Source organism: Oryx dammah, unplaced genomic scaffold (genome assembly GCF_014754425.2).
Source record: "Oryx dammah isolate SB20612 unplaced genomic scaffold, SCBI_Odam_1.1 HiC_scaffold_13, whole genome shotgun sequence".
Taxonomy (NCBI): domain Eukaryota; kingdom Metazoa; phylum Chordata; class Mammalia; order Artiodactyla; family Bovidae; genus Oryx; species Oryx dammah.
The window spans coordinates 61,792,461-61,905,041 of record NW_024070197.1 but is presented as its reverse complement, the minus strand read 5'-3'; the positions used below and the strand labels follow the sequence as shown (position 1 = coordinate 61,905,041).

Below are 112,581 nucleotides of genomic sequence, written 5' to 3'. Positions count from 1 at the left end.
ACGTTTCATTATAAGTACTGTATATATCATTATTTATAAAAACGATACATTCAATTGTATCTTTGAACAGAAACAGGTAAAACAAGGTTATGTACTCATTAGTTGACCAAAACCTATAGATTCTCAGAAACATACAGGAACTCAACCCTGTATTTTTGTCATCTGTGTCTGTATGGTGATCTTACAGACATAATTACAAGGATAAGCTGTATTCTAGAAATCAAACATCATCCACACCATTTCCTTCTAGCTAATACATATAGAAGTACTACCATATGTAATGCTTCTCATTCTCTCAGATTAAAAATTTTGTAGACTGCAACTCTGGGAGGCAGTAATCCTATTCTGTGGGGACCTTTTCACATTAATGGCATCCTTTTAAGCATAAAAATTTTTAATTTTTATGAAGTCCTGTCTACCTGGTTTCTAATGTCCCTCGTGCTTTGGGGGTTGTATCTAATGTACCTTTGTCTAACCCAAGATCACAAAACTTACTCCTGTATTCTTCTAAGAGATTTATTGCTTTAGTTCTTAAAGTCTATGACTCATTTCAATAAATCTTTCTTATGTGAGAATAGAAAAATAGATGTACAATTAAAACCCAATATTTGAGAGTTGACCATTCTGTCTCATATTCCTTGGACAGCATAGTTAAACCCAGTGATGACAAACTGGGATGTAGCCTTTTGCCCCATCCCTGGGATCTGAGTCTGGGGAAAAGGCTACCCCAGAGTTCTTCAGTCTCTCTCCTCCATCACCCTGCTTCTCCCTCTCCTCTTCACAGCTTACCAGCACCCCATACATTTGTTCAGATTCTGACCACTTTAAGGGTAACCAGGGAGCTATTTTCTATCGTGTTACATTGTTTAGTAAGGAGGTCTAAAATTGGTTAGCAGGCCAAATCCAGCTTAAAGACATATACTTTTGGACTTGAAAAGCATTTTCCATGAATTAAAATAGGTCACCAGCTTTTTATTATGATTTTGAAGAAATAAACATTTGGTCGAGATGACCAAAATTTCTCATATACTCAGTCTTCATCCAGTTTCTGGCTCGTTATCTTCCAAAACCCTGGAATTTCTGAAATAGAGTGATCAAGGTGTTTTGTGTTATATGAAGGTAACTTTTAGAAGCAGCAAAGGATAGGTGCTGGTTGCCAGGAGAGCCAACCTTGTGATTACAAGATTGAACTTTCAGTTCCCAAGCCCCCTACAGCCCTCCTCTGCCCCACTTCTGGGGAGGTACAGTGTTGTTGCAAGCTGAATTCCTCCCCAGTAGCCAATGATTCAATGAATCATGTATATGTAACGATGTCTCCATAGAACCCAAAGGTCAGGGATGAGAGATTCCCAGTTGGTGACCATGTGAAAATTCAGGGAGAACTGTGCTTGTGGAGAGGTCATGGAAGCTCCACACTCCTTCCCCATGCATAGCCCTATGCATCTCTTCCATCTGGATGTTCCCTGAGTTATATCCTTATGACAAACCAGTGATCTAGTAAGTAAAATGCCGGAGTTCTATGAGTCAGTCTAACAAATTAATAGAACCCAACTTATAGTCAATCAGTCAGAAGCACAGGTAACAACTGGGACTTGGAACTGTATTCTGGAATGTGGGTTGGTCTGGTAGGACTAAGTACTTAACAGGTAGAATCTGGTGCTCTGGGTAGAGTCAGAATTGAGTTCAATTGCTGGGCACCGTGCTGTTGTCCAAGAATCGCTTGTTGGTATGGGGAACACTCAATATACCAGCACTTAACAACTGAGAGACTGCACATAATCTAGATTTCCAACTTCCTTTGAAAGAGTAGAGAATCTGCCAAGACTGGGCACATAATCCCACCAAGCAGAAATAGGCTGAAACTGAGGAATCCCTTTAAAGAAAGGTCTCCAGTTGGCCACAATAAAATCCCAATCCCCAAGTTTCCTGGTTAATTATTACTGTGTTGTCTTGGCAGTAATTTATGGAATCCTTCCTGCTCTCATGCCCTAAAGTTTCTTCCCACTGTCCAATCTTGGGTTATCACATTTTGGAAACAGAAAAGATTCTCCTCTTGGGATACATCAGATATTGGAGGCTTCTAGGCACCCCACTCCAGGACTCTTGCCTGGAAAATCCCATGGATGGAGGAGCCTGGAAGGCTGCAATCCATGGGGTCGCTGTCGGGCTGAGTGACTTCACTTTCACACATTGGAGAAGGAAATGGCAACCCACTCCAGCGTTCTTGCCTGGAGAATCCCAGGGATGGGGGAGCCTGGTGGGCTGCCGTCTATGGGGTCGCACAGAGTCGGACACAACTGAAGCGACTTAGCAGCAGCAGCAGCAGCAGCAGCAGCTGAGCTCTGCATCACTCTGGGGTCCTAGAAACATTCTGTATCTTGATCAAACACTTTGTATAGTGTATGGGGCTTCCCTGGTGGCTCAGAGGTTAAAGCGTCTGCCTGCAATGTGGGAAACCTGGGTTCCATCCCTGGGTCAGGAAGATCCCCTGGAGAAGGAAATGGAAAACCACTCCAGTACTCTTGCCTGGAGAATCCCATGGATGGAGGAGCCTGGTAGAGAAACATTCTGTATCTTGATCTAACTGCTACCACTTTGTATAGTGTATAAATACATACAAATCCATCAAGACACACATTCAAGATTTGTGTACTATAGTGTATATTATACCTAAACTAAAACAAAGTATTAGAGAATGGATGGGTAGTTTCCTGCCAGACACTGAATATCTGTCTGCAATGACTGGAATTATAGCAGTTGTGTTTAACTGTGACAATGGGGTAAACTAACCAAACCAGACAACCTAATTTGCTAAAAAATGGCAGAGGAGAAAATGATTTATGTCACAGGAAACCATGAAGCTTCATGTGGACTCAGTGTTGAAATGATACATTTATTTCACAAACTTTTATCAGCTTTCAGCAATCCCAGTGTATAATCATACAAAAGCTTCTGGATGCTAACATACAGCCTACAAAGCAGAGTTAAATCACATCTTTGGACAAGAATTTTACCATAAACTAGTTAAGTAGAACATAAAGGAAATACAGTTAAAGATATATGTTGAATTGTTGTTCGATTGTTAAGTCATGTCAGACTCTGTGACCCCATGGACTGCAGCTCCCGAGGCTCCTTTGTGCTCCATTATGTCCCGGAGTTTGGTCAAATTCGTGTTCATTGAGTCGGTAATAGTATCAAACCATCTCGTCTTCTGCTGACCTCTTCTGCCTTCAATCTTTCCCAGTGTGAGTATTTTTCAATGAGTCAGCACTCTGCATCAGGTGGCCAAACTATTGGAGCTTAAGCAACAGTCCTACCATTGAATATTCAGAGTTGATTTCCTTTAGGACTAACTCTTTTGTTCTCACTACAGTCCAAGGGTCTCTCAAGAGTTTTCACTAAGTTTAAAAAAAAAAAACACAAAAACTCAAGTTCTTCTATTAGTTAAAAAAAAGTCCAGTTACTTTTTTGTGATCCTTTGTACTTTTCTTCTGTGACTACCCCTGGAAAATTGGTTCTCCTGGCTATTTTCAATCAGAAGCCAGAGTGCATATTGCTTTAAATCAAACAGCACTGTACATGAACTCATGGGCAGGTAGCCTTACACTCACAATGAAAACGCCCCTTTAAAAATGTCAGATTTAATTGCCAAAATTATTTTCAAAACAGCTAACAATAACAATTTTGTTTTGTTAACAGATAACAAAACAGAAAAAGATAACAAAAACAGGTTAACAACTGTATTTTATACAAACCAGATTAGGTGGTTAAGGACAAGGTCAGATACTTAATTGTTGCAGTCCTTTTTCTTTTCAAGGTCACGTTTTTCAGGCCTTTAAATGAAAAAGAAAGTTAGGGATTAAAAGAAAAATCAAAAGAGCTAAAACTGGGATTTAAAAAGCTCTGATATTTAATTCTCTCTAAGGATATAAATTCTCTTAAAGGAAAATGTAAAGGGCACATTGGAAGGCATATCTGAAAATTAAATTTTCAAGAGCCTCAGTGGCCAATGGAGTCTCTAGCAAAAAGTGGGGTAGAGGGAGGAATAAGATATTTGGATATTTATTCCCCTGGCTTCTCCCTGGATGGTCCATCATTCAAGTGAGGTTCAACTCCTAACACGAGGCCCTATCACCACTGCCATAGACTGCTCCCTGCTGTGGCCCCTCAGGTCTAGGGGTGGTGATGGAGCCTCATTACTACTAGCTAGGGATACCACACTCTCCCTAGCCCTGTGATTTTTCATTACGTTGTGAGTTATTAAACTCTGCTCAAGATAGCGTAATACGAAGATGCCATCTGTTTCCTGCTCGGTTTCTCTAAAACATAGCAGATTTCTTATTTTTGAAAGGCTATTAGCTCTAAGAAACAAAAGCATTAATATAGAATACAGTGAGACTATTTTCATGAGTGACTTAAACAAGGTGAACTTGCCAGGCTGTCACTTGTTCCTCTGCTTATCTTCAGAACTGTGGTAATAGTATTTTCTGGAACATGCTGTCTCCAAGTAGAATGTCTAAGCATCAACAGGGATTATTTTAAAAGCACTCAAGGAAGCTAGAAGTAAAAATTATGCCAACTGAAACTATCTGTGCTAGAAACCTAAGGCAGAAGAATCTCTGCCTTTCAGTCTAATACTTTATCCAGAAAGTAACTTTCATAGTAACACATACAATAAAGCCAATAGACACTGTTTAGTAATACCAGAAACAAGCCTTGGAAACCACAATTAAGCACAAAGAATGCTAATGCTGTATATGTAGGCTAAAGCAGTATTTCTAAAATATAGGTTGTAACAGATTTTGCAATCAATTCAATGGGTCATAACATTTTTTCAAATGACACATACTAAATAATTACACAGTAATGGACACAGAGTTCATCATACAAACCTACGAGTACACGAAGTACTAATAACACATACTCTTATTGTGAGTGGCGATCAATAAAGTTTGAAAGCCACTGGTCTGAAGAGAATCCTTTTCAAACAATATAATGATTAGAAGGATAAAGGCATGTTATTTCAGCCAACAGTGTCTTCAGTCCTCAGAAAACATACAGCTTATGTTGTTCCCCTGTACAAGCACATTAATAGTTGGAATAGGGAATGCCTTGGCAGCCCCATGGTTAGAACATGTTTCATTCTATTTCATTTATCTTAAATGATGACTGCAAATGACAGCTTACAAAGTACTGGCCTAGGGCATTAACAGTCAGTATGGAGGACTCTGCTCCTCTGCTTCCTCGGTGTTTACCTCACTTCCACTGTGGTGGCAAGCACTCAAATCCTATTCCTTCTTAGGCTCCTGTGTAACTGTTGCATGACTTCCACCACCTGGTGCTCCAGCGGTTAAAACTCAGGGCTCCCAATGCAGATCCCTGGTCGGGGAACTAGATCCTATGTGTCACAACTAAGACTCAGCACAGGGAAATAAATAAATGTTTAAAAAAAAAAAAGTATGGAGCAGATGTGAACACAGCCCTTCCTCATGTCCCTGCACTCACTGCCAGGACACCCTGAGGAGAGCGTCACTGAAACACCTCCAGCCCACGGCCTGAGTGTCATGGGAGCAGCCGAGCGAGCGTGGCAGGAGCTGGAGGATCACACCGCCCCAACCTCCTCACCCCTGCCGAGTCCCCCGACAGGACAGAGTAGCAGCCACCACCAGCAGCGGGCTGGAAAGCACACCCCGCCCTGGCTACCTTCCCTCACCCTTTCACCTCCCTGCTCAGGCTTCCAGAAATCACCTCTCAAACTAACAACCTGCACTCAAACCTCCGTCTCAGGGTCTGCGTTTGGATCAAAGCATACCAGTGTACACAGTGTTGTTTGGAACCGGAACTGCAATGAAGAGGAAGGTCTGTCTATAAAAACTGATAAACTGACAGGAAAGCCAATGATTTTTTTTTTTTTTAATGTAAAAAACTCAAAACAAAACTATACTGTTCTGGGGGCTGGGGGAGAGGATGAGGCAACAAACTAACTGAAGGGTCAGAGAAGCTGTTCTAGGTGACTTGCTTTACCTCCAACACAAGAGAGCTCTACCCAGAAGTCAGAGGGTGATAAGGGCTGTGATAGGTGCCGTCTATGTCCACTTCTCTGGAGGCTAGTGCCCTGAGACTCCCCATACTTAACTGTTTGCTTTACTTCTTAGATACAGGTTACGAAGGAAAACAATGTTTACTGCCTGCGAAGAAAAAATTCTACTATTCAGCTCAAAATAACTCATATATGACAGAACATATGAAGGAGAAAAACTAATCTGTTCTTGACACTGCGTTAATTATTTGGAAGTTACCGTTAACCTTTTTCTGTTCTAATAAAATACTCAGGGGTCAAAGAAAGTACTCAACCCAAATCTTTATTACAGATTATGATAAATTACTAATGTTTTCATTTAAAAATACATTTTAAACACAAAGTCTACTACACGTTGAGCTCTGCAGCCAACACTGTGAATCAGGACTTTTATCAGAATCAAACAAGAAACCTATGGCTAACTGTTCTCTGCATCCTCCATTCTGACAAGTATTTCAGCAAAGACAGACAGCAGGAGAATTCCTTCTCTCAGGAAAGGAGTCACGAGAGCTACAGGTTAACGATGTCCTTGTACTGAAAACAACTTCTCCAACGTGGCAGGCACACCTGGACCTGAGCCTAGACTACTCACCCTGACCCAGCAGGAAGCGATGGCACCGCTGAAGGGACATCAGCTTGAGGTTTCTCTTTCTCATCTTGCTTGACCACAGATTTCGCTTCTTGAGATGTTTCACCCACTTCCTTAGTCACGCTGCACAAAGGAAGGAGACACCAAGTTTACAAGAGGTATAAAAAGAAATAAAATCTTTAAAAAGGGCCCAAATAACAAGGATAAACACCGGGCTTTCTGGAAATTCTGACTGCTGAATCTAAAGTTTACTGTAACACTTCTAGACAAATTCCCCTTAATAATTGAACAAACAAAACAACAGCAGACGGAAGTCTGACATCTTTATAAAATCCCCTCGTGTCTGTCACATGACAGTCACCACTGAGTCACAGCCCACGTGTCACTGATGTGAGGACTGAAGGGCTCTCCCACTGCACCTCACGTGCAATTAGTGCTCACGCTTAAGTCCAAGTGGGAACAGGGAGTAATTGGGAGAAACACACTGGCATTATTTCAAGGAGAAAAGCAACAGTATAAACAATTGGGAATACTCTAAAGGCTCCTGTTCTATATCTAAAAAAAAACCCAATGATGAAACAAAATTCCTTAAAATTGGCCACACAGGTAGTGATTTAGAAGTTGAAGAAAGTTACACAATTTAGAATCTCGTCCAATTTCAAAGAGGAAAGAAAGGTTCTCAACAAAACTGACTCCTAAAACATCAATTAAAGATATGAATGGTGCCAGAAATTTCAGATAAAGAAGGGAAATGCCTTATGTGTGGGTTTCCCAAGTCAATAAAAACATCTGAGAATTCCGTTTAAATGCCAATCTGTGTGTCGGACGATCCAAGATGGTGATCATTGTGTTATCCTGAGTGATCAAAAAGGTCATTCAGAATTATGAGACAATCCTACAAATTCCAGATTTCCAAAGAATAAAAGTTCTCATCTTTTCTCTTCTTCCCTCCAGGCATCTGTAGATAAGAACCAAATTTTCTTGCTAAGAACTCTCTAACTCCTGCACTCAGTACTCTATGTCACACACACAAGTGGCACAAAATAAGTAGTTCAAGTCTTACACTAAGAATCCTCACTGGCAGGGACTTCCCTGGTGGTAGAGTAGATGGGAACACACCTATCAATGTAGGGAACATGAGCTGGAGCCCCGATTCAGGAAGACACCATGTACCCTAACTGTTGAGCCCCAGAGCCACAGCTGCTGAAGCCCACCCGCCTAGAGCCTGTGCTCCCCAACAAGAGAAGTGTCAGTCCCTCCCAAGAGAAGCCGCCGCAGTGAGGGACTCAGCACCCCAATTACAGTCTAGCTGAAGTCCTCAACTAGAGAAAGAAGCAATAAAGACCCTGCACGCCGAAAAATAAATAATAAGTTGGAAAAAACCCACGAATTTTCACTGGGAAAGACTGCTTTAATTTTGAAGGATGACTTCAAGCAGTGAAACAATGTGCTACTCCTATACTCAAGTTCTTCTGATGGCTCAGTGTTACTGGCAGCATTAAGTACAAACTCGGAAGAGTCTTCTCTAATTTATATGTATCAAAAGAACTTAAGTTGGAAAACTTTACTGGAAAAGATTGAGTAAAAAAAGGTTTAATGAAAATAAAAGATTAAATTCATTGGAACACTGAGAACAATTCCAGTTCTGACATTTTTTTGTCTCATTTCTCTTAAACATTGCCAACAACAGCTTAAAAAGTACTGTTCTAGATTATTAATAAGGTCAGTCTGGAGAACTCTGCTCCCGTTACTCTGCTCCTCTCACAGCCGCCTTCCTCAATGTTTACCCCATTTCCACTGTGGTAGCAAGCACTCAAGTCTTGTTCCTTCGTAGATTCCTGGGTTACTACTACATGACTTCCACCACGTAGCTGCTCCGGTGGGAGACAAACGTTTGGATGAAGAAGCAGATAAAGAGTACGGAGCAGATGTGAACACAGCCCTTCCTCATGTCCCTGCACTCACTGCCAGGACACCCCGAGGAGAGCGTCACTGAAACACCTCCGGCCTGTGGCCTGAGTGCCATGGGAGCAGCCGAGTGAGCGTGGCAGGAGCTGGAGGATCACACTGCCCCAACCTCCTCACCCCTGCAAAGCCCCTCAACAGACAGAATAGCAGCCACCAGAAGCAGCGGCTGGAAAACACACCCTGCCCTGGCTACCTTCCGTCACCGTTTCACCTCCCGGATCAGGTTCCCAGGAATCACTTCTCACATGAATGACCTGCACTCAAACCTCTTTCTCAGGGTTTCCATTTGGTACAGTGAGCAGCAGTGTACAGTGTTGCCTGGAGTCAGGGGTGCAAAGATAAGGAGGGCCTGTGCTGAACAAACTCAAAACCTGACAGGAAAAGCGATTTATCTTTTTAATGTAAAAACACAAAACTTCATTGCTTCGGGATGAAAGGGTGAAGCAACAAACCGGCTAAAGGATCAGTGAAGCCCTACAGGTGACTCGTTCCACCCCAACCACCACAAAGAGAGAGAGCTCTGCTCAGGGGTCAGAGGTGATCAGTGCAGTGATGGGAGTGGTCCATGTTCACCGCTCTCCAGGAGAGACCCCTGACTCCTCCTACTTAACTGTCGGCTTTACTTCTTACATGTAGGTTAAGAAGAAAGTTAAGTTTCCCTTCCTCCAAAGAAAGAATTCTCATGTACTATGGAAAATATGAAGGGAGAAAAACTATTAAGTTCTTGACTGTGTGTTAATAAAATTATTTCTAAGTCTGTTTTGACCTTTTTCTGTTCCGATGAGATCCTTACAGGTGGAAGCAGATACTAAGACCAAATCTTTATTATAATTATGATGAACTGCTGACATTTTCATTCAAAACTTACTTTTTAAGTGTGAAGTCTTCTGTACATTCAGCTCTGTGTCAACACTGTGAACCAGGAATTTTCTCAGAATCAAACAAGAAACCTATGGTTAATTTAATTCTGCACCCTCCCTAATTGGCAAGTATTTCAAGAAAGGCAGAACAGCAACAGAATTCCTTCTCTCAGGAAAGGAGTCTCCTGGAGAAGGAAATAGCAACCCACTCCAGTATTTTTCCCTGGAAACTCCATGGACAGAGGAGCCTAGCAGGCTACAATCCATGAGGTCACAAAGAGTTGGAAACAACTTAGCAACTGAACATGTCTTTCCAGTGCATTGTTTTCCCTTTGGGAAATGATCTGGTGTTTTCACATTGGTTTCATGTCCTATGTACTTAGTGTTAAGCTGCTCGGGTGTGTCCAACTCTTTGCGATTTCATGGTCTATTCGTGGAATTCTCCAGGCAAGAATACTGGACTGGGTGGCCATCCCTTCTCCAGGCATCTTCTCAAACCCAGGGATCGAATTTGGGTCTCCAGCATTGCAGGCAGATTCTTTACAGTCTGAGCCACCAAGCAACTCACTCACCTCTATGCACTTAATAATAACACAAATCTAACCACTTCCTTCATTATATAAATCTCTTTAAAAGCTTCATGTACTTTGGTGTTTTGTTAAGAGTGTCTTCTTGCAGACTCCTGGACTCTCCTCTAACAATGTGGGTTCGGTGTTCTCTTGGCCTAGGTCTCTGCTGCTGTCACCCTCAGGATGCCTTCAGGACTCCTGTCCCCTGTTGCATCTTCTGATTCCTAGACCTCATGTATATATTTGTTTCAAAAAAGCATTTTTTTTTAAAGAGGACATTCTCCAGTATTTTTCCAATAAAAAAGTTTGGGAGATGAAAAACAAGAAAAAGAGTACTAACAGGTATAGGTAAAGGGCGTCACTGTACTCAAGACATCTTCTCCAACATCTCAGGTATGCCTGGGCCTGAGACTAGACTACTCACCCTGACCCACCAGGAACTGAGGACACAGTTGAAGGGACGTTAGCCTCAGGTTTTTCTTTCTCATTCTGCTTTAAGACGGATTTTGCTTCTTCATTTGTGGCATCCTCTTCATTAGTCACTCTGCACCAAGGAAGGAGATACCAAGTTTACAAGAGAATAAAAAGAAACAAAGTCTAAGAAAAGGGCATAAGTAACAAGAAAAAAACCACTGGGATTTCTGTAAATTCTAGCTGCTAAAACTTCATGACTAAAGTTCACTCAAACAGTTCTAGAGAATAGTCCTTCTCTCTGCAAAGATCAAAGACAATGAATAACAATGAAGACCCAGGGCAACCAAAAATAAAATGAAATATCTTCACTGGCTACCACTGCTTTAACCTCAAAGGATGACTTCAAACAAAGAAACAAAAGAAACATTGTTACTCCCCTACCTAAGTTCTTGTGATGGATCAGTATTACTCAGAGCGTAAAATACAAACTGCTGAATCTCACATTCAAGACCACCCAAAATCTGGTTCTACTCTCTATCAGGCTTAATTTCTGTGCCCCTCTGTTCTCTTAATCTCATGAATCTGTCACCTCCACTGTATAATCACAAGGTATTTGATTTAGGTCATACCTGAATGGCCGAGTCGTTTTTGGTATTATCTTCAACTTAAGCCTGAACTTTGCAATAAGGAGCTTATGATCTGAGCCACAGTCAGCCCCAGGTCTTGTTTTTGCTGACTGTACAGAGCTTCTCCATCTTTGGCGACAAATAATATAATCAATCTGATCTCGGTATCGACCATCTGGTGATGTCCATGTGTAGAGACGTCTACTAGGTTGTTGGAAAAGGGTGTTTGTTATGACCAGCCTGTTGTGGTGACAAAACTCTATTAGCCTTCGCCCTGCTTCATTTTGCATTCCAAGGCCAAACCGGCCTGTTATTCCAGGTATCTCTTGACTTCCCACTTTTGCATTCCAATCCCCTATGATGAAAAGGACATCTATTTTTGGTGTTATTTCCAGAAGGTGTTGTAGGTCTTCATAGAACCGGTAAACTTCACCTTCTTCAGCATAAGGAGTTGGGGCATAGACTTGGATTACTGTGAGGTTGAATGGTTTGCCTTGGAAACGAACTGAAATCATCCTGTCGTTTTTCAGATTGCACCCAATTATTGCATTTCGGACTCTTTTGTTGACTATAAGGGCGACTCCATTTCTTCTAAGGGATTGTTGCCCACAGTAATAGATATAATGGTCATCTGAATTCAATTCGCCCATTCCTGTCCATTTTAGTTCACTGATTCCTAAGATGTCGATGTTTATTCTTTCCATCTCCTGCTTCACCACATCCAATTTACCTGGATTCATAGATCTAACATTCCAGGTTCCTATGCAGTATTCTTCTTTACAGCAGCGGAGTTTACTTTCGTCACCAGACACATCGACAGCTGGCTGTCCTTTCCACTTTGGCCCAGCCGCTTCATTCTTACTGGAGGTGTTAGTATCGGCCCTCCGCTCTTCGCCAGTAGCATGTTGAACACCTTCGGACCTGCGGGGCTCATCTTCCGATGTCCTGCCAGACAGCCTTCCCTGTTGTGTAAGAAACCTGCATGTGGGTCAAGAAATAGTTAGAATTGGATGGACACAACAGATGGGTTCAAATTTGGGAAAGGAGTTGTTGTTTAGGCCCTAACTAGTGTCCAACTCTTATAATCCCATTAAGCTGGCAGGAACTTCATCTGTTCTCGTTTAGCTCCACCTTACAGATCTATTATCATATTATAATTTTAAATAAATGAGCAGGAGGAAACTCTAGGTATGTGCCTCTCATCCACAACAACCAAGAGTATTAAGCTTTTACTGTTTTTCTAAACTAGTGAAAAAAAAAAAAAACCTATGAATCAACAGAAAAAAATAACATTAAGATGAGAAAATAGTGTAAGAATCAAACTTTTCTCCTAGTACTTTTATTTGTGACCTGACTTCAAAGGTTTTATTGGGGCTTATACTTCAAAGTTAAAGGAAGTTATAAAGGGAGAAATAGCTAAAGTCACCATGCACGGCAAAAATTAAGTCGCCAAGTATTTAATGCTTAACTCTTACATTTTCTTGTTTCCATTCAGTCAACCATCTCATACTACCCCCAAACTACTAGAAAAGACCATTCTCATGTACCCTGACACAGGAGCCACTGTTTTCCTTGGGGCTTCCAAGGTGGAATTGGCCCTGCCAACGCGGGAAACCTAAGTGACTCGGGCTCGATCCCTGCGTCAGGAAGATCCCTGGGGGAGGACATGGCAGCCCACTCCAGTATTCTTGCCTGGAGAATCCCATGGACAGTGGAGCCTGGCGGGCTACAGTCCATAGGGTTGCAAAGACTGAAGTACTATTTTCCTTGAGTTCAAGTGTTAAGTCTTTCAAAACATTAAGAGAGGTTGGAATGAGAACAGATATCTAACACCATTGGGAAAGATGTTTCTTTTTAGGTGGTCCAGGGTTAAGAATCCTCCGTGCAATGCAGGGGACAGCAGTTTGAACCCTGGTCTAGGAAGATACCACATGCTGCAGAGCAACTAAGCCCGTGCACCACAACTACTAAGACTGCGCTCTATAGCCAGAGCTCTGCCTCAGAGAAGCCACCACAGAAAGAAGGCCGCACACCACACCAGAGAGGAGCCCCTGCCCACCCCAACCAGACAAAGCCCGAGGGCAGCAAGGAAGACCAGGGCAGCCAACAAATACAGCAATTAGCAGTAAACAAGAGATATAGTAAAAGAGAGATGTGCTGTTTTAAAGAACTAGTTTTGAAGCTTGTGACTGTCACGTTACCTGACTTCTTCACCAGCAAGAGGTGACTTGGTGAGTTTAACTTCTTCTGCTTCTTTAGGTTTCTCTAGCTCTTCTGCTTTGACCACATGACTTGCACTTGTCTCTTCAGTCTCCTCTCCTGTCTATGAAAAAGGAAAATATAGTAAGTTTCATATTTGGATGAAAACTGGAAGACCCATCCGAATATATTGTTTCCAGCTAGTCTTAACATGTATTTCCATCTTTAAGTACTCACTGAAAACTGATTTTCTCTCACAGAGAATGCTTTGCTTCTCACTTAGTAGAGTTACTATTAAAAGGCAGCTACCTTGATTTTTGCTGAAGCCTCACACCTTAGTTTGTAAATTGAGAAAATCTACCTAGGGAACTTCTGGCATTTATGAGGAAACATTCATCCTATTCACCTATAAACTTACTTTGCTTTGTGTAGTCGGAGGCAGTTCTGAGTTTGGTTCTACGTCACTGACGGAGCTGGCCAGCACTGCATCCTCCTTTTCCCCAGCACCCTCTGACTCAGCGCCTTTTTCCTGCTCTGCAGCTGCATCTTCCTTCTCAGTAATATTTCCTCCAGATTCCCTGCTGGCATCCTCCTCCTCCTCTTGGTCTAGTGAGAGGCGACCTTGTTTTCTCTTCCTAATCACCAACAGTCACAAAGAAGAAGAGAAGACAAACAGGCAAAATAATTTGTTATCCCTTCCTGAATTCCAAACATAATGTTGCAAACCTAAGGAAACTCTTAAATTGGGGACTAGTGATTAACATGCATGATACAGTGAGTGGGAGAGATAAGCCGTGATTTTGTGGAAGGAATAAAAAGAACTGGATTCCTACTGTAAGGATTTTCCTAAAACACTTGGAATCAAATATACTTTCTAAGTTAGGATCAGCTATTTTTACCAAGAAAACACCCAAAATCACCTTACAAAATCAACTGGTTCAAAAACAGAGCTCTAAGAACAAACAAATGTCAGCTATTTGTGACTTTTTAAAAGTCATTTCATTTGAAGGACAGAGATTGAAGAGAACCTTAGATTTACACACACTGCTTTTGCCTAGAGTTCTGAGGGGGTGAGGTACAGGGAAGACTTGTATCTTCTGTCTGAAGATAGGAAAGATGGAATACTGAAAAACTCAAGGACAAAAGCACTGGGCTCAAGACTTAAAAGAGTAAATGCTTAAGACTATTCTGGCTACAAGGGAATCATGTAATATTCAAAATATTTTTTTACAATCTACTTTTTGTTTCAATGCTCAGGAAGACAGAAATATCAGTTAGAGAATAAAAGACAGATCTGATTTACAAATGTACATGTGTACAAAGACACACACAAGCGGTGCAGCCAAATAAAAAGATTTTTAATTGAAAATTCATTTTAAGTCAGGTGCACTTATTAACTACACATCGAGTTTTTAAAAAATTAAAGCTCAATAATTTTTAAAGCTTTCCAGAGAATAAGAATGTAATTCAAAAACACCACAAAATGTTCCCCTCAATGAGAAAAAGGTTAGAAACACTGGCAGCAAGAAATATATCATCAGATCAACCCCATCAATCTCAATGGTTGTAACAACAGCCCATGACTTCAGGGCCTTGAGGGCAGCATCACCTGGCCAGAACGCTCTCAGCCTTTCTTTTTGTCCCTTTGGTTTTCTGTGTCTCTTCTTCGCCATCCACTTCATCTTCCTTCCCTAATTCATTTATATCATCTTCATGACACTCTCCACCTGAAATCACGTAACAGGGTGGTCAGACAGACAGGAATAAAGGATTTTTACATTGAGATGACTCATTTTCATTAAGAAAAAAAAAGTCTAGTACTTTCCCTTGTTCTTCACCAGACTAAAATATCATTTTCTGAGGGCTGTCCTCGTTTCTGAAGACTAGGCTACATTCCCCGAGTCTAGGCCTCCAAGACAGTCCATATTTTTCTCCTGAACTCACTCCATTTATACTTAATGTCTGCAATTCCTGCTGTGCTCCACACACTATGAAGAAACCGCTGCACAAGTCTTTAGCAGTATATGCTGACTGAATAAATAGAAATTCCAAATCTACTACTGTACTTGTCAAAAAGAAACTGATGTTTCCACCTGATCTTGGACATCTTTCACACTAACCAAAAGATACCTTGTCTTATCAATAAAAGAGGTTTAGAAAAAGGCTTAAAGACTTCAAGTTAGACATAACAGAAAGAAACACATCAATTTCCCATCTTCAGACACTGACATTCAGGGTCCCGAACAAAAGTATTGTTTAGATGCCCAATCTGACCACATTCTGTGGGTAACAACCAACAGATCCTGGTACACACACAGATTCTACCAAACCACCAGATTTTGTTATTACTTCACTTAAGCTTTTACAGAAAGTATAATATACCCCAAAGCACACAATATAACGTAGAGATCAACGAAATTATACAAAGTGAACGTACTTGTATAACTAGATCCAGCTGAAGAAACAACATGACTAGCACTGCAGAAGCCACCTGGGCCCTGCTGCGATCACTAGGCACCACCCACATCCCACAAGGAACCACAGTCTGAAGTCAAACATCAAGGAGGAGTTTCATCTGTTTTTGAGCCTTAAGCAAAAAGCCTACAATATGTACTCTTGCCTCCAGCTTCCTCCACTCAATATTCTAAGTCATACTTCCTTACATGGAGCTGTAGCTTATTCACTGTCATCCCTAAATATTATTTCATTGTATGACTATACCACAATTATCCATTCCCAAGTTACGGACATTTGGTTTGAGACCATTACAAAGAGTGGTATTTTGAATATTTCTCCAGATCCATTTACTTTTTAAATGTTTAACTCACGATGAACTAGGACCACCAAACACTCGAGGAAAGCCTCTAATATCAAAGGCAAGACTGAAAACAAACAGAAAGGAAATCAGAGGAAACAAAATAAGGGGGGAAAAAAACACCCTATATAATTAATCTCCTCAGAGGCATCCACAAAAAAAAGGATGACTAAAAAAAATTAATTAGAAAAAAACTATCAGAAAACTAACTACCAACATGACAGCAGTTTAGGGGAAAAAAAAACAAAAACAAAACAATGATGATGAGAATGAGCCAGCCATAGGAAAATCTGTGAAATGAGCATTTGAGGTCAACAGAATAGTCAATACATGGGTTCTAAAACTAAATCAAAGTTGGTATCCTAGACAGCAAATGGACATGAGTTTGAGTAAACTCCGGGAGTTGGTGATGGACAGGGAGTCCATGGGGTCACAAAGAGTCAGACATAACTGAACTGAACTGAATATAAATAGAGTATAAAAAGGCAAAACTACAAGCAAAAACAGAAAACTAAGGAAAATCACTATCGGTAAGGGTCAACAGAACACAGGAGAACACAGTGGGATAGGCAGGGACAGAAGCAAGAGTTCTCTGTGTTTATCTCTCTGCAGAATTCAGAAAATCCCTTAAATTAAGCAAAGTTTAAATAAACAAACATAATCATCAAAATTATAACACAACACACTAAGAAAGGGCATTGGAGACTAACGTCTCCACAGACTTTACAGTATTTTGACTGCATACCCTTAGCAAAATGCATTCTAGAGACCAAAAAATGTTCTATTCCTATTAGTAATATCAGTGTTGGTATTTTGAAAGTATTTCTTTTATATTACAGGTAAAAGCAAGGAAGTTGTTCCGCTAATCATATTAGGAATATAGACCTTCAGCATATGAGAAATGACACACAATTATAAAACTACCTTAATGAAATTGAGTGAAAACAAATGTTAAAACTGAATTTAAAATTTAGAACTCTTTTTAAGGTAAGTATTTTCTAGCTCGGTTTACTGAAACAGAATAGAAGCAATATCACTCTAGTTGTTCAGTCACCAAGTCCTGTCCAATGCTTTGTGACACCATGGACTGCAGCACAGCACGCCTCCCTGTCTTTCACCATCTCTCGAGTTTACCCAAGTTCATATCCATTGAATTGATGTCATCCAACCATCTCACCCTGTCGCCCTCCTCTCCTGCCTCAATCTTCTCAGCATCAGGGTCTTTTCCAATGAGTCAGCTGATCGCACCAGGTGGCCAAAGTATTGGGGGTTCAGCTTCAGCATCAGTACTTTCAATGAGTATTCAGGATTGACTGGTTTGATCTCCTTGCAGTCCAAGGGACTCAAGAGAGTCTTCACCAGCACCACAGTTCAAAAGCACAAATTTTTTAGTGCTCAGCCTTATTTTCCAACTCTCACAGAATTGAAACATTTATCTTTTTTCCCTCTACCTGGCTAATCCTACCAGTACCACATGCTTGTCTCAAAGATTAATCCATACATAAGCATGCATGGTCAGTACAATCAAACTGCAAAGAGCTCACTGAATCAGTTATGGCTTCTTTGGTCACTTGATTATTCTAACTGGATTACAAGTAGTTACACTAATCATTGTTTAAATTTGTTCTTTGTTTTCAAATTGTGCTTTGTGTCCCCAGCTGCACTGTCATTGTCAATGTTAATAGCTGCATTACTTATATCCTATCTAATTAATAAGAATGCTGTCTCCTGTAATAACCAATGTGTAATCAGGCCTCAAAAAAAACTTCTATGGCTAAACATTTTGAGAAAATAACATTTATAAACATAAAATGATTATAATAGCATAATTCTAGGTATGATAAGGAGCAACAAGGGAAAATGTCTCCTGGATTATAGTCAAGACAGAATCCAGAGAAATTTTAATTATTCATGGAGCCTGGTCCAAAACTTAACACCTGGAGGGGCACATCAAGAATTTTTGTCTAAACTGGGATGAGCCTCCCAGTGTTGTGGGACAAAAGCTGTTCATGGACAATCTCCCAAATATTGGTCAAATTCCTGATCAAGAGGGGAAGACTTGAGAAATGAAATCAGCAATTGCAGCCCTTCAATGTGAGTAAATGAGCCCCGAGGAAGAGGAATACCTAAAACCTAGCTCGCATCAGACTGCAAAGACTCCTTTTGGTGAACCCTGAGGAAACTGGGAATACAGGATTACAGGCTCCCAGAGAGGTGATGGACCTACCAAAGAAATAATTTTAATGAGCCCTGACTCTTGCATCTCCCCATACATAGGGAAGTGCTGAGTTTCTTAAATTGAGATGCTGTCTCTTGGATCTGAAGTTCAATATCTCTAAGTCAACAAGTGTAAAGTAGACACTTTCCAAAGAGGAACAAAAAGAAGATAAATCTCAACATTCAGAACACTGGCACCAAAGGTGGACACTCCAGCAAGATCCACTGACAAACAGAACACATGCTCTCTTTCCAAGAGTCTGTGGAATGGACTTTGACAGTGGGAACTGTTGCAGAGAAGCCAATTCTAATTCCTTAATCTTGGAAACTGTTTCTTTGACTCCCTGTTCGTTGTTTTTGTTATTACAATCATATACTAACAGCCTACCTCAGAGGACCCTAGAGTTGGACTGACTGAGCGAGGAACACTTTCACAGGACCCTGCCTGCCCCTCTGCCTGACTATAAAACTAAAAAGCTTTTGTTCCGCCCATAGAGATAATCTGACCCCACTCACCTGTGAATAGCTTAAAAAGAAGAGATGAATACACCCCTTCCAAAGGCTGGCCCCTCCCAGAAATGTTTTTCAGGACTGAACACCCTTTTTACTTTACTTCCTGCCTCTCCCTATTCTGTCCTTTGGCTTTAGTTCCTCATTGCTTCTGTCCGTCTCCCTCTCTCTCCGATTTTATAAAACAACCTGGCATCCAGACCCCAACAAATTAAGTTACTATGACAAGAATGCTAACTTTTAAAGTTGTACTCCTTGCCTCAACACCTCATCTCTTGGATTCATTGGCCTGTCCTTTGACAAGCAGAGCGAGCGTGTACTCAGTATCAGATTCTTTACCACTGTACCACCTGGAAAATCTTCTGGAATTTAAGTCCATCCCAGCTACTATTTAGGTGAGTAACTTTAGGTGCCTCAGTTTCTTCATCTGCAAAATGGAGAGCATAAAAACATGGACCTGGTAATGTTATGTGATTGAGCTAGTAATGAAGTAGCAATGGAAAGTCCTTAAAACACACAAAAGGCATCTACGAAAAACCTGCAGCAAACATACAACGAACGGTAAAACACTCATGTTTTCTCCTTAAAATTGGGAACAAGGCAAGATGTGAATGCTCGCCACTCCAATGCAACACACACTGGAACTGTACCCAGTGAAATGAGGCTACCAAAAGAAAGAAAAAGTATGTCTACTGCAAAAGAAGAGATAAAATGGTTTCTATACACTCAGAGTATGATCTATCTTCTGGGGTAGGGAAGGGTAAAGGTGGTCTTGGAACTGTTAATTTTAGTGGTAGTTACATAAATCTAATAAGCATTTCTCAAAAACTCACAGAACACTGTAAGAGTAAATTTTACTGTACAAAAGTTAAAAGTACAACTATTTAGAGCATCATCATTATTATTATTTGACATTTATGAAGTGGATTTATTGAGAGAGATACACATTCCATAGACAGAATGCCAAGCATCTCCAAAGGAGAAAGGGGCCCCAGGTAATGGGGCCATCTTGGAAAGCAAGAGCGGTCATGGGAGAAATCCCCAGGGTACGGGCCATCTCAGAAGGCAAGAGCTGAAAGCATTATTAATATCTATAGGGCATTAAGACATTGCACTCATGAAACAAGAATATGATGTTATATAGAAGTTTTCAAACAAAAAAAGTTCTCAAAATTAAAAATATCCAAGGGCTACATCTTGATGCCCAACCCTGGTTATGAGGACAACAAGAAAACAGAGCACATGCTTCCCAGTGGCTTCTGGAAGTTTCTGGTCTACAACATCAAACAGCTTGAAGGGTTGCTGACATGTGACCAATCGTACTGTGCTGTGACTGCTCCCAACACCTCCTCTAAGAACCTCAAAGTAACTGTGGAAAAAGCAGCCCACCTAGCCATCTAAGTCACCAACTCCAATGCCAGGCTGCACAGAGACGATATTTACGGATAGCTTATGGAAGGAGGAAAAAAACTCAACAGAAAAGCAGAATGTTAAAATACTGAAATATTCTCATAAAGCCAAAAAAAAAAAAAAAAAAGAAAATTAAAAGTTAGAAAAGAGGATGAAAATAGAAAAAACAAAGTACCAGTCCATAAGGTAACATAAGAGTCAATATATAAATAATGATGATTACTGAAAAAAATGAAGACAACTGTCCCTCCCCAAATTTAAAAAGTTACAGAAGGATGGATATCACTGCAAAATATCAGAAACAAAGACACGATTCTATCTATCACCTTCCAGAAACAAACATTTTATATAAGTGAGTAAAAACTGTCAACAAGAGACTTTTTAAAATAAAAACACTGGAAACTTAGAAAATAATTGGACAAAAACCTTCAAAATTCACATTAAAAAATTATTATAGAACACAAAATTCCATACCAAACTACTAATCATGCCTGAGGTCACCTGGTTATTTTTAGTGATGGTCTCCAAAAAAAAAAAAGATTCCATCATGCAATTTTGTTGAAAAAGTTATTTGATGATTTATCCTCATTTTGGTGGAACATGCCAAGAAAGAAGACATCATGGGACCCAAAAAACAGGGAATCCAAGAGAAAAGGAAGATAAATGGAACATCCAGAGAGGTGGTCATGATGATGGATCTTAGGTTTAAAAATGATTAAAAAAAAAAAAAAAAAAAAAGCCAAATTGGAGCAGGTCAGAAACAAAGAGGGACTTCAAAATAAAGGATGATTAATAAATCTAAATATGTTGAGACGTAACAAAAACAATTTTGAAAGTTCAGAATCGAATCAGTAGTAAGTATATAGATGACTAAGCAACAACAAAATGAAAATTATTCACTATAGAGAAAACTAGTGGAGCAAAAACCAGTAACACCGCGGAATGTTTACAAAGTCATTACAAAAAAAAAAAAAAAGGAAATACTTAAATACTAATAGTCTAACCCAAACTGAGATAGGAACATTGGCAGGCTGGGGAGGTGGGAAGGGTCTGAAGGTGAAAAAGTGTGTGTTGGCAGAGAGGAGAAAGACTGAAGGAGACGTTAAAAGAAGACCTAACATGAATAGGTTAAGTCACCAGTCGACGGAAACACCAAATTTTACAAGAAGAAAACAGTTCCTTCTAGGGTGGACTGACAGGGATGAGAAGTGATGGAAATGGTTCAGTTTCAAAATAAGCCTTTCAGAAATATCTATTTTTAAGCAGGCTCATGGTAACTTCGATTAAAATGAAAATTAGTTTTTAAATGATCACAATGGACGATATGGAAAGACCAATGTTGGTGCAGTGAATCTTAGTGATTATGGGCTCCCCCCGACGCTCAGTGGGTAAAGAATCCGCCTGCGACGTGGGAGAACACTGAAGACTCCGTTGGATCCCTGGGTCAAGAAGATCCCTTGGAGGATATAATGGCAACCCACCACCCTATTTCTACCTGGGAAATTCTACGGACAGAGGAGCCTAGGGAGCCACAAATAATGGGGTCCCATTGAGTCGGACCCACTTAGCGATTAAGCACGCACATAAACAAATGATAATGGTAGCTCAGTAAGAGCGAGACTGGTTGAGGGAGTGATCAGAAATGAATCTTATTTGTAGACTCCAACAGAATTTAATGACTGGTTGGAGCAAAAGTGAGAATAAGAACAACTGCCAAGGGTTTTTTGTTTTGTTTTTATCCTGAGCAATTGGGCGGGCAGATACATCTAATGAAACGGAGAGCCTGGGGAAAGTGCAGGATGGCGAAGGGGTAGGAATAGGTGACATTTTGGCCCGATTCTGTTTTAGAAGCATATACAAAAACAAAACAAAAAGGTCCGAAAGGAGAACCATGAGTATAGAGGTTGCAAAGAAGTAAAGGACATCACTATGTGGACTTTTTAACCAGATCCCTTTTGAGGACAAAGTGAAGACATATATCTGGGACGTGATGCTAGCTAGCAATTCCTTGGGGACGGAAGGTCTGGGGATAAGACTGCCTTTCAGAAGAGTTCAGGGTCGCTAAGGGTACGCAATGCCAGACCGCCGTCGTAGGGTTCTCACGCTCCGAATGGGGAGACGGCCGAAGCCAGGCCCCGAGAAGCAGCTGCGCGAAACGTCGCTGAGCACACAAGCCGAGCCCAGGGGACCGCGCTGGGCGGGCAGGCGGAAGAGGACGCCGAGCCGCTCGAGAACACGCCCGCCGGGCCAACGCACAATCGGCAAAGCGTGCCTCAAGCGAGGCGCTGGGCGGGGCAAGCCGCCGTTCGCCTCAGGTAGAGTCGCTCACCCAACGGAACGCAGTCCTCGTCCTTCGAAGTGGAAATGTCTTTGGAGTCGAATTCCTCCATGTCGCTGTCGCACGAAGCCCACAGGAACGCAGCAGGGACGTCCAACAGCAAAGATCCAGGAAGGACCGTAGACTTGCAGCGTGGTCGATGGCGCCTGACTCCGCAACTCCCCCCCAGCCCCGCAGCGTGTGCGCAGGCGCAGAGCGTACCACGTGATCGAATGGCAATACTTCCGGGCCAAAGGCTCCGGCTTGACCCTGCTGGGGCGGTTGGAAGAACGCGGGCTCCGGCCTGAAGCGGTGCATGCTGGAACTTGTAGTGCTCAGAGCTCAGCTGTTTTGATCTGTGTATGCTTAAGACTTGTTTTGCCCATGAGAATACAGATTACCTTCGCTATTCACAGGTTGGTATTTTTAATTTGGCTTGTTATAATTTATTGTAACCCCTCCAAATCAGTATTCCCTGTGATTTTTTTGGGTTATTCGCGGACATGCGCAGAGTGAAAATTTTAACCAGAGGTGGGTTGTACCGAAGATGGATCCCACAATCCGCTGTCTTGCTTCAGCTCTTCTAGTGTAAATAAATATCTTCACAGCCTCTTCAGTACTGCGTTTTTTTTCATTTTTATGCTTTCTGTCGGTGATTTCGCTGTTCAGAATGACCGCCGAGCTTATTCTGAAACAGCAGGATGAGCACAGCCCTTAGCAGGCAGCAGTTGCTGTGCCTCCTTACCGGCACCTTGTTAGAGGCAACAGGGCTTGGTCGGCCATTGTCAGTACCCCAGTGGGCGCCAACCACAAATGACCAACTGTCAAATCAGGGATCTTTGGTTGTCCTGCCCTTCTATTGGTCAGCGCTTCAAGTTGGCCTCGCCGACAAGTAACTGTCAATGAGCGACCATTAGGAAAGCGTTTCAGCCAAGCGTCAGTGGTGTGGTCATCAGGTGGAGAGTGAGCGTAAGTGGCGGGTTCAGGCCTTCACCTGGCGGCTCTCCAGCTCCCCCCGGCTTGGCCCAAAGGGTGAGCTGGAGGGCCCAGGGAACAGCCTAAAGTGTCTAAAGTGCTCCAAAGCCCTCACTAAGGCCCTGTCTTGGCGCAGCCCTTGTGGCAGCGTGAACCTCTTCCCCCATCCCTTTCTTTGCGACCTAATAGCAGTGGCTGTCTGCCTGGGCCGCAGTCTGAGAGACCTGGTCTCCCCATCTGGATGGCCTAGAGAGACCTGAGGGCCAACTGGGCTGAGCACATGACTCCCCAGGGATGACCAGCTGGGCAGAATGTGGGAACCTGGCCCTGGAGGCGATGCCTACTCAGACCTGCCTCCTCCTAGCCAGGACTGGGAACTAGCAGGGTGAAAGCTGCGCCTTGGGACCTTACCCTTTCTTGTCAAGGCAGAGAATAAATATTCGCTTGGTAGTGATTTATAGGGACATCCTCACCTGACCATGACCTGGCTTAAGACAAAGGATCTGACTCTAAGAAGTTTGCAACAACTAACCTACCCCTCCCTCACCTCGTTTTTAAAGGATCTTACTGACAGCTTTCCATAACTTTGGGGTTCTTAGGACATGAGCCACCCATTTCCTTGAATGAACCTGTACAAAACCTCTGTTCCAAGCTCTAAGCTCTAATGTTTCAGTGTCGCAAGGCCTCCCTGCATCTGGCACATGGAATTGCAATTTGGTAACAGTGCGGTGGTGCTGGCTTAATGTTCCTAAGCACAAGAAAGCTGTGGTGTGCTTTATGAAGAAAAATGTGTGTTAGATAAGCTTTGTTCAGGTATGAATTGTAGTGCTGTTGGCCTTGAGTTCAATGTTAATGAATAAAAAATTTGGTACATCAAGAAAATGGAAAGAGAAATTTGCCAATCCAGACATGAAGCTGCTCTGCAAAGTGCTAAAGTGACATCCAGAGTGTGCCAGGAAGATATGGAAAAGCGGCTGTTTGTGGATTCATAAGATGACAACTGGTTAGAAAAGGTGCGGTGGAAAGCGTTGTTGTGAGGCTGAAAGCAAAAGAAATTTACCGTCATGTTACCCAAGGTCAGAAAAATGTGAAGCCCTCCTCTGCTAGCGCTTTGCACATTTCAAAAGGTGACAAGATATGAAGTGTTAAGCTTGCAAGTGAGGCAAGTTCTACAGATCAAGAGGCTGCAGAAGAATTTAAATAATACTTGCTAAGTGATATACAGGAAAAGGGTATGTGGAAGAGCAGGTTTTTAGTGCTGTTGAAACTGGCTTACTTTACAAGGACATTTGCAAAAAGAACTTACATAAGGCAAATGGCCTCCAAAGCCCCTGGCTTTTAATCATTCCAGAATTATGCAACCCTACTTTTTGTGCACCAATGCCAAGAGTGACTTTTTTTCTTTTTATTTTTTAAATTATGAAAGTATGATAACACTTGGAAAATACAGAACAAACTTACATATATTTCCACTATTAATATATATTACAATTGTTTTTAAGTAGATGAATTAAGAATTTAGTTGGAACTTCATTATCAAACTCAAAAATTAATAGAAAGTATAGGAAAGACAAGGATATAGTAAACGTGAAAAGCACTATGAACCTATTCAACATAATTAAGATTTATACAATTTTCACACAACATTAGGATACAAATTCAAGTTCCCATATACTATAAACTAAGAAACACTGGAACATATCCAAGGACATAAAACAAGGTGCAAAAATTTAATGGTCCAAAGGTACTGAAATCATACACAGTCTATTCTCTTATCATTGTGGAACTGTGTTAGAAATCAATATCAAAAGGTATTTAAAACTAACGCACATATTTTCAACTGCAATGTGGTATTTTTCAAGAGACTTCTTTAACTTAGCCATTGAAAGCTTCGACAGAAGACTGAAAAAACACAGAGGGTGATTTCAGGGAAGCATTTAAATGAGAAATTAATAGCAAAATTGGAAATTAGTATCAAAGATGCTTTATCCCATGCATTTCAAAATTAATGTCCACTTTTAAATGATGGATGTATCTAAGATGCCATACAAGGAAAATTAGAAAATATTGATCATAGAATAAAAATGAATTAAAAAAAAAAAAAGAAGAGAATTTACCAGAATTTGTTCCCTGCAGCTGAAGCTGCTCAATGCAATTAAATACACTGTGGAGTCTTGAATATGGTATGAAAAAAAACAATGGACAGTAACATAAAATTTTGTGAAATTTGAAAACATGTACAAAATATGGTAGCATGTTAATTTCCTGTTTTTTTTAAAAAAAAAAAAACCACATACAATTTCTTATAAGTTTCAAGCCTCAATTTCTTTTTAAATCACCAAGATAAGAAACTTTCTAGACTGTCAGCAGTAATACTGGATGCCAAAATACATAGAACTATATCAAAGTTTTGACTGAATGTAAATTAGAAATCTAGCATTCTATTCGTACTAAGACAAACAAGTGGAATCAAAATGTGATAAACTTTTAGCTATGTAAAAAGTCTTATGTTTTCTAAAATATGTTATACATACTATTTATGTATATCAAAGCTTTTATACTATGCTTCATGAACTTTGAGAGAGAACAGCAACAAAAGAGATGGAGAAATTGGGAACCATAAACAAAATGAAAAGGGAGCACAGAATATGAAATAGAAAATGTGAAATAAGCTAGATAGAAGTAAAACATCATATATAGTCCAGTTGTTTTTAAACATGTCTGCTCATTAGAAACACATCTGAAGATTTGGAGACAAAAAGCAATGCCTGGGCATTTCTATTTTTCAAAAAACTGCAAGATAATTCTGGATTTTAAAAAGTGATTTCACGTTTTTCTGTTAAATGGTAGTTTCAGTGATAAAGAATTCTATTTTCTGTTGACCAATCACAATACAATGGTATGAAGCAAATTAGTTACATAATCACAATAGTCAAAGTTGTTTTTCAGTTTTCAAAATAGCCATACAAAAAAGAAAGGATACTTAGAATTGCAAGCCATAATGGAAACGATTAACCTAACAATATAAAATTATTACATATAATTTGGGGGTTTTAGTAGTGATGTGTTAAGTGGAGGTTCACATGCACGTTTTCATCCAACCATCCAGTCTCTATTTTTTGGTTAGTGTATTTAACCTATTTACATTTAAGATAACTACAATTTATATTTAAGGTTATGTAATCAAATCCGGGTCGCTTTCAAAGTCAGATTCCCTGGGGATAGCCAGTCCTTGGCCTGATCCCCATTCTGGGAAGCCTGCCGTGGGACTCAGAACCTTTACAATAGTGGGAGAACATCTTTGGTATTACCATTCTCCAGTATCTGGGTCACTCAGCTGGCGGGTGTGAAATCTGATTTTATCATGATTGTGTAACCCCCTACCATCTTGTTGCGGCTTCTTTGGACATGGAGTACAAGGGCAACTTCAAGTGCAAACCCCTACTGGTGTACAGAGCTTTACAAGCACTTAACTTTAACCGGAAAAGTGTGAACCAACTGCAGTCCATTGGAGGTGGAAGAAAAAAGGTTGGATGACAGCTGATTGATTCCACAGCTGTTTCAAACCAGAAGTTGAATAGTAACTCTAGGGCAACTTTGGCTTCAAGATTTTGTTAAATTTTGGATAATGCCCTAGTCCACTGCTATGAAGACCTAAAAAATGCACACCCCTATGTAGAAGTTCTTTTCACACTCCCAAATACTAAGTCTCTCACGGAGCCCCTGGATCAGGGCATATATGTCTTCAAGGCACAGTATACAAGGGAGCTTTGTAACAAGGCTTTCGAAGCTCTCAAAGCCAACAAGGAAACTACCGTGATGGACGAATTAATGGAAGTCAGTCACTATACCCAATGTGATTGTGTTGGCACAGCCTGGGACACCAAGCATAAGCCTGTAACTGTTGGAAAAATGTTTGGCCAGGCTGTGTGGAAAATTTACAAGGCTTTGAAGATGCTGCAGAAAGAATGAACAGTGTAAAAAACATGATGGATGCTGCACGGCAAATAAGTGAAGGCTTTGGTGACATGAAGGAAACTGGAGGAAATTTTGGCAGAGAAAGCAATAGACAGTGATTATAGTCAGCCGAAGAGTCCCGGAATTGTCCCTCTTATAGCAGCCAAAGTAACAGAATGGAACTCTGCCTTGAAACAAATTTTCAGTGACATGGAAGGGTGTAACCCTATCCTTGATCCTCAAATTTAAACCATTAACTGCCGGTGTGTTTGCCCCTTATGATGAGATGCTTAAAAGACGTGAGGCAAAAAGCCAAGCAGACAGACTGGCCCAGTTTCTGGAGCTAATTTAGGAGGGGAAAGTGGCAACTACATCAAGTCAGAGCCAAAGCTCTGAGGTTGCACAGATGTCAGCCTGTCAACCTCTTCCTCATCTGTAGAATGAGCTCCACCTACCTCTGCAGCATGCCAGGCTTCCCTGTCCTTCACTATCTCTTGGAGCTTGCTCAGACTTGCATTCACTATCAGTGATGCCATCTAACTATGTCGTTCTGTCACCCCCTTCTCCTCTTGCTCTTAGCCTTTGCCCTGCTTCATTTTGTACACCAAGGCCAAACTTGCCTATGTACTCCAGGTTCCTTCAACTTCCTACTTTTGCACTCCAATCCCCTATGATGAAAAGGACTTTTTGGTATTAGTTTTAGGTCTTGTAGGTCTTCATACAGTCGTTCAGCTTCTTCGGCATTAGTGGTTGCGGCGTAGACTTGGATTACTGTGAAGCTGACTGGTTTGCCTTGGAAATAAACTGAGATCATTCTGTTGTTTTTGAGATTTCACCCAAGTACTGCGTTTCCGACTCTTGTTGACTATGAGGGCTACTCCATTTCCTCTAAGGGATATTTGTCCATAGTAAACATAATGGTCATCTGAATTCTCCCATTCCTGTCCATTTTTGTTCACTAATTCCTAAAACTGTCGATCTTTAACCTTGCCATCTCCTGCTTGACCATGTCCAATTTACCTTGATTCAAGGATCTAACATTCAAGGTATATATACAATGTTGTTCTTTATAGCATCACTTTACTTTTACCACCAGACACATCCACAACTGAGTGACATTTCCGCTTTCGCCCATACTCTTCTTTCTGGAGCTATTTCTCCACTCAACAAGTGGTGAGAACCAAACCTCTGAGGTTGAACTTGATATATGTCAACCTGCCACTCTCCCTCATCTGCAGAATGAGTTCTACCAACCTCTCCCTTGGTTTTGGTGGGGTAAGCCAAGGTCGAGAGGTTTGACCGCACTGTGCACTGATCAGTACGCAGCCTGCAGCTCCGTCAACAGGAAAATGTTAGGTAATGCTTTATAAAGTGTTAAATGCTCGATCTTTCCTTTCCCAAGACTTTATCTGCATCACTATACAGACTATGTCTCTATATGAATACTATATGTTTACTGTGAGTACTTTTATGAGTAATGTATGTTTGTAGTTTGTGTGTGTAAAACTGAAGGAAAGACAAAGTAGTACAATCTCAGTGTTGTACATAACATTGCTGTCATTCAAACAACTGTTTCATTATACACATAGCATGAGGCTTCCGAGATGGCGCTAGTACCTGCCAATGCAGGAGACGCAAGAAACATGGGTTTGATCCCTGGGTCAGGAAGATCCTCATGGAGGAGGAAATGGTAACCCACTCCAGTATTCTTGCCTGGGAAATCCCATGGGCAGAAGACGCTGGCAGGTTACAGCCTACGGGGTCACAAAGAGTCGGACACAAATGAATCGACTTAGAACGCATGCATATACTGCATATCATTACTTGCTACAAAGATTAAATACAGCATGTTTCAACACAAACACACATAAAACAAGATTAGGTACTGATCAGTTGACAAATATAGTACGTCCGGAGTCCCACAGGTACCCCACCCTGTATTTCCACTAATTGAGTATGTGTGGTGACCTTATAGACAGGAACTGTTTACTGCTGTTGCTACTGTTGTTTGTGGTGGGGGAAATACTCAATATATAAGCATTTAAAAGTTGAGTGTTTTCCAGTAATCTAGATTCCCAACTTACTTTTAGAAACCAGAGAATCCGCCAATACAGGGCACATAATCCCACAAAGCAGAAATAGGCTGAAATTGAGGAATCCCTTTAGACAAATGTCTCCAGTTGGGAAAAATACAAATCCCAAATCCCTATAAGTTTCCTGGTTTGCTATTACCCTGTTGTCTTGGCAATAATTTATAGAGTCCTTCCTACCAACTCAACATCTTTACCATCTCATCCACCATACTCTCTGTGCCCTGTCCAATGTTTAGTCATCACCTTTTTAGAAATGAAAAGATCCTCTTGGGAAACATGATATTGAGGCTTCTAGCTGAACTCTGCATCCTACTAGGGTGCTAGAGACATTCTGTATCTTGATCAAAGGGCTACCACTTCGCATGAGTAAAATTTCATCATTTAAGATTTGTGCACTTTACAGTATATCTAAAACAAGAAAAAAAAAAAAAAAAAGAGAGAGAGAACTGAAAGGGCAGTATCCTGCCAGACACTGTCTATCACATTGCCTGGAACTTAAGCTGTTTCCTTGTAACTGTGGGATAAGCAACCAAATTGGACCATTCAAGTTGCTGAAAGTGGCAGAGCAGAAAGAGATTTCTGGTGTCACAGAAACTGAGCCAACCTTGGTGCCTCCTCGTGTGGATCTACTACTGAAACGGTACCTTTTTTCCCCACAAACTGTTACCAGTTTTCTGCTATCCCAGAGTGAAATACAAAAGCTTTTGATGTTTGTAGTCCGGAAAGCTGAATTGATAAGATGCAAGAAGCAAGCAGTGTTTAATCAGATCTTTGGAAGAGAATGTTACTATAAACTAGTAAGCTGAACCTAAAGGAAATACAAAAACACATTTTACAACTCTTTGCGACCCCACGGACTGAAGCACACCAGGCTCCTCTGTCCTCCACTATATTTCCTGATGTTTGCTCAAAGTCATGTGTATTGAGTTGATGATGCTATCTAACTATCTCATCCTCTGCTGCCACATTCTTCTATTGCCTTCAATTCTTCCCAGTATCTCAGTCTTTTCCAATGAGTCATCTTTTCAAATCACAAGGCCAAAGTATTGGAGCTTCACTTCAGCAACAGTCCTTGCAATGAATATTCAGCTGATTTCCTTTTGGATCAACTGGTTTGATCTCCTTGCGCTCCAAGCACTCTCAAGAGTCTCCTCTAAGTTATAAAAAAAATAAAATAAAAAGCTTAAAAAGTTAGAAAACCATATTACAAATATTAAATTCACTGGCCACTGAAAAAGAAAAAAACAGTTCTACTTCACAGAATTGAAAGTAATTCTTTATTGATAAACATTTATACCAGAATTAGAAACGTCAGTAGAAAAATAAAATTGAAATAATTTCCCACGGTACAAACATTTTACGTTTTGACTATATCATTTAGTGAAATAAACTAACTGAAAAGTTAAGTGACAACCAGCCAAACAGACTACAGAAAAGAGAAACGCAGGTACACAGAACCTTCTGCATGTGGACAGCTAATGGCACCAGGACTTCACATCCCGGGAAATGGTCTCCTAGGAAAGGCTGGGTATGCACTGCAGTTGTAATAAGAACTTCATTCAAACCAGAGGAGCTTTTGGAATCAAAAGAAACATACAATTTAAAAACTTAGGAAACATAAAGGCTTAAAGATAACTATTTACATGAAACTTTTCTCCCTACTTTATTTCCTAAGTAATGTTTTCCTGTTAAAAAACATTAATAATAGCATAATTAGACATTTTATCTGGGAAGATTCATCACTCATTTGTATATGGATGAAGTTAACATGAAACACATTTACCCTAAAACTTCCATCTTAATCCAGAAATCAGCTTTTTAATGGTTAGGGTTGCTTCCTTCCAAGTCATAAAAAAAGGAAAAGTGGACATACAGCTGGGGAGAGGTGGTTGCATATCCTTCTAGAATAAAATCAGTAGTTGGCAAAACTCCCAGAAGCTATACGTGAAAAAATATTCAAAATAAATGCCAGTATTTTTTTGATCTGAGCAACCACCCCCACATGGCTACTCCGGGCTCAGCAATAAAGGAATTCACCTGTTATGCAAGAGAGTTGGTATCGATTCTAATTAACTGGAAGATTCGCTGGAGGAGGAAATGGCAACTCACTCCAGTACTGTTGCCTGGAAAATCACATGGACATAAGAGTCCATAGGGCCCCAAAGAGCCAGACACAACTGAGCATGCATACAAAGAAGCAGCCTCAAGTAACTGTTTATTGGGGATCAGAAATCAAAATAAACCCTAAGAGGAAACAAACATTTCTTATCATTCAAATGATGGATCAAACATTCAATACTCTCATGATCCATTTTATATTTGAAGTTTTTGAAAACAGAAGATAATCAAACAAGAAACAGATTAAAAAAAAAAAAAAGACAACTTTCCAAATGCACTACTTGTAGTATCCTGGCTTTAAAGGAAAAATACACATCTAAGTCATGGATCAGTATGTTCAAAATTCGTACATAGGGGTAGTGGTCCACTAAGTCAAGTTCATTTTCTGACAATGAATCAAAAAATAAATAAATTTTAGGGGAGAATACTAAGAGACATCTTTCAACAGCGATGACTGTTTCTGTATAAAATCATTTCATACAACAAATTTCTTAAACTGAAGGCTTATTTTTCAAATCCTAGCTCACCGAACTGAAAAATGGACTCTTAAACTAAAGACACAAACATTTTCTCAAAAGAATGATTTGTTATTTGAGTACTGGAGAGTAATCTTGTAGAATTTGTGAAGATATTTGCCTGTATCCAACTCTTATAGTTTTCCACCTATCTGAGTATATCTATCACTACTATTTTGATAAGTGGTCTAATGGCCTAATAGTTAAAGGAAATACCTACTTACTTTATGTGATACTTTGTAATTTTTCTCTGTAATTGGCAATGGTGGTTTAGTTGCTAAGTCGTGTCCAACTTTTACGACCCCATGGACTACAGTCCTGTGAGGTTCCTCTGTCCATGGGATTCTCCAGAAAAGAATACTGGAGTGGGTTGCCATTTCCTTACTTTGTAATTTTTCTCTGTGACTATCCCTGGTAAATCGATCCTCCTAGCTATTTTTAATCAAGAAGCCAGAGTGCATATTGCTTTAAATCAAACACCACTGCACACAATCTCATGGGCAGTTAGCTTTACACTCACAAGGAGAACTTTCCTTTAAAAGTGTCAGACTTAACGACCAGAAACTATTTTGCAAACAGATAAAAATGACTGTATTTCATACAAACCAGTTCAGGTGTTAAGGATAAAGTCAGATACTTAATTGCTGCAATCCTGGTTCTTCTGAAGGTCACAGTTTTCAGGCCTTAAAATGAAAAAGACACGCATTAGACGAAAAATTAGAAGAGCTTAAACTGGGTTTGAAAAAACTACTTCTTTCTCATCAAGGATAAAAATTCTCTTGAAGGAAAACGTAAAGGACCCAGAGGAAGGCATATCTGAAAATTAAACTTTAGGCACTTTCTGGGAGTCATAACCAAACACTGTAAAAGAAGGCTGAAGACCCACCACTAGGTAACCACATTAAGACTAGGAAATTAATAACCACTAATTCTAACTTATACTGCAAGACCCAAGAGTAAACCAAAGTCACTTAAAAAATGGTAACAGAATGTTGCAAGTATCTTTTCACATGTCTCAACGAAGCAACTAAAAACATGAAAATGAAAAAATATTTTACTGCATTAAATAATTCTTTTAATAAATCAGATATTTCCTATAGATTCTACCCCTGAAGACTTTCCATACCATTTGTTTGCAGCCTGCACCACATACTGATGTCGGCACTGATAAAATGTGTGCAACACACCTCAGATCAACTGAATTTTTCTTGACCCTGTTGTTTCCCAAGCAAAACTACAACTGTGCAGGTAAAACTACAACTGTGTAGGTAAAACAAATGATCGGGTTTATTGAGAAATTCAAAGTACATGTATCATCGTGTGATCTCTCCCCATTTTCATGTACAAACTGTGAAGACTTTTTGACTCAGGAAGACATTTCCTTGTCCTCGGTTAAATTTCTCTGTAGTTTTCACAGAAGCTGATTTTCCTTGAATTTCACTTTACTCCTTCAAGGAGTGAGTTCATTATTCTAAAGATACGTATCTTTAGAATACGTATGTAAAAGATACGTCATTGGCTGACCCACCTAGATTCCCTCTGTTGGTCTCCGTGCTGCCCCAGATACTGTCCTGTGTGGACCACAGACTCTTCTTGATCCAACCTTAGTCAGGCATCTTAACCAAGTCTCAGGCTTGGCCACCATCCCTGTTGGGCCTGTTTAGTTCAGTTTTAAGAAGCATCCTGCTAAATCAGTTTAAAGAGAATCACCCACCCTTGATATCTGATCACTCTTGGTTTCTGAACAATTTCCTCATTTCTCACCTTTGATGTTAAATTGATACAGGCACTATGGAGGACACCATGGAGATTCCGTAAAAAATGAAATACAGAATGACCATGTGACCCAGCTATCTCACTCCTGGAGATAGATCCAGAGAAAACCATAATTCAAAGAGACACATGCAACCCAATTGTTCACAGCAGCACTATTTACATAGTCAGGACATGTAAACAACCTGTATGCCCATCAGTAGAGGAATGGATAAACAAGATGGGGTGTATCTATATGGTGGAATATTACTCAGACATAAAAAATGAACAAGAGTCACTTGTAGAGATGTGGACTGAGTTAGTATCATACAGAGTGAAGTGAGACAGAGAAGGAAAAATATGACATGTCCTGTATGTGGAATCTGAAAAGAAATGATATAAACTTACAGACTTCAGAAACAAGCTTATGTTGTGGGGGTTTGAGGGGGTGTGATGACTGAGGGGAAGGGATAGTTAAAGAGTTTGGCATGGACATATATACACTGATATTCTAAAAATGGATAACCAACAAGGATCTGTTATAGCAAATGGAACAATGTTCAATACTGGAGCAGCCTGTATGAGAGGGGAATCTGGGGAACAATGGACACATGTGTATGTACGGCTGAACCCATTCTCTGTTCCCCTCATAACGCTGTTTATTAATTCCTGTATCACAAAAGTTTCAAAAGAAAAAAGGCCATTAGCTCTAAGAATGTGACACATGAAATACAGAACGCAGTAAGGTTTTCCTGAGTGACTCAGTGACTTAAACAGGGTCAACTTGCCAAGATGCCACTTATTCCTCTGGTTATCTTCAGAAGTATGCTCACAGTATTTTCTAAAACAGTGTTTCCAAGTAGAATCTTTAAGCATCAAAGCAGTATTTTATGAAACACTCAAGGAAGCAAGAAGTAAAAATTATGCGACATGAAACTATTTTCTTAGAGCAAAACACATACTGAATTCTTGACACAACAAAATGAAACTAATCTGAGGTTGAAGATTCTGGGATGCCTGTTGCTATGCCATGAATCATTCTCTAAGATGTAAACAACACAATCAATCTAGTGAACGAAGAACTTTCCCTGCTCTGGTTGTTCTTCAGTTGCTCAGACGAATCCAGCTCTTTGCAAACCCATGGACTGCAGCACGCCAGGCTTCCCCGTCATTCATCATCTCCTCGAGTTTGCTCAAACTCACGTCCACTGCGTTGATGATGCCATGCAACCATCTCATGCTCTGCGGTCCCCTCCTCCAACCACCTTCGATCTTTCCCGGCATCACGGTCTTTTCCAAGCAGTCCTCTCTTCACATTAGGTGGCCAAAGTACCAGAGCTTCAGTCTTACGTGAATATTCAGGTTGATTTTCTTTAGGAATGACTAGTTTCATCTCCTTGCTGTCCAAGGGACTCTCCAGAGTGTCTTCTCCAGTACCACAGGTCAAAAGCATCAAGTCCTTGGTATTCAGCCTTCTTTACAGTTCAACTCTCACATCCGTACATGACTACTGGAAAAATGATAGCTTTGACAATGTGGACCTTTGTCAGCAAAGTGAGGTCTCTGCTTTTTACTATGATGTCTAGGTTTGTCATAGCTTTTCTTCCAAGTAGCATGCATTTTTTAATTTCATGGCTGCTGCCACGTCTCCAGTGATTTTGGAACCAAAGAAAATAAATGTCCTGTTTCCATTTTTCCCCCATCTATTTGTCACAGACGGATGGGACCAGCTGCCATAATCTTAAGTTTTTTGAATGTTTTCACTCTTCTTTCACCTTCATCGAAAGGCTCTTCCTCTTTGCTTTCAGCAATTAGTGTGGTGTCATATGCATACCTGAAGTTTTTAATATGTCTACCAGCAATCTTGATTCCAGCTTGTGAGTCAAACAACCCGGCATTTTGCATGATGTACTCTACATGAAACTATACTATACTAGAAACCTAAGGCAGAAGAAATTGCCTTTATTGCTATCTAGTACTTAATCCAGAGGTAACTTTCATAGTAACACTTTCAATAAATGCAAGACACACTTTAATAATACCACTTACAAGCCTGTTAATCCACAGAGAAGCCTGCAGAAGGCTAATTTCTTACGCAGCCTAGAGCACTATTTGTCACATACAGGTTGTAACAGATTGTGAAATCAATGAATCATAAAAGTTTTTCAAATGACACACACTACACATGATAATTACATAGTACGGACATAAAATAAAGGTCATCATACATACCTATATTAATGAGTAGAGTAAATCCTAATGACATGTATTCCTTACTTTAAGTGGCAATAAATAAAGTTTGAAAGCTACTCATCTGAAGAGAATCCCAATCAAACAATATAATGATTAGAAGGCTAAAAATATGTTGCTTCATTCTATTTCATTTCTCTTAAATGATGACTCCAAACGACAGCTTAAAAAGTACTGGCCTAGAGCGTTAACAGTCAGTCTGGAGAACTCTGCTCCCGTTACTCTGCTCCTCTCACAGCCGCCTTCCTCAATGTTTACCCCATTTCCACTGTGGTAGCAAGCACTCAAGTCTTGTTCCTTCGTAGATTCCTGGGTAACTACTACATGACTTCCACCACCTAGCTGCTCCGGTGGGAGACAAACGTTTGGATGAAGAAGCAGATAAAAAGTACGGAGCAGATGTGAACACAGCCCTTCCTCATGTCCCTGCACTCACCGCCAGGACACCCTGAGGAAAGCGTCACTGAAACACCTCTGGCCTGTGGCCTGAGTGCCATGGGAGCAGCCGAGCGAGCATGGCAGGAGCTGGAGGATCACACCGCCCCAACCTCCTCACCCCTGCCGAGCCCCCCAACAGGACAGAGTAGCAGCCACCAGAAGCAGCGGCTGGAAAACACACCCTGCCCTGGCTACCTTCCCTCATCGTTTCTCCCCCCGGCTCGGTTTCCAGGAATCACCTCTCACACTGATGACCCCTGTCGCAGGGGTCAATGCACACCAGTGTACACAATGTTTTGAGCCAGGGCTGCAAAAATCAGAAAAGCCTGTCCTCTAAAAACCGTTAACCTGACAGGAAAACCAACTTTCTTCTTTAATTAAAAACATAAGAAAAAACACAGATTTGCAGGGGAAGGATAAAGCAACAAACGGATTGAAAGGTTAGCGAAGCCACTATAGGTGACTTATTGTACCCCAAACCCCTCGGGAAGAGAGAGCTCTGCTCAGGAGGCAGAGGTGATCAGCGCTGTGATGGCAGTGAGCGGCCCATGGTCACCGCTCTCGAGGTGAGTGCCCTGACTCCTCCTACTTAACTGTCACCTTTACTTCTAACATGCAGTTTTAAGAATGAAAATTTTCCTTCCAAGTAAGGAATTCTAGTTTTCATCTCTAGATAACTCATGTACTATGGAAAATATGAAGGGAGAAAAAATTATTAAATTCTTGACAATGTGTAATTAAAATTAACTGTAAGTCATCTTTGACCTTTTTTTTATCCCTATGAGATCCTCAGGGTTGGAAAGCAGAGTCACTGTCCTGAAAACATCTCCAACGTGGCAAGCACACCTGGGCCTGCGCCTAGACTACTCACCCTGACCCAGCAGGAAGTGATGGCACTGCCGAAGGGACACTGCACTGAGGTTCTTCTTTCTCATTTTGCTTGAAGACGGACTTCCCTTCTTGAGAAGTTTCACCCATTTCCTTAGACACCCTGCACCAAGGAAGGAGACACCAAGTTTACAAGAGGAATAAAAAGAAACTCTAAGAAAAAGCAAAAAATAACACAGGAAAAGCAACTGGGCTTTCTGTAAATTCTTGCTGCTGAGTATTATGATCAAAGTCTCCTGTAAAACTTCTAGACAAAGACATTTTCCCCCTGTTAATTTTATAAAGGAAACAGCAGCAGATGGAAGTCTGATGTCTCTCAAACCCTCTCCAATACTTCTGTCACATGACCGTCACCCTGAATCAGAGATCACGTGCGATCACCAAAGTGAAGCCTGAAGGGCTCTCCCACTGCACCTCACGCACATATTAGTGCTCACGCTTAAGGCAAAGTGGAAACAGGGACATGGAGTAACTGGGAGAAACACACTGGCATTATTTCAAGGAGAAAAGCAAGAGTAACAACAATTTAGAATACCCTAAAGACGACTCCTGTTCTACACGTAAAATAACCCAACGATGACACAAAATTCCTTAAGGTACAAAGAGTTAATCATTTTGAATGAAGCATTTAGTGAAAGAACCTAATACAAAGGTTAAACTGATTTCAGCCACAAGCAGCCTAACAGTCTACAAAACAGAAATGCAGGTACACAGAACTTTCTGCATGTGGACAGCTAATGGCACCAGGATTTCACATCCCAAAAAATGGTCTCATAGGGAAGGCTGGTATGCACTGAAGTTGTAATAAGAACTTTATTAAAACCAGAGCAGCTTTTACAATCAAGAGCTAACCACAATGTAAAAACTTGGAAAACATAAGGGCTTAATGATAACTATTTACATGATCTCTGTAGCTTAGCTAGTAATGTTTCATTTAAAAAAACCGATGAGTAATAGCACAACTAAACATCCTTATCTTGGAATATTTGTTGCTGATTTGTATATGGATTTATTTTTACATGAAATGCTTTTCCCTAAAAATCCCATCTTAAATAATCCAGAAATCACCTTTTATGGTTGGGTCTACTTCCTTCCTGCTCATTAAAAGAAAAAGGAAAAGCCGACACGCAGCTTGGGAAGGGGACAGTTTGGACAGATCTCTAGCCGAGTCATTTGTTGGCAAAATATCTCAGAAGCTGTGTGTGAAAAAATACAATGTTCAGGGACTTCCCTGGTGGTCCAGTGGCTAAGACTCCTCACTCCAATGCAGGGGGCCCAGGTTCCACCCCTGGTCAGGGAACTCGATCCCACATGCTGCAACTGAGAGTTCACATGCCCCAGCTAAAGATCCTGTGCGCTGCAACTAAGACCCAACACAGCCACACACAAAAATAAAGTGTTCAACACAAATGCCAATATTTTTCCATGTAGGCAACCACTCACAAATAAAAACCTTTTTGAGATGAAATATTAAAAAAAAAAAGAATTATTTTCAAACAATATAATGATGAGAATCTGAAAACATGCTGTTTCAGCCCCAAGAGGCTATTTTTTGTCTCAGCACTCACAAAAAATATAGTTATTCTCTAACCCTCTACAAACACAACAATTGAAGTGGGAAATTCCCGGGCTGTCTACTGCATGTTCTACTCTGTGGCCAACAATATAAACCAGGACTTTGTCAGAATTAAATAAGAAGCCGATGGCTAACTTTTCTCTGCATACTCCATTTTGGCAAATATTTCAGCAAAGATAGAACAGCAGCAGAATTCCTTCTCTTAGGAAAGGAGTCATGAGAGCTACAGGGAAATGGCATCCTTATAATGAAAACATCTTCTCCAGCATGGCAGATACACCTGGGCCTAAGACTAGACTACTCACCCTGACCCAGGAGGAAGTGATGGCACAGCTGAAGGGACACTGGACTGAGGTTCTTCTTTCTCATTTTGCTTGAAGACTGATTTCCCTTCTTGAGATGTTTCACCGACTTCCTTAGAAACCCTGCACCAAGGAAGGAGACAACAAGAATACAGGAGGAATACAAAGAAAGAAAATCTAAGAAAAAGGCATAAATAACATGAAAAAAAAAAAATAAATGGGCCTTCTATAAATTCTTCCTGCTGAGTGTTATGATCAAAGTTTCCTATAACACTTCTAGATAAAGACATTACCCCTTATTAATTTAACAAATGAAACAGCAGCAGATGGAAGTCTGATGTCCCTCAAACCCCCTCCATTACTTCTGTCACATGACCGTCACCCTAAATCACAGCCCATGTGAGATCACCAAAGTAAAGCCTGAAGGGCTCTCCCACTGCACCTCACGTGCACATTAGTGCTCACGCTTAAGTCAAAGTGGCAACAGGGAGGTGGAGTAATTGGGAGGAACACACTGGCATTATTTCAAGGAGAAAAGAAACAGTATAAACAATTTGTATAAACAATATAAAAACAATATAAGCAATTCTCTAAAGAAGGCTCCTGTTCTATACCTTAAATAACCGGAAGATAAACCAGCAGTGATTTGGGAGTGGAAGAAAGCTACATGACTGAGAATCCTGTCCAATTTCAAACTGAAAAAAAATTCCCTCAATGAAACTGAGTTCTAAAGGACCAAATAAAGATTTGAATGATGCCAGAAATTTCAGATGAAGAAGGGAAATGCCTAATGCCTGCCTGTGTTACCAAGTCAGTAAACATATCTGAAATATTTTGTTCAAACGCCAATTTGTTGGAGGGTCCAAGATTACGGTCACTGTGTTACCTGGAGTGTTCAAACAGGTCATTCAGAATAATGAGAGACAAATCCTATAAATCCCAGATTTGCAAGGAATAGAAGTCTCTCTCTTTTCTCTTGTTCCTTCTAGGGTTCTTGGGATGACAACTAAATTTTCTCACTAAGAACTATCTCACTTCTGCTCACCCACACAACTGGCACAAAATAAAGACTTTGTGAGGTTTACACTAGAATCTTCAGTGGTAGGGACTTCCTTGGTGGTACAGTAGATGGGAACTGGCCTGCCAATACAGGGGACATGGGTTTGATCCTGGTCCAGGATGATTCTACCTGCTGGAGCAACTAAGCCCAGGCACTGCAACTACCGAGTGCAGAGCCACAACTGCTGCAGTTGTGGAGTGCTGAAGCACTGGGGCGTCAGTGCACCTAGAGCTTGAGCTCTCTGTGGCAACGAGAACACCATGGACCGCAACTACAGAGTGGCCTCCGCCTCCACAACTACAGGAAGCCCTTGGGCAGCGATGAAGACCCAGCACAACCAAGAACAAAATGAAAAGAAAAAAAAAAGAATCGCCACTGGAAAACACTGAAGGGTGAATTCAAACAAACATCCTGTTACTCTCCTACTCAATTCTTGGGATGGCTCAGTATTACTCAGAGAATCAAATAAAAACTCTATAGCGCCTTCTCTATGTTATATATATAAAAATACTAAGTTGAAAACTTTATTAGAAACGACTATACTCACTGGCCACTGAAAAAGAAAAAACAGATCTAGTTCACAGAACTGGTAGTAATTTTTTTCCTTAACGTATATTTTATTGAAGTATAGCTGACTTACAATGTTTCAGGTGCACAGCAAGGTGATTCAGTTGTACATGCATACGTATATTATTTTTGAAATTGTTTTCCATTATAGTTTATTACAAGATATTGACTACAGTTCCTTGTGCTATACAGTAAACCCTTGTTGCTTGCTGCATATCTATTTTTTTAATTAGAAACCTAACATGATAGTCATACTATGCGGATGACGCCTTTAAAGCAGCTCTGAATGCAGAACCCCAAGGCACACCTATGGTCTCTCTGCATAATGCACTGAGTGTGCTTAGTCCTCTCTGACATCTTCAGTCCCATGAACTGCAGCCCACCAGGCTTCTCTGTCCATGGGATTTCCCAAGCAAGAATACTGGAGTGGGCTGCCATTTCCTTCTTCAGAGGAAGCAATTCTTTACTGATAAACATTTATACCAGATTTAGAAATGTCAACAGAAAAATAAAATTTAAATAATTTTCTATGGTACAAAGATTTGATCATTTTGACTGCAGCATTTAGTGAAAGAATCTAATACAAAAGTTAAGCTGATTTTAGCCACAAGCAGCCTAACAGAGTCCACACAACAGAAATAAAGGTACCAGGAACCTTCTGCTTGTGGACTACTAATGGTACCGGACCTCACATCCCCCAAAACTGTCCCCTATGGAAGGTTGGTATGCACTGCAGTTATAAGCAGCAGCAGCAAAACGACTGAAAGGTCAGTGAGTTACCACTGGGTCACGTGTGGCCCGAATGCCTCAGAAGGTGGAGGCGAGCAGTGCTGCGCTGGGTGCAGTCCGCATTTCCCGCTCTCGGTGAGGGCCCTGACTACTCCTGCCTGCCAGCTTTACTTCTTGCAGGTAGGCTAAAAAGAAATTACTCCTTCCTCCAAAGAAAGAATTCTTGTCTTCTCAGGATAAATGATGTACTATGGAAAATATGTAGGGAGAAAAACTACCGAGTTCTTGATAATGTGCTAATAAAACTATAAGTCAGCTTTGACCTTTCTCTATTCCTATGAGATCCTTATGGGTGGAAGCAAGTACTCCACTCAAAACTTACTAAAAGTTCTGATGAACTGCTGATACTTTCATACCAAAATTATTTTTTTTTAATTAGGGCTACTACCTGTTCAACTCTGTGCCTAACAATATAAATCAGGACCTTTTTCAGAATTAACCAAAAAAACCGTGGCTAATTTATCTCTACACCCTTCATTTTGGCAAGTACTTCAGCAAAGGCACAAGAGCAGCGAAAGAATCCTTCTTTCAAGAAAGAGCCATGAAAACTATAGGCAAATAGCATCCTTGTACTGAAAACATCTTCTCCAATGTGCCAGATACACCTAGGCCTGAGACGCGGTACTCACCCTGATCCACCAGGAACTGATGACGCATTTGAAGGGACATTAGCCTGAGGTTTGCCCTTTTCAGTTTGCTTGAATACAGATTTTGCTTCTTGAGAGGTCTCACCCACTTCATTAGTCCCCCTGCATCAAAGAAGGAGACATCAAGTATAGAAGAGGGTAAATAAAAAGAAACAAAACCTATGAAAAGGGCATAAATAACAAGGAGAAAAACACTGGGCTTTCTATAAATTCTAGCTGCTGAGTTTCATGTTTAAAGTGCACTATAACAGTTGTAGAGAATAGTCCCTCTCTCCGCAAAGATCAATGCCAATGAGCAGCACTGAAAACCCAGGGCAACTAAAACAAAAATAAAATAATTTTTAAAAAGTATCTCCACTGGCTATGACTGCTTTAACCTCAAAAGATGACTTCAAACAAAGAAACAAAAAAACATAGTTACTCCCCTACCTAAGTTCTTGCGATGGATCAGTATTACTCAGAGTGTAAAATACAAACTGCTGAATCTCACATTCAAGACCACCCAAAATCTGGTTCTACTCTCTATCAGGCTTAATTTCTGTGCCCCTCCTTTCTTTTAATCTCATGAATCTATCTGTCACCTCCACTGTATAATCACAAGGTATTTGATTTAGGTCATACCTGAATGGCCGAGTCGTTTTTGGTATTATCTTCAACTTAAGCCTGAACTTTGCAATAAGGAGCTTATGATCTGAGCCACAGTCAGCTCCAGGTCTTGTTTTTGCTGACTGTACAGAGCTTCTCCATCTTTGGCGACAAATAATATAATCAATCTGATCACGGTATCGACCATCTGGTGATGTCCATGTGTAGAGACGTCTCTTGTGTTGTTGGAAAAGGGTGTTTGCTATGACCAGCCTGTTCTGGTAACAAAACTCTATTAGCCTTCGCCCTGCTTCATTCTGTACCCCGAGGCCAAATTTTCCTGTTATTCTGGGTATCTCCTGACTTCCTACTTTTGCATTCCAATCCCCTATGATGAAAAGGACATCTATTTTCGGTGTTATTTCCAAGAGGTGTTGTAGGTCTTCATAGAACCGGTAAACTTCAGGTTCTGGAGCATAGGGAGTTGGGGCATAGACTTGGATTACTGTGAGGTTGAATGGTTTGCCTTGGAAACGAACTGAAATCATTCTGTCATTTTTCAGATTGCACCCAATTACTGCATTTCGGACTCTTTTGTTAACTATGATAGCTACTCCATTTCTTCTAAGAGACTGTTGCCCACAGTAATAGATATAATGGTCATCTGAATTCAATTCGCCCATTCCTGTCCATTTTAGTTCACTGATTCCTAAGATATCGATGTTTATTCTTTCCATCTCCTGCTTCACCACATCCAATTTACCTGGATTCATAGATCTAACATTCCAGGTTCCTATGCAGTATTCTTCTTTACAGCAGCGGAGTTTACTTTCGTCACCAGTCACAACCACATTTGAACGTCGTTTCCACTTTCGCTTAGTCGATTCATTCTTACTTGAAGTATTAGTAACTGACCTCTGCTCTTCCTCAGTGGCATGTTGGCCACCTTCTGATCTGGGGGGCTCAGGTTCCGGGGACATACCAGGCCTTCCCTGTCTCCTGAGAAACCTGTATGAAGGTCAAGAAGAAATAGAACCACACATGGAACAAGTGACAGGTTAAAGTTGGTAAAAAGAGTACAAGGCTGTATATTGTCATCCTAATACAAGTCATATGCAGAGTACATCATGTGAAATGCCAAACTGGATAAATCACAAGCTGAAATCAAGATTTCCAGGAGAAATAACAACAAGCTCAGAAATACATATACCAGTCTAATGGCAGAAAGTGAGCAGGAACTAAAGAATCTCTTGAGGGTGAAAGAGGATATGAAATAGCTGACCTGAAACTTAACATTAAAATAACTAAAATTATGGCATCCAGTCCTACCACTTAATGGCAAATAGAAGAAAAAAAAGTGAAAGCTATGATAGATTTTATTTTCTTGGGTTTCAAAATCAATGTGGATGGTGACTGCAGCCATGAAATTTAAAGATACTTGCTTTCTGGAAGGAAAACTATAAGCCTAGATAGCATATTAAAAAGCAGAAGCATCCCTTTGCCAACAAAGGCCCATGTAGTCAAGCTATGATATTTCCAGTAGTCATGTACAGCATTGAGAGCTGGACCATAAGGAAGGCTGAGTGTCAAAGAATTGATGCTTTCAAATTGCAGTGCTGGAAAAGACTCTTAAGAGTACCCTGGACAGCAAGGAGATCAAAGCCATCAATCCTAAAGGAAATCAGTCCTGAATATTCATTGGAAGGACTGATGCTGAAGCTCTAATTCTTTGGCCACCTGATGTGAACAGGTAACTCATTTGAAATGACCCTGATGTTGGGAAAATGAAAGACACAAAAAAGGAGAAGCGGGGTGGGGGGTGGGGTGTAAAGCAGAAGAAGAGATGTTTAGATAGCATCACAGACTCAATGGACATGAACTTCAGCCAAGTCTGGAGAACAGGGGAGGACAGAGGAGCCTGGCGTCTGACAGTACACTGGGTTGCAATGAGTCAAACATGAACATGACTTGGCTACTGAACAACGTAACTATTCTAGTTATGTCTTCTCAGTAAAGAGAGAAGAATTAAACAAAAGAGGGAGAATTTTTATGATTACAGAATACCATTCCCCAAATATTCACTTCTTCCTTCTTGCCCAAGAAGATACTTCCCCACTTCCCACCCCCCCACCCCCGACTGATGCTGAGCTTGGATATATGACTTACTTCAATGGTCAATGACATTAACTGATGTGACAGGAAAAGAAGCTTTAAATGCATTTGCACTGTTCCACTTGCCCTTGAATACCTCTCTTCAGCCATAAGAATTTGCCTCAGGAAGCTACAGGTCCCAGATAGCTGACAGATACATGCTGCATGTCTCCACCCAACCAGCAGGTAGGAGACAAGCCTAGATTAGCTGAACCCGCGATATCTAGAAACACAGGTGTAACAAAAAAATGCTTGGTGGTATACCACTATGTTTTGGTATGGTCTGTAGCATTCCTGTAGCAACAGCTAACACATTTATAACCCATGAGTGAAAACACGAATTTCCAAGGGGCTAGGTTACTTTTTCTCATCTAGAGATGAAGTAGCACTGCTGGAGAGAATCCTTTAGTAAATTATATTTCCCAAAGATAGTTGTCATAAATTTCCCAACTCCCATGTTCTTCCAGAACCTGACACTACCCCTATGAAAGTGAGAGTATATGTCACCCCCGCCCCCCAAAACTGACTGGACTTTGTGGCTGCCGCAATTCACAGGGTTCAGTGGGAAGGGCACGACGTGATTTCTAAGACTTGCTAAGAAAAATAACAGAGCTTTCAGGTGATTCTCTTCTCAATAATGAACCTCTAAAATCCCCGTTACCACAGAAAATGTGTCTGCCTTGAGGCCACAATGCTGGAGAACACACAAGAATACTGAGAGAGAGATACGTAAGGTGTCTGTTCCAGATCCCAAGACTGAGTCTTCCTAACCCAAGCACCAGACATGGAAGTAAATAAACGTTCAAGATACTCCCAGATCCAGCCATTAACAACAACTGCAAAAGGGGCTCTGCACAAGAAACATTTAGCTAAGTCCAGCTATGCCAGAACTACAAGGAACTGTAATAGAACATGGTCTTAAGCTGCTAATTTTGGGGGTGATTCCTTATATTGCTATAGAAAAAAACTAAATGAACATACGTCCACTTTGGGCCTTAATGCAGAGTACAAGAATACTGGCTTAGAAAGCTGCTCAAAATCTCCTTGCCCTGGGCAGAATCTAGAGACCTAAGATGGTTCATGAAGAACAAGTGGAATCTTTCACTTGGAAATGATGGAATGAACACATTCTTTATTCTCCACTCTCTACCAAAACCCTACCAAATAGTGGTAATAAATTTACAGAGGTAGAACTACAAAAGGGTAAGAATAGGTGTAACAGGAGAATGATGTCAGTTAAAATTTTTTTGAAGGTAGAAAGCAAACAGACAAGTTAAAAGTTGACTGAGGTGTATGCTCTGCTCTCTCAAGCTGTAGCCATGTGGAATGGCCAATAAACAAGCCATATCCTACAAAGGCTGAGGAAATTGAGATACCAGGAACCTCTGAAGGTAGAGGAAAGGAGTGGGGCTAACACCAATTGAATGTTCATATCAGGAGCACCCTGGTCCCCGATTCCCTTCTCTAGCTCGTACCACAGGCTACTGACCCCGATCAACCAGCAGAACCCGTTCCTCTTTGTAGAAATGAAAACCACAGAAGTCCTGGACTCAATGGGCAGTGCTGATGGCGCAAGTTCCATTCTCAAAACAGACACATCAAATGGAAATGTATCTCCTCACTCTTCGTGGCACAGGAAGTCTAAAGTCTGTTTCCTGTGTCCGTGTGGCTGAGTAGTAAGACAGCGTGCTATCCAACCTCTACTGGACTCCTCCGCAACAGTAAGAAATAAACGTGTATTATGCTGCTGACTTTCACAGAACTTTCACTTGGCACAGTATATAACTCTGCAATGTGTGTGTTGACAATAATAAGAATATATTACTTTTGAATATCAAATATGTGTGAGAGTGTGTATATTTACGGGAAAAAATGATTTTCCTCCTTTATATTTGTTTCTTTGACAGACATGGGGCTGCCCTCTTCTGACAAATGACAGACAGCACGTTTTCCGGATACTCACGTGTTATTTAAAATCACCATACATTTGCTTTTAAAAAATGAAATGGGGGGGAAATTTTTTAAAAGAAAAAAAATTGTGTCAACTATATTTATAAATATTAATAAATGCATGAAATTTGATCAGAAAATTTAATGATTTCTCATGACAACAGTTATTCACCAGCCTTTATCACTGTCAAGGCAATGGCAAAGTTATAATAAATCTTCCTTAGATATTCAATGTGATACACGAGAAATAATACAAACCAAGAAAGATTTCCAGTATCTAACACTGTATTCCTAGCGGCACAGTAAACTCTTTCTGTGTATTTTTTGTAGGACTTCCAAACATTAGAGGCTCTCCATCAGTGTTCTACCACCCTCTGCTGGACAACTCAATAGTTCCCAGTGTGATTTCTGGCAGCAAAATACATTCCTAATTTACATCATCAAGATTTAATGGGTCCCAAAAATAATTATACAGGAAAGACTGTCTTTGTAATGGAGAATCCTGACAGATAGCACCTAAGCGATCTAACTCATCAGCACCAATGTCGGGTGGTAATGATGTGATATGCTGAGGACAAAGCATCATCAACGTAGTATTGATGGTCTAAAGTGATTAACATGAAGCTAACCAGGAGGATATAATGGTTATCTGAGTTAAATTCCCCCATTCCAGTCCATCATAGTTTGCCAATTCCTAGAATGTTGACGCTCACTCTTGCCATCCCATTTGACCACTTCCAATTTGCCTTGATTAATGGGCCTGACATCCCAGGTTCCTATGCAATATTGCTCTTTATAGCACCGGACCTTGCTTTTATCACCAGTCACATCCACAACTGGGTATTGTTTTTGCTTTAGCTCCATCCCTTCATTCTTTCTGGAGTTATTTCTCCACTGATCTCCAGTAGCATATTGGGCACCTACCGACCTGGGGAGTTCCTCTTTCAGTATCCTATCATTTTGCCTTTTTATACTGTTCATGGGTTTCTCAAGGCAAGAATACTGTAGTGGTTTGCCATTCCCTTCTCCAGTGGACCACATTCTGTCAGACCTCTCCACCATGACCCGCCTGTCTTGGGTGGCCCCACAGGGCATGGCTTAGTTTCACTGAGTTAGACAAGGCTGTGGTCCGTGTGATTAGATTGACTAGTTTTCTGTGATTATGGTTTGTGTGTCTGCCCTCTGATGCCTCTCACAACGCCTACTGCAAAATGGCTGTCTGAGGAGGCCTTACAAATAGCTGTGAGAAGCGAAAAGCAAAGAAGAAAAGTAAAGATATAAGCATCTGAATGCAGAGTTCCAAAGAACAGCAAGGAGAGATTAAGAAAGCATTCCTCAGAGATCAATGCAAAGAAATAGAGGAAAACAACAGAATCGGAAAGACGAGAGATCTCTTCAAGAAAATTAGAGATACCAAGGGAACATTTCATGCAAAGATGGGCTCGATGAAGGACAGAAATGGTATGGACCTAACAGAAGCAGAAGATATTAAGAAGAGGTGGCAAGAATACACAGAAGAACTGTACACAAAAGATCTTTACGACCAAGATAATCATGATGGCGTGATCACTCATCTAGAGCCAGACATCCTGGAAGGTGAAGTCAAGTGGGTCTTAGGAAGCATCACTATGAAGAAAGCTAGTGGAGGTGATGGAATTCCAGTTGACTATTTCAAATCCTGAAAGATGATGCTGTGAAAGTGCTGCACTCAATATGCCAGCAAATTTGAAAAACTCAGCAGTGGCCACAGGACTGGAAAAGGTCAGTTTTCCTTCCAATCCCAAAGAAAGACAATGCCAAAGAATGCTCAAACTACCGCACAGTTGCACTCATCTCACACACTAGTAAAGTCATGCTCAAAATTCTCCAAGCCAGGCTTTAGCAATACGTGAACGGTGAACTTCCAGATGTTCAAGCTGGTTTTAGAAAAGGCAGAGGAACCAGAGATCAAATTGCCAACATCCGCTGGATCATCAAAAAAGCAAGAAAATTCCAGAAAATTATCTATTTCTGCTTTATTGACTATGCCAAAGCCTTTGACTGTGTGGATCACAAGAAACTGTGGAAAATTCTGAAAGAGATGGGAATACCAGACCACCTGACCTGTCTCTTGAGACACCTATATGCAGGTCCCAGGAAGCAACAGTTAGAACTGGACATGGAACAACAGACTGGTTCCAAATAGGAAAAGGAGTACGTCAAGGCTGTATATTGTCACCCTGCTTATTTAAACTTACATGTAGAGTACATCATGAGAAATGCTGGGCTGGAAGAAACACAAGCTGGAATTAAGATTGCCAGGAGAAATATCAATAACCTCAGATATGCAAATGACACCACCCTTATGGCAGAAAGTGAAGAGGAACTAAAAAGCCTCTTGATGAAAGTGAAAAGAGGAGAGTGAAAAAGTTGGCTTAAAGCTCAACATTCAGAAAACGAAGATCATAGCATCTGGTCCCATCACTTCATGGGAAATAGATGGGGAAACGGGAAACAGTGTCAGACTTTATTTTGGGGGGCTTCAAAATCACTGCAGATGGTGACTGCAGCCATGAAATTAAAAGACGCTTACTCCTTGGAAGGAAAGCTATGACCGACCTAGATAGCATATTGAAAAGCAGAGACATTACTTTGCCAACAAAGGTCCGTCTAGTCAAGGCTATGGTTTTTCCAGTGGTCATGTATGGATGTGAAGTGAAGTCGCTCAAGTCATCTCTGACTCTTTGCGACCCCGTAGACTGTAGCCCACCAGGCTCCTCCATCCATGGGATTCTCCTGGCAAGAATACTGGAGTGGGTTGCCATTTCCTTCTCTAGGGGATCTTCCCGACCCAGGGATCGAACCCAGGTCTCATGCATTGCAGGCAGACGCTTTAACCTCTGAGCCACTAGGGAAGCCCCGTGGAAGTGAGAGTTGGACTGTGAAGAAGGCTGAGCACCAAAGAATTGATGCGTTTGAACTGTGGTGTTGGAAAAGACTCTTGAGAGTCCCTTGGACTGCAAGGAGATCCAACCAGTCCATTCTAAAGGAGATCAGCCCTGGGATTTCTTTGGAAGGAACGATGGTAAAGCTCAAACTCCAGTACTTTGGCTACCTCATGCGAAGAGTTGACTCACTGGAAAAGACCCTGATGCTGGGAGGGATTGGGGGCAGGAGAAGAAGGGGACGACAGAAGATGAGATAGCTGGATGGCATCACTGACTCAATGGACATGAGTTTGAGTGAACTCCGGGAGTTGGTGACGGACAGGGAGGCCTGGTGTGCTCCAATTCATGGGGTGGCAAAGAGCTGGACACGACTGAGCGATTGAACTGACCTGAATTGAACCCTGAAGAAACAATGCAACCACCAAAACTGAGATATTTTGCAACACAGATGGACTCTTAACACTAAATGCAGAGGGTAATCTTGGATTGGATGTTGGATTGGACAAGACATACAGCTCCGAAGAACATTTTGGAATAATTCTGGAAAGATCTGAGTAGAACTGTATATAAAGCTAACAAAAATGTGAACATGGAAAACTATCTGCTATTGTTCCAAGGAAGAGGTACAAAAATTTTGAATTAAAGAGTTAAAAATTTGCTAACAATTTGACAATGTCCTAATATTCAGGACATGAATAATGAACTCACTGCATTGAACACAGCATAGACCAAACTCAGGTGCTATCAAACCTGCAAGGTGCTTTAATGTGATATTAGGGTATCACTCATGTGCAGGGAGACCACATTATAGTGTGCCTGAAAATTTAGGGTTGTTTTATCAATTTAAACACAGAAATTTGATAAGCATTTCTCTGTATAAATTGTTATTTTTAACAATCATTTTATCTTCATATTTTTATTTTATAACAATCAAGTGTAACTTTTAAAATTGACAGTTCAGTAAGTAAGCGAAGAACATAAAACTGGTATTATTTTTAGTCCTAGTGGCAAAAAACCAAACCACACATTTTTGAGGAAAAAAAAAAAAGAAAAAACCCACATCTTTTCTGAATGCAGCAGCAGTAGTAAACCATATGATGCTAATGAAAGTGACTCCAAAGTGTCTCATTTCATTAACGAAGGACTAGTGAAGTCAAGGTTGGTTTTAGTCTCTGAGCCCTCATACAGTAGGCTTGGTTTTTTTATCACGTGGCACTAAAACCAGTGAGTTCTTTTCCAGTGACACCATGGCTTAAAGTATGCGGGATCTGGGTTATGATAAAGAAACTACGATAAAGTTAGCAAAGTATTTCTTCAAAGCAATTTGAAGAATGACAGTTTATTGCTGATAGGAAAATTATTTTAGTATATGTGATTTAAACATGAGTATGATATAAAGGAGTCTCTTATCCGTTTCTTGCTGACAAACATTAACTGACAGTTATCTGTCAGTGAAAATAAAAGTAGGATCATATAATATCAGATGAGATTTGAAGTTTAAGTGTTTGCAAGAATCAGTTCCAATGACACAGCTGCAGGACAGGGAAACAGTTTACATTAAGGAGTCTGTGTTAGAATATAAATCAACACACTGCTTCTTTCATTGAAAAACATCTTACTATAAAAAAACAAAAACAAAAAACCCCCATTATTCTCATCAAGGTAGTAGAACCTATGAATTATGTAAAGCTGATGCATTAAATTTAGAAGACTATATTTGATAAACTGAAAGCTGATCATAGAAGTGGATGTTATCATATATGTTGAGGTACAATGGTTATGAAGAAAGTGACCTAAGAATGATGAAATACAGAAGAAACTTATTTCTTCTGAAAGAGAAATGATATCCATATGGTCCCCAATTTAAAGATCTCAATTACACAGTAAAACATGCTGATCTATCTGCTTGGTTTGGAGGGGTTTTTTGGGTGTTTTTCTTTTTTTGGCCAAGACACCCAGCTTGCAGGATTTCAGTTCCCACAACCAGGAACTGAACCCGGGCCCTCAGCAGTTAAAGCATGGACTCCTAACATCTGGACAGTAAGGGCATTCCCAGTTTGGTATTCGTGATCATCTTAGTATTTTCACACATGGAACTGAGTCAACATATTTTTCAAAAGCAAATAAATTATAAGAGTAGGAGTGAAAGTTTAAAGCCTGAAGAACAGTTCTTATAAGTTAACACATTTCATAGAATATTCTGAGTTGTATTTTCCATATAAAAAATTCACACATAGGAAATCCCTTTTGCCCACTGAAATACAACTTAAATTTAATTATAACTTGATGGAATAAATGACTGGAACTGACTACTGATAAAGCATGGAAGATGACTTCTGAAAATACAGTTATTACTAATCAATTCATGATAGACCTAAGTCAAATCACTGTGCCAGCAGGAACTTCATGTGTTATCTAGCTGTATCTTACAGATCTGCTGTTTTCGTATTATAATTTTAAATAAATGGGGAAGAGGAAATTCTAGGCATGTGGCTCTCATCCAGAACAGCCAAGAGTATTAAGACTATACTGCTTTTCTAAACTAGTAACAAACCTATGAATCGCTTGAAAAAATAATATCGAAATAGTAACAGAATCAAACTTCTCTAGAAATGTGGCATGGTCAGCTTTCATAAGCTGGGTAATTTCAGCCAGTAATGAGTGGGAGGATTATTCCAAGTATTCTGGGGAAGGGGTGGAGATGTCCAGGAGCTGGGCCCCACCCACTTTCTGGTCTTCTGACAGTGCCTTGGAACTGTCATGGCACCTCTGGGTATGTCACTTAGCTTGCTGCCTGAGGATCAAGGTCCAGTGGAAGTTGACTTGTCTGCCATATTGAACCCATCTGATTTTAATTGGTTTATGTGGTATCCTTGGTCTACGTCTCTTAGTACTTTTAATTGTCACCTGACTCAAAGGTTTGGGGGGGGTGGATTATACACGAAAAAGTTGGGGACCTTCCTGATAGCTCAGTGGGTAAAGAATCTGCCTGCAAGGCAGAAGACCCTGGTTCTATTCTTGGGTTGGGAAGATCTGCTGGGGAAGGGATAGGCTACCCACTCCAATATTCTTGGGCTTCCCTTGTGGCTCAGCTGATGAAGAACCTGCTGCAATGTGGGAGACCAGCATTCTAGCCCTGGGTTGGGAAGATCCCCTGGAGAAGGGAAAGGCTACCCACTCCAGTATTTTGGCTGGAGAATCCAATGGGCTGTGTAGTCCATGGGGATGCAGAGAGTCGGACACAACTGAGCCACTTTCATTTTTCACATAGCCCAATTTTAAGGAAAGTAATAAAGGGAGAAATTGCCAAAGTCACAATGCATGGCAACAAGTAGGTGGAACCAAATATGTAATGCTAAACTCTTACATTTTTTTGTTTCTATTTAGTCATCCACTTCATACTACCTCCAAACTACATTATCATATGTTAAAGGACCATTCTCATGTTCCCTGATAATTAATGGAACCACTGTTGAGTTCTAACAGAAAAGAACCTTGAGTTCTAATAGAATTCTTCCAAACTATTTAGATGGGTTGGTACAAGGACAGATGTCTAACCCCATTTAAAAAGATGTTCCATTTAGGTGGTTAAGAATCCACCTTGCAACGCAGGGTTTGACTCCTGGCCTAGGAAGATCCCACATCCCACAAAGCAACTAAGCCTTATCTCCCAAACAAGAGAAGCCACCCCAACGAGGAGCCCGTGCACCTCAACTAGAAAGGAGCTCCTGCTTGCCTTAAGTAGAGAAGGCTCAGGTGCAGCGATGAAGACCCAGTGCAGCCAATAAACGAACAGTCAATATTACTAAAAGAAGGATGTTCCTTTTTAAAAGAACCAGGCTGAAGTTTGTAAATGTCATCCTACCTGACTTTTTCACCAGCAGTATCAAACACCTTGGTGACTTTAACTCCTTCTGGTTCTTCAGGTTTCTCTTGCTCTTCTGCTTTGACCACTTTACTTGAAGCCATCTCTTTATTCTCCTCTCCTGTCTATGAAAAAGAAGTGCATTAAGTTCAATACAAAATGAAAACTAAAGTTCCACTCAAACATGTTGTTCCTGGCAATTCTTAACATTTGTTTCATCTCCAAACACTTAAATTCTCACTGAAAATTGATTAGAAAATCTTATGTTTCCTCCCATAGGGAATACTTTGCTTTTCACTTGGTAGGATTAATATTAAAAGGCCGCTAGTTTGATTTCTGTTGTTAAGCCTCAAACCTGAGTTCGCAAATTTTAAAAAGTCTACCTGGGGAATTTCTGAAAAACATTCATCGCTTCAACTATTAACTTACTTTAACTTGTGTACTCGCAGGCACTTCCGCTTTTGGTTCGACGTCACTGACGGAGCTGGCCAACATGTCCTCCTCCTCCTCTTCCCTGGCACCCTCTAACTCAGCGCCTTCTGCCTGCTCTGCAGCCGCATCTTCCTTCTCACTAATACTCCCTCCGGATTCCCTGTTGGCATCCTCCTCGTCCTCGTGTTGTGGTGAGAGGCCACTGTGTTTTCTCTTCCTAATCACCATCACAAGGAAAAAGCAAAATAAATGGGCAAAATAATTTCAGGTATCCCTTCCTGAATTCCAAACATAATGTTGTAAACCTCAGAAAACTTTAAATCAGGGACTACTGATTAACACACAGGACACAGTGAGTGTGAGAGGTAAGCTGAGATTCTGTGGAAGAAAAAAAGAACCCAACTCGTACAGTTAGCATTTTCCCAAAACACTTAGAACCAAAATATATGCTGTTCTACTTCTGAGTTAGGACTAGCTATTCTCACCAAGAAAACACCCAAAATCACTTCACAGAATCAGTATGTTCAAGAAGAGAGCTCTGAGAACATACATACACCAGATATTTTTGACTTTTGAGATTGACTGATGAGAGAGACTAACGAGAGCCTCAGATTTATCCAGACTGTCTCTTCCTAGGGTTCTCACTGGGTGAGGAATGGGGAGCCTTGTTTCTTGAATATTTTCTGAAGATAGCAAAAATGGAATACAGAAAAACTCAAGGATAAAAGCACTGAAACCAAGATTAAATTGCTTAATGCTATTCTGACTTCAAATCAATCACCTAATACTCAAAATTCTTTTTCTACAATCACTTTTTAATGTCCAGGAAGACTTCTATTGAAAGGTTCCCTTATCTGACTTAAATAACTTGAGAAACTTCATAATTTCACAAAGCAACAAAGGCTAGGGATGGGGTACATTATTTTTTCTAGTAATTGAGTCTTTCTCACCCCTCCTTTTTTTTCCATTTGACACATCACACAGCTTCTAGGATCTTAGTTCCCTAACCAGGGACTGAACCCAGGCCATGGCATTGGAAGCACAGAGTCCTAACCACTAGATAGCCAGAGGATTTCTAAGTTTTTCATTTTAAATCAGGCACACTTATTACATATAAATTTTTTTTAGGTTAAAGCTCATTTTTAAAGCTTCCCAGAGAATAATTAAATCCTAAAATGTCACCAAATATTTCCCTCAATGAGAAAAGGTTAGAAATTCTAGCAGCAAGAAATCTGTCATCAGACCAATCCCAGTAATCTGGATGGCTGTGTCAACAGCTGCTGACTTCAGGGCCTTGAGGGCAGCATCACCTGGCCAGAACGCTCTCAGCCTTTCTTTTTGTCCCTTTGGTTTTCTGTGAATCCTCTTCAGCAGCCATTTCACCTTCCTTCACTAATTCATTTACAGCGTCTTCATGACACTCTCCACCTGAAATCACATAAGAAGGTGGTCAGAAAGACAGAAGTGAAAGTTTTTGGCATCAAGATGACACATTTTCACTCAGAAAAAAGTCTAGTGCTTTCCTCTGTTCTTCCCCAGACTAAAGTATAATTTTCTGAGGGTTGTCCTCCCTGTTTCTAAAGACAGGATAAGTTTTCCTATTCCAGGCCTCCAGGGCAGTCCATAATTCCGTCCTTAACTCATCCCACTTATATTTAATGTTTGCAATTTCTGCTATGCTGCACATACCATGAGATCACAGATCTGTATGTATGTCTTTAGAAGTAAATGCTGAATGAATGAACAGAAATTCCAAAACTACTTTTGTAATTTTCAAAGAAGAAATTGATGTTTCTACCTCATCTTGGACATCTTTCAAACTAAACAAAACATACTTTGTCTTATCAATAAAAGAGGCTTAGAAAAAGGCTTAAAGACTTCAAGCTAGGCATAGCAGAAAAAGCAAATATATCGATTTCCCACCTTTGGACAGTGACATTCAGGGTCCCCAACAAAAGTGCTCCTTGGATGCCCAGTCTGACCACATTCTGTGGGTAGCTGTCAACAGATCCTGTACACACAGATTCAACCAGATTTATTCTTTTTTACTTCACATAAGCTTTTACTGCAAGTATAACATACCAAAAAGCACATGAGCTAAAGTACAGGTCAATGAAATTAAGCAAACTGAACACTCCTGTGTAACTAGACCCATCTGAGAAGCAGAACATGAGCAGCTTTGCAGAAGCCCCTGGTGCCCTACTGCAATCACCAGCACCAGCCACATGCCGGAGAACTGCTATCCTCTAGTCTAACATCACAGATTAGTTTTGTTTTTGAGCTTTAAGAAGTTTATAATATGTACTCTTGCATACATCATCTTTCACTCAACATTCCATTTGTAAGTCACCCAGTTCCTTGCATATAACTGTAGTGTATTTATTCTCATCCCTAAACAGTTTCACTGTAGACTAAACCACAATTTATTTATCCATTTCTCTGTTGACAGCCATTTGCTCTGGGGCCGGTTATAAACAGTGCTATTTTTAATAACCCTGCACTTCCAATTAGCTTTTAAATATTCACTCACAACAAACTAAGACCACTAAACACTTGAAGAAAGCCTCTACTATCAAAGGCAAGACTGAAAACAAACAAAGGAATTTAGAGGAAACAAAACTAGGAAAAAGAAAAAAAAAACTTTATAATTAATCTCCTCAGAGAGGCATTTACAAAATAAAGATGACTAAAAATTTTTCAGAAAATGAAAAAAATAATGAGAAAATTCCTGGACTTCTCTGGTGGCACAGTGGATAAGAAGCCACCTCCAATGCAAGAGACCTGAGTTCAATCCCTGATCTGGGGAGACTCCACATGTCACGGACTAGCTAAGCCCTTGTGTAACAACTACTGAACCTGAGCCCAAGAGCTGTAACTACTGAAGCCGGTGCACCCCAAGTAGAGAGCAGCCCCTGCCTGCCAAAATTAGAGGAAGCCCACGCAAAAGCAGAGAAGACCCAGTACAACCAAAAATAAACAAATTCACTACTGAAAAAAAAAAGGCAAGCAAAACTCTGATGAGAGTGAGCCAGCCATAAGAAAATCTTGCAAATAAGCATTTGAGGCTATTTAGTCAACACAAGGGTTCTAAAACTGAAGAAAGTCATGTTTTAGACACCAAGTGTCAAGTGAAAGTCTCTTGAGATATCTGAACACACAAATGTAATTTTGCTTCCTCCTAAAATCTGAGTAAAATGACTTACAACAAACCGACAGTGATGGGCACCTCCCTGTACTGTGTTACTTTATACTAATGGAATCTAAAAAGGCAAAACTATAAGGAAAAATGGAAAATTAAGGAAAATTGCGATCTGTAAGGGCCAGGGCATAACACAGTGGGGTAGGCAGTGGCAGAAGCAAGAGTTCTCTGTGTTGACCTCTCTGCAGGATTCTGAAAAGCTCTTAAACTAAGCAAAGTTTAAATAAATATATAAACATAACCAAAATGATAACACAACCCACTAAGAAAGGATTTACTCCAAGTACTTTAGAAACAGTATTTTGACTGTATATCCTTAGCAAAAGGTTAAAGACCAGAGAAATACCAATAATCTCAGATATGCAGATGACATCACCCTTATGGCAGAAAGTGAAGAGGAACTAAAAAGCCTCTTGAAAGTAAAAGATAAGAGTGAAAAAGTTGGCTTAAAGCTCAACATTCAGAAAACGAAGATCATGGCATCTGGTCCCATCAGTTCATGGGTAATAGATGAGCAAACAGTGGAAACAGTGTCAGACTTTATTTTGGGGGGCTCCAAAATCACTGCAGATGGTGACTGCAGCCATGAAATTAAAAGACATTTACTCCTTGGAAGGAAAGTTATGACCAACCTAGATAGCATATTCAAAAGCAGACACATTACTTTGCCAACAAAGGTCCGTCTAGTCAAGGCTATGGTTTTTCCTGTGGTCATGTATGGATGTGAGAGTTGGACTGTGAAGAAAGCTGAGCGCTGAAGAATTGATGCTTTTGAACTGTGGTGTTGGAGAAGACTCTTGAGAGTCCCTTGGACTGCAAGGAGATCCAACCAGTCCATTCTGAAGGAGATCAGCCCTGGGATTTCTTTGGAAGGAATGATGCTAAAGCTGAAGCTCCATTACTTTGGCCACCTCATGAGAAGAGCTGACTCATTGGAAAAGACTCTGATGCTGGGAGGGATTGGGGGCAAGAGGAAAAGGGGATGACTGAGGATGAGATGGCATCACCAACTTGATGGACATTAGTTTAAGTGAACTCCGGGAGATGGTGATAGACAGGGAGGCCTGGCGTGCTGCCATTCATGGGGTTGCGAAGAGTCAGACACGACAGGACTGAGTGACTGAACTGAACTAAAAGACCAGAAAAGTTCTATTATGAGAAATAACATCAGTGTTGTTATTTTGAAACTATTTATTTTATAATATAGATAAAAGGAAGGAAGTTGCTATGCTAATAATGCTAAAGAATCCAGATCTTCAGAGTAAGAGAAATGACACCATTATAAAATCAAATAAATTAAGTGAAAACAAATGTTAAAGCTGAATTTAAAATTCAGAACTCTTAAAGTCACAGACTTAAAAAATGAACTCATGATTGCAGGGGTTGGAGGAGGGATAGTTAAGGACTTTGGGAAGGTTATGCATACACTTCTGTATTTAAAATGGATAACCAACAAAAATCTGTTGTACAGGACACAGAACTCTGTTCAGCGTTATGCGCCAGCCTGGATGGCAGTGTTATGTGCCAGCAGGGTTTCCAGGAGAATGAATATATGTATATGTATGGCTGAGTCCCTTCACTGTTCACCTGAAACTATGACAACATTGTTAATAGGCTATACCCCAATACAAAATATTTTTGGTGTTAAAAAAGTTAAAAAAAAAAAACAAAAAAAACTTTAAAAGCCCCGATTACAAAAAATAAAAGTAAAAACATAAAAGCCCCGATTACATGGAAAAAATCCCAAACTCTTAACATTTTATAAGGTAAATATTTTCTAGCTCTGAACAGTGAACACTGAAAGAGCACAGAAGCAATGTCACTCTACCAGCAATGAGCATTTCTTTAAAGCTCAGACTGTGTTCTTTCATATGACTCTACACAAAAAGGGCTCCCCAAAAAGTACAGCTAATTTTGGATTTGAGGGAAGGAAAGCACAAGGTGAAATGGGGAAATTTTGCTGTACCAGAAAACAAGGAAGTTAGGTATAATGGGTCACATTAAAAGGATATAAGATCTAGTTTGAAAGAACTTTTAGTGGCCAAAAGTGATGACGAGACCATTAAAAGGAATAACCTTTACTGAAATACACTGAATTGATTGGAAAAAAAAAAAACCCAAAAGACTGTTACCCCTTTATGCTAATTACAAATTTTAAAAAAACAGGAAAAAGTACTTTGCACCATTTTACGTTACCATTAAGATTATTCCCAATTTTGAAAATTGGTAATTAAGAGAAATGAATTAAATATTCATCCTGCTCCAGCTGATGAGGAAAAGCTGCACTTTCCCAACAACATCAACCAATAAATGCAAAAGAACCACAAAACTAGAAAAAGACTCACTCTTTCACCACAATGATGGTAGTAATTCAACCAAAGATTATCATGTCAGGTAAAAGACAATTTAAATTTTAATGATTAAGTATATTATTAGGTTGGTGCAAAAGTAATTTGAAACTTGGCACTTGATTTTGGAATAAATTAAATGAATGTGGTCATGTTATACATTATTTTAATGCACATTTCTTTTTTTTTTTTCTTTTGCTAATGACTTATTACTTGCTGTTCATTTTATACTTAAGACTATGGAAATGTTACAGAAAGAGAAAATTCAAGCGATTTCCTTGAGTTCAAAATGTTGTAAAGCAGCGGAGACAACCCGCAACACCAACAATACATCTGGGCAGTGGAGGTTCAAGAAGTTTTACAAAGGAGACCTTGAAGAGAGAGGTATCAGCCAGCCATCGGAAGTTGACAAGGACCAACTGAGAGCCATCACTGAAGCCGATCCTCTTAAAACTACAGAAGTTGCCTAAGAACCCAAGGTCGACCACCTATGGTCATTTGGCATTTGAAGCAAATTGAAAAGGTGAAAAAGGTCAATAAGTGGGTGCCGTAAGGTGTCCACAAATTTAAAAAAATCGTCCTTTTGAAATGTCATCTTCTCTTATTCTACGCAACAATGAACCATTTCTCTACTGGACTGTGACCTGCAGTGAAAAGTGGATCGTATACAACTGGTAACGAGCAGCTCAGCGGTTGGTCAAAAAAGCTCCCTTTGGAGCTTCCCAAACGTGCACCAAAAAACGGCCATGGTCACTGCTTGGTGCTCTGCGGCCAGTGTGATCCACCACAGCTTTCTGAATCCTGGCTAAACTATTCCATCTGAGAAGTAAGCTCAGCAAATCGATAAAAGGCACCGAAAACTACAATGCTTGCAACAAGCATTGGTCAAAAGGGCCCGACTCTTCTCCAGGACAATACCCAACTGCACATCACACAACAAACGCTTCCACAGTTGAACGAAGTGGTCTATGAAGTTTTGTTTCCTCTGCCATTACCTGATCTCTTTTCAACTGACTACCACTTCAGGCATCTTGACAACTTTTAGCACGGAAAATGCTTCCACAACAAACAGGGTTCAGAAAATGTTTTTCAAGAATTCGTCGAATCCCAAAGCACACATTGTTATGCTACAAGAATAAACAAACTTATCTGTTGTTGGCAAAAATATGTGTTGATTATAATGGTTCCTATTTTGATTAATAGAGATGTCTGAGCCTAGTTAGGATTTAAAATTCACAATCTGAAACCGCAATTATGTTTGCACCAACCTAATATAACACAAAACACTTTCCAGTTCCAAGGGAAAAAATAATCACACAATTAAGGGATCAAATTCTCTTCATTCTGATCCAGAAGTCACAACTACGGGAACTAATCAGGTATTTTGTTTTCCGATATCATGCATTATGAAACACACACATCAGCTATGAACTTTTTTTTTTTTTAGCTAAAATTATTTTATTTGAACCCACCAAGCACTTAGATCTAACTTCTAATTTAACACGGGCTTCCCTGATAGCTCAGTTGGTAAAGAATCTGCCTGCAATGCAGAGACTCCAGTTCGATTCCTGGCTTGGGAAGATCCCCTGGAGAAGGGAAAGGCTACCCACTCCAGTATTCTGGCCTGGAGAATTCCACGGGCTGTACAGTCCATGGGGTCGCAAGAGTGGGACACGAACTGAGCGACTTTCACTCACTTACTCGAATTTGATGCAAGTTCAAGGGACGAAGGAATCACCTAATACTATGAGGGTGTAACCAGACAAAATTCCACAGAACATACAGCCTGGTCTCTATGCCAATGTGTTACAGAAACGTGAGTGTGCTAGAGTAAAACAGATGTAAAGGACGAAACCACTGAACGACACAAGTAGTCCGGTGCTCAGCCATGACTTAAACAAAAAGCTGTCGCCATTTCTGAGTCAACAGGGAAAACCTGAATATGGTTTGTATATTAGATGAGCTCAAAGTTTACTGAAATGGACAGGGAGAGAAATGTTCACTGAAAAGAGCAGGCTACAAAGAAACATGAAAAAAGTATGACTTTAGGTAGGGGAAAAAAACAAATATTAATAACAACACTTGGGAATAGAAAAAAGATAAGAGCGGGTTTCACTAAGAAATCAATAGTGACAATCTCTAGGTGGTGGGAATGTAGTAATTCTGATTTTATGTTTAATTGCCTGCATTTTCTAATTTTCAACAAAGTTAATGCATTTTTGTTTTAAGCTTATTTTTCTTCATAAAACTGGGTGAATGCTGCAGACAGTTCAAAGAGATGTTTGTAGCTCTAGATCTTAAATATGAAAAAAGATACTCTATTGCACTGATAAGAGAAAAGCAAATTTCAAACTATATAACAGAAACTACAATTAAATTCCATGTGGTTACTATAAGAATAAAATCCCTAGAGACAAAAAAAGCACAAAATGAACAAATCTTTTTAAAACTCAAGTATAGTTGATTAACAATATGAGTTTCAAGGGTACAGCATAGTGATTTAGCATTTTTTTCTTTTACTTTCGTTTGTTCATTTTTGGTTGTGCTGTGTCTTTGTTGCTGCACGGGCTTTCTCAAGTTGTGGAGAGCAGGGGCTACCCTAGCCGCAGTGTGCGAGCTTCCCTCGGCAGTGACCTCTCCGCTGCAGAGCACGGGCTTTAGGGTGCCAGGGCTTCAGTAGATGTGGCTCCCAGCTTTAGAGCACAGGCTGGCATTTGGGCCCAGTTGTTCCAGGGCATGTGGGATTTTCCCACATCAGGGACTGAACTCGAGTCTCCTGCACTGGCAGGCAGATTCTTTACCACTGAGCTAGCAGGGAAGCCCTCAGCACTTTTTATAGCAAATGAACAAATCTTGTCCAAAGACTCAAAGCTTGCATCACCTTTTCAGTCCTCTATGCTTCAACATGAATCAAGCAACTAAGAATTATTGAAAAAAATCAGAGAATGTGTCTAACATGTTAGTGCCCAAAACAAACACCTAGGGTGAATAAAAAACTCAGAGGGAAGAGATTGTTTCCTTATTTTATCAGGCTAGCATTATTTGATACCAATCAGACAAGGAAATTAACCAGAAAACTATGGACCAACATTCCTTATAACCAAACACAAAACTTCTCAACAAAATTTTAGCAAACCAAATCCAGTCATGTAGAATACTACTACATCCAGTAAGTTTTATGGGGGTGGGGTGAGATGAATTTAAAATCAACCACATTAACAGATAAAAAAAGAAATAACACGAGCAATAGATGGTGAAAAAGCATTTGACAAAATTCACCTCTCAGCAAATAAAGAATAGAGGGAATTCTTTAATTCCATAAGGCCTGAGGGGCAGTATACTTAGACTGCCAGGATTCAAATCCCAGCCCATCTAATCTAGCTGAGTAACTTTGGGTGCCTCAGTCTCTTCATTTGTAAAATGTTTTAGAAAAGCAAAATATCTGCATAATTACACAGGCGTGGTAATGTGACTAAGTAATCAGTTCAGTTCAGTTGCTCAGTCGTGTCCAACTCTTTGCGACCCCATGAACCGCAGCACGCAACAATGTTAAGTGCTTAAGGCATCTATGAAAAACCTGTAGGTAACATTATACTGAATGGTGAAACACTCATGCTTTCTCCTTACAACTGGGAACAAGGCAAGAATGTCCACGCTCACCACTCCTACTCAAAACACACTGGAACTGTACCAAGTACAATAGGCTAGCAAGAGAAATAAAAGCTATGCTTTCAGAAGAAGAGGAAATAAAACTTTCTATACATAGATAATATGATTTTCAGGGGTAGGGAAGGGTAAGAGTGCCCCTGACACTGTTAAATTCAGTCATGGTTACGTAACTATAAGCATTTGTCAAAAAAATCACAGAATACTCTGAGTGAATTTTACTGTACATAAGTAGAAATATTTAGAACATTACTATCATTATTATTTGATAGATAAATAGATGTATTTAGAGAGATATACATTCCAAACACAGAATGGTGACTGTCTCCAAAGGCCAAAGTGGCCCCAGGGGATGAGTCACCTTGGCAAGAGCGCATGAGAGAGAAACACCTACAGAGTGTGGGCCATCTCAGACGGTGAGAAGCCCAAAGCGTAACTAATATCCACAGAGCAATAAGATGCTCCACCCATGAAACAGAACATGATGCTATTTAAAAGTTAAAAAAAATTTTTTTTTCAAAATTAAAAATATCTTGATGCCCAACCCCGGTTATGAGGACAACAAGAAAACAAAGCACACACTCCCCAGTGGCTTCTGGAAGTTTCTGGTCTACAGTGTCAAACAGCTGAAGGGCTGCTAACATGCGACCAATCGTACTGTGCTGTGACTGCTCCCAACACCTCCTCTAAGAACCTCAAAGTCACTGTGCAAAGAGCAGCCCACCAGGCCATCCCCAGTCAACAACCCCAGTGCCAGGCTGCACAGAGAAGAAACTGACGGACAGTTTATGCAAAAAGAAAAAACAACAGAAGCACCAGTCCATAACGTGTAGCAAGAGTCAACATACAAATAATGATGATTCCAAAAAATAAAATGAAGAAAACTGTCCCCCCTAAATTTTAAAAGGTACAGAAGGAACAAAGACAAGATTCTATCAGAGTCCAGAGATAAATTTTATGTAAATGAGTAAAAACTAGCAATAAGGTTTTTTTAATAAAAGCACTGGAAACTTAGAAAATAATGGAGAAATACCTTCAAAATTCAGAGAAAAAATTATAGAATACAGAATTCCATACCAAACTATTAATCATGCCTGAGGGTCACCTGATTATTTTTAGATAGTCATGGTCTCAAAAAAAATAGTTTCTAACATGCATCTTTCTTCAAGAAGTTATTTGAGGATTTATTCTTATTTTGGTGGAACACACCAAGAAAAAAGACATCATGGGACCTAGGAAAACAGGGAGTCTAAGAGAAAAGGGACATAAACGAAACATCCAAAGTAGTGGTCACGATGGAAGATTTTAGGTTTAAAAATTATAAAACCAAGACAAATTGGAGCAGATGAGAAGACAAAGACAGACTTCAAAATAGTGAATGATTATCTAATAAATCTAAATACGTTGGGAGGTGATTTAAACAATTTTGAGCGTTTAGGATCAAATCAGTAGTAAGTACACAGATGACTAAACAACAAAATGACAATTATTAACTCCAGAGAAAACTAGTGCAGGAAAAGCAGTAATTGCATATACCAGATGGTTCAGTCACATGATGTTCAAAGTCATTACAAAAAAAAAAAAGAAACACTTAATATTAATAACAGTCTAACCCAAATTGACATAGGAACATTGGCAGGCTGGGAAAGTGGGAAGGGTCTGAAGGTGAAAAAGTGTGTGTTGGCAGAGAGGGGAAAGACTCAGGAGATGTTCAAAGAAGACCTAACATGAATGAGTTAAGTCAGCAGATGATGGAAATACCAAATTTTAAAAGAAGAAAGCAGTTTCTTCAGTGAAGGACGGAGAGGGATAAGTGATGGAAATGGTTCAGTTTCAAAATAATTCTTTCAGAAATATTTGACTATTTTTAAGCAGGTGCATGGTAACTGATTACAATGAAAGCTAATTTTCAAATAATCATGCTGGTATTTAAAGAGCTTCCCAGATGGCGCTAATGGTAAGGAAAATGCAGGCCAATGCAAGAGACGCAGGAGACAGGGGTTCCATCCCTGGGCTGGGAAGACCCCCCGGAGGAGAGCACGGCAACCTTCTCAAGTATTCTGGCCTGGAGAATCCCATGGGCAGAGGAGTCTGATGGGCCCTCAATCCCTAGGGTCACAAAGAGTGGGACTTAGCACGCACAGTGTTGGCGGGCAAGAATCTAACACAGGAACAGGGCGGGAACTATGTCAAGCCTTGGTCGATAATGGTAGCTCACTAAGAGCCACACTGGTGACGGACTGATCAGAAATTCATCTTCGCTGTAGCCTCAAACTGAATGTGATTGGCTCGACCGAAAGAACGTGAACAAGGACAACTCTCCAGGCTTTTTTTTTTTTTTTTATCTTGTTTGACCCAGTGCAACTGTGCGAGCAGATACTTCTAATGAGATGTGGGAGTCTGGGGAACGGGCAGGATGGCAGAAGGGGTAGGTATGGGTAACATTTTGGTCTGAAGCCTATACATGTTGCCAAGCAGGCCCGTTAGGGACTCCTGGGCACAGAGGCCTTTTTGTCCCCTATTTCTTATAGGCAAAACTCCAGTCTCCATGACCTTCCCTCATTTCCAAACAGCAGAACCCTTGCTATTCAAAACAGGAACAGCAAAGAAACCACTTGAGGCAAGATTAAAGGACCAGAGAAGCTCACCACCATGGACAAACTGGACCACACCCTAATCTGGCCAGCAACCTTTTTGAAACTTTTCAGAAGCGTATTAGACGGTTACTGCCTTGATCCTTTATCACTAACTCCTGCCTGACTATACGACCTTTCCGTACTCACCAGGGAGAGGGGCACAGTTCTTGACGCGCTAGCCTACCGTGTTGCCCTAACCCTGTGCCTGGCAAAGTAACAAAGCCACTCTCTTTTTCCTGTAAAACTCGTCTGCCTATTTCTGTTTGCATGGTGCACAGAGCGCCAAGACGTGGGCAACACAGAAAAACAATAAAACAAAGGTCTAAGAAGGGCTGAATATACAGACTGCAAAGAAGCAAAAGACATCATTATGTGAACTTCTAACCACCATCTCTCTTTTGAGGACAGAAAATGATGTATCGGGGTCGTGACGCTAGCAATTCCCTGGGGACGGAAGGTCTGCGTAAGATGGCCTTTCAGAAGCGTTCAGGGTTGCTGAGGGTACGCGATACCCAACCACCACTAACGGTCGAGCTCACCTGCGGGTTCCCGCCCTCTCAGAGGGGGCGTCGGCCGAACACGGCCCAGACAATCAGCCGCGGGAAACGTCCCGGTCCGCCAACTGGGGCCACCCGGCCGCGCGGTGCGGGCTCAGGGCCGCTTGAGAACCACGCCACCCTCCCACCCGGCCCACCCACGCCTGGCAAAGCGAGCCTCAAGCGAGGCGGGGGCGGGGCAAGCCGCCTCTCGCCTCAGGGGGAGTGCTCACCCGACAGCGCGCAGTCCTCGTCCTCCTTCGAGACGGAGAAACCCTCGGACTTAAACTCTTCCATACTGCTGCCGCGCGGGGCCTACGGTGCCGCAGCAACCGCCTCCAACGGCAAAGCTCTAGGGAGAGACGGTAGAAACGCGGAGTGCGCGGAGGCGACGGGGGATGGCGGCGGCGGCTCCGGCGGCGCGTGCGCACACGCAGAAACGGCGCTAGGTCGAGAAGCACCACTTCCGGGCCAAAGCCGCGGACCTGACGCTTATATGGCGGTCGGCGGAATGCGGGCTTCCTCCTGGAGCGGTGCATGCTGGGACTTGTAGTCTTCAGAGCTCAGCGGCTTTGATTTAGTGTATCTGCTTAAGGAAAATTTGTTTTGCCTATGGGAACACAGCTGCCCTTCGTTAAGTCACTGGTTGATATTATTGAATTCGCTTAGTTGTTAAAATAGTCACACACGCACACCCCAAATCAATATTCACGGTGCTTTCTGGGGTTATTTCCCCCGATATGCTCAGAGTGAAAATATTGAGTTAACCAGTGGTGGGTTGTACTGAGGTCGCAGGCAGACAATTTGCTATCTTGCTTCAGCCCTCTTAGTGTAAATAAGTATCGTCCTCCCAGTCTGTTTAGTGCCGCGTTTCCTTTTTTTTTTTTTTTCCATCGGTGTGCTTTCTGTCGGTGATTTCGGTGCTTAAAATGACCCCTGGGTGTGTTGCAGGGAGGAAGCCAATTCTGACTCCATGTTGGAAACTGTTTCTTCGACTTGCTTTTATTATTATAATCATACTCAATGGCTTGCCTGGAGGACCCTGCTTCTCTGCTTGACTGTAAACTAAAGTGCCTTTGTTCGGCTCTAGAAGAGGTAGTTTGTCCCTGCCCACCTGTGAATATAAGAGATTAGCACACCCCTTCTGAAGGCTGGACATTCCGTTGGAGATGTTTTACAAGACTGAAGACCCTTTCACTTTACTTCCCCACTGCATCTCCCTCTATTCTGCCTTGTGACTTTAGTTCCTCATTGCTTCTTTTCTCTCTGATCTATAAAAGAATCTGGCATCCAGATCCCAGTAAGATGGTTATTTTGATGCACTAGCCTGCCATTTTCTCCGTCTGCCGACGTTGCCTCGACACTTCGTCTCTCTGACTCATTGACCTATCCTGCGGCGAGCAGAGCAAGCTTGAACTCGGTAACAAGCTTATTGCTGGGGTGCTTCCTAATGTTTGTAAGTGCAAGAAGGTTGTGATGTGCCTTATGGAGAAAATACTTGGGTTAGATAAAGCTTCATTCAGGTATGTTTTGTGGCTGTGAGCTCAGTGTTAAAGAATAAACTATCCAGTACATCAAGGAAAAGGAAAGTCACCAATCTGTATCTGATGCTGCTCCGTAAAGTGCTAAAGTGACATTCATAGTGTGCAAGGAAGCTATGGAAAAGATGGAAAAGCAGCTCAATTTGTGGATTCAACCAATAAAACCGATGAAAAAAGTCTGGTAGACAGCATTGTTGAGGCTGAAAGTCAAAAAAGTTTACCGTCATGTTACCCAGGGTCAGAAAAATGTGAAGAAGCCCTTTTCTGTAGCGCTGGCTGGGTTGCACATTTCAAAAGGCCATATGGTGTCAATAATGTTAAGCTTGCAGCTGAGGCAAGTTCTGCAGATCAGAAGGCTGCGGAAGAATTCAAACGATGCTTGCTAAATGTTATACAGGAAAAGGGGTATGTGGAAGAGCCGTTTTTCAACGCTGGTGAAACTGGCTTATTTTTCAAGAATGTTGGCAAAAGAACCTATGTAATGTGAATGGCCTCCAATGGCCCGGGCTTTAAATCATTCCAGGACTGTGCAACCCTACTTAAGTGCACCAATGCCAAGGGTGAGTCCAAGTGCAAACCCTTACCGGTGTACAGACCTTCAAGTTCACAAGCACTTAACGGGAAAAACGTGAACCATATCTGGTGCATTGGAGGAGGAACCAAAAAGAGTGGAAGGCCTCTGATTGGTTCCACAGCTGAATCATATTAGAAGTTGAATACTACCCCCAGGGTAGAAACCTTGCCTTGAAGATTTGTTAATTTTGGATGCCCCAGTCCATTGCTGTGAAAAACTCAAAAATGCCCACCCCAACGTGGAAGCTCTTTTCATTCTCCCAAATACTACCTCTCATCCAGCCCCTGGATCAGGGCATAGCGAAAGCCTTCAAGTCACAGTATACAAGTGAGCTTTATAATAAGACTTTGGAGGCTCTCAAAGCCAACAAGGAAACTACCATGATGGACTATTGGAAATCAGTCACTGTACGTGAGGTGATTGATTATGTTGGCAACATCAAGTAGGTGACAATCAATTACTGTTGGAAAAATGTTTGACCAGACTGCGTGGAAAATTTCGAAGGCTTTGAAGGTGCTGCAGAAAGTATAAACAACAGTGTTAAAAACATAATGCATACCACATGCAAATAGGTGGAGAAGGCTTTGGTGACCTGAGGAAGATGTGGTGGAAATTTTGGCAGAGAAAGCAATAGAACCCACCAACAAAGACTTGGATGAGATGGCAAAGCAAGACATGATGATGAAAATGGTGATGAAAGTCAGCCTAAGAGTCCGGAAATTGTCCCTCTTACAGCAGTCAAAATAACAGAATGGAACTCCGCTTTGGAAAAAATTTTCAGTGACATGGAAGAATGTGACCCTATGGTTGATCGAAGCCTCATATTTAAGTGCTTAACTTCCTGTGCATTTGCCCCCTATGCCGAGACATTTCAGGCAAAAAGCTAAGCAGACAGGGCCGATGTAATTTCTGGAGTCATTTTGGGAGAAAAAATTGCCCACTCCATCAACAAGTGCTGAGAGCCAAACCTCTGAGGTTGAACTGACAGATGCCAGCCTGCCACCCTCTTCCTCATCTGCAGAATGTGCCACCGATCTCTCCCTTGTTTTTGTGGAGTAAACCAAGGTGCAGAGGCTTGACCACACTTGCACTGTGCCACTGTTCAGCCTGCAGCTCCATCAACCAGGAAGATGTTAGGTAACATTTTTACAAAATGTTAAACATTTAATCTTTACTTACATTAATGTGCGCTATATAGTATGTGTCTACTGTATGAGTATGTATGTGTAGTTTGTTTTTGTGTGTGTATGACTGAAGGGGAAGAGTTAAAACAGTACAGTGTCAGTGTTGTACATGACAATAATGCTGTCACTGAAGTAACTGCTTCATTATTAATAGTATGTATCATTATTTGTAAGAAAGTTATATTAAATACATTTGTCTTTGAAGAGAAATATACATAAAACAAAGCTATGTACTGATCAGGTGACAAAAATGGTATGACCTGGGACCCACAAGAACCCAACCCTGTATTTCTGCTGATTGAGTGTGCACGGTAACATCACAGATGTAATTACAAGGAATGGCTGTATTCTAGAACTCAAACATCATCCACAAGAAATCCTTCAAGTTAATCCATATGGAAGTACAACCAGATATAATGCTTGTCATTTTGTGACAAACTGGGATGTCGCCTTTTGCCCCATCCTTGGAGTGTCAGACTGGGGAAAATGCTACCGTGGCATTCTTCAGTAGACTCTCTCCTCCCGCACCCTTCTCCCACTCTCCTCTTTAGAGCTTACAAGCATCCCATACATTTGTTCAGACTCACAAAGTTTCTGACCACTTTAGTGGTAATGATGGAACTGTCTTCTATTTGTCAAATTGTTTAGTGAGGAGGTGCTTAAAAACATACACTTTTGGATTTGAAAAGCATTTTCCATGAATTTAAATGTCACCAGCTGCGCTAGTATGCTTTTAAAGAAATATACATTATCCTCAATGGCCAGTGATTTAATGAATCATGCATATGTAATGAGGTTTCCATAGAGCTGCAAAGGACAGGGTTGAGAACTTTCCAGTTCAACATGTGGAAATTCAGGAAGAACTTTGTCCCTTTGAAGGGGCACGAAAGCACCACACACATACCCCATACCTTGCCCTGTACATCTCTTCCATCTGGCTGTTCCTGATTTAAATCCTTATGATAAACCAGTGATCTAGTAAGTAAAATGTCTGAGTTCTGTGAGTCGCTCTCAAATTAATTGAACCCAACTTATAGCCAATCAGTCAGAAGCACAGAAGAACCTGGACTTGCAACTGACGTCTGGAGTTGGTGGTTGAGGATGGGGGGGTGGGGTGGGTGGAGTGCTACTTCTGGGTAGAGTCAGAATTGAGTTGAATTGTTGACACCCTTTCTGGTGTTCAATGTTTGTTAGTGTGGGGAACACCCAATATACCACTTAAAAATTTAAAGATTTCAGCACATAATCCCACCAAGAATAAACAGGCTGAAACTGAGCAATCCCTTTGGACAAATATTGGCCACAATACAAACCCCAACCACCTACAAGTTTCCCGGTTCACTCTTACCATGTTGTTCCCGAGTCCAAGCTCCCTCTGCTCACCGCAGGACAGGACAGTGAATTCGAGAGACGAAGTGTCGAGGCAAGGAAAATGACTTCATTTGGAAAGCTAAGATGGCCAACTAGCGCCTCAGAGCAACCGTCCTGTGGGGGTCTGAATGCAAAGTTCTTCTGTTGAGTCAGAGAAAAATAAGCAATGAGGAACTAAAGGCAAAAGGCAGAATAAAGGAGAGGCAGTGGGGAACTAAAGTGAAAGGGCCTTCAGTCTTGAAACACCTCCGAGAGAATGGCCAGCCTTTGGGAGGGGTGTGTTGATCTCTTCTCTTCACAGGTGGGCAGGGTCAGGTTCTCTCTCCATTAGCAGAACAAAACACTTGAGCTTACAGGCAGGCAGAGGGGCAGGCTCCTCTGAAGTGGCTATTATGTATAATAGAAGAAAGAAAAGAAAGCTATAAAAAAATGTTGGAGAAGACTCTTGAGAGCGTCCCTTGGACTGCAAGGAGATCCAACCAGTCCATCCTAAAGGAAATCAGTCCTGAATAGTCATTGGAAGGACTGATGCTGAAACTCCAATACTTTGGCCACCTGATGCGAAGGACTCATTGGAAAGGACCCTGATGCTGGGAAAGATTGAAGGCGGGAGGAGAAGGGGATGACAGAGGATGAGATGGTTGGATGGCATCACCAACTCAATGGACGTGAGTTTGAATAAACCCCGGGAGTTGGCGCTGGACAGGGAAGGCGCTGAACTGTGCTGCAGTCCGTGGGGTCGCAAAGAGTCGGACACGACTGAACGACTGAACTGAATGACAAAAGCAACGGAAAGCAAGTCAAAGAAGCAGTTTCCAACCTAGAGTCAGAATTGGATTCTTCTTTGCAACGTTGTCGGCAATAATTTATGGGGTCCTTCCCTTCCCGCCAAATTCAGCATCTTTAGCCTCTCCCCATAGTCTCTTCCCACTGTTCAATCGTGAGTAATCATCTTTTTGATAACAGAAGAGATCTTCTGTTGGGATACATAAGATATTGGAGGTTTCTTGCAGAGCTCTGCATCCGTCTGGGGTGTTAGAAACATTCTGTATCTTGACCGAAGTACTACCACTTCACCTACGTGTATAAATACATAAAAATTCATTAAGCTACACATTTAAGACTTGTGTACTTTACTGTATTTATACCTAAATTAAAAAAAAAAATAGAGGATGGATGGCTAGTCTCCTGCTACACTGTATATCCATCTGCAATGCCTGGAAGTCAGTAGTTACCTTGTGACCATGGGGTAAGCTGCCCAAATGGGACAATCCAATTTGCTGAAAATGGCAGGGCAGAAAACGTTTTATGATGTCACAGAATACTGAACCAACCCTGGAAACCCTCTTCATGTGGACTATTGAAATGATACATTTTTATCACAAAGGGTTATCAGCTTTTAGCCATCGCAGTGTGAAACTGTACAAAAACTTTTGATGGTAACATATAGCACAGAAAGTGAAGTTAATAAGGCTCAAGTTCACATGTAAGTAGTATTTAATCAGATCTTTGGACAGGAATTTTACCATAAACTAGTAAGTTGAACATAAAGGAAATACAGTTAAATAGATATGTTAAGTACTAAGCCTAAAAAAGAAACCAACACACTTAAGGTGGAAATCTTCATTACAAAAGCTTAAATTCATTGGCCACTGAAAAAGAAAAATCAGTTCCAGTTCACAGAATTGAAAGTAATCTTTATTGATAAACATTTATACCAGAATTAGAAATTTCAGTAGAAAAATATAATTCAAATAACTTTCTGTGGTACAAAGGTTTGATCAGTTTGACTGCAGCATTTAGTGAAATAATCTAGTACAAAAAGTTAAGCTGACTTTACCACAAGCAGGGAAGCAATGCACAGAACAGAAACACATGTACACAGAACCTTCTGCGTGTAGACAGCACCAGGGCTTCAACTTCAGGAAATGATCTCCTAGGGAAGGCTGGTGTGCACTGCAGTTGTATTAAGAACTTCATTCAAACCAGAGCAGCTTTTGGAATCAAAAGCTAACATACACTTTAAAGACTTAGGAAACACAAGAGCTTCAAGGTCACTATTTGCATGAACTTTATCTCCCTAGTTCAGACATTTCCTAGGTAATGTTCCAAATTAGTAAATAGTACAGTGAGACACCTTTGTCTTGGAATATTCATTACTCATTTGTATTGGATTTAAGTTTACATGAAATGTTTTTCTCCTAAAACCTTTATCTCAAAGAATCCAGAAATCGGCTTTTCATAGTTGGGGGTTTCTCCTCCCCACTAAAAGAAAAGTGGATGCATAGTTGAGGCAGGGGTGGTTTCACATGTCTCCAGGCAAGTCAGGAGTTGGCAAAACGTCTCAGAAGCTTTATGTGAAAAAATAAAATGTTCAACATAAATGCCAGTACTTTTTCATAATTGTGCAAATAATTGTCCAAATAATTGTGCATTTGAGATGAGAAATTTAAAAGGAAAAAGAAACCCTTAGGGGCAATAAACATTCCTTATAATTCAAATAGTTTCTTCCTGAAAACATTTCAAGCCACAAAGCTCAGTTATATAAAGTCTATATTCATTTATTCACAGAATGTTCACATACTGGGATGGATGAAACATTCAGTAATCTGAAGATCTATTTTATATTTGAAGTTCTTAAAAACAGCGGATAAACAGTGGATAATCAAACAAGAAACAGATGAAAACAAAGACAGCGTTCAAAATGCATTAGTTGTGTTTTGGCTCTAGAAGTGAAGCAACCAAACACTTAAGTCATGGATCAATGTTGAAAAATTAGTATTTGGGGAGAGAAGCCCACTGGCCACTAGCCCACACTCAACTTGTGAAACTCTATCCAAAGGAATGTTTTCGGTGAGAATGCTGAGACATCTTTCAGTAGAGATGAAGGAAAATTTCTTAAGCTGAAGGGCTACTTTTCAAAATCCAACTATTGAACTGAAATAATGGAGTCCTGAGCTAAAGACATAAACATTTGTTTGAAAGAAAGATTTGAGCATTGGAGAGTAATCTTGTTGGGGAATTTGTAAGGATATTTGCCTGTATACAACTCCTACAATTTTTCACCTCGTTAGAGTATATCTATCACTGTAATTTTGATAAGTAGTTTAATGGCCTATTAGTTAAAAGAAAATGTCCACTTACTTTTGGGGATCCTTTTTAATTTTTCTCTGTGACCATCCCTAGTAAATTGGTTCTCCTGGCTATTTTTAATCAGAAGCCAGAGTGCATATTGCTTAAATCAAACAGCACTGCACGTGACCTCATGGGCAGGTAGCTTCACACTCATAATGAAAGCTTTCCCTTTAAAATGTCATATTTAATTACCAGAAACTATTTTGAAAACAGATAAAAACAACTGTATTTCATACAAACCAGTTTATGTGGTTAAGGATAAAGTCAGATATTTAATTTTTGCAATCCTTTTTCTTTTGAAGGTCACAGTTTTTAGGCCTTTAGATGAAAAAGCTAGGCATTAGAAGAAAAATTAAAAGAGCAAAAATTGGGTTTTAAAACAACTCCAATATTTAATTTTAAGGATATAAATTCTCTTGAAAGGAAATATAAAGGGCACAGTGGAAGGTATATCTGAAAATTAAACTTTAGGCACTTTCTGGGAGTCATACCCAGCACTGTAAAACGGGCTGAAGACCCACCACTAGATAACCACATTAAGACTAGGAAATCAATAACTCCTAATTCCAGTTAAAGCTGCACTTTTACAATTTTTTAAGAGCCATGAGCAAACCAAAGTCACTGAAAAAATGGTAACAGAATGTTTAAAGTATCTTTCTGTGTGTGTGTCTCAATGTCCAATGAGTATCCTGATCAACATGACTGAGAATTTTCCATTCAAACTATTTAATAGGGTGTGTTTCCAATTAAACTAAATAAAATCTATAAAGTGATAGGAAAAGGTGGTACAGGAGTTCTGTGGAAAAAATTCTCAATTACCTAGCTTATTTTGAGAAAATGTACAAAACAGGAAATTCACACATCTTAAAATATATAAAATAATCAGAGGTCAAAATATTCATAAAATGTCACATCATTCAGGAGTTAGCTTTTATTTATTTAAACAGTGGAACTGAAGCCACTATTTGAGTTATAGGTTTTGTGTGTTTTATTTCTCCAAATTTGTTCTCAATGTTATGCTCAACCAAAACCTACTTGGCACTTACTGTCATGAAGATGTGGCAAGGATTTGCCAAATTTTAATCAAGATTAGATCAAATAAGATTTCAGTACAGTTTACTGTGCTCGGAAGTAAACCACTATGTTCTACAGTTTCTCTGAAACATGCGAGGCTGCCTTTTTCTCACAGGACACTGTAAATCTCAGTGTAAAGGGTGCCAACCCAGAAACACTGCTGACTGGGCTTGGGTAAGGCGCACCTGTAAACCGCCTGATGTGAATATATAAAAAACAAGGAGAAAAGAAACTGGACTTTTTTTTTTGGTTGAGAACAATGAGTCCAAGAAGATCTTTAATTCCTGGAACTTCAAACTGAAGAAAGGACTGAAGTGTTGTTCTTCATACTGTTTGAAGAATTGAGAAAACATTCCATAATGTATTCTTTTTGAGGATTCTATAAAACCAATTCACCATCATAGCACAAGGGCCTGTGCTATAGAGTAGCTAAAATCCGTAAAAAGGAGACCACTACGACACAAAAAGTCTGTCCAGTGCCCAAGGTAAGGGCTTCAAACGGAATCATTTCCTTTCCTGCTGCTCGGTACACTCCAGCAATTGCTGCACCTGTTCAAAAATTCAAGTGTGTTAAAAAATGAGAGGGGGCTTAATAGAAGCAGAAAAATATAGCACTTAAAACTCTAAGTAGAAAAAACATAAAATTAATTAAAAAATAAAACTCTAAGAATGATCTAAATTTTTTACATTAAAATTTAAACATTACAGAAATGTTTTTGTTTTCCCTATTCTTTTTGCTAACTACTCATGGTTTTAAGTATTCCTTATATGGTTTGCAAGTCACCAACAAATGCTTTTAGAAAAGGGACTCTTTCAAACTAAGTCTCCTAGACATATTGAATAAAATCACCTGGAAGTCATAGCCAAAATCACAAAGACTGCAATATTCACACAACCCGATTACAAACTTAAAACATCTCTTATTCCCCAGGCATGTAACCTAACAAATTCTTGGCAATAAATGATAGAAAATCCTCTTCGTGAGGCTGAGCAAGAAATATTTCAGGAGCAGTCACAGGGAAACCCCACTCCCTCTTGTACTATACTCAGAGTTCGCTTCAAGAAATGGATGGAGGAAATGCCCTGAATGCCCAGATGGTCCACTGCTGTGGCCTGGGGTTCAATCCCTGGTTTGGGAACTAAGATACCACAAGCTATGTGGCACAGCAAAAAAAAGAAAAAAAAGAAGGAAGAAAGGAAGAGAGCGGGACCCTAAGCCCATCAAGTTGCTATTCATTCAAAGGGCTTGAGGTGAGGGATACTCTGGGATTCCTTTCTATTTCCCGTGTCATTCTGTTGGTCACTATAACTTCCTACAAATTGAATACAGAACAAACAGATATCTGTTTCTACTAAGGTACCCTGAATTGGTCACAGGGACTCAGCATTATACTAAGAAAAGTCAAGAATTCTTTCATTTGAAAAGAACAGATCCAAAGTTCCCAGATAATCTTTTCCTGAGCCACCCCAAAATGCTCCAAACAGTATTCTCCTTGGTCAGAGAATACAGCTGGGGACATAAGACAGAAAGCACAAGCACGGAACAGATTTTGAATAATGCAGGACGATATATACTGTTTTGACCAAGTGTCAACACCTTGTACCAAAGTGATGTGATGGTATATGAACATATTTGAAGGAGAAGAAAGACCAGCCCTACTGGCAGTGCACACTGTGCTATTAATACTGCCATCTAAGAGGCAGTGCTCCATTGGGCCTCTTTGTAATTTATCTCCAAAAAAAGTGGGTTGGGTCAGAAGAAGCTTAAAGAACTTGAACTGGGCCCCAAAGTGGGATATGGATGATGAAGGGAAGTAGTTAAAAGCAAACCAGAAGGAGCAGCAAAATGGGAAGGGAATAGATTGTACGCACTAGAGTCAAAGAAGGATACAATTACTACGTGTTAGATATTCTATGTTTTATATACACACATAATTTCATTTAGTCATCACACAGAGTTGCTATTTTACCAATGAGAAATCTAAAACAGGTCCTGGGGGCTAATAATCCAGTAAGAAAACTAGAGCAGAGGCTCTCTAAAGATAGCAGTAGGTGATATAGTTAAAAATATTGTTTAAGGCCAGTTATGGAAACTCCTTAATGCAGACAGGAGAAAATTAGCCTCCCCACTGCCTTATCACAAAGGTTTCACCATCTACAGGACACAGAGAAACTAGGCCACCATGTCCCCAAAAAAATCCCTAAAGTCAAAGACAGGGGAATTTCTGCTTGAAGTTCAAAAGTTTAAAATCACAGTGAAAAAAAAAAATTACATAAACCAAGAAAAAAGTCTGAAAGCATATAACGATATGCAAACTGTGGTTATCATGTAGGAATACAGTAATGGAGAATTTTTGTTTTTGCTTTCTTATAATTTTTAATTTATATAAAATATACATGCTATTTTTATTTTGTTATGAGCTTAAAAATATTCTCATCCCTGTGACATGAACAAAAGCTGCACCCCCACCCAAAAGACACCACACAGATAAAAATAATGTATAATTATGAATGTTGCTCAAACTCTTATTCAGAAAGTCCTAAGAGGAAAAAAAAAAAAGGCACTTTTCTAAACAAAATTTCCTCCATCCTTAAAATACACCTGGATGAAGGGAAGTAATTTGTCAACCAGATTGCAATGCCACAATCAGTGAAGTGACAGCTGAAGAGAAAGGAGAGCAGTAGCTTCTAAAAAGCCAAATATTATCTTGATAGTGGTCAAGATCACAAGACATATCTCACAAAGCTTAATGTGGCTTCCCTAAAGCCATGAGACAGAATCTGACTCAGGAAGTCAAAGATGTTAGCCAAGGAAGAGGGGACTGAGGCGAGAAGAGAACAGTATATAAAACACAGGGCCGGCGCACAAAGAGCGCGCTTACTTCTTTATCCCACTCAGACACGTTTCTAAAACGGCTGCTAAAGTTAACTGACTATTCATATGAAATGTTTCAACTGTATTTTAAATGTCTAACATACTTGTCAAGATTCCAGCAGTAATTGGTCCCACGATGCCCATCAACAGGATGCTTACAGACATGAACCTACCATATTTGTGATGTCTGAGGGTGAAGAGGGCCAGTAATCCGGCGGGGACGTGAAAGAAGAGAGAAGACACCAGTGCCCACAGGAACACACCATACCACATCTCTGCAAGGGAAAGCAAAGAAAGGTCAACGTCACCAGCTTCCCCACGGCAGTCATTACAAAGGCGCAGTCATTATACTCGGTTATTTCAATTTTAAAATGATTCCGTTCCAGTGGCAGTTCATCAGTCAAATATCTAAACACTGACGGTTTTGGAGGGATTACTAAACTGTGGCCACCCTATTTTTGCGCGGAAACTCAGCGGAACACAGCCATGCCCATTCATTTAAGTCTTGTCTATGTGCTTTCAAGCTCCAAGAGCAGGGCTGGAGCAGTAACAGAGACCACAGGGCCTGCAAAGCCTAAAATATATATAATCCGGCCCTTTACAGAAAAGGTTGGCTGACTCCTGACAAGCTACCCCTACTCCCAAACACTGAAGAAAAAGTTCACCCAGATTTGGAAATTCACTTACGTGATTTCCCTTTCACAAGGACAAGTGTGAGCACCACTGACAGGGCGCCATGTGCAAATGCCTGACCTCTCTCCTCGCGGCAGCAGCTCCAGAGGCTGCAGAGGCTGGTGCGTACACCGCTCCCCGAGAGGTGCCACCCTCCCTATCTGCCCCTCCAGCCCGGGCCCTGCTGCACGCTGGCATCTCCCACTGGGGCCTCCTTGGACACCATCCACTGCCACCATCCCCAACCCAGGAAACAGCGCCAGGCAGCTCCCTGCTAAGCAGCAATCCCATCTTTAATCCCCGAGTCCTCAGCAGCTCCTCCCCAAGTCACCTAAGAGACTCTGGCTGCCATTACACCCCTGGTGTGCACAAAGCTCTGTGAGGACGCGGGAATGGCAGTGCCCGGGGGTGGACAGATGGGACACAAACCTGCCTCCAGGAGCTCAGGGACTCTGCCGCCCAGCTGACGGCCTTGCCATCACGGGGCTTCCGCTGGAGCCCCTCAGGTTTTAGAGACAAGCACTGCTTGCCACAGCGACTCAAGGGCCTGCTAGAGCGCGGCTCCTCATTGGCTGCGGTGAACCACGCAGGCAGTGAACTGGGGGGAAGCTTTAATCTTCCAGAGACAGAGGAAGTTGGTAACTTCAATAAAAGTGTGTCTGGACACTCGGGTATGCTACCCAACTGCCATGGGATGAACCCATGTGCGGAAGCCCTATTCCGACAGGACCGTGGACTTACAAGAGGAAGAGAGATCTCTCTCTGTGCCTCTCCTACTTTCCCTCCCCATCGAGTGAGGACGTATCAAGATGGCCCAAGAGGGCCCTCAGCCTGACCATCTCAGCAACCTCATCTTGCACTTCCAATCTCCACCTCTGTTGGTTAAGTCACTCGCTCCATGCTGCTTTGTTCCAGCAGCCCTGGTAGACACCAACGCTCCCTTGTTCCCACTTCCCTGGAGCAAGGAGGCTTGCTGGGCTAGCAACTCGACTTTTCTAAAAGCTGAAAGGCATGTGTGCAAACAGGATCTGGTCAGCAAGTCGGCTCCTCCATGAGTCTCTGAGGGGGAGAAGCAGTGTGCACGCTCCTACATACCGCCCTAAGTCACATCCATTCGCTCCCCCACTGCCTCCATATTTTATATAGCGTCACTTAAGTCACTCTAAGTAGGAAAGAAAGGCTTTATCATATTAGATGAACAGGACAATTTATAAAACGCTTTCAGAGGATGAAAGTAATACAGAACACTAATGGCTAAGGCAAACCTCAATCAATAAAACACTTTTAAAAAGCTAAGTGATATACTGTTAATACTGCACCTTAATCTGCCATCTATTTAACAGCTATTTATTGATCATATAGTACTTTTCATTTCCCTGGCTCTGTACACTGTCAAACATCTTTGTCTATCTATTTTACAGTATTTCCTTGTTCACTGTTTCACATAAAGTGCATTATCTTCAACTTTGTTTACTGTGGCAGCTAAAGTCACATCATTTCCCCAAGGTGAAGAACAAGTCAGGTTATTAACCTGAAATAAATGTTATAAGGGGAAACCAGACGAAGCACTGGTGGCAGAAGAGGCCCCAAAGATGCCCACATCCTCAACCCCAGAGCCTATGAAAATGTGACCTGACATAACGAAAGGGAGTGTGCAGGTGTGATGAGATTAGACATCTTGCAATGTGGGGGGGGGAGTATCTTGGATTTTATAGCTGGGCCTACTGTCATCAAGGGTCCCTGGAAGAGAGTCAGAGTCAAAGAGATCTGAAGATGTGCTGCTGGCTTTAAAGATGGAGGAAGGTGCCAGAAGCCAAAGGATGCGGTGACCTCCAGCAGCTGGAAAAGACACGAAAACAAATTCTCCTTAGAGCCTTCAGAAGTAAGATGGCTCTGCTGACTCATTTGGACTTCTGACATCCAAGACGAATAAATCTGTGTTGTTTTAAGCCACTAAATTTGTGGTAAGTTGTTTCAGTAGCCACAGCAAGCTAAGTTCCTTAATACCAGTACTAAGAATTCATTAATTCAGCAAATACTTACAGAGCCCATTCCATATGTCAGGCACATCAATGAACAAGAATAGAAATTTTAAAAAGACAAAGACCCCTGCTCAGAGGTTGTCTGTATCTTGAAGCATATTCTTCAGTTTGAGTTAAACAGAAACGTCACACAGCAGACCTCTTGGGGGGAAATTCTGTGCTCCCTGGCTCTCTAGCTGCCACAGTCGAGCCCCCTGACTTCCAAGCAAGGGCTCAAGACCAAACTGGCCCCGATCAGCAGAAATAGGAGCACAGAACAAGTGGGCAGAGTTAGGCCTGGCACCCAGCCATCCTTTCAGCTTGCCCCACTCTGCCTTACGTTCCAGGTCAAACAACTGTGCCTCTGTAGCTGGGGTTCCAAGTTGACCACCCTGGTCCTGCAACTCCACGCTGGCCTGCCTAGATGCTAAGTGCCCATCAGCCTGCTTCTGTCCACACTGCCCACTGGGAGACCCTTCTCTTACCCACCCCCACCTACCTGCCAGGGGATCCATCTCTTTCCTTGTGAAATACTAATACAAATATATCTGGTCTCTACTTCTGATGCCGAAAACCCTTTAAGATAATGGTGCTAGGAAAATCTTTTTTTCTAAGACTTAATCTATGACCCTGGTTCCTGAGGAAGAGCTCCTAAATTCCTTGGGATTCCCAGGAGTGCCTTTTGTTCTCATAAGGCAACTCTTGGTGGGCTCCTTGATGGGCGCTGGTCACCAGAAAGGCCAGGCTATGATTGTAAGCTTGGAACCTTCAGCCCCACTCTCCATTCTCAGGAGAGAGGAGGGGGCTAGAAGCAAGTTAATAATCGGTCATGCCTAAGTGATGAAGCCTCCATAGATATTTCAAAAGTACGGAGAGCAGAGTTTCTGGGCTGGTGAAGACACCTATGTGCTGGGAGGGTGACCCACCCCAGCTCCACAGGAACAGAAGCTCCTGTGCTCAGAGACCTTTCCAGACTTCACCCTGCCTATCTCTTTATGTGGTGTTCATTTCCATCCTTTAACGTCTTCGGGAACATATCAGTCACGTAGTAAGTAAACTGTTTTCCTGAATTCTGTAAGCTGCTCTAGCATTTTTACTTGAACAAGAAGGACGACATGGAAACCTTAGCTGGTCAGAAGCACATGTGAAAACCTAGACTTTGACTGGCATCTGAAGTGGGGGGTTGGGGCAGTCTTGTGCAACTGGGCCTTTAACCTGTGGGACTGGAAGCCAGCTCCAAGCAGCCAGTGTCAGAACGGAACTGAGTTGCAGGACACTGCTCAGTGTGTAGAAAAACGACATCTGGCGCCAGAAGAGCTGTGAGCGCAGGGGCAGTGCAAGAGTAAAGGGAACCTGAGCTTTTTCGAGGTACCCTTCCTCTCCTAACAAGGAGGACTGGCCCACCAGGACTATCAACGGTAGCCTGCCACCTCTCTCCCGAGGCCACTGCCTAACTGCCCACTTATCCCTGGTTCCTGAATGGGCCCTTCTGGCCTGCCTCAACCTTAATGGTCTCTTGGCCCTAGCCTCGGCTAGCTCGTATCTGCCCTGATCTGGCCTTTCATCTATTCTCCACACAAAACCAGAAAGTCAGTGATAATGGGGACAAGGTTTCTTGTTGGAGTGATGACCACATTCTCAAGTTGTTTTCTGTGATGATTGCAAAGTCAGCAAAAAATCATTAAATTGTATACATGAAAAAAAAAAGGGAATCAGATCATCCTTCCTCTGCTCAAAACCCCTCGAACACGACTTTGGGGAATCTGACCTCACCCCCTGCCCCTGTGCCCACGCCACCCCTTCCACTGCACCGGCCTCCTTCACGTTGCTGCAGCGAGCTCCTGTCCCAGGGCCTCTGCACCTGCTGCCCCTCGCCCAGAATGCCCGTCTCCAGACAGCTGCGTGGCTCTTCCTCATTCCCTTTCAGATTTCACCTCCGACGGCATCATCTTAGAGGGCTTCCTCGTGACCTTACGTAAGACAAGCATTCCGTTCAACACACAAGACCTGCCACTTACCATCCCCCTGCCCAGTCTTGCACTCACACTGTCTGCTCCGTTTCATATTTTGTTCATTTTGCCGTATCGCAAGGCATGTGTGATCTCAGTCCTGACCGGGGACTGAGCCCGAGCCCCCTGCACTGGAAGTGCTGGGCTGCCAGGGAAGCCCCTCCTCTCCGTACTTTTAAGTTTTGTTTTCTCTTTCCCCTTTAGAATGAAAGTTCTTCTGTTTTGTTCACTAACACACCTTTACTTGGTGCCTAGAAAACAAGAGACACACAATAGACACTAAGTAAATTTGCAGACCGAATGAGTAAATGACTGATCCAAGTGTAACGTATTCTTGATCCCAGCAATGGCACAACTAAAACATTAGTGGGTTTTAGTTTAGCAGAAGGCACTCTGGGGAATCCCTTGGGCTCCAGACGCTAGGACTCTATGCTCTCACTACTGAGGGTCCAGGTTCGATCCCCGAGTCCGAGAACTAAGCTCCCACAAGCCATGTGGCGTAGCCAAAAACAAAAGAGAGAGGGGGGAAGATATACTTTGATATTGAAAGTATTAATATAATGAGATTCATCCCTTTAGAAAGTGAATTTTATTCCTGATAGAAGGTGGGAGAATAATTTGCCTTTCTCAGCATTCAGATTTGTTAAAAATGACCACCAAAGAAATTTGAACTACTTGGAATAAGAAGGGTTAGGCAGAAACCTAAAGGTCTAAATTGCAAATGCAGGTTTTAAAAAAATCAATTCAAAGCTTCCTGACAGTGATAAACCACAGAGTATTTCAGAGCAATGACTTTGCCATATTGAGTTGGCATAAAATGCAAGTAACCTTTTCTGTGGGGCCAAAATAAAAACAATTCCAGAATCAGGACAATGAATGAGATTCACTGTCAGCAGGTTTTGGTGCCTCGTGTACCTATTGAATCCATCATTCCAGCTAAAGAAGAGACACAACAGGGAGGTGACATATTCACCCCGTGTGTTTACTCGTCACATTCCAATCAGCTTGTGTCCATGGGCTGTATCTCATGCATGTTTATAACTCCAGCCCAGAGTCTGCACTTGATCAGTAAATACTTCTTGAGTGAATGACCCATGGTGATCACTACCCCAGGTTATAAATCCACTGAAGTACCCATAAACTCAAGTACAGACTGCAGTTTAATATTTCAGAACAGTTCCTGAAAGGAAAACAATATGCTTAGCTACAGATTCTCTACTATAACATAGTAAAATTATCCTCCCAAATCCACTTACCTCAATCTTTTTTTTTTTAAAAGAAGAGACAACTAAAAGCCAGACTGAACAAAATGTTCAGTTTCATAATATCACCTCATATATGACTTATTGATTACGGTAACCTTATGGTGGAGAGATCTGATAAACACCATCTTCACCAAATGATTAAACTTAGTGTTATCAATAAAAGGACAAATGACATGAAATGTCTCCTAATGTGGTGCTCTGGGAAGTGTACATCACCTATGTAGGTAGCATCCTGATCAAAAACGTTTAATCTGAATCTAATCATGAAGAAATAATCAGATAACTTAGACTGTGGGACAGTCTATGGAACAGTTAGCCTGGTTTTCAAAAATGTCAGTCTCAAGAAACTGAAAGAAAGATGGAGGAACTATTCTGGATTCAACAAGACTAAAAAGACAACTATATCCAACATGTAACCCTTGATTAGATCCTGGAATTTTTTAAGAAAGGTATAAATGGCATTATTCAAACAACTGAGTATCTTTCAATAAGGCCTATATATTAGACAATATTCTACGGATGTTAAATGTGTTAACACATTCCAGTGCAATATGGTTTTCTAGGCTGTGGCAGAAAATGGCCTCCTTTTAAATGATACATGCTATAAAGCTTCAGCTGTCATGTGCCACTATTTGTGTAACCTCCTTTCTCTTTTCTGCAGAAAGTAAACATATTATGCACATGCATATATATTTAGACAGAAAGCAAAAGAATCGAAATATTCATAATGAACCTAAGTAAAGGGTATATAGGTATCTGTTACACTATCATTTCAATATTTCAGTAGGTTTAAAATTTTTCCAAACAAAGGGTTGCAAGAAAAGTTATAGACCAATCTGGTCCAGCAGAGCCTTCAGACTGCATGAACATTTCATTTTTTGGACATGGTCTCCAGAATGCCATATATTTCTGTTATCACTGTCAAATGCGATTTAGTATCTTTTGATACCTTTTGCCAGATTATCATTATAGGCATGATTTCAAGCTAACACCTGCATCTGTCTCAACGTGTTTTTTATCTTATTAACTACTTCACAGATCTGTTAGGGAAAATACTAGAAAGGTAATACACAGCAAGTCCCTGGTGTCCGCTGAATGGCGCCTGGCGGTCGCGGCCCAGCGGATGAGAAATCACAGGTGCCTTGTTTACCAGTTTTAACTGTAGGCATTAATCCAAACTTACTTCCGGCAGGTCTCAGGCCGGTTCTTGCATTGTTTACTGAGTTAAAGTATCTGTCAGCTTTGCTGGAGGGCCCAACCTAACCCTTCAAACACCCCTGATCTCAGTCTTCTTGCCTTAAAAAGGGCCAACACACAACACTACTCTCCCCTCCAAGGCTTTATTTTCAGCCTTCCCAAGTATTTTTTCCTCCTCTCAGTTTTCTGAGCCCGATAGCTTTCTATCTCGATTTCTAAGTTTGAAAATCTCTTCTCTCAAGCCCAGCCGAGATAAGTGGCATAAGAATCAGAAAGGCGCCGTGTCGACGTTCTCGAACACAGGAGTGGGAGACGCGGCAACAGGTCTCCAGAAAGGGATTCCTAGAAAGAGAGGCTGGCGGAGGGGGTGGATCTGGACGTGGGTGGCAGCGATCGGCAGACAGCCTCCTGGTGCAGAGGCTGGGCTACCTAACCTACGCACAGCGGGTGCCTGAGTTCTGACCGATGGCCCTCAGACCGGCCGGGACGACGCACCGTCCGAGGCGCGAAAGCCCAGAGGCCGGGGCGGACGACAGGGGCTGGGGTTACCCAGTGCCCTCGCCCGCCAAAAGGAGGCGAGGACCGCCTCCCGTGCCCCAGACGAGGAGGGGCGGCCGCCACCAGGGCGCTGCCGAGTTCCCGCCTGAAGCCGGGGCGTTTGCGAACTCCAGAAAGCAGGACGAGTTCGGGCGGGGGCCGAGTTCCCCTCACCTACGGGGCCCACCGCGGGATCGGGGTGGCCCGCCCGAGGGGCCCGCGGCGAAGCAGCGGGGGGAGGCGGAAGGGCTGCCGCCCCCAGCTCTCGGCCGACGGAGAGCCGACCCCTCCCCACCAGGAAACCAGCCCCGCAGCGGGGCCGCGGGGCGGCCGGTACCTGGGAAGGAGCAGAGCGAGGTGGAGTTGGGGCACAGCGTGCCGTTGCCCACTCGCGGCACCAGCTTCAGGCTGAGGATCTGCTGCAGGAGCCCGGCCGCCGCCCCGCTGCCGCCGCTCCCCTCGCGTTCCATCCCGCCGCCATTCACCGCAGAGGGCTGAGGGAGAGAGCCCAAGGGGCCGCTGAGGGAGAGACGCTGCCGCAGCGCGCGCTCGCGTACGGCCCGCTCCGCTCCCCACCCCTCCGCAGCCACCGCGTCACCTTCGGCCGGGGCCCTCTTCCTCCTAACCCAACGGCCCTGCCAAGTGACGGCTCCTTTCTCCAATCACAGGGCACCGGCGACGGTAGGGGCGGGGCGAGGGTCGTTCCCGCCCCTGACGTTGGGTACGGCTCTCGGAGACCTGGCCCCGTACGGGCTACGCCTCCTACTGGAGAAGTCTCTCCTGCTCCGGTGGGGCGCGCTCGGCTCTGTCCTTCGCTGCAACGCCACCTAGAAGAAAGAAGTGGAATTGTGAAAGTAGAGAGCGAAAAAGTTGGCTTAAAGGTCAACATTCAGAAAACGAAGATCATGGCATCTGGTCCCATCACTTCATGGGAAATAGATGGGGAAACGGTGGAAACAGTGTCAGACTTTATTTTTAGGGGTTCCAAAATCACTGCAGATGGTGACTGCAGCCATGAAATTAAAAGACGCTTACACCTTGGAAGAAAAGTTATGACCAACCTAGATAGCATATTCAAAAGCAGAGACATTACTTTGCCGACTAAGGTCCGTCTAGTCAAGGCTATGGTTTTCCCAGTAGTCATGTATGGATGTGAGTTGGACTGTGAAGAAAGCTGAGCGCCGAAGAATTGATGCTTTTGAACTGTGGTGTTGGAGGAGACTCTTGAGAGTCCTTGGACTGCAAGGAGATCCAACCAGTCCATTCTGAAGGAAATCAGCCCTGGGATTTCTTTGGAGGGAATGATGCTGAAGCTGAAAGTCCAGTGCTTTGGCCACCTCATGCGAAGAGTTGACTCACTGGAAAAGACTCTGATGCTGGGAGGGATTGGGGGCAGAAGAAGAAGGGGATGACAGAGGATGAGATGGCTGGATGGCATCAGTGACTCGATAGACGTGAGTCTAAGTGAGCTCCAGGAGTTGGTGATGGACAGGGAGGCCTGGCGTGCTGCGATTCATGGGGTCGCAGAGTCGGACACGACTGAGCGACTGAACTGAAGTGAACTGAGAGAGGGACGGGCGTAGAAGGCAATGGCAACCCACTCCAGTACTCTTGCCTGGAAAATCCCATGGATGGAGGAGCCTGGTGGGCTGCAGTCCATGGGGTCTCGAAGAGTCGGACACGACTGAGCGACTTCACTTTCACTTTTCACTTTCATGCATTGGAGAAGGAAATGGCAACCCGCTCCAGTATTCTTGCCTGGAGAATCCCAGGGACAGAGGAGCCTGGTGGGCTGCCGTCTATGGGGTCGCACAGAGTCGGACACGACTGAAGCGACTTAGCAGCAGCAGCAGAGAGGGGGAGGGGCTTTCCAGGAGGCGCTAGTGGTCAAGATTCTGCCTGCAATGAGGGAGACACAGGTTCGATCCCTGGGTCGGGAAGATCCTCTGGCGGAGGGTATGGCAGCCCACTCCAGTATTCTTGCCGGGAGAATCCATTGGACAGAGGAGCCTGGCGGGGTGGCGGGCTATACAGTCCATGGGGTCACAAAGCGACTGAAGCGAGCAAGCACACCATGCACAGAGGAAGGGAGGGAGATAGACGGATGATAGATTATGGTTAGATAGACAGGTAGATACACATAGAGGTAGATAGGGGGGTAGAAAGATAAATACCTATATACATACGCACCTGGCAATGAGAATCAGAGGTTCAGCAACCAGGGGAAAGAAGCTGGAAGATGCAGCAATACCTTCAATATTTGGAAGAAAAACGATTTTGAGAGAAAACTTCACCCGAAACTAAAAAGGATTGTGTGCAATGTAAGGAATATGTCAATAATCTTGTAATGGCTGGGAACAGGTGGTTACTAGACTTACTCTAGTAGCCATTTCACAATGTATACAAATGTCATATCACTGTGAGTGTGTGTGTTAGCCCCTCAGTCGTGCTTGACTCTTTGCGACCCCATGGACTGTATGTAGCCCACCAGGCTTCTCTGTCCATGGGATTCTCCAGGCAAGAGTACTGGAGTAGATTACCATTACCTTCGCCAGAGGAACTTTCCAACCCAGGGATCAAACCCTGGTCTCCTGCATTGCAGGCAGGTTCTTTACCCTTTGAGTTACAGGGAAGTCCCTGTGTAGTACACCTGAAACTCATACAATAATGGTGGTCAAATATATTCCAATAAAAGAACTGAGAAACAATACAAACTCCAGGAAAAACACAAACCTACAAAAATTGTGAAGCAAATATAAAGCAAACAGAAACTTGGTGTGTGTGTATTTTTTAGACACCCACCACCTCCTTGTTTCACTTATAGTGAGATGAAGAACTCTAAAATTTTCAGAAGACAGCGTTGAATATCTTTGTCTCATGATAGTGAAGGAGTTCTTAGACATAAAGAGCAAAGACTATAAAGGAAAGGATGTGTAAATTTAATTAAGACCTTGTGTTATTCAAGAGTTCATTAAAAAGCATTGAATACAAAATACATTATGTTTTCCTTTTAATTCAAGGACATTCAGTTCAGTCACTCAGTCGTGTCCGACTCCTTGAGACCCCATGAACCCCAGCACGCCAGGCCTCCCTGTCCATCACCAACTCCCGGAGTTCACTCAAACCCATGTCCATTGAGTCAGTGATGCCATCCAGCCATCTCATCCTCTGTCATCCCCTTTTCCTCCTGCCCCCAATCCTTCACAGCATCAGGGTCTTTTCCAATGAGTCAGCTCTTCTCATGAGGTGGCCAAAGTACTGGAGTTTCAGCTTTAGTATCATTCCTTCCAATGAACACCCAGGGCTGATCTCCTTCAGAATGGACTGGTTGGATCTCCTTGCAGTCCAAGGGACTCTCAAGAGTCTTCTCCAACACCACAGTTCAAAAGCATCAGTTCTTTGGCGCTCAGCCTTCTTCATAGTCCAACTCTCACATCTATACATGACCACTGGAAAAACCATAGCCTTGACTAGATGGACTTTTGTTGGCAAAGTAATGTCTCTGCTTTTTAATATGCTGTCTAGGTTGATCATAACTTTTCTTCCAAGGAGCAAGCGTCTTTTAATTTCATGGCTGCAGTCACCATCTGCAGTGATTTTGGAGCCCAGAAAAATAAAGTCAGCCACTGTGTAAAGGACATTAGCAACAATGTTAATTAGAGTTCCCTCTTGAAAGCCTTGGTTTTTGAAGCTTTCTGATACCAATTCTCTAACACTACAACTGGGATTTTGCCTCAACCAAGAAACTTTTCTAAAACAAAAACAGTAAGCATTTTTTAAAGTCATAAAATATTTAACAATGCTGTCCTTTTGGTACATTTCCCAGACTAGTAGAGTGTAAAAGAAGTGGAAGAAACCAATATTTTAAGATTATATAACAATCAATGATGCATCATATCAGGAAACATTATTTTGAATTTAGAATTCTATCCTCAGATTGTGAATTAAAAAAAATTGTTTTAAAGCCATTTAGACTTGCAGAACTCAGAAAATATATCTTTTACATGACCTTTCTAAGGGAAGCTGACTATGTACTCCAATGAAGTTAAAGAGTGATGACCAAGAGAAAGATGGGCAAAAAAAAAATAGTGGATTTAACCAGGAGTCTTAGATTGACTTCTGTGCAACAGTCCTAGCAGCCACCTAACCAGATAGGAACAGAAGGAAGAATATCCTCGGAAAAATAATGAAATAGATTTCAGCAACAGACAAACTGGTTAAGAATCTCACAATTTTAAGAACGTGGTGAAGAAGGTACCGTTTCTTCTCTCAGTGGGGGGAAAAAACCCTGAAGAAGAATACAACTTCAGGAAAAACACAAACTTACAAGAAAATTATGAAGCATATATAAAGCAAACAAAAACTTGGTGTGTGTGTTTATTTTTTAGCCACCCACCACCTCCGTTTCACTTATAGTGAGATGAAGAACTATAAAACTTTCAGAAGACAATGTCCAATATCTTTATGTCCATGATGGTAAAGGAGTTCTTAAACTAGATGCAAAAAGCAAAGACCATACAGGAAAGAATGAGTAAATTTAATTACTTTAAGGCCTTGTGTTATACAAGGATTATCACAAAGAAAATATAAAGACAAGTCACAAACTGGGAGACAATATCTGAAATATAAATAACTGACATAGGAGTGGCATTCAGAACATATAAAGTACTTCTAAAAATCAATAAGAAAATGACAAGCAAAAGACCTGGATAGGTACTTCAGCAAAGAGAAACACAAGTGGCCAACAAAAATATTAATAGGAAAAGATGCTTAACCTCATTAATCAGTGAAACACAAAATGAATCACAGTGAGATGTCACTTGTCAACCTCCCAACAGCCAAAAATTTTAAAGTCTGAGAATGCTGATTGTTACTGAGGTTGTAGGGCAGCTGGAACTATGGAGGCATAAACAGATATATGAGTGCTCAGTTGTGTCCGACTTTTTGGGATCTCATGGACTGTAGCCCACCAGACTCCTCTGTCCATGGGATTGTCCAGGCAAGTGTACTGGAGTGGATTGTGATCTCCTACTCCAGGAGGAAACTCCAGGGTCAGGATCTTCCTGACCCAGGGACCAAACCCATGTCTCCTGCATTGCAGGCAAATTCTTTACCACTGAGCTACCTGGGAAGCCCATAAATAGATAACCACCATCTGGCATAATGTTGAATGAAGATACTCATGATCCAGCTATTTAGCTCCTAAGTAAATATCCTACGGCATTGGTAGCAGGAGATATAGACAAGATTGTTCCCAGTAGCGCTGTAACAGTTTAGGGGTGTTGCTGCAGTCGTACCCGACTCTTTGAGACCACCTCTTTGAGAATTCCACCTCTGTCCGTGGAATTCTCCAGGCACGAATACTGGAGTGAGTTGCCATTTCCTTCTCCAGGGGCTCTTCCTCCCAACGCAGGGACCGAACCCGGGTCTCCTGCATTGCAGGCAGATTCTTTACCATCTGAGCCACCAGGGAAGCCCAAATATTCCATTAGGTAGGTATAAATGAAAATGATTTATTTACCTCTATAGATGATGAGGGGCACTCAGTAGGAAAGGGTGACCAGGGCATTCCTGACACCATTCCAGAGAGTGTAAGTTGGTACTTCATTTTTGGAGTAATTTGGCAATTTCACATTTAAAAGAGGGATGCTCTTTGATCCAGCAGTTCTATTTCTAGGAATCTTTACTACAGACACACAAACTCACTCATCTCCTGGGGTCCTCTCCCATCCCACGAGCTTGGATTCCCAGGAGTGAGCCTTTTGTCAAGGAAACATGATTCCAAGGGGGCCAACCGCTCAATAGCTCTCTGCCTTTTCATCCTATGCTCAATGAACTCCTATCCATCCTTTATTTGAACCAAATATTTCTTCAAAAATGTTTTCCTGACTCTCCACAGTAAAGTAGGCCACCCTCTACCCATTCTTATTATTTATTCACAGTCGCATGTTTATTTATAGGACTTTTTATTTAATGTCTGTACTCCCCACCAGAGTAAAGGCTGTGACGATTCTATGCCAGGGCCTGACCCAGGGCTAACTCATGAAAACAATGGACTGGGCACTGTCTGTCTTTGTCCTGAAACCTCATCTGGGTTCACCTAGGGGCTTGCCGAAAACCTGCTGTGCCCTGCAGCTCTCGCAGAGACTATTCCAGAAGTCCCCATATGTGGGCAGCAACATCTGAGAGCCAGTCATTGGCATCCTGGATACTCGGAGACAGGTGAGGAGTGAGTCACACAGCAAAAGCCATTCACTGTGCTGTCGCTGAGACAATCTGTGACCCTGGCAGGGACAAATGAAACTTGTGGATGCCGGTATCAGGCTGGGCTCCGAGCCCCAACCCAAATGCCTTCCTGGAGCCCACTAGGGATCGGTGACTGCATGTCAGCCTCTGGCACCATGAACCTCTGGCTGGACCTGCTTTGCCCAAACATAGCACGTTGCAGACTTCCTGGCTGACTCCTCCACTTAACCATGTGCTCCTTCCAGGTGGAGCCAGGAGTCTGCTTTTATCCCCAGAGGCTATCCTGGGGTGGGGGGGCCACATATGGGGAGGAAAGGGGTCGGTGGCAGGGGCCCCATTGCCCCAGCCCACTGCTCACGCCAAGATGTTTGCAGCTCAATGCCAGGACAGAGGTGATCATTTTGCAACATTTAAAAATATCGAATCACCATGTCATGCACCTAGAACTTATGTAGCACTGTAAGTCAATTATATAATTAAAAGTACAGTAAAATTTTGGAAAGAAGAGGAGGAGAGGTGGAGGCATTAAATCTCCATCTCTTAGAACACTTTCATTTTATTTTTGGCCATGCCATGTGGCTTGCAGAATCCTATTTCCCCCATCAGGGCCTGAACCCAGGCCCTCAGCAGTGAGAGCGCAGAGCCCCAACCACTGGACAGCCAGAGAATTACCTCTTGTAACATTTATAAATTTAAAAATTGCATTTTTCTTTTTATTGTCTCTATCTGAGATGGCTGATATTAATTAAACCTATTATGGTAATCATTTCCCAATATAGGTGAATCAAACCATCATGCTGTACACCTTAAACTTAGAGGGTGATGTATGTCAATTCTTCCTCAATAAAACTGAAAACAAAAAAACCCAAAATGTCAGGACAGCTCCTTGACACCCAGAGATGCCCATCTCTGGGTGACGATCTGGCTTCTGAAGCCTATGATGGAGTCTTCTGCTCTATCCCCAGTTCAGTTTACTTGTTAGAACCATAAGCATTGAAGTCGAAGATGTAAGGTTGAGTTCCAGCCCATATATTAAGCCATGTGACCCTAGCCTAAGTCATTAATAAATTCTGCATTTTAAATACCTTCTTCTATTGTGAGAAGGGGCAGATGGAGGCTTTATGGGGCCCGAAGTTTCTACAGCTAGACAGGTCCCTAACTGAGGTATCCTGAAGTTTCGGCTTCAAGGTCAGTATCCATCTGCTCCCTGCGAGGAAGAAATGGAAAGTGCCAGACTGCCCTTGACCTGCCTGCTTTGCAGTGAGGACATAGGTCTGCAATCCAGGTCCCACCAATCCAGGCTGAGAACGGGAAGCCAGCAACCTCCAGAATCCCTCCTAGTGACTGATGGCCTCAGTGAGGGCAGATCCTCACTCCCAGCGGGAACGGGCTAAGGTGTTCTGGTGGCAACTGTCAGTCCGCAGATCAGCTCTGTATTCCAGTGTGACGGGTGTTCTATTTGCATGGACTCCAATCTGCTTCCCTGTCCTTCCCAGAGGTTCTGTGACCCTTCTCCCTCCTTTTCAACATTTTTTGAGCACTTGTTGGCTTTCATTTCCTGAATTTAAGACTAGCTCTTACATAGCCACATCTTCCCCCTTCGCCTACCCCCTACCTCCTTTTTTAAAATCCTGCCTCTGTTTCATAAGACCCTCTGCTGGCGGAGCCAGGTGCTGTAGCTTGCAGCTAGGAATTGTATTTTGTTCTCCTCCAGGGCCTGGCACAGAAGGACCACAGGGAGACAGCCACCCTAGAGCCTTTTTTCTTCCAAGCTCCTGGCAAGCTTTATCTGGTTACATCCACCCGGTGACTTGCCCTCCAGGCACTGATCTTGCTGCCAGCCTCTTGCTCTGCCACACGCTCTGCCTGGCTTGCTGCCCAGGCCTGCCCAGCCTTCTTTCCCTCCACTTTGCCTGCTCACTGCCTCCCTCCAGGCTTATCCAGGAAGCTCCCTAGATTCTGCACTCTGAACCCTGAGCTTACCACTTCCCACATCTTACCTCGCAGCTGCGGTCCTAGCTACAGCCGACTGCTGAGCCCTTGGGCAAACAGGATGGGAAAATCTGACCCTTCTTGGTCTGGGAAATAGGTTTCTGCAAGCCTGATGCACCCTCCTCCCCACTGTGGTCTCAGAGCAAACCCCTCTCCTTCTCTTCATCCTCCTCCTCATCCTGTAGCCTTGGACAATTCCCTTCACTTTTGCATTTTGCTTCTCCAACTTTACAGGCCGTAAACTCTAATTTGTATCATATAGGCTAAATATGTTTATTTCTGTAAGTAGGAGCTTTCCCATCAGGACAAATCAAAGGTTCACCTTACTTAGGCAGGTGATGGGGTCGTATGGGCTCCTGGGAGATTGGGTCAGAGAGAGACTAAGGGGAGACCCCAAGATAGAGGCTTGGCTGATTTCTTGCTGAAGACACAGATGAATATAAAAGCATTGGCTTTGGTGGCACGTGGTGCCAGAGGATTTGGGGGAACAGAGTCTGGGGGGGTTGCCGTGGAGGGGGAGATGTACTGACTTCAGGGGCCAGCTGGCCACAGAACCCCTCCAGTCCCAGGTGGGGCTGGGCCAGCCTTCTCAACTGCAGGATGAGGCATCCTGAGGGAGACTGAGAAGGAAAGAAAGTGCTGGAGAAGGAGCCAAATCGTCAGAACTTATTCTCTGTGCTCAGAAGTGGAGGAACCAGTCTGCTTTCTATGAAGAGTGTTCCTGTCCGGAATTCAGCTCCTACGTGCTGTTGCTTAATCACTTCAGTCACGTCTGACTCTCTGCCCCCATGGCTCCTCTGTCCATAGGATTCTCCAGGCAAGAATAGTGGAGTGGATTGCCATGCCCTCCTCCAGGGGAATCTTCCCCATCTAGGGTGGGATCGAACCTGCGTCTCCTGCACTGCAGGCAGATTCTTTACTGCTGAGCTACAGGGGGAAATCATTCAGCTCCTAAAGAGGACTGGAAAGAAAGAAGTGGGCAGAAAGAAACTAGTTCGGGAACTCGGTCCTGGTCTGCTACAGGCGGGACCTCCCAAACTCTGGGCCATTGCGTGCCCAGCCCCTTTGGCACCACGTGTGGGTTTCCTGGCCCTGGTGACCGCCAGCCCCAGCTGGGGGCCTCCGCTACGGCCCGGGGCGCTCAGCAGTGGACGAGGCCCAGCTGAAGCTGCTCGGGCCGCGCGGCAGCACCAGGTCCAGGCTGAGGTCGCGCTGCTCGTCCTCGGAGAACACTGGCCGGTAGCCCAGCAGCTGCAACGCGCCGGCACACAGCTCCTGCACGCGGCGGATCTTGGCGAAGGGCAAGGCGTGGCGCCAAGCCTGTGAGACGTTGAGCGCGTCCCTTGACGTGGTCTTGAAGGCCTCGCGGCGTGCGCCGGGCCCGGCGCCGTGCGTGATGTTGTGGATCCAGGCCTCGAGCTGCGGCGTGAGGCTCAGGCCCGTGAAGGCGTACAGCTCTCGGATCTCCGGCAGCGGCGCCCGCGCCAGATCCTCGAAGCGCACCAGGCGGTAGCGGCCGCGCAGGGCGGGCGGCGGCTTGCGCATGGCAGCCTCAGCGATGCGCACGTGGCTGCGGCATACCTCGCGCACCACGCGCAGCTCCGGGTCGGCCTCCACCCACTTGCCGTTGGTGCCCAGCACGATGCCGTTGTCGCGCGCCAGTGCCTTGGCCGTCTGCTCGCGCGAGCGCAGCACGGCGCGCGGGTCGCGCACCAGGTGCACGATGCGCAGGCGGAGCGCTGGGTCGCTGAGCAGCGGGTAGAGCACCTGCAGGTTGAAGAAACGAACCTCCTTGAGCACCACGTGGCTGTAGGAGCGGCAGGCCTCCTGTGCCAGGCCGAACGGCCGCCGCGCGCACAGCGGCTTGCACACCGCCTCGCTGCTGATGGCGCCGCGCGGGAAGGCGCTGCAGGCGGGCGGGGAACACAGAGCCCGGCTCTCCGCCCACTGAAAGAGGTCCGACAGGTTGCGCCTCCATGGCAGGTAGGCGTCGAACACATCCATGTCGCACAGGAAGACCGAGCGCACCAGGTCGCGCACTGCCATGTGTAGCGCCAAGGCGCTGCCCTGCGACAGGGCGGCCCACACGTGCCACGCGGGCTCCATCAGGTAGAAGACGTCGGGGTGCTGGCTGAAGAGCTGGCCCACGAAGGACGAGCCCGAGCGCCACGAGGACAGCACCAGCACGTGCACCCGCTCCTCGCTGCTCTCCGTGGGCGGCAGCCTGGGCCGGGAGACCAGGAAGAGCAGGAGGCCGGTCTGCGCCAGCAGGAGCGCGGTTACCGCCGTGCCGGAGACGCGCCGCAGCCACATGCCGCCGGCCGGAGACCTGCAGAGGGAGCAGGCAGTAGCTGTCGGGGGACCAGGGGCCGCTTGCCCATCCCACATCCCACATCCTGTCTGGGGCTGCCGGGGAGCAGCTCTGGAACTTGCCCACTGCCCCAGGGAGACCACACCACTGGGGACCTCCCAAGTCAGGAGTGTGACTTGAAGGCATGTGCAGGGTTTGCAGAGCCAGACGCCAGTTGCACAAGACTACGGGGCAATGTTTTCCCCTTTGTCTCTCTTTCTCTCCCCTAGCCCTTTTCTTTCTCAGGGGGAACATATATGTAAACTGGAAGTCCTGCTTTTTGCTTAAAATTACTTATAGGGGAGCAATTTTAGGTTACCTAAATAGCTTGCTGGGTGATTTAGCAGAGCCTTCCCAACTGCGCCACTTCCTAGCCTAATATCTCAGACCAAAGGCTTCATTGCTCTGTGACTCAGTTTACCAATCTGTAAAAGGGGATTCATCTTGGTCCTGGAGTATTGGGATGAGCCCGGAGGGCTGGGGCATGTAGTAATCTCAAAACTGAAAACTTGCACTTTCTGCGAAGTGTGCTTCTGTATTGTTTGACTTTTTAAATAAGCAGATATTACTTTTGCTATTACAAATAAATAGACAAAAAACAGCAGCTGTTGCTCTCACCCATGGACACTGAAGTCCTGTAGAAGCACGGATTCCCAAGGGAGAATATCCTTCTGGATTGGTGGGATTTGGCAGAAGAAACCAGTTAAGTGAGAGGGTAGGACGGAGCCAGAGAAGGGGAGAGATGAGGGCAGAGTCAGGCCCCTTTCCATGCTGAGGTTACTTACTGCTGTCCGGGCTGCTGAGAGGGCTGCCCACCTCGATCACAGGTCCATGGGAGAGGCCTGGAGGTTTCTCAGGGCCTGGGAAGGCAGGAGAGGGCTGGGTCAGATGGTCCTGGACGCTGGGAGGGCTCTGTCTTCCCAGACTGACAGAAGTTCCCCTCAGGTGGGAGTCTAGTTGCCCTACCCCTGGCTGGAGCTGGCCAGGGACGAGCAGGCGGCTGGATACATTTTCCCAGATGGAAGTGAAATGAAAGTCTCTCTTGCTGGGTTTGAGTCTCTCTGATGCCACTCAGGAGCTGGAAGACCTGGGACAAATGACTTAAGTTCTCCAAGACTCAAGTTTCCTCCTCTGTAAAATGGGGATGATAACATTTGACCTAAAGGTTGTCGAGAGGAATGCTGCTACCAATACGTATGAGGAAAGGGGCTTGGTAAAGCGCCACACATACCCCCTGTTACTGATGTAGTGTTCAGCTGTGTCTGAGAGGAGGAACCATGGGGAGTCTCCGCCCAGAGAAGACCCCTGAGGTCACCTATGCTTAGAATCCCAGCATCTCCCAGGCCCCCTGCAGCCCCCGAACATGCCTGAGTCCTTTAGTGGATCTTAAGAATGTCCCAGGGTGCAGGGGGAAAGATAAACTGGGGCACTGAGATTGACATATACACATTACCATATATAGAAGAGATAACTAATAAGAACCTACTAAAGCACAGTACCCCAGGTCCAAGGTCAGGGGCGGCGGCCGAGAGTGCCAGGCTGCGACGGCGCAGGAGCAGCCAAGAGAAGCTACCCCACGTCCAAGGTCAGGGGCGGCGGTCGAGAGTGCCAGGCTGCGATGGCGCAGGAATGGCCGAGAGGGGCCACCCCATGCCTGAGGTCAGGGGCAGCGGCCGGGAGGAGCTACTCCACACCCAAGGTCAGGGGCCATGGCGGAGAGGAGCAACCCCATGTCCAAGGAGCGGTGGCTGCGTGGGCGCAGGAGGGCCTAGAGGAGCTACTCCACGCTCAAGGTCAGGAGGGGTGGTGGTGAGAAGATACACCTGGCCCAAGGTAAGGGGCAGCGGCTGCGCTTTGCTGGAGCAGCCGTGGAGAGATACCCCACGCCCAAGGTAAGAGAAACCCAAGTAAGACGGTAGGTGTTGCAAGAGGGCATCAGAGGGCAGACACACTGAAACCATACTCACAGAAAACTAGTCAATCTAATCACACTAGGATCACAGCCTTGTCTAACTCAATGAAACTAAGTCATGCCCTGTGGGGCCACCCAAGACAGACGGGTCATGGTAGAGAGGTCTGACAGAATGTGGTCCACTGAAGAAGGGAATGGCAAACCACTTCAATATTCTTGCCTTGAGAACCTCATGAACAGTATGAAAAGGCAAAATGATAGGATACTGAAAGAGGAACTCCCCAGGTCAGTAGGTGCCCAATATGCTACTGGAGGTCAGTTGGGAAATAACTCCAGAAAGAATGAAGGGATAGAGCCAGAGCAAAAACAATACCCAGTTGTGGATCTGACTGGTGATAGAAGCAAGGTCTGATGCTGTAAAGAGCAATATTGCATAGGAACCTGGAATGTCAGGTCCATGAATCAAGGCAAATTGGAAGTGGTCAAACAAGAGATGGCAAGGGTGAACGTCGACATTCTAGGAATCAGCGAACTAAAATGGACTGGAATGGGGGAATTTAACTCAGATGACCATTATATCTACTACTGTGGGCAGGAATCCCTCAGAAGAAATGGAGTAGCCATCATGGTCAACAAAAGAGTCCAAAATGCAGTACTTGGATGCAATCTAAAAAACGACAGAATGATCTCTGTTTGTTTCCAAGGCAAACCATTCAATATCACAGTAATCCAAGTCTATGCCCCAACCAGTAATGCTAAAGAAGCTGAAGTTGAACGGTTCTATGAAGACCTATAAGACCTTTTAGAACTAACACCCAAAAAAGATGTCCTTTTCATTATAGGGGACTGGAATGCAAAAGTAGGAAGTCAAGAAACACCTGGAGTAACAGACAAATTTGGCCTTGGAATATGGAATGAAGCAGGGCAAAAGCTAATAGAGTTTTGCCAAGAAAACGCACTGGTCATAGCAAACACCCTCTTCCAACAACACAAGAGAAGACTCTACCCATGAACATCACCAGGTGGTCAACATCAAAATCAGATTGATTATATTCTTTGCAGCCAAAGATGGAGAAGCTCTATACAGTCAGCAAAAACAAGACCAGGAGCTGACTGTGGCTCAGATCATGAGCTCCTTATTGCCAAATTCAGACTTAAATTGAAGAAAGTAGGGAAAACCGCTAGACCATTCAGGTATGACCTAAATCAAATCCCTTATGATTATACAGTGGAAGTGAGAAACAGATTTAAGGGTCTAGATCTGATAGATAGAGTGCCTGATGAACTATGGATGGAGGTTTGTGACTTTGTACAGGAGACAGGGATCAAGACCATCCCCATGGAAAAGAAATGCAAAAAAGCAAAATGGCTGTCTGGGGAGGCCTTACAAATAGCTGTGAAAAGAAGAGAAGCGAAAAGCAAAGGAGAAAAGGAAAGATATACTCATCTGAATGCAGAGTTCCAAAGAATAGCAAGAAGAGATAAGAAAGCCTTCCTCAGCGATCAATGCAAAGAAATAGAGGAAAAGAACAGAATGGGAAAGACTAGAGATCTCTTCAAGAAAATTAGAGATACCAAGGGAACATTTCATGCAAAGATGGGCTCGATAAAGGACAGAAATGGTACGGACCTAACAGAAGCAGAAGATATTAAAAAGAGGTGGCAAGAATACACAGAAAAACTGAACAAAAAAGATCTTCATGACCAAGATAATCATGATGGTGTGATCACTCACCTAGAGCCAGACATCCTGGAATGTGAAGTCAAGTGGGCCTTAGGAAGCATCACTATGAACAAAGCTAGTGGAGGTGATGGAATTCCAGTTGAGCTATTTCAAATCCTGAAAGATGATGCTGTGAAAGTGCTGCACTCAATATGCCAGCAAATTTGGAAAACTCAGCAGTGGCCACACGACTGGAAAAGGTCAGTCAGTTTTCATTCCAATTCCAAAGAAAGGCAATGCCAAAGAATGCTCAAACTACCGCAAAATTGCATTCATCTCACACACTAGTAAAGTCATTTTCCAAGCCAGGCTTCAGCAATACATGAACCATGAACTTCCAGATGTTCAAGCTGGTTTTAAAAAAGGCAGAGGAACCAGAGATCAAATTGCCAACATCCGCTGGATCATCGAAAAAGCAAGAGAGTTCCAGAAAAACATCTATTTCTGCTTTATTGACTAGGCCAAAGCCTTTGACTATGTGGATCACAATAAACTGTAGAAAATTCTGAAAGAGATGAGAATACCAGACCACCTGACCTGCCTCTTGAGAAACCTATATGCAGGTCAGGAAGCAACAGTTAGAACTGGACATGGAACAACAGACTGGTTCCAAATAGGAAAAGGAGTACGTCATGGCTATATATTGTCACCCTGCTTATTTAACATATGCAGAGTACATCATGAGAAATGCTGGGCTGGAAGAAACACAAGCTGGAATTAAGATTGCCAGGAGAAATATCAATAACCTCAGATATGCAGATGACACCACCCTTATGGCAGAAAGTGAAGAGGAACTAAAAAGCCTCTTGATGAAAGTGAAAGAGGAGAGTGAAAAAGTTGGCTTAAAGCTCAACATTCAGAAAACGAAGATCATGGCATCCGGTCCCATCACTTCATGGGAAATAGATGGGGAAACAGTGGAAACAGTATCAGACTTTATTTTGGGGGGCTCCAACATCACTGCAGATGGTGACTGCAGCCATGAAATTAAAAGACGCTTACTTCTTGGAAGGAAAGTTATAACCGACCTAGATAGTATATTCAAAAGCAGAGACATTACTTTGCTAACAAAGGTCCATCTAGTTAAGGCTATGGTTTTTCCAGTGGTTATGTATGGATTTGAGAGCTGGACTGTGAAAAAGGCTGAGCGCCAAAGAATTGATGCTTTTGAACTGCGGTGTTGGAGAAGACTCTTGAGAGTCCCTTGGACTGCAAGGAGATCCGACCAGTCCATTCTAAAGGAGATCAGCCCTGGGTGTTCTTTGGAAGGAATGATGCTAAAGCTGAAACTCCAGTACTTTGGCCACCTCATGTGAAGAGTTGACTCATTGGAAAAGACTCTGATGCTGGGAGGGATTGGGGGCAGGAGGAAAAGGGGATGACAGAGGATGAGATGGCTGGATGGCATCACTGACTCGATGGATGTGAGTTTGCGTGAACTCCAGGAGATGGTGATGGACAGGGAGGCCTGGCGTGCTGCATGCAGTCCATGGGGTCGCAAAGAGTCGGACACGACTGAGCAACTGAACGGAACTGAACTGGAAGCAAAGTACTCTGTAATAACCTATATGGGAATAGAATCTAAAAAAGAGTGGATATAGATATAATCATTGATTCATTTTGCCATACAGCAAAAACTAATACAAAGTAAATCAACTATACTCCAATACAAACTAATTAAGAAAGAATGTCCCACAGAGGGTCCTACAGAATGAAAGGAACACCGAGCCCAGCTCCCACACCCCCAGGTCCCAGAGTTTTCTCCTCTTTGCACTGTTCTTCCTGCAGTGATCTCAAGGATGATCCGCTTGGGAAGAGAAGGATCTGGAAGTTTCCTCTTTCCTTTCACAGCATTTGCTCCCCACGGAGACGCTGTCACTGGCCACGTCACCACTGAGGGCAGCTGGCGTCTGGACTGTGAGCACAGACCCCTCTCGACTCCCCCCCTTATCAGGGGCTTGCAGGATGCCCCCAACAGCTCTTGTTTCCCGCTCGGTTCCCCCCAGAAGACCTGGACAGCAGCCACCCGCCTGCTCTGCACACGTTACCTCCTCTCCTGGAGATTGTGCTTCTCAAGAACAGAGCACAGGAGTGGGAGGAAATTCTAACTCCTCTTTACTGACATAAAGAGCTCAAGGGCTAGGTGATTTGGGGTTTCCCTGGTGGCTTAGTGGCAAAGAACCCACCTGCCAATGCAAGAGACGCAGGTTCGATCCCTGGGTTGGGAAGAGGCCCTGGAGAAGGGAATGGCAGCCCACTCCAGTATTCTTGCCTGGAAAATCCCATGGACAGAGGAGCCTGGTGGGCTACAGTCCATGGGGTCTCGGATATGACTTAACAACTAAGCACGCGTATACAGCTAGGTGATTTAACTCAACAGCTCCTGAGGTGGGCATTATGATCTCAATTTTTTATTTAGTTTAATTTATTTATTTTGGCCACAGCACTTGGCTTGTGGGCTCCCAATTTCTTGATCAGGGATCAAACCCAGGCCCTTGGCAGTGAGAGCTTGGAGTCCCAACCACTGGACTGTCAGGGAATTCCCTATGACCTCAATTTTTTAGACGAAGGACCCAAGGTTTGGAGAGACAGCAAGGGAGCCCAACCCAGGACTTACTTCGAGGTTTCTAGCACTTTCTGACCATAGGCTGCTGGCCTCTCCCTGGTGCTGGGAGATCGTGCAGAACACAGGACCCTGATACTTGGGACCAAACCCAGCTGCCCAGGCTCGACTCGCCCTCCCCTGGTAAGGAGGATCTCACCCCCAGGCCAAGATGCTTGTTACCTGCACTCCAGGGATGCCAGAAGTCTTCTCAGCTGACTCACACTTTACAGGAACTGTTATCTGATCCTCCGATTGGAACTCAAGAACTAGGAAGCAGACGGAAATATCCTGCGCATGCAGGGTGTCCAGAGAATCCAGGTCTCAGCTGGGCGTTTTCTGAGAAGGCACATTCAGCACACCACCAACTGGCCCAGGGTTCACGTGAGGAAGAACATGTCAGGCAGGCACTGGGATGTGTATTTTATCTTCTTGATTGAATTTTATTCTCCCCAAGTCCCTAGAAGGTAAAAATCATCCTGTGTGTTTTAGTTGAGGCAATGGGGCTTAGAGACATGAATACACAGCTGGTAAGGGGTAGGGCAGGGATTTGAATCCAAGTGCCAGGCCCCCAGTGTGGGGCTCTGGGTGGCCCCATTCCTAAACCTTTGCCCAATGAAGCTCCCCACTCTTGAAGGGTCATCTGCCTCTCCTATGAATCCTTTGTAATATTTTGTGGGCACATATTTATTATTTGTCTAATTTTTGAAAAGGTGATTATACATAGAAGTGGTAAAAAAATTCTGTGTGTGTGGAGTTTTCTCCTTTTGGGAACCTTCCTACACTGTTGGTGGAAATTGTATTACTAAGCTGGTACAGCCACTATGGAGAAGAGTATGGAGATTTCCCAAAAAACAAAAAATACAGCTACCATATGATCCAGCAATCCCATTCCTGGGCATATACCTGAAAAGACAACTCTAATTAAAAAGATACATGCACCCCAATATTCATTTGTTGTTGTTAAGCAACCTGAAGGTGCATAAACAGATAAAGAAGATAAGGTACATATATCCAATAGAATATTTCCAAGCCTTAAAAAGAATAAAATAATGCTATCTGTAGCAACACAGATGGGCCTAGAGATTATCATACTAAGTCAGACAGAGAAACACAAATACCTTATGATAGCACTTATATGCGGAATCTAAAAATAAAGAATCATACAAATGAACTTATTTACAAAACAGAAATAGACTTACAGACATAGAAAAAAAAATTGTGGTTACCAAAGGGATGAGGGAGATAAATTGGAAATTTGCGATTAACAGATATATACTACTATATATAAAATAAATAATAAGGACCTACTGTATAGCACAGGGAACTGTATTCAATATTTTGTAATAACTTGTACTAGAGAAGAATTATATATATATATAAATAAATTATATATATAAATAAAAATAAATAAAAGTTTTAAAGTGTATAAGACCTAAAAGAAAAAAGCATATACATACTAGAAATTCTGTAAATATCCTAACATTTTATATGAAATTCTTTATTGTATGTTCATGTACTATTTCATTCATTCTGTAAACATTTATTCTGTGGCTATTATGTGCAAAGCATGAAAGTAAATATTGACATGTGGCCACTGCCTTCAGCTTAATTTCTAGCTAAGAAGGTCACCATGAAGCAAGTGATCATTTAACCACAAGCATAGTAAGTATCCCTGGGGTCACAAAGAGTTGGACATGACTGAGCAACTGAACTGAACTGATAGGAAGTGTAATAAGGGGCAAGGACAGTGCTGTGGGAGCCTGCAGCTAAGAGCAAGCAGAGGAGTCTTTCCTTAGCCAAGTGCTTTTTGCACTGGGATCGATGGCTGAGCAGGGAATAACTGTGGGGAGGGCTGTGTGAGGGAGCAGGCGGAGAGAAGAGGTTAGTATGTCAGATGAGGTAGCATCTCTGAAGGCTCCGAGAAGGAGCATTTCATGTTCGAGGGTCAGAGGAAGGCCAGAGAGGCCGTAGGTACAGTATCTAAAGGAAAAAAAAAAGTCATCCCACTGAACCCAGCCCCATTCGTGGCAGATTTTCTGTTAAAGAAAGCAAACCCTGGTGCGCATGCTTTCCTAGACCTCTCACAGCTGAGCACTGCTGACGGCATCACAGCCCAGGATTTCCAACTTGGACTTGTCCTGTTCTACGCAATCTACCCAGAGCTGCTCCTTGAATTCCCCCAAACCTCTTTTATTCCCTCCTCCTCACTATATACAGAACATCATTAGTGTAAAATTATAATTAGAGAAATAGTTCCTGCCTCCAGGCATCTGAAACAAACTTAGTTCAGTAAGAAGTACATGAAGAGGAAAGTGTCAGGATTTCCCTGGTGGTCCAGCAGTTAGGACTCGGCACTTTCCATACCAAGTGCCAGGGTTCAATCCCTGGTCAGGGAATTTAAGATCCCACAAGCCACCAGGCATGGCCAAAAAAAGGAAAGTGTTCTACTAACTGAAGCATATTGTTTCTGTAAATATAGTAATTTGGAGGGAAGAAAAAGGGACTAAGAGGAAGAAAAAGGGCTCTGTCCTGCTTGCTATGGGCTTCCCTGGTGGCTTAGACGGTAAAGAATCCGCCTGCAATGTGGGAGACCTGGGTTCAATCGCTGGGTTGGGAAGATACCCTGGAGGAGGGAATGATAGCCCACTCCAGTATTCTGGCCTGGAGAATCTCCATGGACAGAGGAGCCTGGCGGGGTATAGTCCATGGGGTCACAAAGCTCAGACATGACTGAGCTTTCTATAATAATAGCTAATATGACAGCCCATAGAAAAATGCCAATCAATTTTATCAAAAGGCCTGGAGGGACTTTGTTTTGTATCCAAGATTAGCAAGATTAGCTTTCCAGTAGTAGAGAGCTGTGTATTCAGGCCACTAAGACACGTTGCCCAGGGCACACGGGAGAACATGGAACTGGTCCTGCATTGAGAGGTACAGTTTTTTAATGTCTGTCCTTTCAGAAACAGTAGCTGTGTACTCATAAATTCAGTGCCTACAAACTATAAGGCAGAGTATGTGGGCTCAGTTGCTCATTAAAAAAAAAAAAAGTAAGCCTGATGCCACATTTCAGGATGTAGAGATTGCAAAAATCTTTTTTTTTTTCCAAATAAAAAATAACCTAATATTAAGATCATTGAATTGCTTAAAAAAAAAAAAGTTAAGAATCCTGCCAGAGTAAGACAATAAGTGTCATGTCAGGGATTGCCTCAAAGCCCGAGTGAGATGATATTAATAGATATTTGCTGAATTGATATCAGGCACTCTGATCCATATCCAAAGGGAGTGATCCTCCACTTGTCCTGTATTTCTTTCTGCCGAGCATCTTAACATGACGATGGCTTCTAGTCATCCCTGACTAGCTCTTGGTCTGAGACAGAGAAGGAGCCCCCACTCTCTCTGATGTGCCGATGGGAACACTGAGCTACAGGGCAGGCCTCCCAGGGCAGGTGCAGGAGGACAGGGATCTGCCCTCTGGGCCCGCTCCAGCTGCCCCAGACTGCAGTCTCCAGTGTCTCCCAGCCCTGCAGTCTAAGGCAGTGAAAGGTAATCCTAGGTACCACCCCCTGGCTCAGATTTCTCTCAGTTTGGCATCAGCTGCAGGCCATTCTGTTCAGGAATCCCAAAGGCTAAAGAAAAGAGATTTCGGATGAGGCATGCATGGACCTGAGGCATCAAGGGCCACCCCTGGAGATGAACCAGCTCTGATGGAGCCCAGGGTATCTGCCGGAGAGAAGGCTGACGCGGAGGGCAAGAAAGACGAGGAAAGACGAGAAGGAAGAGAGAAAAGAACAAGAGACAGGAAAAGCACCAAGGAAGGGAAGGGGAGAGAGAGGAGAAAGACAGATGCCTGTGGTGGCGTGGGAATCGTGGAACACCACCTGTGAGGGCTTCCTACATACCAAGCCTTTCCCACCCATCTTCCTCTGAAGATCAGATCAGGATTATCTGACAGCAATCCTATGAGGTGCGTCTGATGTGCTACCCTATTTTACAGAAGAGGAAAACTGAGGCTTAGAAAGACTCAGGAACTTGACTAAAGAAGAGGAAGCTGAGGCTTAGAAAGGTTCAGGAACTTGCCCACACAGCAACAGTCAGAATTTGAACTCCAGCTGTCTAACTTTAGAGCACTTCATGACATAATGTTGAGTGAAAAAAAAAAAAAACACAGCAAAACATTCAGTGTGTTAAAAATACATGAATATCAAAGGATACCATCAAGAAACTGAAATGATATACACAGATGGGAGAAAATATTTGCAAATCATATAAATAGCAAGGGACTTGTACCCACACATAAAGAGCTCTTACAACTGAACAATTAAAAAAAACCTGATTTTAAAATAAGCAACATATTTGAGTGGATATTTCTCTAGAGAAGATGGACACATGGTCTATAAGTGCATGAAAAGATCCTTGATAGCTTCAGTCATTAGGAAAATGCAAATCAAACCTACATTGGGTTACCACTTCCCATCCTCTAACTTGGCTGTAATAATAAAGACAGATAATAGCAAGTGTTAGTGAGAATATGGTGAAACTGCAACCCTCATAGGCTGCTGGTGGGAATGTAAAATGGTGGATTGCTGCGGAAAGCACGTCATCCCTCAAGTAAACATAGAATTACCATGTGATCCAGCAATTCTACTCTAAAATACACAAATCCAAGAGAACCAAAAATATATGTGTACACAAAAACGTGCTCATGAACTTTCACAGAAGCGTTAATCATAATAGCCCCAAAGTGGGAATGTCCTATATGCCTATCAGTTGATGAATGGATAAACAAAATGTGTACTCATATAACTGAATATTCTCTGCCAGTAAGAAGGAATGAAACACTGATATGTGCCACAACACAGAAGAACCTTCAGGTGGTTAACGCACAAGACTGAATATGCTATAAACCAGTGAACTGGACACTTAAAAAACAACTTCAAAGAATGTGAATTATATCTCAATAAAGCTGTTACTTAAACAAACAAAAACCAAAATGATTTAGTATAGGAAGAAATCCAGAAGGATGCGTGCTGAATATTGGTGGTTATTCTGTGGCCAGATTACAGGTAATTTTTTCTTGTTTTATTACTTTGTCAATCATTAACAATCAGGTCTGTTTCATCGATTCAAAGAAGCATGGGTGGAGTTTGCTGACTTAGCTTTTATTGCAGGAAGAGAGGCACCCCCAAACCATCTTCCAGCTGACCTGAGTGCCTAGGTGGCTAGCGGGGAGGGGCGTGGGATGGAAAACTACCTGGCCTTTGTGAAGGGCTCCAACCCACACTCAGCCTCAGAGCTCTGGGCTGGGGCAGGCGGTGGTGAAGACGTGCTTGGCCCTAAGCCCAGCCACATCTGCCATTCCCCTGCTGGCCCTGGGGAGCAGCTGTGTGGCATCAGCCGGAGGTAGGGAGGCTCCAGTCACAGAGCCCAGATGCTGCTGGCGTAACCAGACCTGCCTGCAGGAACCTACTGGGAAGTGAAATCAAGTTAGTCTGGGAAAGGAGCTTCAAGTCTCCTTGGCTCAGAGCCATGTGAGGGGCTTTCAGAACAGATGAGCAGATACCAACACAGAAACCTTTTTCCAAGGCTCTGAACTTTGGGGATCCCCAAAGCACACCTCACACAACACCTAACTTGGTCTAAATCACTGCACCGACAGGAGGAGCCTCAAGTCTGGGACTCCCCCTCTTCTCTGCAGTAACACTCGCAGGGAATAGAGGGTGCGTATTTCACACGATCCTCTCTGGCACCCAACCCCCAGGTGTGGGCTGAGCCCTCTTATGCAGGGATCATCTGGAATGTTCTCTGGTTTATTTTTCTTAATCTCTTATTTTGATTCATTTATTTTTAAAAAGTCATTTTTGAAAGACTCATTTAAAAGAGTCATTAATTCATTTTTTTTTTAAAGACTAAATCATTTTTATCAGTCAATGGCATGGAAAGAAAAAAGGAAGGGACTATTTTAGAAGAAAACAGCTTGGTCCAGTCACTGAGCTGCCTCCAAGGACTCAGCAGACTCCCTTTCGAGCCTCCTCTCTTCCTGATGCTGCTTCCCAAGGCCGTCTCCCTCGGCCGCCTTCAATTGTATTTATGTCCACTATCCAGAACCTCCATTCTTTGGACCCCTTTGCTGATGCAAGTAAGGGTGCTTATCTGCCTCCTGCTGGCACTGAGGATTATATCCATATAAGGATTCAACGAAGAAACGGCAGGGGATTGCTGATGATTATGATAAAAAGAATCTAGTGAAGGAGTTTAGGAAGAAATTTGCCTGCAATGGTACTGCATTGAGCATCCAGAGTATGGAGAAGGAATTCAGCTACAGGGTGACCAGCACAAGAACATACGCCAGTTCCTGGTGGAGACTGGACTGGCTAAGGATGACCAGCTGAAGGTTCATGGGTTCAAGTGCTTTTGGCTCACTGAGGCTTAAGTGAGGATTTCCTTGCAATGAGTAGAATTTCCCTTTTGTCCCTTGTCACAAGTTTAAAAACCTCTCAGCCTATATAATGTAACCATCTGGGGTCTGCTTTTAACCTGGATTAGTGGAACTCCTTTATGCAACAAACTGAACAAAGCCATGCTGTCTTGTCTTGGGGTCCCTCATTTAAACAGGGGTCAAGCAGAGGCGCCCGGCAGTGTCCAGCCTGAAACAAAGCAGTAACAGTGATGCTTCAGCCAAGTCCAGAGCCCCAGGATCACAGGCGGCTAGGTCTGGCCGGAAGCCCCTCAGCAGTCCCTCTGCAGAGTTCCCTGTCCTGAGAGAATGTCACCACCTGGACAGCCCTCGATGAAGCGGAGCATGGAGGATGGAGCAGCAGCTGTACTGCTGGAGGGAGGCTTTGGTGGTCGGGGAAAGGTCCCCTGCTGTCTCCAAAGTGACCCGACGGGCAGAGCTTAGAGCAACCAACCACCCTCTAGTGAGGGGCCAGGACATCTGGCTTGCCACCAAGGTCTTTTTGACCAGATATATCCTAAATAATCAATTCCCAAACTAGAAGGTGAGGCCAACCTTCTATCAAATTTCAAACCGATCTATCAGTCATAGCTGTAGAGCTTGCAACTCACTAGCAACAATGGCCCAATGCCATGTGAAGTAACAAACTGATTTTGGGTTTTTTTTTTCCTGCCCTGTTCAGTTTTAATGTTATGTAATGTATTTAAACCCTTATTTAAATAAAACTTATTTTCAGAAACAACAACAAAAAGGAAACAACACGAAAGAGCCAAAGACAACATGTGTACCTTGTTTGGATTCTGATTCAGACAAACCCAGTGTGAGAAGATATCTCTGAGGTAATCAGAGAAATTTTAACACGGACTGAGTATTAGGTGATATTGGGAAATCTTTGTTAATGCTACTATCACTACAAAGAATACTCCTGTTCATGTATTTCTGTACCTAAATCCCCTGACTAGCCTAGAAGCCAGACCCTATCTCTCTCATACCAGGTAGAGGGGTTAGCACATGGGCTAAGAGTATGAACTCTAGTTGATGACTCACTGGGTGATCTTGAGCAAGTTGAGCAAGTTACTTAATCTCTCTGTGCTTACTTTTTCTTTTAATCTATAAATAGGGGAAATAATATAACTCAACTCATGGGCTTGATTTGAAGATTAGAGGAATTAATATTAAAGCACACAGATAATATCTAGCACATAGGCCACTGAAAAGTATTTGTTCAAGGATCTTCTAAAAATTCTGGGTCACAACTGTGTTCTGTGAGTCCAAGAGAAAGCCTGTGCATAAGGAAAACTCAAAGAAAATAGCCCAACCAAGTCCAAGTGACCCTAGCAATAGAAAGAATCAAGCGTAGGCAGCAGTGGTGGTGGTGGTGGTGGTGGTGGTGATTTAGTTGCTAAGTTGTGTCCGACTCTTGCAACCCCATGGACTATAGCCTGCCAGGCTCCTCTGTCCATGGGATTCTCCAGGCAAGAATACTGGAGTGGGTTGCCATTCCCTTCTCCAGGGAATCTTCCCCAACCCAGGAACTGAACCCGGGTCTCCTGCATCACTGGCAGATTCTTTACCAACTGAGCTACCAGGGAAGCCACACATCCCAAGCAGAAGATAGTAAATCAAGGCTGAAAGCCTGCCTTCTGAAGCCAGATTGGGTTAAAATTGTGCTCTACAACCAGTGGGGTATGTCACTTTGAGCCAGTCACTCATAACCTGTGGGCTTCAGCTGACTCTGAGAAGGAGGCTCTAGCAGCGCCTACCATGCAGTCTGAAGAGGGCTAAATGGAACAGAGGAACCCTTGGCATGGCCAGGCTCACCAAGCAGCCTGCTATTCTTGTTAACTCTGGTACTTGGCTCACTCACTCATGGCTTCACCTCAGCCAAGTCTTTTCCGCTCTTGGGGCCTCACTTTTCCCATCCTCGAGCCTCCAGTACAAGAGGGAAGAGAAAAGAGAGTGCACATCTGCTGGGCACCTATGCTGAGGCCCATGGAGGCAGTCTCTATTGTTGCCCACGGTCCAGCAGCTGGGAGCAGGGCCCCCCAGACTCAAATTCAGCTGGATCTGGTTCCAAATTCACTTGCCCGAGCTGCTTTTCCTTCAGGGTTCCACGGAAAAAGCCCTTGGAGAGTTTTTTGTTTCGGTTTTTTTTTTCTTTTTAATTTTTAATGAAAGCCATACCCTTTGAAACTCAAGTTGCAAGAGACAAGGGATCCTCAAGAAATGCCCTGTGGAGCTGAAGCCCCGGGAAGACCCTTTCCAACCAGCACTTGGAAAAGGGTGATGCCCTTTTAACGTTCTCATAAAAACCACCCTCAGCTCCAACTGGCACAGCCCACGGGGGGCTGCAAGGTCACCGTCTCCCCAGCTGGGCCCCCGGCCGCCCAGGGTGTGGGCATCCCGCGCGGAGAGAGGACGAATCAACGTACCCCAGGCGAGGTGTTCCGGCCCGGGGGCGCGGCGCGGGGCAGACGCCTCTGGCCCCAGTCTCTGCGAGACTCCTGGACGCCGCCTTCACCCAGCTCCGCCCGCGGCCGCCGTCTCCTCGCCGGGACAGTCCGCAGGGTCGTACGGCTCTGAAGGGGCACCCGTGCCCCTGGGCGGAGGGCGCTCCGAGAGGCGTGGACTTGGCAAGCGGGGGCCGAGATATTGGAGGCACCTGGAGAGCCAAGGCGGCGGGAGGCTGGAAACCGGGCAGGAGTCCCCTAAAAAAAAGAGAGGTGTCGTAAGAATGGGATGTTGAGGGAGCCGTCCCGGGGTGGGGTGGAGTGCGGGGCAGGACACGAAGCAGCCTCGGAGCCCCCCGGGCGCCCGGCGGCCCCGCGCCGCGCGCTACCTGTGCGGCCGCTCGGAGCCTCGGGCTGGAGCGGAGCGCGCACAATGAGGCGCTTTCAGACGTGGCTGCGGTCCCGGAGCGGGCGGGCGGGCGCCGGGGCGGGAGCGGAGGGAGGAAAGAGCCGGTTGGCCCCCGGGCTGGGGCTAGCCTGCCCACCGCGGGCCGAGGGGCCACGCCTCGGGGGAGGGGCGGCCGCCCCAGGCGGACGCG

General features: G+C 42.8%; 4 protein-coding genes, 1 long non-coding RNA gene and 1 pseudogene across 12 annotated transcripts; 1 reads left to right on the top strand and 5 right to left on the bottom strand.

Moving 5' to 3' along the window:
- Positions 1-2,868: 2,868 nt before the first annotated feature.
- LOC120872839 (craniofacial development protein 2) lies at positions 2,869-22,806 on the bottom strand. The gene is made up of 8 exons (XM_040253498.1): positions 22,586-22,806; positions 14,914-15,031; positions 13,723-13,939; positions 13,307-13,428; positions 11,109-12,083; positions 10,490-10,609; positions 6,672-6,791; positions 2,869-3,833 (listed from the first exon to the last, which is right to left on the bottom strand). The coding sequence occupies exons 1-8, from the start codon at positions 22,644-22,646 to the stop codon at positions 3,788-3,790; spliced, it is 1,779 nt and encodes a 592-aa protein (XP_040109432.1). The 5' UTR covers positions 22,647-22,806; the 3' UTR covers positions 2,869-3,787.
- Positions 4,911-6,665, bottom strand: LOC120872851. The gene is made up of 2 exons (XR_005723358.1): positions 5,542-6,665; positions 4,911-5,504 (listed from the first exon to the last, which is right to left on the bottom strand). It is a non-coding gene; the product is annotated as an uncharacterized LOC120872851 (long non-coding RNA).
- Positions 22,807-25,264: 2,458 nt separating the features above from the next.
- Positions 25,265-67,265, bottom strand: LOC120872837 (craniofacial development protein 2-like). Of its 4 annotated transcripts, none has more exons than XM_040253492.1 (10): positions 67,029-67,265; positions 55,721-55,838; positions 54,408-54,627; positions 53,979-54,103; positions 43,122-44,093; positions 42,483-42,602; positions 39,441-39,560; positions 37,543-37,662; positions 32,838-32,914; positions 25,265-30,751 (listed from the first exon to the last, which is right to left on the bottom strand). In XM_040253492.1, exons 1-9 carry the CDS (start codon positions 67,090-67,092, stop codon positions 32,869-32,871), a joined length of 1,905 nt encoding a protein of 634 aa, XP_040109426.1. In that variant the 5' UTR covers positions 67,093-67,265; the 3' UTR covers positions 25,265-30,751; positions 32,838-32,868. The 4 variants fall into 4 exon arrangements, with proteins under 4 accessions (XP_040109426.1, XP_040109425.1, XP_040109429.1 ...); XM_040253491.1 differs by lacking the exon at positions 25,265-30,751 and adding an exon at positions 30,853-31,171; XM_040253495.1 differs by lacking the exons at positions 25,265-30,751; positions 67,029-67,265 and adding exons at positions 30,853-31,171; positions 56,334-56,429.
- A 5,876-nt stretch (positions 67,266-73,141) lies between these two features.
- Positions 73,142-86,898, bottom strand: TMEM170A (transmembrane protein 170A). 2 transcript variants are annotated; one of them, XM_040253512.1, is made up of 3 exons: positions 86,588-86,898; positions 78,654-78,824; positions 73,142-76,223 (listed from the first exon to the last, which is right to left on the bottom strand). In XM_040253512.1, the coding sequence occupies exons 1-3, from the start codon at positions 86,718-86,720 to the stop codon at positions 76,093-76,095; spliced, it is 435 nt and encodes a 144-aa protein (XP_040109446.1). In that variant the 5' UTR covers positions 86,721-86,898; the 3' UTR covers positions 73,142-76,092. The 2 variants fall into 2 exon arrangements, with proteins under 2 accessions (XP_040109446.1, XP_040109447.1); XM_040253513.1 differs by having other exon boundaries at positions 78,723-78,824; positions 86,588-86,884.
- Positions 86,899-90,769: 3,871 nt separating this feature from the next.
- Positions 90,770-112,091, bottom strand: CHST6 (carbohydrate sulfotransferase 6). Of its 4 annotated transcripts, none has more exons than XM_040253505.1 (4): positions 111,965-112,091; positions 103,259-103,535; positions 97,457-97,698; positions 90,770-96,817 (listed from the first exon to the last, which is right to left on the bottom strand). In XM_040253505.1, exons 3-4 carry the CDS (start codon positions 97,606-97,608, stop codon positions 95,614-95,616), a joined length of 1,356 nt encoding a protein of 451 aa, XP_040109439.1. In that variant the 5' UTR covers positions 97,609-97,698; positions 103,259-103,535; positions 111,965-112,091; the 3' UTR covers positions 90,770-95,613. The 4 variants fall into 4 exon arrangements, with proteins under 4 accessions (XP_040109439.1, XP_040109438.1, XP_040109441.1 ...); XM_040253504.1 differs by having other exon boundaries at positions 103,259-103,443; XM_040253507.1 differs by having other exon boundaries at positions 97,624-97,698; positions 103,259-103,443.
- LOC120872849 lies at positions 109,145-109,626 on the top strand (annotated as a pseudogene).
- Positions 112,092-112,581: the final 490 nt, after the last annotated feature.

What these genes read in the sequence shown, in the direction of transcription:
- LOC120872839 (XM_040253498.1), bottom strand. Translation starts at nt 22,646, where the DNA reads ATGGAGGAATTCGACTCCAAAGACATTTCCACTTCGAAGGACGAGGAC. An exon ending in CGAGGACTGCGTTCCGTTGG is followed by an intron (nt 15,032 to 22,585) that starts GTGAGCGACTCT and finishes ACGTGATTTCAG; the next exon opens with GTGGAGAGTGTCATGAAGAT. An exon ending in TCAGTTCCTGGTGGGTCAGG is followed by an intron (nt 6,792 to 10,489) that starts GTGAGTAGTCTA and finishes TCCTTTGTGCAG; the next exon opens with CGTGACTAAGGAAGTGGGTG.
- LOC120872837 (XM_040253492.1), bottom strand. Translation starts at nt 67,092, where the DNA reads ATGGAAGAGTTTAAGTCCGAGGGTTTCTCCGTCTCGAAGGAGGACGAG. An exon ending in TCAGTTCCTGGTGGATCAGG is followed by an intron (nt 39,561 to 42,482) that starts GTGAGTACCGCG and finishes TCCTTGGTGCAG; the next exon opens with GGTTTCTAAGGAAGTCGGTG. An exon ending in TCACTTCCTCCTGGGTCAGG is followed by an intron (nt 37,663 to 39,440) that starts GTGAGTAGTCTA and finishes TCCTTGGTGCAG; the next exon opens with GGTGTCTAAGGAAATGGGTG.
- TMEM170A (XM_040253512.1), bottom strand. Translation starts at nt 86,720, where the DNA reads ATGGAACGCGAGGGGAGCGGCGGCAGCGGGGCGGCGGCCGGGCTCCTG. An exon ending in CTCGCTCTGCTCCTTCCCAG is followed by an intron (nt 78,825 to 86,587) that starts GTACCGGCCGCC and finishes TTTCCCTTGCAG; the next exon opens with AGATGTGGTATGGTGTGTTC. An exon ending in TACTGCTGGAATCTTGACAA is followed by an intron (nt 76,224 to 78,653) that starts GTATGTTAGACA and finishes ATTTTTGAACAG; the next exon opens with GTGCAGCAATTGCTGGAGTG.
- CHST6 (XM_040253505.1), bottom strand. Translation starts at nt 97,608, where the DNA reads ATGGAAAGGGGCCTGACTCTGCCCTCATCTCTCCCCTTCTCTGGCTCC. An exon ending in CAGGACTTCAGTGTCCATGG is followed by an intron (nt 96,818 to 97,456) that starts GTGAGAGCAACA and finishes CTCCCTCTGCAG; the next exon opens with GTCTCCGGCCGGCGGCATGT.